Here is a 144,179-nt window from a genome sequence, read left to right as displayed (position 1 = left end):
GCAACTACTGCCTTCCATAGATGTCGTTTCACTACGGTTTGATCAATTAATTCTCTGACCGGCTTTGGGTGGAATTGAAACCCCTACCTTCAGACAATTCTCACCTTGAACCGTACATCTTTGTCTGTATCAACTGCGCCACGAGCCCGTTAACCTCCTGACGAAGCCCAGCAGAATAATTCGCCGAAATGCCGTGGAACAACAACAAGAAGATAAGGATAATAGTCCACAAATAATTAAATAAATTATTTTAAAATTTATGTACCATTTTCTTCTATCTATCATGCTTAAATCTAATATAAATTTTGTGTCTGTCTGTCATGGTAAAAGTTTAAACGTATTTTCCCATGTTACTTTTAAATTTGAATACCATTTTAATCCGTTTTTCATATTTTAATTTGAATATCATAACCTTTCTTATATCCTGTTGGAATTAAAATAACATTTTTGTCTATCTTTAACGGTTAAGTGTGAATGCTGTTACCATCTGTCATGTTTAAATTCGGTTTCTCATGCTTAAATTTAAATTACTAACAACAATCTGTCACATTAGCATCTCTGGTCTGTGGTGCTTACGTAGAAAACAATATTTTAGATTTGTTTTAAAAAAAAGATTACATATCAACATTTAAAAATGCTATTTAAAATTTACATGTGACAAAATTCGATGAACTGACCAACAGAATTCGTTCAAAGATCCATTATTCGACGTGTTCCGTTTTCTCGTTTATTCTAAATACAAAAAAGAAACACATTATCTGTTTACCATTTGTAGCATGAATGCCGTTGTTTGTTTGCGTAATATTTTATTTTAAGTTCGTATTTCCTATTTCTGTCGCCTTTGAACATTTCCTATTAATATCCATACAAACAAAACACGCGACTCAGTGAGTTCTACAGTTAGCAGGTCTGTCTCACGGGATCATCCACAATGAGGATGAATCACACTGTGCGTATCGCGCGGCGTCAAAAGCAAACCATGTTGAATGACACAATGAAAAAGACTTCGCGCCTATGCAATAATGCTTCGATGCACGCAAACTTTTACGGCGCACCTCAAATATGTATAGCCTTGTGTCAGACGAAAATGAATATCGGATGATGGATATCGTAAAAAATGTGTTATATTTGGTTTTTACTATCATTTCATTTTATATTTTTTTATTTCATTTCTTGTTTGTTTCAAAGGGGAAGCTTCCTCAACTATAGCAAAATTATTAATAATATTAATCAAACAGTAGAAAAGTGTACAGTAAAAAACAGAAAGTCGCAAACGTTTTAAGTTTTTACGTTAATTTTCGTATTATTTGGGAGGAATGCTTTTGCGATTAGCGGTATCATAACTGTGAGATTGTATAAGATTTTAAGATTTACGTAATTATCTATGCTTTTATTTCAGAATGTAAGCGATGCTATGATTATTTCCACAGGAAGAACTCGTTTACATTGAATTTAAAGATGGCCATATTGTAGTCAGCTAAAAAGCAGGGCTCTCTTTACCGTGCCAGAAAATTACACCTGAAAGTATCTTGTACCATGTATGGAGTATTGTTGTCACATTTGGGCTGGTGCAAATACTGCTTGTCTCTCACTCCTGGACAGGGTTCAAAAGAGAGTCGCAAATATGAACAGTCATCTAGGCTTCAGTCTCTGTCTCATCGATGAAATGTTGCATCCCTCTTCCTGTTCTACAAATACTTTCATGGTGGCTTCTCTGACGAACAGCAAGCACTTGTACCTCCTCGATGTGACTAACCCCGACGGACCCGACAAGCAGCTAAGCCCCACCCCTTTACAGTAGAGATCCCTGGGTGCAAGAAAGCCTTTTACTCCAACAGTTTCCTCCCCAGAATTTCAAGCATTTGGAATCTCCTTCTGGGATTCTGCTTTCCTAACTGTACTGATATGCAGAAGTTCAAGTGTAATGTGAAAAAACATTTTGCTATCAACTCCCTTCATAATACCCTTGCACATTGTGTCCACGATAGCAGCCCCCTACTTAAAAGTGGCACTGTGCCTTGTTTGGGGTGGAAATTGATTAGAAAAAAGAAACAGGCTCGCGGAACAAAATTCCACGGGCAGGCAGTTCTTGGAAAGAAGTTTTTCATGGAAGTTGCATTTAAATTGAGGAACAGATAAGTAGTGGAGAGAAATTGTTAATAGTGGCTTTAGTTGGACGAGAGTTCTTTTGTAAAAGTTTGGCAAACGGGGCCAAAGACTCGAGCTCAGACAAGCTCTTGCCATAAAATAACACTAGAACAGAAACAGAATAGTAACGTCTCTTCTGTGGGAATAAGTTTGCAAGGAGAAAAAAGGAAAAAAGTATCACCTGCGAGGTTTCAATACCTTCGAGCCTGATATCCTGCATATAATATTGATCTGATCTGATTTAAAATCTTACACATTACACTCCACTTAAATGTATATTATGTTAAGTAATAAGGACGTGTATATTGCATAGACAATATTCACGTTATATAAACAAAAAGCTGGTTATACGTTGGAACATTAGCAAAAAAGCAGCTTCGTTGAAAGCACTTCATTATTCAGACTCTTATCATTGACGAATGTCGAAATAGGGGCCAAGTACTCACCCTCCCGCTGCGGACGTTATTTGCTTTTGATTAATATACCTCTTTATATTCTAACCACAAAGCGTACATACTTGATACAAACGAATGAAATGCATAACTGCTTTCAAATGTGACATTAGGCTTTCGAGTAAGCGATTGTATTAAAAGAAAAGTCCGTTTCCTCATAAACAAATTATCTTTTGAAAGGCCATAAATATAATTTCTTCCTGGTGTTTTAAAAGCTTCATAATAAATAATAAATACACGATATCATACAGCATGAATAAATGAAATAATTTAAGGGTTTTCATCTGCTTGTAATGTTTACTAATTTCTATGGTTTGTAGTTCTTATTATTTTCTAGATAATTGATCTTGGAAGAACCAAATTATTTCTTATCATGATCTAATTATTCGTGAGTGGCTGTTTTAATTTTTAGTAGAACATGAAATTAGGTTAAATTCTTCAGTAAGTTTTAGAAAAAATCTTATATTTACATGGCCATCCGCTAATATTATTTAGCAGAAAATAATTAGGACATGAATACACACACACACACACATACACACACACACACACACACACACACACACACACACATATATATATATATATATATATATATATATATATATATATATATATATATATACATAGTAAGTTATGAAAGTATATATGGCAATTAAGCTACAAAGAATATTTCCCGTTTCATTCTCGTGAAAATTCGTCAGGCTTATGCGAAGAGTTGGTTATCGCGCATTTTTTATATAGACACATGCTATAAAATAGTTTACTTAAATAATCATGGTCATACGTTATTGCAAATCGTCTTGGCTTATTACAGAAGAAAAACGGAGAAATGAATGATAGAAGTCTACACTGGCAGAGGCGGCTTGAAGAATGTATTAAACGGTGGCGGAAAGACATTGGTAGAATCGAAGAAATAAGAAAAAGAGTTAAACTATGACAGAAAGCCAAGGACGAGGAGTGGGCTTTGGTCTGTCGAAGGGTGATATAACTAGAAGGCTAGCTGGTTGGAAGAGGTCAGAAATTCAGCAGATGAAGAACATTGAGATAACCATCGATGACGTTAAGGCTGGCATATGAAGGATGACAAACTGGAAGGCACCTGGTCCAGATGGAGTGATGGGCTTTTGGTTTAAACAGTTTCCATGCCTTTATCCACCTATAGCTGCTGCTCTGCAAAGACTTGTAGAGTCGGAAGATGTCCCTGATTGGCTTGTGAAGGGAAGAACAACGCTGATTAGGAAACATCCTGCAAAAGGAACAGATGCCAATGATTATATACCAATTACATGTCTGCCATTGATGTGGAAACTGTTGACTGGAATATTTGCAGACAATATTTATGAACATCTAGAGAGTAATGGGTTTTTTTCCTGACGAACAAAAGGGGTGCCGAAAAGGTTCGAGAGGTACTAAAGAGCAACTACTAATTGATAAAGCATTAATACAGGATGCGAAGAAGAAGAGGAATCTGAGCGTAGCATGGATCGATTACAGAAAGGCTTATGACATTGTTCCTCGTTCATAAATACGTGAAACACTATTGATGATTAAGGTTGCTGAGAATATTGTAGGGCTTTTGGAGACAAGTATGGTCCAATGAAAAACGGTGCTGACAACAAACAGAGAGGAGATGGGCAGGTTGGCATGAAACGTGGGATATTTCAATGATATTCGTTATCGCCACTTTTTTTTTGTAATGATAATGATGCCACTAAGCATCCTCTTGAAGGGAGAAAAACTGGGATATAACTTTGGATCTGGTGACAGACGCCTCAACCATCTACTGTTTATGGATGATTTGAAAATATTCGGTAGAAATGAAAAGTAAATGGAGAAACTGGTAGAACTTGTGGGGACATACTCGGAAGATATTGGGATGGAGTTTGGGGTTGGTAAATGTGCGGTGCTGGTGATGAAAAGAGGAGTAAAGGTTCATTCGAATTGAATAGAGCTGCCAAATGGAGAAATCATGAAAGAAATGGAAGATAAAGGATATAAGTATTTTAGAGTGCTGGAGGGTGTAGGCATCATGAACAGAGCAATTAAGGAAGAAGTCACGAAGAATTATCTTAGAAGAATGAAATTAATTGCAAAGTCGAAACTGTATGGAGGAAACCTAATGAAAGCAGTAAATGCATCAATCAGTGTTTTGAGATACAGTGCGGGAATTTTAGAATGACCTGACAAGGATTTGCATGCCATGGATATAAAAACAAGAAAAGTTTTAGTAATGTTTGGTATATTTCACATTCGAAGTAGCGTAACAAGGCTGTATCAAAAGAGGAAAGACGGTGGGAGAGGATTAAAAAGTATAAAAGATTGTGTTAGAACCGAGATGTTGTTGAAGGAGCAAGTGGTTAGAAGTGAGGAGTGGATGCTTATGGTTGTGGCCAATGAAGTGTAGGTATGTGAGACCAAAGCTGATTATGTGAAACGTATGGATAGAGAAAGCGCAGAGGAACTGGTTAGGAAGAAAATACATGGAAGGTTCTTCCAGGATATAGGAGAAGTGGCTGATGAAAGATCATGGCAATGGTTAAGAGCTGGGTATCTGGCTAAGAGTACTGAAGCTTTTGTTTGTGAAGCACAATAGCAGGCATTTGACACACGACTGTTCAAAAAAGTCGTTCTAGGAGAGGAAGTTGCTGCAGAATGCCGGATTTGCGGAAAGACCTCGGAGTCAATTGCGCACCTTGCAGCAGGGTGTAGTGGACTGGCTCAGAGAGAGTACCGCAAAAGACACGATCGTATGGAACTCCGAATATATTGGGAGGTGTGTAATAGGGTTGGGGTGAACTGTGCTGGAAAATGGTTTGAGGAGGTGCCTGATGAAGTGAGAAAAAGTGAAGATGGCAAGGGAGAGGTATGGTGGGACAAAAGTGTCATAACGACCAAGCAATTGGAACATAATCGTCTGGATTTGGTCGTCATTGACAAGGTCTATCAAAAAACTGGCAGATTGTAGGCTTTTCAGTACCCTGGGACAGGAATGTGAGAGAGAAGGAGAATGAGAATTTGAGCAATGATGGTCCATTGGCCATGGAAATAAGGCGTATACACGGGGTTAAAGCACAAATAACTCCGGTCGTAGTTGGTACACTAGGAGTAGTATCAAGCTGTCTGGAAGGACAATTGAAAAAAGTATAAATCCCCGATGCTTAGGCGGTCTTCAAACCTCTGCAATTATAGGTATCACCAACATCCTTAGGAAACCCCGAGATGTTTGAAGCTCCTGGTTTGAAGCTGGGATTAAGGGAAATCCTCTGGAAATGAATCCCATCCCTTTCCAGAGAGACGTCCATAAACGAAATAAGAATGATTATTATTATTATTATTATTATTATTATTATTATTATTATTATTATTATTATTATTAATTTTATTATTATTATTATTATTATTATTATTATTATTATTATTATTATTATTATTATTATTTAATAGTTACATTTTTGTCCTTTGTGTTAGCAGGTTCACTTTTTTATTATTTATATCGTTATTATTATTGATCCATTTAATATTTTCTTATTATGTGCTTTATCATCTCTAAATTTTCGCAGCAGTTGTAAAAAAATTTTGGGTTATTTTTATTGAAAATTTTGTGTAAGGGATTGGTATCATGGAAGTGTTTTTCGATTAAGTTTAGAAATTGTTTGCCAAGTTTTTTTGGTTTTTAACATTTGATTGTATGGTTATATTTAGTTTCCTTCTAATATATTTATATATATATATATATATAATTTTACTATAATACTGAAATACCTACAGACACTAGTGTTTCATACTTTCAGGAATATTCAGTGCAGGGTGTCACGATGAACAGTCGATAGATTCGAACCGGAAAAACGAGCCATCCCTGGCTGGATTAGCAAAAACCGTATCCATTCGGCTACAATAAACCGTTGAATTTAAACATCTTATTTTTAAATGTTTTTAATGTCAGTCACAGTGATCTAATCGTTATACGATGATCTATGCATACGTGCTAAATTGGCCGACTTAATCGAACTGAAAGTGCTCAACGATAAGGACGGAGTTACATTAAGGGGCTGACATAATTATTTACTATAAAAATTAAATAACTACGGATTCGAACCTGACATACGCACACACACACACACACACACACACACACATATATATATATATATATATATATATATATATATATATACTATCATGGGTGCCCGGCGTTGCCCGGGTGTTTGGACGTGTAAGCTGAGCAAAAAAAAAGACAAAAACGGTCAATTTTTAATAAATTTGACCCCTATTATGACCCATTAACATTTTTTGTTTTGGTCTCAAATTCCATTATTAAGTTGGATCCATGTCCAAGGAATCTATATCTAAAATTTCAAGTGTTTAGACCCAAAATTGTCGGAGGAGTTTTCAAAGGTCAAATCGTTTAACTTTGACCCCTTAAAAGCCAAATTTCTGGCAGAAACCGATCACGTAGATTTTCCCAAATCTCAGTACCTTGTATATCAAATTTCGAGTCTGTAGACTGAAAATTAATAGAGTTATTGCGAAGGAAAATGTACACAGACACACATTCACTTTTATAGATATACTAGTATTTCAGCCCGGCGGGTGTTTGGATGTGTATGCTGCGCAAACAAAAAAAAAATGGTAGTAGGAAGGCAGGCTCGATCCCGTACCGCAAAGGAGGAAAAGAACGGGGTAAAACCTAACGTTTATGCTGTTACGACCACCGCCAAATCGGAACGACGTTTTTTTTTTTTTTAAATTAAGGCTAGAAAAAAAATATCGGCGAAAAAAAGTGACCTCCCCTATAGAAAAATGCCCAGTTGAAGGGGAAGATATTAATGTTTCTAGCCAATTTTTCGATATTTGTCGCATGAAAGGTCAAATTTTAAAATGATACTGATCTTGGTAAAATCCGTCGCCTCTATTGAAATGTTAAGGCAGACATGCAAACAGACATACATACATACATAGATTTATATATTGGTAACTAAAAATTTCGACCCAAACTGATGAATCAGCTTGCCCTATCTCTGAATACCCTTTATGTAAAATTTCAAATATTTAGACCAGAAATTTGGAAGAGACCGCAGAAGTTAATCTTTTTTAAATTTGACCCCTATTATTACCCCTTAAAATGTATTTTTTGGGGCTCAAATCAATTATTAAGTTATATCCATGTCCAATGAACCTATATCTAAAATTTCAAGCGCGTAGACCCAAAATCGTCGGAGAAGTTTGTAGAGTTCTCAAAGGTCAAATCGTTGAACATTGACCCCTTAATCGCCAAATTTCTGTTCAAAAACCGATCGCATCGATTTCCCCAAATCTTCCCTGTATATCAAATTTCGAGTCTGTAGGTTTAAAATTGACAGAGGTATTGCGTAGGGAAATGTACAAAGACCCCCACACACACAGGCACGCACACACACACAGACACGTTCACTTATATATATATATATATAGAGAGAGAGAGAGAGAGAGAAAGAGAGAGAGAGAGAGAGAGAGAGAGACTAGCAGTTCAGCCCGGCTTTGCTCGGGCCCTATGCACGGTTCATAACTTTGTGTGCATATGTATATATACATGAAAAGCTTGACTCATATCCCGGCAACCTACATCTAAAGTATAAGTGTTTAGACCTACAATTGGCAAAGAGTCTGCACAGGCGAATCTTTCAACTTTGACCTATTAACAGCCAATTTTTTGCACAAAAATTGATTAAAATCTTGCTGTATGCCTGAATACTCCTTATATAAAAAATCGAAATATTTAGACACAGAATTTGTTAAATTATTTACTAGAGACCGCAAACATCAAATCTCTTGAACTTTAACCCATTGGCAGCCAAATTTTCGGCCAAAAATCTGTTAAAAAGCTTGCCCTATATCTGAATACACTTTGTGTAAAATTTCAAATGTTTAGAATAAAGATTGGCTAACATTTTTTAAAAACTTTGTCCCAAACTTTAACCCATTAACATTCATTGTTTTGGGCTCAAATCAAATTAAAAAGTTTGATCTATGTCCAAGTAACCTACATTTTAAGTGCTTAGACCCAAATTTGGCGGATGAGTTTGGTAGAGTTTTCAAATGTCAAATCGTTGAACTTTCCCTTCACAGCCAAATTCTGGCGGAAAACAAATTAAAAAGATTTTCCCAAATTTCAATACCCCTTATGTTAAATCGCGAGTCTGTAGACTGAAAATTGACAGAGTAATTTGTTAGTGAAATGTGTTTGGAGTTGTATGCTGAGCAAAAAAAAAAAAAAAAAAAAAAAACGGTCAATTTTTTTAAACTTTGACCACTATTATGACCCCTTAACATTTATTGTTTTGGGCTCAAATCAAGCTATGTTAGATCCATGTCCAAGGAACTTATATCTAAAATGTCAAGCTTTTAGACTCCAAATTGTCGGAGGAGTTTGGTAGAGTTTTCAAAGGTCAAATCGTTGAACTTTGACCCCTTAAAAGCAAAATTTCTGGCTGAATACCGATCACATCGATTTTCCCAAATTTCAGTACCCTGTATATGAAATTTCGAATCTGTAGACTAAAAATTGACAAAGTTATTGCGTAGGGAAATGTACACAGACACACAGACAGACAGAGAGACATATAGACACACAGACACGTTCACTTATATATATATATATATATATATATATATATATGTATATATATATTGATTTTCTCGATCTACTGAGAATTCGAAACAGAAAAATAACGAAAGAAAACTATCGTATTTAATCAAACGATTTTTCAATAAACAACACAATAACGGTTCTCATTAGATCACCAAAGTTAAGTAACGTTCAGTTTGGTCATAACCAGATGGGTGACTTATTTTTTAAATCCAGACACTGTATGTAAGAGGACGTAGACACCTCCCTGCAAGAATTGCAAAAACCTAACGTCTTCATCTCCCCTAACGGGGATATATATGCGACTGGGGGACGCTTATGAATTCCATACTCTCATGGACCTTCTTTCTTTGGAGGAAGCCGGTTATACCCGTATTATCTTAGTCCTATTTCCATATACAAACTACAAGTATATAAAAAGAAACAATTATATAAAAGAAACAATTATATAAAAAGAAACAATTATATAAAAAGAAACCCATGCATGTCTTTATAGTTGAGAAAACAAGAACCCAGAAAGTAGTTCAAGAGTCTAGCAGTTCTATGGAAGGAACTATTAGTTTCGTAGAAGGCCTTTTTACATCTAGTGACCATCTACTGTATAGTGGATTTTTCTGATTGTTGGGTTTGTCGGGAGCATTTACATTGAAGGAGAACAAGGGTCTGTAGTTCGCCGGAGCATCCACCATTATAAGATTTGTAGAATAGGTAGAGGAATGCAACATTTTGTCGATGGGACAGATGTTTAAACTTTGATGCCAGTTCAGAACCTATCAGGTTGGCGACACTCATTGAACCCTGTCTAGGGGCGAGAGACTAGTAGCAGGTGCACCAGACAAATGTGACAACAATACTCCATACATGGGCGAATAATATCCTTGTAGAGATACAGGATACTTTCACGCGTAAGGCTTTTATGATATCATGCACTTGAGAAGGGATAATTTCCAGATCATCTAGTGTGGTGTCAGTCCGCTAATGAAAAGTCAGGGAAGGAATGGTTTGCTGAGTCCAAAGTGAGGTTTGAGGAACGCATGTTAGCCTTCTCGCTTGCCGTGCAAATAACCTCATGATTGTTTAATAGCGGGAGAAGTGTTCATTGTCTATTATTTACTATACTGTTGTAGATTTTCCAGAAATAACAGGTTCCTAATTTCTGTGCTTTGATGCGTTTTCTGGTGGGTTCGGAATATTCTCTCTTAGCCGTCGCCATTTCTTCTACTTCTAGCTTCTATATACTTTTATAAGCCACAATCAACATCCAAATGAATGCTTTGACGATAATTACGCTTTTCAAAAGGCGAACAATTAAAAGATACATATGCCTTACTTAAAAAATTCCTAGGTTTATTTATAGTATCTTTTACATATAAAAAAACCCACTTCATACTTTTGCTGATGAGGAGACTTTGTTTAAAAAAAACTATATGTCAAAAAAAAAAATATATATATATATATGTGTATATATATGTATATATATATATATATATATATATATATATATTGTCATCCACATACAGTACTGTTTCGCTCTACCACAACACATTAGATAAGCAACTTCATCAAGGTAGCTATGAAAGTCGGCGCTTCTAACCGTTACGCTATTCGGCTGCTGCTCTTATGGGCATATGAATAAACAATGTTGGAACATTTTCACAACGACGAAGCTCCATTTATTTACGCAAAGAGCAACGCTTAATACGCTAATGGCCGTTTGATGATCACTTCCAAATATGCTTAACCTAAGATAAGGAGCGTTATTAGTGATAGGATGATTCCAATATTTTACCAGTTCCGATACAATTAACGATTCCTTACTAAATTCCAGATTCCGATACAATTACCGGTTCCGACTCTCTAAATATTTTACGAAAAATCCGGTGTTCTGGAAGCGATTAAGTCATTGAAGGCTGATTCGACATCATCTCGGCTTTTTGAGCATTTTTCGCGCATGGAGTTGTCGAGATGCTTGAAAAAGTGATAGTCGGTAGGCGAGAGCTTCGGTGAATATGGCGGATGAGGCAGAGTCTCCTAGCCCAATTCGTTCAGTTTCTGCAAGATCAGTTGTGCAAAATGCGGACGAGCGTTGTCATTGATGAGATTTGGTTCCTTCATATTGACTAATCTCGAGCACATACGATAGAGTTTCTAGTGCAGTTCGTCAATTTGTCGGCAGTGCTTCTCCGCCGTTAGTGGTTCCTGGGCCAAAGGCATAATTGATATCACGAGCTGTCTCGGCAGCTTTTCGGCTTAATTTGCACTGGAACAAGAAAATTGTGCGGATTTTAATTTTCTTCATGTTGCCGAAAATCCTGCGAAAATTGAATGAAAAGATTGGGAACAGAAAGAAATAAAACAATTCCATAAAGCGAAAACAAGCTTCAAAATGATATATAAAATATCTATATCTCTCAAAGAATTTAGTCAGAAATAATATATAAAATAACATATGTGAGCAAAAGATATTGTTCTTGCACCTACCAAATATATATATATATATATATATATATATATATATATATATATATTTATGTATATAGCTATAAAATATATATGGCAATATATATATATGTATTAGTTATATATATATATATATATATATATATATATATATATATATATATATATAAATTATGAAATATATATGGCAATATATATAAATGTGTGTATGTGGGTTTATGTGTGTGTGTGAATAAAGCCACACATTTTGCCTTATATACAAGTGCTTATTTGTCAAAAACACTGGCACCTTTTAACTGAAGTGGGCTTGAAATTCCCTTCTCCGATTAGTTGATTGATAAGGCAAGAAAGTAAATCATACTAACCGATCTTCGGAAACTCCTGTCTCCCCTTCCTCCGTTTCCGCCTCTTTTTTACTTTTCGCTTTCAGTTGCCTACTGCTTGCTTAAACCCTTTTATCATTATATTATATTTGGTTTATAGTATATCTAAGAGCAGCTTTTTTATATATAAAATGAATTGGCCATTGAATTTTTTCTAGAATTTTTTCAGTCCGATAAAAATGGTTTCCCAGAACAGAAGTACTATTGAAATATGTGTGCATATATTTCTCTAATAATATCGTATAGATTAGCACACTATATATATATATATATATATATATATATATATATATATATATATATATATATCGAAGTTGTTAATATCGCTAAAACAACGCCAACAACAAATCTTATATATATATATATATATATATATATACTCCTAGAAATTCCCTTTTCTTTTGCGGGTATTGATATTCATAATTAAACCCCTCTTTTCTATTTAATTAAAACGAAAATACAATTTTTTTTTATATACAGTGATGATCATATTTATTGGCACGGTAAAATAAAAGTTAAATTTTGTCTAATAAATTCTAAACAAGGGATTAAATTAAAGAAAATAACAAAGTATATTATGTATTTTTAACTGGCCTTTCCGATGCAGCAATCGGATTTTAGAAAAAATAAATAACAAAAGAACAACAAACATAATTGCAAAAAACCCTTGTTCAAAATTATTGGCACGGCTTTGTTTTTCTTTTAGTATCAGTATAATATCAATCAATTTCCGGTTTACGTGCTTTCTGAACTTTTTTATAGCCATATTATGTTTGTTTAACGCTAATTCAGTGAATAATTTTTTTCAGATAATTTTTAGATAGCGATTTATTTAAACTATTATAAGTGACTAAATTATAATTTTCAATCGCCATGGTTAAAACTAAGGAACACAGCGAAGACGTCAGGAAGCTTGTTGTAGCATGCCATACCAATGGGGAGGGTTATGATAAGATTTCAAAGAAGCTAAACCTTCCCAAATCCACTGTTAGAGCCATAATAAACAAGTTCAAATCGCAAGGCCACGTTATGAGTTTAGAGGGTAGAGGGAGAAAAAGGATTCTTTCCCCAAGAGATGAACGGAAAATTGTTCGACAAGTAAAACAAAACCCAAGGATCTCTGTTGGGGAGATTGTTGATGAACAGAGCACCTCTGGAGTGAATGTATCTCGACATACTGTTGGTAGAGTTTTGAAGAGAGCTGGTTTAAAAGCATGTCGTCCGAGAAAGACTCCCTTATTGAAGCCTATGCACCTGAAAGCAAGGCTAGCCTTTGCAAAACGTCATATTGATAAAGATGTTGCATTCTGGAAACGTGTTCTATGGACTGACGAAACGAAAATAGAGTTATTTGGCCATAATAAAGTGTCTTATATTTACAGAAAATCTGGCGAAGCTTTCCTGCCTAAGAACACCATACCCACAGTGAAGCACGGTGGAGGCAGTTTGATGTTTTGGGGATCCTTTGCTGCCTCTGGACCAGGGCGACTTGTTAAGGTCACAGGTAGCATAAAAAAGGAAGATTATGTTAAAATATTGGATGAAAACCTGAAAGACTCTGCTAAAGAGCTCTCACTTGGTCGTCGTTGGTGGTTCATGCAAGATAATGACCCAAAGCATTCGGCTAAACTGACTAAGAAATGGCTTGAGGATAATCATATTCATGTTTTGGAGTGGCCATCACAAAGCCCAGACCTTAATCCAATTGAAAATTTATGGAGAACATTAAAATTGAGGGTAATGCAAAGGAAGCCTAAGAATCTTATTCAATTGGAGGATTATTGTCAGGAAGAGTGGGCTAAAATTACTACTGAAGAGTGCAACAACTTGGTTGTAAACTATGAAAAGCGACTGAGGAAGGTAATCAAGGCCAAAGGCTATACAATTGATTATTAAATAAATCGTGCCAATAATTTTGAACAAGGGTCTTTTGCAATTATGTTTGTTGTTCCTTTGTTATTTATTTTTTCTAAAATCCGATTGCTGCATCGGAAAGGCCAGTTAAAAATACATAATATACTTTGTTATTTTCTTTAATTTAATCCCTTTTTTAGAATTTATTAGACAAAATTTAACTTTTATTTTACCGTGCCAATAAATATGATCATCACTGTATGTGTTGTGGAATTGCAGTCACTAGCAAAAGATTTTGCCTACTAAACTTATCCTAGAGTTTTTGTTTTACCGACATCAAACTTCATATATAAGATATTTGAATCCATACAAAACTTTATATTTGGGTTTTAGCCCGGAAAAATCAGTGCAAAAGTGTGAAAATTAAAAATATGAAATTTACCAGGTGAAGGTCGAACGCCGTCATGACGAATGCAAAACGTAGTCGCTATTGGTTCATGTTTTAATTTAATTCTTGTAGTAAACATGATTTCATAGCCCAGACATTGACAGCAGAGGTAAAATAAATCGTTAGCTGAACGTTTTGGTTTCGTCTCTCGGTGGTGGCGCATGAGTCTTTCTTTAATACTTTTTAAATCATTACTATATATTGCATCCAATCTATCTATCTTTCTATCTATCTAATGTATATGTATAAAAGTGAAAATGTCTATCTGTCATTTCTCTATGGTAGTTAAGGAAGACTAATCTACAGAAAGGCATTGCTTTACATATTCACCCTTCTTGATATATACATATGCACATAGCTCCATGAACAGTACAGGGCCAGAGCTTCTCGCATATATATATATATATATATATATATATATATATATATATATATAGGAGATTAGAACAATAGTCTAAAGAGCAGAGTGTATTTAAATGTAATAGTAAAATTACTAATTCAATTAAAATACATGAAAAGAAAAAGTGCTCGTAGTAATTTAGATATATAATAAGCTCGATAGGTCAATATCCTAGAGCTAATTTAATATTCAGTAATGTGATTGATAATTTAAAATCTAAATTAGAATTAAATTAAAAATCCGTTTCACAAGAATATACATATATATATATATATGTCTATGAATTTTATTAGAAATATATTATTATAATATTATATTTAAACCAAATTCAGATTTATAATTTTATTCTATTTTATTTCTATCTTTAACCCATATTAATTTGCTTATCAAGTAAATACATTCCTTTTATTTTAATTTTTTTCCAGATACATCTGCCTTACTTTTAATACTAGGTTTATTTATGGTGTCTTTTACATATATTAAAAACCCTTCCCAATACTTTTGCTGATGAGGAAACTTTGTTTTTTATAAATACTATATGTAAAATTATTGTCCGTGGCTTAATGTCTACCACAATAAAAACATTGTTTTCCGAAACGATCGTACAAATTATTGACTTTCTTGTTCCTTCTTGTGAAACGGATTTTTAATTTAATTCTAATTTGAATTTTAAATTATCAATCACATTACTGAATATATATATATATATATATATATATATATATATATATATATATATATATATATAGTGATCGTCACTTCCTGACAGAAGAAGGCCACCTTTCCCTTGCTTTATTGTTGATTATTCATCCATTCCCATCTACTTTTAAAATATTATTTTTTTTCTTTTTGTTTTATATTTTCATTTTATACGTTTTATAATTTTTTATTATTATTTTTAATTAATTATTTTTTATTTTAATATTATTTTTTTATTTTTTTATTTATTTATTTTACTTCATTTTATATATATATATATATATATATATATATACATTTATACACACACACACATATATACATGTGGAGATTTGATCAAGATGCATCAATTTTTATCTACTGTGATGACGGAGGTGGCTCTTCAGACCAGACCTGCTCTTACACAGTCTGTTGCAAAGGTCACATTTAAATCGAGATTGAGGGACACCAACTAGTGCTGCTCTATTCTGAACATATGACGGTTTAGGCCTCCACTTGATTTACAGATTACAGAGCAAATAGAACATCTGTGCCCAGCAGTGTTTTTCCCGTCAAAGAAAGACTGATCTTCATGCGATTGCTTGTGACTAGCTAGGCCAGCTCTGGATAAAGTCATTTTACCGCATAAATCACAGGTGTGGTTCTGCATGAAAACCTCCGACAGACCTGATATATCTGACAGATTTTTCTTCCAGATATCACGCTTCATTTTTTCATGATCATATTTTTTCTTCTCAAAACTATCACAGCCATGATAGACCAAGAAGTGCCACTTTTTACGATCATCGAAAGCACTTTCCCAACTTGGCACGTCAATACCAGAGCTTTAAGATTATTATTGATGTTGCCCTTAAAGAGTTTCCTAGATTTATGTTGTGGACGTTTTCCTTGTATAATTTCACCATGAAACAGGCGCTATATATATTTTTTTTTATTACATTTTCACCTCAAACACGGCACATTGCCACTTTGGTGTAGGGGGCTACTATCAGGGGCAACAACTACTGGAGTACTATGTAGGGAGTTGGGCAGCAAGATGTCGGTCCACGTTGCACTTGAACTTCTGCACGTCAGTACAGTTGGGGAAGCAGGGACCTGGAATGGAATTCCAAAGTCTAGCGGTTCTGGGGAAGAAACTACTGGAGTAGAAAGATCTTTTACATCTAGGGATCTCTACAGTGAAGGGGTGGAATTTTGCAGTCTGTCGGGTTTGTCGAGGGTGTCTACGACGTGGGGGCACAAGTTCATGCAGTTCGTCAGAGCATTCACCATTAAAATACTTGTAGAACAGGCAGAGGGATGCAACGTTTCGTCGAGGGACAGAGCCTGAAGCTTAGATGCCAGTTCAGGGCCTATCAGATTTACGACCCTCTTTTGAACCCTGTCAAGGAGTGAGAGACAAGAAGCAGATGCACCAGCCCAAATGTGACAGCAATACTCCATACATGGGCGAATAGTTGCCTTATAGAGGTACAGGATACTTTCGGGTGTTAGTAGTTTTCTAGGACGGTAGAGAGAGCCCACATTTCTTGCAGCAGCCCTGGCACTGCCTTCAATGTAATTGTTCCAACTCATGTTTCCAGTGAACGTTAGGCCAAGCAGTTTGAAAGATGTACTCTCAGATAAAGAGTCGTTGGCCATTGCTATAGGTGGTAGAGAAGATTTCTTGTAATTATTGAATAAAACTACTTCAGTCTTGGCGGCATTGAACGTGACCATCCATTTTTGGCCCCATTCCACTACAGATTGGAGGTTATCTATAGTGTTTCTGCCATTTCTTTAGATATGTGTTCATTAGTTTTCCTGTGGTGCCTGTTATATAGTTTGGTGTCATCAGCATATATACCCATCTCAGTGGTAATTTTGTCGGGGAGATCATTTATGAATATCAGGAACAGTAGAGGTCCAAGGACAGACTCCTGCGGTACTCCCGCATTTATATCATATTGTTTAGATGTACGACCGTCGAGGACAACCTGGATTTTTCTCCTATCTAAGAAGGATTTAATTATGTGAAGTATTCTGCCAGTGATACCGTATGATCTAATTTTCCTGAGGAGACCCTCATGTCATACCCTGTCAAAAGCCTTAGATATGTCTAGAGCTACCGCTTTACCCTCCCCCGCTTTGTCCAGTGCATTGTATATACGTTCAGAGATTACAGTGAGGATGTCTGCTGTGGAACGGGATTGTCTAAATCCATATTGTTGATCAGTCAGATGTTTAGCATCCGTAAAGTGATGGACTAGAGCATGGTTAATTAAGGTCTCAAATATTTTGGCAAAAAGTGGGAGGAGGCTAATGGGGCGATAATTTAATGGGTCAGTTCTTTCGCCAGAATTCTTGAATACTGGTACCACAAAAGCAGTTTTCTAACAGCCCGGAAAGCAACATTCATTAAGGCATTTGTTGTAGAGTTTGGAGAGAACTGGAGCTACTTCGGCTGAGCACTTTTTTAATATCACAGCTGGGATGAGGTCGGGTCCACATGCTTTTCAAGTGTCAAGGTTTTTTATGATAGCATGCACCTGAGCAGGGGTGATTTTTAGATCGTCTAGCGTGGCGTCTGTCCGCATAGGAAATTCAGGTATGGGTGGTTAGTAGGGTCCAGTGTGGAGTTTGAGGCAAACCGACTGGCAAGCATATTAGCCTTTTCGGTTGCTGAGCAAACAACTTCATGATTGTTGGTTAGTGGGGAAATTGTTGATTGCCCATTATTTACTACACTGTTGTAGATTTTCCAGAAGTCACGAGTTCTTACATTTTGTGCTTCGATGCGTATTTTAGTGGTTTCAGTAAATTCTCTCTAAGCTGTTGCTATTTCTTTCTTAACGTTACTTCTAGCTTCTATGTACTTCTGTCGGTTAAATCTACCGTATGCATGCTGCCTTTGAGCAATGGCAGTTGCGCAAGTAGAAGTAAACCATCGAGGAGAGGGGGATTGCTATAAAATTTCCGCATGGGAATATGCGCTTCGATTGTAGTTTCGAACCATTCAGTGGTCTCATTTGCGCACTGTTCAGCAGGAAGAGAAAAAATATTTCCCCATGGGGCATCTCTGATACGATCTCTGATGGCTTCCCAGTCAGTCTTTTAATAATATCTCGTTGTTTTGAGCACTGGCTTTTCAGTTTTGGCTCTAGAGTTTAGGGTGATTTCAACCATTATCACTGCATGATCAGCGTTCCCAAGTGGGCTTTCGGCATTCGTTATACAATCATCAGAAACTGTGGTCCAAAACAGATCTAGAAGTAATGCGTGTTGTTCTTCCTGGTCAGGGAAACGTAACAATTTGTGATAGGGAGTGAGATATAGAGAAACTATGAGTTGTGCTGCCCGCTGCATCTGTGTAAGTAGAGCATCCAAGCCAGTTTTTGGTTGTGGACATTACATTTACCAAATACATGTACTTGTATGCTAGTGTCGAGGGAGAATGCTGTGTCTATGCTGTCAGAGACTTTGTTTATTATGGTGTAGTCCTGGGTCGAGGGAGAGCGGTAGAGAAAGTAAAAGTAGCTCATGTTGTGTTGCATGTTTAGTCTAAAGCACATAAAGGCTTGATCATCCGATTCTAGGTGTGTTTCTCTAGTCAAGGGAAGGGTATTACGAATGTAAACTCCAAGTTCGTGCATGTGTCTGTCAGAGTTCTTACGGCAGAGTGGGAGATATCCAGGCATGTTAAAGTAGTTAGAGGGGATGGAGAAGTGTAGGTTTGTCTCACTTACTGCTAAGATATCCGGGGTATTTGTTAGGAGAAATGCTTCTACATCAGCAAATTTGTTCTAAACCCACGGATATTTGTTAATGCAAGCCTCAAGGAGGAGGCAAGTTGGATTTGTTTGACCCTAAGTCTGGTTTAAGGTTATTTTTAGATTTTATTGTCGTCATATTTTTTAAAGAGTTTCAGTTTAGGTAAGGGGAGCTGAACAAAAGGTTATGCAGAGCAGCAGATATGAATTACAGGTAGACCATCAGCTGACCTTTCTTTAATTAGGATTGTGGCCTCAGGAAAGCCCACCGGGGATGAGTGCAGGGTCCCTTTCCATGCGCGACATGGCACTACAAACATCCCGATGTTATACGATTATTGATGGAGCAGCCGCTCTAAGCGCTACTAAAGTGTTAGGGTTCCTGTACCAGTCGGAAACAGCAGCCAGGAACTGTCAATCCGGTACTCTCAACTCATCAGAGGAAGATCAACCCAATCTAATTGCTCAGGCATATATGGCACTCAAGCACTCTCAAGTGCCCAGTTTTAGGGGTGGGGTGTGTCGTCGGAAGTGGGAAAACGGCGTTCGTTGCCCTAGACAAGAAACAAGATCTACTACTGGGTGTTATATATATATATATATATATATATATATATATATATATATATATATATATATATATATACTTATTTATTGTTATATAAACATGCTCACATCCCGCTGCTACAAATACCCACTTTTAAATCAAACAACAGATATCATCAGGTAGCGACTTGACTATTCAAAAGTTCAATGAATAATCGGTTAATAATAGGTTATTCATTGAACTTTTGAATAGTCAGATCGCTGCCTGATGATATCTGTTGTTTGATTGAAACAAGTGGCTATTTGTAGCAGCGGGATGTGAGCATGTTTATATAACAATAAATAAGTATTATCAGCTCTTTTTATTGAGCACTATCTAATGACCTTGTTGAATTCATTAGTCCATTACTTTTGAATATAAAAAACCCGAGTATATATATATATATATATATATATATATATATATATATATATATATATATATATGCAAACAGTCGATATAACATGTTAAAAACACTTTGAGAAAGAGGTAAAAACATATTTAATCTGAAACGGAAACACTTGATAAGTGGATAGTCCTTAATCCGCGGAGTTTCGAAGGCATACTTTCCTTCTCCTCAGAGGATTAGAATTAGCAAAATACGGGATCGGATTTTGCATACAAAAGTATCTGATGAAACAACAAGTGAGTCAAAGATCTTACTTGATTACAAAAACGTGAGGCAGAGGGAATATGGTGAAGAAAAAGGTTATTACACGTGAATGGATAGTTTGGTGAAAGATAAATAATCCAATGACGGTAAAATCCAAAAATATAACTTCAAGGAAGTTAATTGAATTTCCATTTGCACAAGTAACATCCAAGTAAAATATTATATATATATATATATATATATATATATATATATATATACGCATAAATAAATATCTCCCATTTAAAAGGGCGATCTATTCATATATATATATGCATATATATATATATATATATATATATATATGTATATATATATATATATATATATATATATATATATATATATATATATATATACATCCCAGTTGAGGGTGAAACGATTCATGTTTTTAGCCAATTTTTCCGTATTTGTCGTCCGAAGGCTCGGCTTCACAAGGACACCGATCTCGTGAAAATCCTTCGCCTGTCAAAAGTTTTAGGCAGACAAACATACACACATACATACATACATTTAAACAAATAGGTGAGATTTATATAATAGATTATATTGGACGCAATATAGAGTAATGATTAAATCCATGGATTAAGGAAATAAATATAATTTTTCTCTATATATATTCCTTGTTTCAAACAATAAATTCTTAACTTAAATATATGTGTATATATTTTGATTTACAGAATTTTACTTTAATCATTAAACTCATATATTGCTCTATTTTTCAAATATATATTTAAGAATTATAATTGAGGCAGAGTTCATTGGATTCTACTATGTAAGATGTTTTTTTAATTAAATAAATGATATACCAATTTCTTTGAGAATATTTAGCTACTATACACAATAATTATATACTTTTAAATGATCACTAATATCATTTAGATTACATTTATTAAATATTTTATTCAATTAAGATATTCTCTACATAACTGAAAACCTAACACAACGAATGTTATGTCTGGAAAATTTTATCAACTTTGAAAATATCAAATATTAGCAATTTGTCCTCACATTTTATCAGTGGCTTTGTTGATCGGCCTTATATACTTTTCAGTGAACGATTCATGCGGCTTATTGTAGATGACTCGAAGTATCTATCTGATTGTATGTTTCTCTCCATTGGTCTGTCACACTTGCATTTGGCCTAGATGGATGATCAAGTCCATTAGGCTTGAAATGCTTACTTGATCATATAGTTTGTTAAGCCATTAACACTGGTGCCGAGGACATTAACTGTAGGAAAAAATACGATCGTATTAATTATTCATGACATTAATGGAATCTTTGATATTTACATCGTTTGCAACTCTGTAGTTCTGCAGGATTTATGTTTAGTGTTAAATTCTTGCAAATAAAAGATAACGTGTATCTGCATTGTTTTAACACTGGTGTAGAACAAAATGGTTTTAACACAAAGAATTACGAAAGTTTCAATATTTAAAACAAAAATATGATAATGCACTTTATATCACACTAGGTTGGAAGTTGGAGAAAACCATTTCCATCGACGGGACATTCTGATCGAATACAAATATGCCAGAGTGAGACTCGTTTCGAATGACCGGAAACAAGTCACGCAATTCTGATTGAAGAGGTAATACCTAAGAGTACGTATCACCTAGCATAAGCAATAAATACGTCATTAGGACGAGGAAAGATCTATTTTGGTCAAGTATGTAATGTAAGTAGTTTGTGAAGAGAAAAACAATTTTATGTGTTCGAGTTATATTGAAAGTCGTCTAAATCTGCATGAGTTACCTGCCCTTTACTCTACTAAATATTTAAAACAGATATTTTCGCAATGAAATGTGCCAAGCAAATGTATTCAATATTTGTGATTAAAACATAAGCAGATGGTCGTGTTTTAACAGTGAGTGTAATTATAGGCTCTTTATCACCTCGCTTACAACAATTATTCACATAAACAGAGCGTACTGCTACTGAAACCAAATAATAAGACACCTACGATAGGGACATTATTGACAGGGTCATCATAAAGGGGGAGTTTAGGGACAAATTAAATTTTCTGCATGCTAGCATTATTGGGGTAGCAGGGAACAGTGAGGGCATTCTAAAGCACACCCGGTCCGAGAAAATAAACTATTAGATTAGAAAATCACCGTGCATCTTGAGATACAGTACAGTAAAGGGGTGAGATTCTGCTGCTAGTCCTATGCACCAAATGCATTTAATTCACTTAAATACATTTCTTAGAAGTACTTGTAAAATAATCACAGAAACCTGGGTATTTACTTTTTCCCCACACCGGGAAGATGTTACACAAGGTCGGAAATTTCGGAGAGTCAAGCCTGCACCCTTAAAGGAGAAGCACTTTTGTCTATTAAAAATTGTTTGGGCAACCCCCTCGACAATCCTCATTTGGGGTAACTCAGATATTTAGCAATAAACGAAAGACGGTAGGTAACGACCTTGAAGGGTGGCCTGCCAAAGACAACCCAGAATAATACCATCAGCCTCACAGATACAATATTTCCTACTCTATGTTAAAATAACGTTAGACTGTGTCGGAGGCGTAATCTCGAATTGTATGAATATAATCTTTTTTTTTTTTTTACAATGTGGTCACCACTTATCAAGGCCCGTAAGCAACTCAGGGATAAGTAAGTACAGTACGTTAGTGTGGATATATGGCCGAAAACCGATCAGAAGATTTTTTCCAAATCTCAGTACCCTGCATATCAAATTTCGAGTCTGTAGACAAAAAATTGACAGAATTATTGCGTAGGGAAATGTACACAGACAGACACACAGACACGTTTACGTATATATATATATATATATATATATATATATATATATATTATAGAATCGTATTCTTGTCTGTTTGTTGTTCGATTATTTATTTGTTTGTTGTTCACCATATACGTCTTTTTTATACAAGGTGGTCACCAATTATCAAGGCCCGGAAGCCACTCAGGGATAAGGGTTATTGTAAGTACAGTATGTTAGTGTGGATATTTAAAGTGTCTACTTAAGGGGGCGGTTCATCAGGAATTTGTTTACGTTGGACTTGAACACATCCAATTTGTAGTCAGGAGGGGAGCAGGCAGACGGAACAGAGTTCCACAGGCGTGCAGTTCTAAGAAAGAAGCTTTGTTCATGGAATCTACGTTTTGATTTAGGCATAGATAAAGAGTGGGAAAGTTTTTGACAGTGGTTTCAGCTAGACGGGGGGGGACCAGAGATTGGAGTTCAGACGAGCACTTGCCATGGAAATAACGATAAAACAAAGATAGGCTTGTAACGGTTCAAGCATCTCTAATCCTTACGTTAGCGTCTTTGACTCTAAGGTGATATGTAATGATAGGTTGCAATCACGACTTGATATCCAAATTTGTCAACATCCCATTTGCATAAATAAAAACTGTAATGTAAACTGCACACTACATCATTGATTTACATTTCGGAAAAAATAATAAATATATTTGAAAAACATTTTTTTAATGTGATCAGATGACGTGACGTAGTTCTCTACAGGTAGTGTTCTTAATATGTAAAATAGTGAGGACCATTCTTTAGATGCGTTTATTAAACATTTTCATCGATGGAAAATTACTATTTCAAAGTTCATTATGACGGACCAACAGAAATGCTATTTTAATTCCTAAGAATTAAATATCCATCACCGAAAAATACGTAAATATTATGTAAAATAACGTACATTTATTCAATATAATCTACTGAGGCATCTCTCCTTCTTACATTAGCGTCATGTGCGTTAAGACGGCATGTGACGGTAGGTTACCCGTATGACGTGATAACAAAATTTGTCAACATCCCATTTCCATAAAAACCCTTAATGTAAGAGGAATATCTCATTGATTTACGTTTTATGAAAAATTTAGTAAAAATGGCTTTAAAATATTTTTTTTCTTTAATTTGATCAGACGACGTGTGTGTAATATGTAAGCGTAGCATATCACTCGTTAAAAATACATTTACGCAAATGTTATGTACAATCACGTACGTCCATTTAATCTGTGCGCTTAACGATGAGAATGCTATTTGAAAGTGAATCATTGCTGGCCAACGAAAATCTGCTAACGAATATAAATTTGTAGACATGCGAAAAGAGGTTACCTAAGATGACTTCTTGATGAATAATGCTTTTTTTAAAAGATGAGGGCTCTCAGTAATAACAACAAGCGCAAGTCTTGTCATACAGAGAGTGTAAACAACCTGGTATCCATTTCTAAGCTTCTGCTGAGTAACTACAAATGGACAATGCGATAAAATGTAACATCTGTACAAACTTGAATATCGAATGTAGCTGCAATTCTTAGGAACACATACATAATCAACATTCGAAACAAGCTATACAACACTCATTATGACAAGCTAATACCTAGCTGGTTGCCTAAAAGATTGAACTTTTTAAACTTGCATAGTAATATAAGACAAATCGAAAAGAGTAACAACCTCAGCAAAATCAAGCAATTAAACAAGCAAGTATCTTGGCCTTCCGGCCAGGATCAAAGTGTGGTATCTATTCTTCAGATGCTACACTTCCAATTCTTGTTCTCTTTCAGTGGAGGAGAGATTCTTCACGACTGAGACAATTTTTATTTTTGTCCCTTTTCTCCACGTAAAAAAAAAACGACCGTGGTGTCTAACTTTGTCCCGTGGGGAGACATTGTAAATAGGAACAACCTCGGTGAAATAATAATAATAATAATAATAATAATAATAATAATAATAATAATAATAATGTTGACTTAAACTCTGTTACGCAACAAACATTCAATAAAACGGAGCAACTAAGCAGCCAACATATTTATACCATGAAGTAATTCTGCTTTGTGTTTGCTTCTATAGTAAAATCCCGGAATACGGTGACCCCAAGATACGGTTTTTAAAGACAATGTGAATACGATATTTTTCCGGTTACGTTTTTTGCCCCGTCTTATGATGTTATTTATAATGCTATTTCATTATTTGAATGTGTATTATATACTGCACTCTATTTTGTAACTGATTTTTAATATGTACCGTATAAAATTTTGCTTAGGCAACAAAATTCTGCTTAGACCATGCCATACGGCGATTTAACCTTACCATCCCAACCCCGGAAAGGATTAATGCCGTATCTCGGGGCTCTACTGTATAAACTTACTAACTCGATACCTGGCGTTGCCCAGTCGTATAATACGTTTAAACATGTTATTTTAATTTATGCAGATTGAATATGTATTATTATAGAATCAATCCTCTATTAATTATTATATATTACGAGAAATAATTTATCCGGTGGATTAATTCGCAACAAAAAAAACTAACAATAATGATAATGTCATTCATCAAATTCCGTCTGTGTTTGTTTACAAAATCACGTCAGCTGATATTTGGGCATGACGATCTTAAAAATACTGTTTTTCTCTTACATACACAAGAGAAGGATTTTTACATGGAAATATTTTATGTTACACATGCCAAGGTTACATCAGCGTAACGTAAAATACTCCCCTGTAAAAAGTCATTTTAATCTATAAGAGAAGAAAGATTACTTGTAAGATCGGATTTTTACGATTTTCGATACTTATCGGATAAATGTCTGTACACAACACTTAGAACACTGCCCGAAATATGAATTACCTTTGTGTAAAATTTGCTAAAGATAGGTTCAGGTATTTCAAAACATATGAGGCAAGAACTCGCACACAAAAGTTACTTTTATATAATAGTAGTGTTCTTTACAGTAGTCACAGATCTATTTAAAGTTTTACCCGAATGTATTCTAAAACCAATAGAAAGAGTTAAACATGGAAATTGGATACGTTTTATTAATAGTGCCTCGTCATTATCCTTTTGACAAGAATTTTAAAACGTATCCATTCAAGATATTTGGGTTTTTCATTAATATAATTATATTAAATGATTATTTTATCGTTTCTTTTAAGTCTTCATTCCAAAACTTGCAAAGTCTCGGAGCAAATAATCAACGTTTTTGTTGGTTATCAAACAAACGAGCATACATTTAAAATATCTTTGTTCAAAATTAGTTTTTTTCTTTTCTCGCCATCACTTAAGTCCTAAAGGTTACATCATTATCTTCTCATATGACACCCATATATTCTCAATATTGTTTGTATTCTTCTGTATTTCTCCATCTAAACTAATGAACATAGACACCTCTTCTTCATCAATATCGTCAATTCATTCTTTTTTTTTTAATCTGGACTGTCATAGTGTCATCCTCCTTTCTGTACCCACATTGCGTATATCCTTTCTTATTTCTCTCATTCTCTCTGTATCCTTTCTCTTTCTTTTCTATTTTCCATTTTTCTCTTTCGTTTCTTTCTCACCCCCTTTCTCTCTCTTATCTCTCTTTTTTCAGTCTAGGAAAGCCAGTCCCAAATGTGTTTCTAGCTATCAAAAATTCCAGATGCACCTAAAAGTTATCTTAACGAACTTATCTCCCCTTAGTTCGAGTTCTTTCCGCCAGGCATATAGGAATCTTCTAATAAAAGAACCCAGACGACATTGGTAATATGAACGTTTCTCTCAGGCCAAGTCTCGCACGTTTCCGCTCATGCGTCGATCCTCATGACTTGATGTGAATGGGTGCTCTCGAAGATTTTCTTTCGATTACGAGCTGATCTTTATCGAACCGCCTGTCACTTCTGTCAGGTATAATTCCCTTCTTCTTCTTCTTCTTCTTCTTCTTCTTCTTCTTCCCACCCTCCCTCTGTAAGTCGGTTAACCGTTTAAGACAAGTGTATTAACAATTGAATAAAAACGATAACGACCGTTCTTTATTAGCATCCATCAAATATATTAAGCTATAAAAATATGAAGTCTGTGCAAAAGTTTTTGCCGGTTTGTAGAAAAGGTATTTTAAATAATCGTAATTTATTGCATTCATATTGTTATTACTTAAACATATCATCATTATTAATTTGTACCCGTTTTTCGTTTGGATTAATACAGCATCAGTTATATTTTTTCTGTAATATTCTCACCCAAGTTTATTCGAAAACCGCTCTCGTTAGTCATAAGAAAAGAATCATCTTCCACCAAGATAATGCTCGTTCCAGCACAGCACTACTCACTAAAAATATCATAAGAAACTTTAGTTGGAAAATTTTCCCGCATTCCGTATATTCTCTGGACCAAACTCCATCGAATTGTTATTTATTTTCAAAAATTTCAGAAACATTTAGATCGTCTTAAGTTAGCATCACGAGAGGAGATTGGACACGAGTTAGATTCATATTTCTCATCAGAACCTAAAGAAAGCAAGATATTTCCAAACTCTTTAATAAGTGATATAACTTCATAGAAAGAAATTATTGTCATTGTTATGAATAAAGATTTTCAAAAACGTACGGTTTTTAAGTGTCAAGATGAAAAATTACATTGGTAATAATTTTTGCACCCAAATAATACTATATAAACCTTAATTATAAAAAACAGTGCAAATATTTTTCAGGCCTGTTATTGCAAACATCGACTATAATGACTCTCCAGTCCTCTCTGCATTTGGTCTTCCTGATGACATCTATAGTCATGTTTCCAGTCATGTTCGTTGTATTCCTCTGTTTTTTTTTTCGATGATATTTCACAACCAAGGTTTTTTTTCCAAGCTGTCCGCTCACGTTAAATGGCCGCAGAAATTTAACTGTCTGCTGAACTTTGCCTTGCGCAGTACTTCTTCGTGTGTCTTCCTTTCTGTCCATGAGATTAGTAGAACTCTCCTTCAAAAACAATACCTCCGATGCTCCAAAACGACTTTTAGGAGCCTTCGTTACTGTCGGATATTCGCTTCATGATCAATGCTTTAAAAAGAATTGAGCGGTCTCAGCAATGAAAAACAAGTGCAGGTTTCATCACACGAAAGTAGAGAGGGTACACAAGCTAATATCAAGATGTAACGTTTTGCTAGAAGACACCTATTATTCAAGGCGTTCACAATGTAGAATATGCAAAAAAAAAGTTGAATATAGAATTTAACAGCAAATTCTGGGAAAGTACAGTTAGAAATTAATCATAGACCACCCAACAGAACCACGGAATACGTGCAGCTACAAAATAAAGCTATTAAACGTCACATAATAATATAGAACTAAAAGAAAGCAGCAATCATAGTAGTAGTTTACGATTCTAATTTTGCTAGCTTAAACCAAGCTGTAAGGGAGAAAGTAACGGAATGCCAAAGTCTTATGTACGATATGATAAGAAACTGGAATCTTGGGAAGATTTTCATAATTCTAGCAATTATAGAATCAACCGGTCTCATGGAAAAGAATTTCAAGGAGGATAATTACCTATGTATTTTGAACTTTAAACGGAAAAGAACTTTATTAAATAGATACTTAATATATATATACTCTATATTTATATCTATATTAGGTAAACATTTAGCTATGCTTTATATTTGTACCTCATATTGCATCTCTATTCAATACTACTTAGTCGTATTTTATGTTTCCGTAAAATTATATCTATTAAATAGATACTCCATATTTGATCATTTGCCTTATGTGGGTTTTAGTAAAAGTGGTGTTCTTATTACATGAAAATTATATCTAATTTCATATTCCATTTTGTACTACACTTTAACACGTTTGATTATCCTTATTCTACTAACGTATTTATAAATCCGTTTACCATATCTTATTCCTTCTTTAAATCTAATAATATATAATAACCTACACGCCTTGTTTTATGCTTTGTTCACTTATAACGCAAGAAAAAACTATTCTAATTTTATCCGACTTTTAAAGCAACCTATCCTAATTTTAATTCTCGTGAATCAATGTAATTTTGTAGCAGATACTTATCTTTATGACTAATTTAATTCATCTTAACGCCTCTTGCAAGAGTGTAAGAATTCTTGCCTTAGAACCCAAGCGCTAGCCTATGCCTCTCGGTGCTGAATGACCTGTTGTTCTTGTCAAATCATTTATCTAGATGTAGGAAAACTCTGATATTAAGCATGTGACACTGGTCTCATACGTCTTAGAAATAAACAAGCGGGGAAGGAAAACCTCTTTTGTCTTGGTCGACAACTTTCCTAGAGATGGTGACTAAAACAAATTACTGGCCTGAAAGCTAAGTAGCTTAAGTAGTAGAGAGGCTTTTTCTATTGCCCGTCCGCACATACTAAGTAGAGATATCCAGAGATTGGCCTTGTTTCCTGATTAGGGTAATGAACGCCGTCCCCAACTTCTGCCTCATTCCCTTCCTCTAAAACCGGGTATCGTGAGGATTCTTGATTGTCAAGACTGAACCAGCAGGTTTGAGGGTAGTTTTGAACGTTTGTCTGGCTGATGTATTCCATTGGTAGAAAAGGAGGGCTAACTCTTTGGCATTGTTAGAGCGACTGTCATATTACAAGCTACATAATATCAGTTTGTTTGTAGTGTCATGGACTCATATCTGGTAAGCTTTCCCGAGGACATATGACTGACCTGTCTCCCAGATATACAGGATCAGACTGACTTCTAGATTTATTCCTGACGGCATTTTCCAAGTATTGTGTAATGAAAATACCGTTATATGAAGTTTTCTGATAATAGGAAGAATAGAAAATGAAAAAAAGAAAGAAAAAGAAAGATAAGAAAAAGTGAAAAGAGAAGAAAAGGGATAGGAAGGGAAAATACAAATGTATAACTTTATGGGGGGGGGTAATTCATGTCCAATTATCCAATTTATTAATTGCTGTCAGAAAATTAGATTTATTGAATTCATAAGCCACGCTTAGTTAAATATAATTAGTATAAGGTCAATATGTGTTTGCCTCGTCGCTAAGTTCGAATAACTATTTTAGTAATAGTTGCAGGTTACAAATTCATGTGAATATGCTAAGTTTTAAAAATAAAACTTTTATATATATATATATATATATATATATATATATATATATATATATATATATATATATATATATATATATATATATATATATGCCTATTTCTCGTTTAAAAGACTATGTTCATTTAACATAGTTCAATCCGTTAACTGGGAGGATGTTCTATCACATTTAGTTTCGTATATATAACACTAGCAAGGCCACACGGCGTTGCTCAGGATCGTATAAGACAATGAGAAAAAAATTCAACATACCTGTTATTCTTAGAATAGAGGAAGTTTTATGTCTATGTATCATTTGGCATCTTGAGCAAAATAATATTTTACCTACCCTAGGACGGGTATTACACAACATATGTACAGAATAATTGTACCGTACGAGGAAAAAAATTCTTACCGAGGGCGGGTATTGTACAACACATATATAAAATTATTCACATAATTTTCTGTTGTATTAAATTTTCAGTATGTCACAAGAGTTTGTTTGTTTTACATCAGAGTGCTATAGTGAAGAAGCACCTGATTTTTTATATAAATGTCATACTACTCGTATATATTACATGATTTTCGATTATGATAACTTATGCACGTCACAGATAACAATTTATTTGTTTTTCATATGGGTACTTCACTGTACAAGTACCTTATTTCCTGTGTAGGATACCGTAGAAGTACCTTTTTTCTAATGTAACAACGAAAGAACTCGATGCTTTTAAGTAATTTTTGTTGTGCTAAATTTTATGTGCGTCTAGAGTAAAAATGTGTTTTTCATCTGGGTGCTATAGTAAAGAAGCACCTTATTTCTTATTTAAAAGCCATGCTATTCGAATATTTAACACAATTTTCGGTTTTAATAACTATTATGCATGTCACAGGTAGGATTTTCTTTGTTTTTTCATATGAGTACTATACTGCAGAAGTTCCTTATTTCTGGGGTAGGATAATGTACAAGTACCTTATTTCTAATATATAGATGAAACTACTCGATGATTTTACATAGTTTTCTGTTGTGTGTACTTTTCCGTATGTCATAGGTCAGGGTTAGTTTGTTTTTCTATTAAAGAAGCACCTTATTTCTTATATAATTGTCATACTACTTGAATATATTACATAAATTTAGGTTTGGATTACTTTTATGTACGTCACAAGTAAGATTTCTTTTGTTTTTCATATGGGTACTATACTGTACAATTACCTTATTTCTCGGGTAGGATACTGTGCATTTACCTTTTTTTCTAATTTAAAAATGAAAGAACTATATACGTTCAAGTAATTTTCTGTTGTGCTAAAGTTTCTTTACGCCAGGGGTAAGAATGCGTTTGTTTGTTTTTTTTTTATCTGGATGCTATAGTGAAGAAGCACCTTATTTCTCATATGTAAGTCATACGACTACAATATTAAACGTGATTTTTTGTTTTAATAACTTTTATGCATGTCACAGGGCATATTTTATTTGTTTTTTCATATGAGTACTATACTACACAAGTACCCTATTACGTTGATAGAATTTCTTGTACACATAAACACCTTAAAAAGTAAGTGATCAGTGTATGTGATTTTTTGGAATATGACATCTATACAAATATACAAACATATAATACATTAAATTTATAATGATCAGTTAATTAGTATAGGAGTGAATCCAATAAATACAAATATATAATCATATACGCATTCTAATCATTCATAATGATCGGTTAATTAGTTAAGGAGTGAATCCAATGCATAAAAATATAAACATATACACATGATTATCATTTATAATGATCAGTTAATTAGTTTAGGAGTTAATCTAATACATACAAATATATAAACATATACACATCATTAATTTCCCAATGATCGGTTAATTAGTTAAGGATTGAATCCAATACATACAAATATATAAGCATATACACACAATTAAAATTCATAATGATCGGCTAATTATTTTGAGTTAATCCAATACATTAAAATATATAAACATATACACATCATAAAATTCACAATGATCGGTTAATTAGTTTAGGAGTGAATCCAACACATACAAATATATAATCATATATGCATATTTAAAATTCATAATGATCCGTCAAGTAATTTAGGAGTGAATCCAGGACATAAACTATATAAATATATACACATAATTAATATTCTTAATGATCGGTTAATTAGTTTAGTAGTAAATCCAATAAAAATGCCATTACTTGATCTATTTACATGATTTTCGGAATGTAAGAAATAAGCCGATATATCATATATATTTTGAATATGGCATTTTCGTTACGTAAATCAAAAGAGTCTTCTGTATTTTTTTTAATAAAAGTGTCCATGTGTATTTATTACATGACATTTAAATATCAAGAACATCGGAATGTGGAAAAAAAAGGAATGGTGGAGATCGAAACCGCAACACTTATGCTAGTAATCAGTCACGCTATCCGTTGCAGCAAAGAGACAACAGTTTAAGAACGTTATACATTTCTCTTTTACTCGATCTACGCCTGCGCAGAATGACGCTATTGTGCTACGCTCGTCAAGGTGATATTGCTTTCAAGTTTGAACCCTTCTTTAGCAATTATTTAAATCGATTAAATACTCCTAATAAAATTCTGCACCAAAAATACAATCTTTTCAGCTATTGCACGCCGTCCGACGACCGTCCGTCTAGGAGGAGATACAATTTGAAAAACGGAGATAGACACACACGGTCATAGTGAGATTTATATATTAGATTTAGTTTCGTACATATCACATTTAGTTTCGCAGTTGAATATATATTTGAAGGGCAAATCTAATTTGATTGAATTGCAAATTATTATTATTTATTATTATTGATATTTATGAACAAGTTAAATATTTTAATTATAATGTATTGTTTTAAATATTTTTTAATCTAAATAGAAATATAACTTATATTTTACTGCATTGAATGAGATCTGTATTCCAAAGCGTTTGTACTCAAGAAGTATTCTAACAAATTATATAACAATAAGATCATTTCCCTTATTACTTTTAAGGATTTTTCTTTCTTCTTACATAATTTCATCCTTTTTAAATACAGTAGAATAATTAAAAAATCTGTTGGTATTCTGAGAAACATAATTCCGTATCTGATAAGTTGCTTGGTGTATTACACCATTCAATGAAACATGTGTAAGACAAATTATGCTACTAATAAAATCACATGTGTAAATGCATTTTTGCTGTGGTATTTAAACTTCCGATATATATAATATGAAGATTAAATTCATTTTTCGTGAGTGTAATTGTAAAAATATGGATTAAGTGTATACAATTTTATTATAATTTAGTATATATATATATATATATATATATATATATATATATATATATATATATATATATATATAATTTTTACCGATCCACACATTTGTTTCACTTCCTAAAAATGTATCATACATATTGAAATCAATTGCGTCTTGCTTTTACCGGTTGTAATGAACACTAAAACATTGCCAATTAAAAACAAATTATTCTTCCACAAATGGTACAAATAATTTACATGAAATCTTTCGAACATTGTTGCAAGGAATGAATGCAGCCCAACGTAGAAAAAGAGCGGAGAACTGCTGTAGATATTAAAAAGAAATTAAATATGAAACACATCAAAATCGTTTCATGCTTCAACACATACACACACACACACACACACACACACACACACACACACACACACACACATATATATATATATATATATGTAGTAGAGTCGTTGTTGGTAAGAGAAGCCGAGAACAGGTGGCGATTTACAAATCAATAATTACATACATATATTTTATATATACATATGCATTTATTCAGTTATACAATTGAATAAAATACATGTAAACATATGTGTATGTACTTATTGATTTGTAAATCGTCACTTGTTCTCATCTACTTTTACCAACAACGACTATATTTCATTCCTCGCATTGTGACAGCCTTCTAAATCTTTACAACATACCTATCCACACAATGTTTCAAGCAAACTACATATCAAACTATATATATATGTGTGTGTGTGTGTGTGTGTGTGTGTGTGTGTGTGTGTGTGTGTGTGTGTGTGTGTGTGTGTGTGTGTGTGTGTGTGTGTGTGTGTGTGTGTGTGTGTGTGTATTCATCTGTTTTTATTCCCGTCTTCGTTCCGGTGAACTAGAAGAAACCTTACGAAGTCAGAGGTGACTTTCTAGGCTGCGTTCGAATCACCAAACATTGATATTATTGTGTGTGTGTGTGTGTGTGTGTGTGTGTGTGTGTGTGTTTGTTTCCTTTATCTTCGCAAAACTCAATCCTTTCTTCAAAATCAAAACCAAACCAAAACAAACATTTTCTCCCCAAAGCAACCAAGGTAAACGCAATGAATATATATGTGAAAATATATAGAACCTGAAATATAGAAACTTTTTCAAAATTACTGGATTTAGCATTTAATCACCTGAAAAGTTTGATATGTCGTAAAATAGAACAACCAAATTTAACAAGATTTCTTCTCATATTCGTCTAACACACTCCGTTTATTTATTTATTTGTCTCTTTCTCTCTCTCTCTCTCTCTCTCTCTTTCTCTCTCTCTCTATCATTCTTTCTGCTGTATCGATTTCGGCTTTGAGTATAGTCTCATCTTCTATAACCCTCTATAATTATATGTTTTTCTCTCTGTATACGTGGCCTTCTTTCTACCATATATATCCATCTCTCTCCCTTATCTCGAGCTATCTTTCGTGCTACCTTCCTTACGAGGTTTATTATCTCACGTCGTGCCCTAATACTTTCATCTAATTCCAAAACAACAACAAAATATAACGTATTCACATCTGTGAATGGACCGAACGAGATTACACGTGACTTTAAACGTCGTCTGGCCATTCCTCAATTGAACGCTGTCAATCCATGCTAAAAGGGGAAGAAGGAAAAAAATAAACAACATAACAAGTAAAAACAAACAAAAAACATTAAAAAAAAACAAATCACCGTAAACCCAGCCCGCCGGGCATCGCGCACTCCTTTGCTTTCACTATTGGTTTGCAGTCAATAACGTTTAGTGAATAATGAAAGTAACAAAATACAAACAGACAAACAAACAAATATACGGTATGCTTTTCTGTACGCTTCCGTCATCACAATCATCATCGTCATCATATCACAATTGCTAACCGCTACACCCGCTTCCTTCTCCTCCAGCACCAGAAAGATTCAGCTGACGCGTTCGTCCAGACGCAGTACTAAAGTCATTTGTCAATCAGACAACGTAACGAGAAATAGATTTGTTTGTAGTTTTCACTCATTTTAGCATGCTTTTCTCCAGTCCTCTCTTCGCCCACATCTCTATCGCCAGAGTCTTTCTTTGTAACTCTTTTTATTTTCTCATGCTGCTTTTTATAGCACGCTTCTCTCTCTCATTATCTCTCACTATCTCGGTTTTATCTAGCGTACATTTAAATTAACTTCTCTCTCTCTCTCTCTCTCTCTCTCTCTCTCTCTCTCTCTATATATATATATATATATATATATATATATATATATATATATATATATGTATATTTATTCTTACAAGATATGACTGTATTTACATAAAGAATAATAAACAAATATATAATTTGCTCTCTTTGATTGAGCACTGTCAAAGATCCTTGTTGAAATTCAATTATTCTTAATTTTTTAAATATTTTTTTCTTATATATATACTTCAGAATTTAACAGTAATAATATACACATATATATATATATATATATATATATATATATATATATATATTACCGTTTTCTCTGCTTAGTTACACATGTTTCGTTCACGGAATCATATCAATGATCCGGTAACTTCATCAGACTTTACAAAAATAGTTATTATGATCAGAAAAAACGATATTAAAGGAAGCACAAAAAAATGGTGGTAAGAATTTCTATTTTAATTCGTCATGAGATTTAATAAACATTAGAAGGTTGTAAGGGGTGAGGACGAGTTTAAAAGATTCAACCAGAGACGGATAGGAATAGAAAGAGGAGGAGGAGAGAGAAAAGGTGGAAAAGAAGGGCGTAAAACTTTAAAGGCGAAGGTAGGGAAAAGAAAGAGAGGGATAAGAACAAAAAGGAGAAGGAGAAGAACAAGCAATAAAGGATGCGGTGCTAACTTGTGGACTGTCGACGTTAGTTATTGGATATATGTTATATGGAGTTTGACACGTTAAAGATGTATGCGGTTTTGGAGAAGGGGGGTTGGTCCCATTCGGTAGGCGAAACAAGCGTAACTAAGCAGATACATCGGTAATGAAAAATATATATTTACTCTGCAATAGTATTGAGCATTTTCTTCAGGTTTTTACTAATTACTATATTTGCTAAATGTATATATATATATATATATATATATATATATTAGATTGTTGCTGTTGTGATTGCACACATTCATTTGCATATGTGGATAGTAATTACACATAAATAGGAAGACTCAGTAAGTCTGTGTGTGTTCACCAGAAGCCACCGAAGGCCGCCGAGAGCAGATATGTTTCTCCAGCAAAGACTCTCTTATTTGACACCATTATGTAAATATCCTGTAAATATACCTTTTCCTAATACACTTCTTATTTCATCTACCTTTGTTTGTTGAGTCGTCATTTGTATTGCTTTCTACGTTACTTGTTTCAACCTGCAAACACAACAGTGACGACGAGGATGAACGTCAAATATAACAGTTTGACGAAGAAATGGAAATAACTCACTAAAAAAAAAAGTACAACGCAACGGTTGACCTTTCTAAGGAATACAAGTTTTTACGAACGAAATAGTCGTAAAAACGGATTTTACGCTAAAGAGAAGTTCGACTCAAGCGGAAAAAATGAATAATTCAGCGAACATTGGAAAACTGTAAAATATTTTCCTCGCAAAGTACAACACTAAAAGAAAGAAACGGTTGTTTCCCAAATTCCAAGAACAAAAACTTCATTCAGGTTAAAAAAAAGTAACCTCGATTAATAGTATTTTGTTTACTAAAATACTAGTCGGAAAAAAAAAGAAACAAACCAAAACCTTTGATTGCAGTCTCAAAGAAAAATAAAACTCGAACGTGACAAAAAAAAAACGACGATTTACGCCGTTTCCCGTGGAATTCATCTTAAAAAAAAATAAACTGTAAAAGTGAATTTTTTTAAAACGACAAACAGATTCGTATTACTAAATTACGAAGAACAGATTCGTATTACAAAATTACAAGGAAGTAACATACGAAAAAAAAGTTCACCAGTGGATTTCCTAAATTGCTGTAAATACCAACTAAAGACTTTTTGGCAAACCAAATTTTTCTCTTCGGTATTTAAAAAAAATACCACAGTTAAACTAAAATCAAGGAAAGATTTTTTTTTAAACTAAAGTTGTCACTGGGTAACGGATATAAGACAGTAAAACGTCACGCAAAAAAAAAAAAAAATGAAATGTAGTCCATACATTTTATTTTTTTCAATTGTGACTCGAGTTGAATTTTTTTTCTATGGAAAGAGTTGTTCTTAAGTTCGGCTGTTATTTATTAGGAAATCCCTAAAACGGAAAAGTAAATCGTATTTTGTGGTTTCAGCAAAAGCCTCAGTTCTTATGTTGTGGTTGGATGAGCTTGACTCGCTAGCGAAGTGAGAAAATATTATTCGAGCAGCGATATTACTATTGAAAACAGGAACTATAAACAATTTTTTTTTGTAACACAAGCCATTTTATATGGTACGGATATTGTGTTGCATGTGAAATTGTACAATTTTTCTTCGTAACGGCATTACTGCTACTGAAGGATACAAAAAATGGAAGATTTATCTAGAATTTTAATGCAATTTTTGCAGACGCAACAAAAGGTGCAAACCGAGCTAGATGCACGTAGAGAGGAGAAATTATTGAAATGACAAAGGGAACAAGAAGAAAGGCAGAAGAAATTACAATTTGAACAAGAAGAAAGGCAGAAGAAATTACAACTTTAACAAGAAGAAAGGCAGAAGAAATTACAATTTGAATATGAAGAAAGGCAAAATGAACGTTTAGCTAAAACACTGGAACTATTAAAGACTGATCGAGAAAATGTCGACAGTACTAATTTCTCGCATACAACTACATTTAATAGCATGGACACATTTAATTATGTGCCGGAGGAAGAAAAGACTTTTGAAACATACTATACAAGATACGAGGATGTCTTTCAACTGGACTGCAAAAGTTGGCCAAATAGCCAGAAAGTGAGCCTTTTTCTCAGGAAGTTGGGTGTAAGAGAAGATAGCAAGTTCGTAGATTATATACTACTTACAAAAAACTACGGAATTAGATTTCATGGAAGCTGTAAAATTAGAAAAAGAATTATTTAATCCGAATATATCTCTTTTTCATAAGAGATGGTTGTGTATGAATCTAAGGAAGATGGACAACCAAGATTATTTTACATACGCATCAGTTGTCAATAAAAGCTTTGATCATTTTAAGCTAGCGGAACTAACAGTAGAAGATTTCAAATGCCTAATCTTCGCCTAAGGGTTAGTCTCCACGAAAAATGCAGAAATACGCAGACGAGTGTTGTCTAAGCTGGAATCTGAGCAAGATTTAATACTTCAGAAATTAGCAGGGGATTGTGAAAGGGTCATTACACTAAAAAAGGATTCAAAGAGATAGAAGAATACGGAGTGGCATTTGTAAGAAAGGTTAGAAAACCATACACACCAACCAAGAATTATACAATTAAATGCAGTCAAAACGGAACGAGATATTCATAATATAATAATTATAGTAAAGAATATAGCAAGTCTCTTCCTAGATATAACTGTAAGAGATGCGCAGAAAGACATTGGGAATTGGATTCCCCTTATAAGAAGAAAAAATGTTACATTTGCAAGAAAGTTGGACACAAAAGCGATTGTTGCAGATATAAAAATTTCACCAGAAAGAGAGTACAGCAAACAAAATCAAATGAAAAATTAGACAAAATTCGGCGAAAATACATAAAAGCGGAAATATTTAAAACGCCAATAAAATTACAACTTGATTCAGGATTCGATATTTCTATAATAAACTTGAATACATGGAAAAAGTTGGGTAAACCAGCCATGATGAAAACAAGTAAATCAGCTCGGACGGTAGCTTGTGGTGAGATAAAATTGGAAGGAGAAGTTATCCTTCCGATAAAATTGAAAGGGATTACGAAGAAATTAAAAATGTTCGTATTGAAAAATAGCGACAACCTGTTTGGAATAGATTTAATTGTGAAATTTGGACCCTGGGATAAGCGATTTAATACATTCTGTAAAAAATACAATGTACTACTTCAACAACAGAAAATATAAAAGAGGACTTAAAAAATTATTCCCTGATGTATTTATGACTAAATTAGGTCGTTGCAATAAATTTAAGGCCTCGTTTGAATTAAAGAAAACACCAGCCCAATTTTTTAGAAAAAAGCGAAACGTTCCGTTCGCTTGGTTGGAAAAGATTAATAAAGAATTAGACAGATTGGAACAGACAGGAATACTACGAAAAATAGAACATAGCGACTGGGCAGCCCCCACCATATATGTAAAGAAAAAGAATGATGAAATCTGAGTGTGCGCAGACTTTCGACAGGTCTAACTCCATATTACAAGATTACCATTACGCTCTACCAAGCCCAGAGGAAATATTCACAAAGTTGAATGGTGGTAATATCTTCTCCAAGATAGACTTGAGCGACGCGTATTTACAAATACCGGTCGAGGAGAATTGCTCAAAAATACTATGCATCAACAAGCATAAGGGATTGTACAAATACAACCGGTTGCCCTTTGGCATCAAAGTAGCGCCTGACATTTTTCAACAAGCGATGGACACCATGCTAAGTGGTATTTAGTGCGCATGTGCATACCTGGACGACATTGTTATCAGGATCAAATCCCTAGAAGAACATAAGGAGCATTTAAAACAAGTATTCACTCGAATACTAGAATTCGGGTTTAGAGTAAAAGAAAATAAATGCGACTTTTGTATCAGCGAAATTAAGTATCTTGGACATATAATAAATAAATATGGGCGACGTCCAGACCCAGAAAGATCTGCGGCAATAAAAAAAAATGCCAGCACCTAATAACGTAACCACCTTGCAGAGTTTGTTAAGAATCACAAATTATTACCAATCTTTTATTGAAGGGATGCATAATTTGCGAGCTCCCTTAAATGAGCTGTTAAAAAAGGACACACCTTGGAACTGGACGCAAGAATGTCAAACCGCTTTTGACAAAATAAATAGCGCACTAACATCTGAATTATTTCTAACTCACTATGACACAAAATTAAATATAGTCGTCGCTAGTGACGATAGTTCTACGGCATAGGAGCATGCATTCAACATATCATGCCGAATGGATCTAGAAAGCCGATAGCTTACGCTTCAAGAACGCTGCTTCCAGCAGAGAATGCGTATTCACAGATTGAAAAAGAAGCGTTGAGTATAATCTTTGCAGTGACTAAATTCCACCGATATTTATATGGTAGGCAATTCATACTTGAAACCGACCATAAACCATTAGTCACAATCTACGGATCAAAAAAGGATTGCCTGTATACACCGCAAATAGATTGCTGCGCTGGGGTACGATCCTACTGAATTACGATTTCCAACTACAACATCTAGCATCGAAAAAGATTTGCCATGCGGATGGACTTTCAAGACTGATACCACAGAAACATAATTTGGAAGAATCAGTGATTGCAGCAATTCGAACAAACGTCGAAGTGAAAAATATGGTAGCAAACACCATTAAAGAACTACCGGTAACATTGTCGGACATTAAAAGAGAAGCCGATAAAATGAATATATAAATGATATAAAAGAAAAAATTATAAATGACAAAAAGATTCAGGAATTTTTTTTGATATGTAACGATGTGTTATTATATAGCGAGATAGTAGTAATACCTAAAACGTTGCAGAAGAGGATTTTGAGAGACTTCCACACAGGACATCCGGGGATAAATCGGATGAAGTCTCTAATGAGAAGCTACGTATACTGGCGTAACATGGATGTCGACATAGCTACAACAATAAATAGATGTGAAGGATGCCAGTTAGCGGCAAAATCCCCACCTATAGTACACAAACCTTGGCCAAAAACCGACCACCCATGGTTGAGAATCCACATGGACTTCGCTGGTCCAGTAGGAGAAAATTACTACTTAATTGTAGTAGATAGTTATACAAAATGGCCTGAGGTAATGAGTTGCAGGAATTCAACAACGAACAACTCAATAGGATTCCTACACGAGTTATTTGCACGATTTGGTGTACCAGACACACTGGTCACTGACAATTGAACTCAATTCACATCCAAGTAAAGCATATCACTACTCCGCCGTATAGTATAAGATCGAACGGCCTCGCGGAGAGGTTCGTGGACCCGTTAAAACGAGCGTTGAAAAAATCTATTGGGATACAAACGGAAAAAGTTTTGCAACAATTTTTGCAAATATATAGGATAACACCGCACCCTAATACCCCGTCAAACATATCACCAGCTGATTTAATGTTTGCCAGAAAGGTGAAATCAGCGTTTGATAAACTATTGCCAAGACAGGCAACTGTCCGAAACACTACACACATGATAAGAAAGAAATATAAATGGGAGATCAAGTATATTTCAAGTGCTACAGGAATAACGCTTCTTACTGGGAATGTGAAGTAGTGGATAAACGCATTGGTGATTGTACATACACGATTAAAGGTCCACAAAATATACAGAAAAGGCACCTGAACCAAATAAAAAAAACGCCACATTCAAGATGGTGATTATACAACAGCAGTCGAAGAGGAGGAAACCATGGATATCATATACGAATCCTTTGATTTGGAACCGCCTAAATATACACCTGAACCCCGCAGATCAGGTAGAAAAAGAAAGTTTAATGAACCATTTATGTTAAATCCCAAGACAAAAAGATATTTAAATCTGTGCGACTTCAAATCTATGGAGGAGGGTGTTGTAGTGGCACACATTCATTTGCATATGTGGATAGTAATTACATATAAATAGAAGACTCGGTTAGTCTGACTGTGTTCACCAGAAGGCACCGTAGGCCGCCGAGAGCAGATATGTTTCTCCAGCAAAGACTCTCTTATTTGACACCATTATGTAAATATCCTGTAAATATACCTTTTTCCTAATACACGTCTTATTTGATCTACCTTTGTTTGTTGAGTCGTCATTTGTATTGCTTTCTGTGTTACTTGTTTCAAACTGGAAACTTAACAGTTGCAAAAATAATGTCGTTTCTATCAAACATTATTTTTGCACCAACTTACTAAATGTATATATATATATATATATATATATATATATATATATATATATATATATATATATATATATATATATAAGCAATCACTTGGTTTAAAAATATAGAAAACAAAGATAAATGTACGTTTATACAGTTTGACATCATATCCGGAGAACTTTTTAACATTGCCCTAGACTTTGTCGAGGCATCCCTGATATATCCTCGGAAGAAATCAACATCATTAAAAAATGTAGAAAATCAGTTCTAATAAATAACAATAACCAATGGATAAAAACTAAAATGAAAAATTCGTTTGATTTGGCGATGGGTGCCAGGGACTCTGTAGAGGCATCAGATTTTGTGGGATTATTCATTCTATATACCCTCACAAGCATATTTGATACTAGGGATATCGGCCTATATAGAGATGAAGGACAAGCTATAATAAAAAAAAACTCCAACAAAGTCAAGGGATATAACTTTAAGAAAATCATACACAAGGAAATGAAAAAAATAGGCCTAAAAGCAGACGTATCAGCTAACATAAAAATATGAAACTTCCTGGGCGTCACATTAAATTTAGATAAAAACACATATGAACCCTACTTAAAAGATAAACTACTCCAATTTACGTAAACCTCAAGTCCAACCACCCACCATCAATTATAACACAGATTTCTAACTCGATCGTAAGTAGACTCAGTAATAACTCAAGCGATAAAAATGCATTTAACAGGTCAACCAATATCTATGAAACATCCCTAAAAAATTGTGGATACAAAAATATCGATATCGAATATAAGCAACAAAACACCAATAACTATAATAAAATTAAGAATAGAAGAACAAGAACTATAATTTGACATACGGCCCCATACACGCAAATGTTAAAAACAAAACTTGGCAAGAAATTTCTAGATTTTATTGAAAAACACTTTCCCACAACAAACCCCTTACACAAAATTTTCAATAAAAATACCTTAAAGTTATCCTACAGTTGTTGCGAAAATTTAGAGATTATAATTAAAGCACATAATAACAAAATATTAAATAAAAAAAATGTAAACATCAACAAAATAAACAATAAAAAAGTAGACACCATGACAAAAATAAAACTAACACTAGCAGAAATAATAATAATAATAATAATAATAATAATAATAATAATAATAATAATAATAATAATAATAAACCAACCCGGACAAGAACACCCATACTATTAATAAAAATACTAATAACGAACAAGATAAATGCAACTGTAGACACCGAACACTTTGCCCACCTCAAAATAAATGTTTAACCAAAAGCGTAGTTTACCAGGCCACAATATTTGCGAAAGAAAACCCGAATAACAAGAAATATTACGTAGGTATGACTTCCTTAGATTTTAAAACTCGATATTATGACCACAAAAGTATATTCAACAATGAAAATCACCATATGAAAACAACACTAGCGAATAAATACTGGGAACTCAAGGAAAGCGGACATTCGCCGGTAGTCGAATGGAAAATAATAAGACAAGTTACCACGTGTAGGGACCTAAACGACCCATGTTGGTTATGCCTTCATAAAAAGTTTGCTATCCTGTACTTTAAAGAACCCCAACATCTATTAAACTGTAGAAGAGACATAGCAAACAACTGTGTTCTTGAGATAAAATTTACTCTAGGATTGCGATACAAAATAGTTTTAAAACTAACAAAAACAATAGAAAATAAACAAATAAATAAATTTAATAAACACGAATATACATAAACGATCGCACATATATGTATATATATATGTATATACATGCATATATGTATGTACACATATATATTTATATATAAACTAACATAAAAAACACTAACCTAGATTTAAACAAGATCAAGAAACTAAATATCCAGGCTAAATAGAGCACACACATAGGAACAGGTCAACCAGAGGTCAAATAGGCCTTTGTCCGATTAGTGCATGCTCATTGGCTGATGGGAAGGGCGCGGTGGATACTAGAAAGCTGATTGGCTAAGTAAAATCTCAATAGAAGATGCGCATATAAAAACTACAAGCAACCACAGAATTCGCGCATAAGCCTGAAGAGTCCTAGAGTCGATGAAACGCGGAATATTCAGTGTAGCTTAATCGCCATATACATTTTATAACTTACTAACTAGCTCTCCCTACGTATTGAGCACTTTTGAAGTAAATACTTCAAGTTTACGCATAAATCTATACTTTCGTATATTAATTTTATGTGAGTAAATTAAGTAGTTATATATATATATATATATATATATATATATATATACACATATTAGATTGTTGAAAAATAATGTCGTTTTTATCAAGCATTACATTTGAACCAACGTAATATATATATATATATATATATATATATATATATATATATATATATATATATATATATTAATCCACATATACTGCGAAGGCAACGCTTATGGAATATATCCAGTTGCTCAATCTGCCTACGGTATGGGGCCCAGGATTCCGATCCATACAGGAGTATCGAAACAATCAATGCACGATAAACTGAGATTTTGGTCTTTAGAGTCAAACCTCTTTCATTCCATACTCTTGACTGCAGTTTGCCGAAGGCATCAGTCGCCTTTGAAATTCTGCTCAATATCTCATCATCAAGTGATGCTGACGAATTCACCTTACTTCCGAGATATGCAAAGGATTTAACATGCTTTAGAGGTTGTCTATTCACTAAGATTTTCTGAGGCGGTTCCACATATTCTGGTCTCGGAATATTCACACCACCTTGCTGCAACGGGGTGGGCTTTGGTTGGTAGATAACTTCTGTCTTTTTAATACTAATCGTCAAACCAAATGCTTTTACGGCGTTGGAAAACTTGTCAACTAATTCTTGTGCTTCTTCAAATGAAGTGGCCACGAGTGCAGCATTGTCTGCAAAAAGAAAATCACGAACCATTTTGCTTCTTGTTAGTGTTGAGCTTTGAATCTTTGATGATTAAAAAGACCCCCGGTAGTTCTAAATTCAAAATGGACACCTTGCGCGTAATCATAAAAAGCATGCTCGAGCATGATTGAAAAGAAGATGGCAAAGAGCACAGGTGCCATAACACAACCTTGTTTCGTACCGGTTTTTAACTTGAATTACTCAGAGAACTTTTCGTTTGCTCTTGCACGTGCCTCCATATTCTCGTGAAAGGATATTATTACATTTAACATTTTTTCAGGGATTCGTAGAGCTAGAGTAGGAACAGCACCTTCCCAGCCTGTACCCTGTGAGTCGTGTGGCTAGGTTTGTGAGAGCAGAGCTGGCCTCGTGTCACACATGCGACACAAGCATTGAAGGCAGAGTGAAACAGAGCGAATTTTTGCCCCTCATGCATCGAACACGACGGGAGAGTCCATTATATATATATATATTTATGCATATATATGAAATATATATATATATATATATAATATATATATAAATATTTATATAAATATATATATATATATATATATATATATATTTGACTTGATATTCTAATAAAATTCCTATGTAGATTTATATTTTATGTTCTTAACTTATTCTCTCTCTCTCTCTCTCTCTCTACGTATATATATATATATATATATATATATATATATATATATATATATATATATATATACTTCAGATTAATGAAATGGAATATATCTACTAGTACGCAAATCGAGTGATTTTTTTACAAGGTGGTCACCACTTATCAAGGTCTGGAAGCCACTCAGGGATAAGGGTTGTTGTAAGTACAGTACGTCCGTGTGGAGGTTTAATAAAGTGTCTACTTAAGGAGGCTGCTCATCAGGAGTTTGTTTACGTTGGACTTGAACACATCCAAGTTGTAGGCAGGTGGGAAGCAGGCAGAGGGAACAGAATTACACAGGCGTGCAGATCTATGAAAGAAGTTTTGTTCATGGAATCTACGTTTTGATTTAGGCATAGATAAAGAGTGGGGAAAGTTTTGACGGATGATTCAGCTAGACGGATGTTTTTCGTAAAAGATTGGCGAGGGGGGACCAGAGATTGGAGTTCAGACGAGCACCTGCCATGGAAATAACGATAAAACAAAGATAGGCTTGCAGCGTCTCTTCTGTGGGAAAGAGGCTGCAGGGAAGAGAAAAGGGCATCCCCCACTAAGCCACGAAGTCTATTTTGTACTATGTCAAGGAAGGATAGGCTGTTTTTAGCAGCTCCTGCCCATATATGGCAGCAGTATTCCATTATTCGACATACGTGGCTTTTATATAGATAGAGAATTGCATCAGTAATGAGACATCTTCTGGAGCGGTAGAAGGATCCCACCATATTTCCTACGACCTTGGCAACAGACTTGATGTACGTGTTCCATTTCAGATCAGGAGTAAAGGTCAAGCCCAGAAGCTTGTCAAAACATGGGGTTTCTCCTAGACTTGAGCCATCCATTTCAATTGATGCCAGATGGGGATCAGAGCGTTGATGATGTAAGGATAGGAGTTTGGTTTTGGATGCATTAAAGGTTACCAGTAACGTCTTCCCCCACTGAACCACTCGTTCGAGATCAGAGGAGAGAGAATCAGAGAGAGCTTTGACATTTACAGCCTTTGATATATTGCCGTAGATAGTCGTGTCATCAGCATAGATGTCAACGAATGATTTAAGTATGTGTTTAGGGAGATCATTGATGTAGATCAGGAAGAAAGTTGGGCCCAAGATGGACCCTTTAGGGACTCCAGAATTACTACTGCAGGCTTCTGAATTTTTTCCATCAAGCACTACTCTTATGAGCCTATAAGACAGAAATGATTTGATGATAGAGAGAATGTTTTCAGTTATACCATAACTGGAAATCTTGTGTAGTAGGCCTTTATGCCATACCTTGTCGAAGGCCTTTGATATATCAAGAGCAATTGCCCTAGAAAGGAAGCCTTTGTCAAGATATTCATTAATCCTATGAGATATAACCATCAGCACATCTGCAAACCATATTGTGTGTCACTAAGAAGGTTATTTCTGCTGAGGTTGTTTACTATTTCTCTATTTAATATGGATTCCAGCAACTTACTCATGACACAGAGGAGACGTATTGGTCTGTACTGAGAGGGCGATGACTTATCACCTGAGTTCTTAAATACAGGACATACTGACGATGTTTTCCAGGGTGTTGGAAAGCACTTCTCCTTGAGGCAACGCTTAAACAGTTTCGTAATATGGGAGCAAGTTCTGGTTGAAGCTTTTTTAACACTATAATTGGGATGTCGTCAGGGCCAGTTGCCTTACTGAAGTCAAGACAAATCATGACAGAACTTCCCTTCATTGTCCGTCTTATTTGAGTGGATCAGCCATTCCACGTTATGGACGTTGAAGTCACCACAGATGTGGATGTTAGCCGAGGGATGTGAAGACAGTATGTGGTCTATTTTCTAAGATGTTCTTAAAGTTAGTAACTCCGCTGTTGTGGGGCCGATAGAGGGCAAATATAAATGCAGTGGTGTAAGCAAGTGACAACCCGGAAGCACATATAAGGTAAATTAGGATCTTTGCAAATTATTATTAGATGTAATTCTGTCTCATTTTATACTTTATAGTTTTATAATATATATATATATATATATATACATATACATATATACATATATATGCATATATAGCAGGTAAAATGTATTCATGAGTGATAAATAATGAATTCTACGAGGTCAAAAGCAGGATCAATACAGCGTGTGACGATAAAATTGTCGCACGAAAAGAACGACATGATTCCATTTCCATTTGATGAAACTGATTTTCTTTTTTTTTTTTCTTTTTTTTGCAGACTGGCTACTAGTTGACCAGTTGTAATCAAATCATAAGAGCTGTTGGAGCCTTCAATCATTCCGGAGTTCAAATGGGTCTTTCTCCTGTAAGTGCCTGCTCATTGGCTGATTAGGAAGGGTGCGATGGATACTAGAAAGCTGATTGGCTAATAAAAAAACTAAATAGAAGGTGTGTATATAAAACCGCAGGACAACCACAAAATTCTCGCATAAACCTGAAGAATCCTAGAGTGGATTAAAAGCGGAATATTCAGTGTAGCTTAATCTCCATATATATTTTATAACTTACTAACAAGCTCTAAGCAGAAAAAAGGGCAATTTTCAAAAATGTTTACCCCTATTATGCCCCCTTAAAATTTATTGTTTGTGGCTCAAATCAAGTTGTAAAGTTAGATCCATATCCAAGAAACTTATATCTAAAATTTCAAGTGTTTATGCCCAAAATTGTCGGAGGAGTTTGGTAGAGTTTTCAAAGGTCAAATCGTTTAACTTTGACCCCATAACAGCCGAAATTCGGGCCGAAAACCTATCACGTAGATTTTTCCAAATCTCAGTACTCTGTATATCAAATTTCGAGTCTGTAGATAAAATTGATAGAATTAGTGCATAGGGAAATGTACACAGACACACGGACAAACACACAGACACGTTCACTTTATATATATATATATATATATATATATATATATATATATATATACTAGACTGGGCGACCGGCGTTGCCCGGATGATTGGATGTGTATGTTGAGCAAAAAAAAGTGGTAGTAGGAAGGCAGGCTCGAACCCGTACCGCAAAGGAAGAAAAGAATGGGGTAAAACCTAACATGTATGCTGTTACGACCACCGCTAAACCAGAAATTACATTTTTTTTTTAAATTAAGGCTAGACAATCTAAAGGAGAGGATAACTTTCAAAAATATCGGCAAAAAAAATTACCCCCCCCTGTAGAAAAGTGCCTAGTTGAAGGGAAAGATATTAATGTTTTTAGCCAATTTTTCGATATTTATCGTATGAAAGATCGAAGTTTAAAACAATTCTGATCTTGGTAAAATTTTTCGCCTCTATTGAAAGTTTAAGTCAGGCATGCAAACAGACATGCATACACACATTTATATATTGGTAACTAAAGATTTTCGACCCAAACTGATGAAAAAGCTTGCCCTATCTCTGAATACTCTTTATGTAAAATTTCAAATATTTAGACTGGAAATTGTCTGAGTTATTTTGAGGAGACCGCAGAGGTCATTTCTTTTTACTTTGACCCCTATTATGACATCTTAAATTTTATTGTTTTGGGTTCAAATCAAGTTATTAAGTTAGATACATGTCCAAGGAACCTATATATAAAATTTCAAGTGCGTAGACCCGAAATTGCGAAGGAGTTTGGTAGAGTTCTCAAAGGTCAAATCGTTGAACTTTAACCTTTTAACCGCCAAAGTTCTGGCCAAAAATGGATCACATCGATATTTCTCAATCTCAGTATGTTGTATATCAAATTTCGAGTCCGTAGACTAAAAATTGACAGAGTTATTGCGTAGGAAAATGTACACAGACACACAGACTGTCACTTTTATATATATACATATATATATATATATATATATATATATATATATATATATATATATATATATATATATAGTGATATCAAAAGAAAAGAAAAATTTTGATTTAAGTATCATCAGATAATTTTGATATTTTATTTGCTTTGAAAAATTACGTTCTAACATTGTTTTAACACACGTACATGTAAATAACTTTAGTAATTCGATACTTTTTTTTGCTAACAGCGTAAATTGAAACTAAATCGCTATGCACAATTGTTCGAAAAGTGAAAATTTACCCGCCTCTTTAATAAATATATAAAGAACAGTGTGAAATCAACTAATGACATTTTCTTTGATATTTAACAGTTCCATCTAGTGGTAATCTCCTGTCGTCTTTGTGGTTGTTATAAATGGGCCAAGTCTAAACATCTATAAAAGAGCACGAATTGCTTTCCAGACATTTCCGCATGAATAGATTTCTCATTCAATTCTCTACTTCCTGGGTTTTGATGTCTTATTTTCAGACGTTAGCCACGTTTCTTACGTAAAAGAAACCACTGCACTCAGACTGATTTCAAATCAATTCCTAATATATATCTATATGTACAAAATAACTTTGTCTCTTTGTGTGACTTCGTTACCTATGGACTCGATAACGGCTAAGCCGATTTTTATGAAATTTCACACGAAGATACTTTATGTGACAATGTTTTTATATAGGTCCTCTACTGGAATGTTTTCGATTAGTATCGATAATAGATAAATGAATCAATCTGATTAAAGAAAGAACAGGCGATTTTGACGAAAGTTTACACCTTACACAGCCTAACATCACGAGTGCATTTGAGAAGTTTTATTAGCACACAAGCTGAATGGCTCGACGGATAAAATCAACTATACATTCTTTCATTTTACTGGGGCACGTTCAAAATAAATGTTTTCGTTTAAAGCACAATCAAAGCAGTATACTTGTCCTTTTTATTTTAAACTATAATTCTATCTATTATCCCCGCTCCACCACTAAGGCCAGACATATAAAATCAACAATAGTTTGTTTTTTTTATATGACAAGGGCACGTTCGAAATGAATGTTTCTGTTTAGAGCACAACTGAAGTATGATACTTGAGATATGCATTGAAAACGTTCTTTCAAGCCATTATATATAAAGAATGATATCTTAAAATCAACAGTAGGTATTCCATAATGCCATCATCTAGTGTGATTTCTGTCGACAGAGGAAAATCAAAAGGGTGTGGTTTACTAAGTAGAAAGTAGAGTTGGAGGCAAACCTTCATGCAAACAGATTAGCTTTTTCGGTTGCCGTGCAAACAACTCCAAGATTGTTGGATAGTGAGGGAATTGTTGATTACCCATAATTTATTACACTTATATAGATTTTCCAGAACCAATGAGTTCCTAACTTCTGCGCTTCAGTGCGTTTTCTGGCGGTTTCCGTATATTCTCTCTTGGCTGTGGCTATTTCTGTTTTACAATTACTTCTAATTTCTATATATATCTATTTGTACTGGACTTATGTCGGATAAGTTCGCGGTATGCAGGCTGCCTTTGAGCAGTAGCAGCTGCGCAAGTAGAAGTAAGCAGGGTTTTCTATAGAAGTTACGTGTGGAAACATGTATTTCAGTTGCTGCATTGAACCATGCTGTGGTCTTATTTGCTCACTGTTCCGTAAGAAGAAAAAATATATTTTTTCAGAGACCATATCTGATGAGATTCCTTGTGGCATCTCAGTCAGTTTCATTATAGTACCTTGTTTTGAGCAGAGGTTCTTCAACTTTGGATCGAGTTTAGGAACATTCCTATCATTACAACAGTGGGATCAGTATTCCCGAGAAGGCAATGAGCATTTGTTACACACTCATAAGGAACCGTCGTCAGAAATAGGTCCAGAAGTGGTGGTGGAAATTATGAGTCATTTTGTCATATATTATATTTTTCTGAAATCCACCCGTTCCAAAACATCTCAAACAAGTGTATTTTACTTTTTATTTATTTCCTGCTGAATCTTCAACATTTTAATCGTGTTCATTTTGAGGTTTTTAAATCTTCTCTTCTGAAAAGACGTGTTGTAAAAATAATCATGTTTTTTCGGTGTCTTGAATGTCTGCAATAAAAATCCATCGCTCCCCCACCCAAATATATTTCAAATATGCAAATGGACAATTATTTTGACCCCAAGAATGCTGCCTATAGCTCTCCTGCATTACAACATATTAACACGTCTTAATTCAATACTTAATTAAATCCTTGTATATTAATAATGCATTAATAGTGTATTTTTTATTTATTATTTAACCAGAGTTTTTAAATCACTTATTTCCAATATTGAACTAATTTGGAATTATTTTGGAGATGAGTAAATTGTATGTATTTTTACTAATTATTTGGACTATCATGCTCATCTTCTTCTTGTTGTTTTCACGTTTTCAGGTAACGGTTTCGATCCCACTCAAAACCTGTCAGAGGATTAGTTGACCAAACCGTAGTCAGATGACAACAGCTATTGAAGGCAGCAATTGCTGTGGGTGCAGTTGGAGGATTCAATATTCCTATCCCATCGCGGTTAACCTGACGAAAGCCAGATGAATATTAGAACGTCGTGAAACAACAACTATTAGATAAGGATAATAGTTCCAATAATTAAATAAAAAATACACTTCTTTCTAATCCAAATTAGTACAAAACAATGAGTCTGCTTCCTCATGCTGGTACATAACTCCATCATTTATGTATTGGAGGATTTTTATTTTTAACTTTGGGACCTAAAAGAACTTTATTTAAGTATCATACTTAATATCTGAATTCTATAGCTCGCTTTGCTCCAATACTACTTATGTTTGCTTGAATTTTAATTATATTAAACTTTCCATCCTTATAAGATATACATATATATAAATTTCCAAATATCCACGAAAAGACCCTCCCGCTACTTAATTACTGACACAACCTGAAAAAAAAGAAAATATCTGCTCATGATGTTGAACGCAATGTGTAAACGTGTAATCAAAATATTTTTGAAAGACAAGCCTCTTTCTTTATATTCCTTATTTGTTTACTAAACATTGTAAATTTATTATTATCCTAAACTTTAATCTCCTGCTGTCACTTATCTGATACTTTCCCACCATTTTCAAGTTCTTACATCAGTATTCCTTGACTAAGTTAATGTTTAAATATAAGGCCTATAATTGCTGTAGTATGTGGTTCCTTATGTATGATAATGGAATAACTGGAACATTTCTTGTCTAAATATTGATTTAAACGGGATCGTTACGTTTCCTCGAGACGACGGCTTGGATCTGTTTTGCATGATAAACACACATCCTTATAATTCTGAAACCTACCCTAATTCCTGTATATCCTAATTTATATCAGTAATATATTCTTGTAGTTTGGGTAATCTCTTTTGTTTCAACTGAACAATAAACAATTGACGTTCTCCCCAAGCCGTCAAGAAATCATATTCATCGCACTTTGAACAGTTTATAACCTTAAAAGACAGAAAATTAAAAATCAATACTAAACATCTATTGTTATTTATATTAGTAGACGTGCATAATCTATGATATAAACGACAAATTATCTATAAGATGGATATTAGCCATGGATGGAAGTTATATTAAGTAGAGACTCTATATTTTCTTTCCCTAATATGGGAAAACATACTTGGGATTGACACTGCATGAAAACGGAAATCTGAATCTCAAAGCCCAGCTGAATCCTACGCTAACTGCTTATATTATACTTATTGTAATGTATTTATTAATCCATAAACCATATGTAATTCTGGTTAAATTCTAGTAGATACTAACCTTAAATCTACATTTACTCATACATACCCCCAAGCCTTCTCCCCAACGTAACTACCCCTGACAAACCCGACAAGCTACTAAGTCTCATCCCTTTACAGTAGAGATCCCTAGGTGCAAGAAAGCCTTTTACTCCAATAGTTTCTTCCCCAGAACTGCGGGTCTTTGGAACACCTTTCCCGGGATTCTGCTTTCCCAACTGCACTGATATGCAGAAGTTCAAGTGTAATGTTAACAAACATCTATCTACTAACCTCCTTCATAATGACCCTGCTAATTAAGTCCCTGATAGTAGCCCCCTGCTTCAAAGTGGCACTGTGCCTTGCTTGGGGTGAAAATTGAATTTAAAAAAATCATAATCTTACTTTGAAGAGTATTTCTGATATTCATAAATGCACTCCCTGATAAAATTGTTTCGGAGATGGGTATATTTACTGATGACACCACTCTCTATAACAGGCACGAGTAGAAAACAAATGAACACATATCTAAGGAAATGGCAGAAACACTAGAGGATGATTTCACATCTTCAGTAGAATGGGGACAAAAATGGATGGTCACTAAGCTTGTTTCCTTAAATAATTACAAGAAACCTTCAATAACAATGGCCAAGAACACATTACCTGAAAGTACTTCCTTTAAACTCCTTGGCTTAACATTGACAGGGAACATGGACTGAAATAGATACATTGAGAGCTGCAAAGGAGGTGGGTTCTTTCTACCGTGCTAGAAAATTACTTACGCCTGAAAGTGTCCTGTACCTGTATAAGGTCACCATTCGCCCAGGTATGGAGTACTGTTGTCACCTTTGGACTAGTGCATCTGCTGCTTGTCTCTCAGTCCTGGGAAGGGTTCAAAAGAGAGTCGGCAACCTGATAGGTCCTGAACTGTCATCTAGGCTTCAGCCTCTGTCCCATCGACGAAATGTTGCATCCCTCTGCCTGTTCTACAAATACTTTCATGGTGAATGCTCCAACGAACTACAAGCATTTGTACCTCCTCGATGTGACTACCCCCGACACACCCGACAAGCAACTAAGTCCCCCACCTTTACAGTAGAGATCCCTAGGTGTAAGAAAGACTTTTACCCCAATATTTTTTTCCGCAGAATTGCAAGACTTTGGAACTCCCTTCTGGGATTGTGCTTTCCCAATTGTACTGATATGCAGAAGTTCAAGTGTAATGTGAACACACATCTTGCTACTCATCTCCCTTCATAAGGCCTCTGCAACTTATGTCCTCGGTAATAGCCCCTACTTCAAAGCGGCACTGTGCCACGTTTGGGGTGAAAATTGATTAAATATATATATATATATATATATATATTTATAATATGTATATCTGTGTGTTCGTGTGTGTGTTCGTCCGTCGAAACGACGAGGACCATCTGATCATCCTGTAGGGTGGGGGGAGTCATCATCGGTGAGTACGTATATGGCTGATAAGCCCAATCTTTGCTTGAAAAGTTCTATTGCAGTGGGAACAGGGAATCATAGCACAGGGGTTTCAAAACATTGTCCTTCCTGTCCTTTCTGCGCTTCTCTACAACAACTTTTCGGTAAATTTCATGTTTGCAGGCGCCGTCATGAACAGCAGCCCGCCACTTGGCTCTACCTGAAGCTGTCTGCTCCCATGATGACGGATCTAGGTTGAAGGTCTTATTTGGCCGCTATGGGAGCGCTTGCAATATTGGAGCTTAGCAAACAGAAGCTTCTTGGGTAGTCTGTAGTCTGGCATGCGGGCTACATGGCCGGCCCAGCGAAGCTGAACTTTCATCAGGATAGTGGGGATGCTTGGGAGTCCAGCACGAGTGAGGACTTCTATCTCTGGTATCTTTTCCTGTCAGCCTATGTCAAGCAGTTTCCTCAGTCTGGTGGTGTGGAAGTGATTAAATTTTCTAGCGTGCCGTTGGTAGACAGTCCGCGACTCACATCCATAGAGTAAGATGGTGAGTATGACAGCTTTATAGACTTTGGTTTTTGTCATGAAGGTGCTGCCTCTTCTGTACCATACATTCTTGTGGAGTCTGCCAGACGCAGCGATTGCTTTAGCGAGTTCAGTATTGATTTCATTGTGTGTATATATATATATATATATATATATATATATATATATATATATATATATATATATATATATATATACAAGATATATATTTTATATAATATAGAAATGTATATATAGTTTATGTATAACTGTAACTACCATTGATGCAGACTCGATAAACTCAAACTACTCATGCAGGGGCGTAAAAATAACTGACTTTGAAACTAAGCACGGACTAGCAATCTAAAAGATCCGTTGATCTCTCTCTCTCTCTCTCTCTCTCTCTCTATATATATATATATATATATATATATATATATATAGAGAGAGAGAGAGAGAGAGAGAGAGAGAGAAATATTTAGGCACCGCCAAAAATGGCCGCAAAATCAAGTTGTTGTTGTTTTTTAAAACTAAATTACATTTATTAAAATCCATTATTTCTGAGTAACTTTTTTTTCCAGAAAGATAAAACCCTGAATTTTATCATATAGAAAACAGAATAATTAAAAACTTTTTCTACTATTTTTAATTCAATTTTACATGTTAAATTTTCGCAAAAAGTTAACAATTGACATTTTTTGTCTTGCACAAAAAACGTACTTAAATATTTAAAAAAAAAAAGGTTTTTGAAATAATTAATTTATTTATTTATTGTCTAACTAAGATTTAGGATGATTTTATAAGAGAATATGCAAAAATATTATAATATAAGTACCTGAATTTCAAATAATTCCACTTATTCATATAGGTAACTAGATATTTCGCGTCAATGTAGAGTCTAGATCGACTCTGTTTACGTTTGCGTTTTATAAGAAGAAAACTATGGAAGACCAAACAGGCCAAAAAAAACTTATTTTTCAGTGATGAAAATTTCAATGTATTATTAAGCTGAGGCTGGCCAGTACCAGATGGGTGACCATTTGTATGAGTTTGTTTTTTAATGTGTATGTGTGTGGGGGCCAGGCTCCCCAAAATGCGGGGGGCAATTTAAAGCAGAATAAAAAAAATATTTCAGCGCGTTTGGTCCACCGTAGTCGAAAGGTGGCAAACGTTTTCAAACGGGATCGAAAAAAATGATGCTATTTTTAACACAAAAGGCACAATATTTATCGAATTTTTTTTTTTGTATCGATTATTCAAAGCATGCCCTGTTTAATAATGGTCATGCATTATTCGGCTCGCTAAAAAAAAAAAATGTTAATTTATTTATCAAAAATTTTAAAATGGCTTTTTTCGTATAAATATTAAATTTTTTTTTGTTTGTTTTGTTTTGCTTAACTTAAATTAATTATTTTACTTAACATATTCACCGAATTTCACACTTCAAAACTCAAAAGCGGGATAATTAAGCACAATCGAAGTTCTGGTATTCAGACGTCAAAATCAGGTATGCAAACAATTTTTTTTTTTTAATCTATAATTCTATCCCTTACAACAACACAAAATGTTTTGTTCAGTTTCAGATGATTATTTTAAGCATATTTGTTCCCACTTCAAAACAAGGGGGGGTTGTAAGCAAGAACGTATATATATATAAATATTGTTTATGAAAAATAAGTACACTATTATAAAGTCCATTCTTCTCCTAATAATCGCTGAAAATTTCGTATTGATCCGATAATTACCTGATTTTTGGTAGATTTTTAAAAAGACGGTCCGTCAAAAAGTACTGACCTCCCCCCCCAGTTTTGGCGGTGCTTATTATATACACACTAATTTCATACGTAATCCGTAGAAATAAAATTAAATATCATGTTTAAGCGTGTTATAGGCCGGACGCGCAGCCAGTAGAGAGAGAGAGAGAGAGAGAGAGAGACAGACAGACAGACAGACAGACAGACAGAGACAGAGAGAGAGAGAGACTGTCCTCTCGATTTTGAGCGTGACCACCTACTTTACTTCTTGTTATCGCCCCCCCCCCCGCCTCGAATTGGATGTCTTCGCCATATATATATATATATATATATATATATTTTGTGTACAGAAAGTTGTTAGTTGAGACAGGTCATTGGTACTGTCGGTTTCAAGCCCGATAATAAGGCCCGTTTAAGGTATCCTTATCGAGCTCTCTTCAGCCAATATTCGTCTATCTTATAACCGGAAGTGTGAAGTATATATACCTCGCGAATCCACGTTCAAATCTCGTTTTGTTTAATCCCCCCCTTTTTTATCTATCTATCTATCTATCTATCTATATATATATATATATATATATATATATATATATATATATATATATATATATATCGGGTAATGTAATACCTAATTTTCAACTTTGAATTATTTAAATTTAAGATCTAATTTCGAAAAAATGTTTTTTTTATATGAATCGATTTTAATTTGAACCCCCTTTAATTTTAAAATCTCTTTCCTTATGTATAAAAACTTTAAAATCTGTATTGGTATCGGTTAAAAACTTAAAAATTCGTTTAATTATATCGAACATTTAAAAATTTCCAAAAATACGTTTAAAGTTTTAAAAAATATATTTTTAATTATATCGAATCACGTTTAAAAATTTCGAAATACGTTTAAAAATTATTTTTTAAAAACCCAAATCTTTCAAGGTTTGGGGAAGTGAGTATTTATCTATCCTAAGTGATTTCCCTAGTTTATTAACATTATTATATTTTTCTATAGTTTTAAATTCGAAATAGATTATAAATTACATTTATAAAATATAATTTTATATATATATATATATATATATATGACATTAATTAAAAATCTATAATATAATTGCGATTAAAATCCAAGTTTACCGACTAATTATTTATGTATTTACAATTTTTTTTCCTTATATATATATATATATATATATATATATATATATATATATATATATATATATATATATATATATATATAAACAACATCTAAGTGTTGTTCTTTTCATTGATCCAATTTATTAGGAGCCCCTTCCTTCTATGTATGCAACTTTTCAAAGCTTCACTCCTCACATTTAAACATTTTATTTTTGGGTCATGAATGGACCGGAGGATGTAGTATTTCTCTGCGTTACAGAGTGAGCATTGACTTAATTCCGGGACGTATGCTGGTCTATGCTCTATTTTTCTCCATTTTATGGAAAAGGGTGTATTTTTTTCTTTAAGCTCCCACACGCGGGTAGCTAATGTTGTATTCATCCTTGTTGTAGCTCTAAAGGAGCTCATATGTGCATAATATCTTTGTTTAAATTGGCCTTTTGTCATACCTATATATATTTCCGGTATATTTGTGGATTGTTCCATTACTGTGACCTCATAGACAAGGGATTCAGCTTTACAATTACCCTCCAATGGACAGCTATTTTTGGTCCTGCAAGAGCAGCCTGCGTTATCTATCTTTTTTGGTTCTTTGGATATTATCGACTTTATTGATGGAGCTGTCGAGTAACTAACTTTCACCGTGTTTCTATTAAAAAGTTTATGTAGTCTATGTGTTCTTGGAAAATGTTTGTCTAGAAGGCTAATATTTCGAATTTAAAGCTATAGAAAAATATAATAATGTTAATAAACTAGGGAAATCACTTAGGATAGATAAATACTCACTTCCCCAAACCTTGAAAGATTTGGGTTTTTAAAAAATAATTTTTAAACGTATTTCGAAATTTTTAAACGTGATTCGATATAATTAAAAATATATTTTTTAAAACTTTAAACGTATTTTTGGAAATTTTTAAATGTTCGATATAATTAAACGAATTTTTAAGTTTTTAACCGATACCAATACAGATTTTGAAGTTTTTATACATAAGGAAAGAGATTTTAAAATTAAAGGGGGTTCAAATTAAAATCGATTCATATAAAAAAAACATTTTTTCGAAATTAGATCTTAAATTTAAATAATTCAAAGTTGAAAATTAGGTATTACATTACCCGATATATATATATATATATATATATATATATATATATATATATATAGATAGATAGATAGATAGATAGATAAAAAAAAAGGGGGGGATTAAACAAAACGAGATTTGAACGTGGATTCGCGAGGTATATATACTTCACACTTCCGGTTATAAGATAGACGAATATTGGCTGAAGAGAGCTCGATAAGGATACCTTAAACGGGCCTTATTATCGGGCTTGAAACCGACGGTACCAATGACCTGTCTCAACTAACAACTTTCTGTACACAAAATATAAGTACGCTCTTAAAATTTGGATTTTCCTTTTAATTGAGCACTCTGCTGGAATTCTTTTTCCAAAAAAACTAATCATATATATATATATATATATATATATATATATATATATATATATATATATATATATATATATATATATAGTCATCGCGGTGAATTTAGTCTCTATACCCGTTGAGGCAAAATATACGATGCTATACTTAATAGTGTGCGTGAATGTTGTTGGTGGTAATTACACAAAATGACAGCCACGGGTGACTATACCTCTTAAAAATAATTTCTGATATCGAGCTTTGCATTGTGCGTGGAAGAGGTATACTGTTTTAATACTCACTTTTCAATCGTCCGAAGAATTAATTTATTGATAATTGAAAATCCACATCGAAAAACAGAGAAATGATGCACCAAAGTAAACAATTGTATTTTCTCCATTTCTTCGTCCTTGTGTTTCATGTAATCTATTTTCTATTTTTAAAACTCGTTATTCAATTATTTTTTCTTTCTCTCCAAAAACCTTTTTTTCTGTTACTAACTTTTCTGGTCGAATTTCACAACTCGCTATAGCGGCCATTTTCTGTCTGTTACTTGTGTTACTCTCAATCTTTTCCTTCTGACTGCGCACATCGCGGGAGAAGCAGACGTTTATCGCGCACAGTTATCTAAACATCACAATAGTGTTTTTATATGTGCAATTCTATTAAATTCGTAATGCACAAAATTGTTCTCTTGTACTTTTACACACACACACACACACGCACACACACACACGCACACACACACGTACAGACACACACACACACACACACACACACACACATATATGTTAAAATTACCCTGTTTCTGCTTATATGTGCATGTGTATAGTATTATATTTAATCCTGAACAAAGAATCGTAAATATATATATATATATATATATATATATATATATATATATATATATATATATATGCGTGTGTGTGTGTGAGTATGGTTTTATAACTAACCACTTCAAAAAGAATTTTTGAAGAAATATTTTTCTTTAATTCATATGTTTTTTTATCCTTAATATTATCTGACGAAGAATCGAAAGTACTAGCGAAAATTATATATATATATATATATATATATATATATATATATATATATATATATATATATATACTAGTAAAAGTATGCTGTTGGGTTCAAAAATAGCCTACAGAAAATGGACTCTGATTTATGAAAATATGATAGGTTATAAAAAGGAAGGTTGTAAAGAGATAATTTCGAATGTGGGGTATCAAAACCAAAGCAAAATATGATGAAAGTAAAAATTGAATAGATAAACTCCATAATTTATTATACCATACCTGTTCACACTGAAAAACTTTTCACAATATTTTGTGGATCTATATTAAAAAAACGTGTTAAACTTTGTGAAATATTACCATTCTATGGGGGTCAGGCGCGAACGAACACCCCATAATTTTATTATACCATATTTCTTCAAACTGAAACATAATTATCAAAGTGTAATACGCAGATAGATATGAAAAGTCTTTATTAAAGTTTGTGCCTATTTCCATTCTATGGAGCCCAGGCGCGAACGCAGATCCCACAATTTCATTATACCATCCCTATTTAAGTTAAAACATACTTATCAAAGTATTATTATGTACATCTATATCAAAAACACGTGTAAACGTTTTTTTTTTATTAATTTTTAAATTTTTTATATCCATACTGTGTGGACCAATCGCGTACGCAGACCCCACAATTTTAATGAATCATCATTATGCCAGATCAAACATGCCATTCCGGTGTCTCGATACATCTTCTATCATTATATGTTATCAGTTTTCTATAATAGTCAACTATATAGGAGCCTATTCGTGACCAGACACACACACAGATGTCCAGCTTTATATATATATATATATATATATATATATATATATATATATATATATATATATATATATATATATATATATATATGTCATGGAACTTTCTAATTAATTTCAATTCATCGTCAGGGATCCCTGGGGTTTTGTAGATTACAACTGCATTTTTAGGGTCCGGAAATTACTAAAGAAAACAGAATTAAACAAAATCAATGACAAGGCACTGTCTATGTGCAATAAGATACTGTCTGATAACAAGCCTTAACCATCATATTACAGTTATGATTAAAAGCAAAATTAAAATATGAAAACTACATTATTACATATTAAACTGGCGACGGATTAAGATCTTGAGTTTCTCATTTTAAAAAAATTCTATAGATATGATGTTCGCTATTTTTAGTTCATTTGAAGAAGTGAATGGATGACTTGAAACTCAAATCTTATATTTTGCACAACGCTCTCTTTAAAATTGTTCTCAATGGAGCATTGTTGTTTGGGTTTTATGATAAATAAATCCAGTTTCGTAATATATACTTCTGTGATCCAATTGTCTTACGTTATCGGAAACAATCACGTTCTTTTATACAGTCTTTAGCAATAGCGGTAGTTTAATTTTAAGTAAGGCGTTCACTCAACCAGACAAATACATAGGTATTAATTTTTATTTATTGCGGACTATTATGTTCATCTTTATAAGTTGTTGTTTCACGACGTTTCGGCGCCCGTGGCGCAGTTGATAGAGACGTTGAATCTCTACCGTTACAGATGAGCAGTGTCTGAAGATAGCGGTTTCAATCCTACTCAAAGCCGGCCAGAGGTTTACTTGGCCAAAACATAGTGAGACGATAACAACAATTGGCAGTAATTGCTGAGAATGCAATTAGGAGATTCGAAGTTCCTATCCGTCGAGGTTACCACGTGACGAAGACCAGAGGGATAGTTGGCCGAAACGTCGTGAAACAACAACTAATAAAGATGAGAATACTAGTCCGCAATGAATAAATTAATATAAATAATACTCATTTCAATAATGAATTCCAATTAAAATAGCATAAATACATTGGTGTCATGTGAAACGGTTAGTATTAGTATTAAATATTATTATTTAATACTAAATTTTAAATATTTTTAAATTTTAAATATTATTATTATTTATTTATTGATTATTAGTAGTATTGAAATTAGTATTAGTAGTAGTAGTGTTAGTATGAAACGTTTATAAATAGAGCAACACTCGAAGCTTTATCTTGTCTAGTAATTGCAAACATCTCAATATTCAGAGCGCTAGCAATACGGAAATTATCATATTACCAAATTTTAATATTCAATCATAGTATTATGCTAAACTAACGCAGCTCTACAGTTTTAGCAATCTCCTTTGATATGTGCTCATTAGTTTTACGCTCTTGTCTGTTATAGAGTGTCGTGTCATAAAGAAATGTTCTCATCTCAGATAAAACATTATCAGGGAGTTAACTTATGAATATCAGGAATAATAAAAGTCATTTATGAATATCATGAATATTAAAAGTCGAAGGACTTACTCGCATCACCTAGTAACTGTGGCCCTAACTGGTTAGTAACGTTCAATGCTGTCAAGACTAAGCTTATTTCCTTTAATAATTACAAGACACCTTCTACACCACTGATTGCCATGGCTAATGGTACACTGTCTCACAGTAATTCCTTCTTCAATCTTCTAGACTTAACATTCGCAGACAACATGAATTGGAACAAATACATTGAGGCAATGTCAAGAAATACTGCGAGGAATGTAGGTTTTCTCTATCGTACAAATAGGATACTTACACCTGATAGTGTCCTGTATCTCGACAAAGCCACGGTCGCATATGGATGGAATATTGTTGTCACATCTTGCCACGTGTTCTTCGCTCCGAGGGTTTAGAAAAGTCGCCAACCTAATAGATCGTAAACTATCAACTGAACTCCAACATCGCCGTAACGTGTCATCATTTTGCCTGTTTTACAAGTGTTTCAATGACGAACTCAGAGCATTAGTACCCGCTCGACAGTAATACCCTAACCCTAACCCGACAAGCAGCAAAATTCGCACCCCTATAGTGTAGAGATCCCTAACTTCATAAATAGTATCCCTGCAAATTAGGTCCAGAATAGTAGCCCCTCACGAATAAGTTCAACTGTGCATGGTTTGGGTTGAAATGACAATAAAAATCACAAAGAATAGTTTGTAACGCCAGTTCCAAACAAGGGATTTTCTTTGTGTAAATGAATATTAAACCAGAATTGTTTTTTTTTTTTTTTCTCTTTTCGATGAAGTCTTCTTTTGTAATCTAAGCCAATCGTTCTGGACTTTTTTCAGCCGATGGAACATTCCTTATTTATATCAATGAACCCACATTCTTAATTATTTTCTTAAAGAATGGGTACACGTCTTTTTGCATTCTCATCTGTTATAAGAATAAATAAGAAACATGCATATATTTACTAGTGTATATCTAGTTTATATAATTGAATTATTTTATAAAACTATGAACAGCATTTAAATATATTGCATTGATATAATTGGCTGTGCTATATTTCTTAAACTATTTAATAAAAGAAAACAACTATTTTAATAAACAATAAAATAAAAAAAATTACACGCAGCAAATATGAGTTTATTAGGATTTCTGTCAATTCTCTTTGAAATATAGAACGGACAAAAGTGAAATAAATTAATAAGTACGAATAAATACTCAGAAAATAATATTGTGCTACATAGTTCACTACAAATAATACACTCTCATTATAAGAGACCATCTTTAATTTACTCTTTCAATGTAGCAGAATTTGGCAGACAATATTCTCTTTTCGCCTAATGTGTTTCAAAGACTCCTTTGTTTTAGGTAACATTTTCCCAACTTCTTTCTCCGGTAAAGAATCGCCGTACATCAAAGTTGCTCCAAATTCATTTATCACACAATTACAACAAAATCCACATATTATTATTATTATTATTATTATTATTATTATTATTATTATTATTATATTCGATAACAAGAATACACTAATAAAAGACATAGTCATATTCTTGTCCAGAGTTGCTAGATTGGCGTTTTACAGCCGAATTTCGTGAATTTGGCGGTTAGATTATATCTAGTATTTTTTTTACAAAGAAGTCGCCACTTATCAATGGGCAAAGTTTATTCGAGGATAAGGGTTAAAGAGTGTACAGTAGTCAATGGGACAATGTCATAGTAACCGTTTGTAGTGTCAATTTGGTAAATTGGACTAAAGGGGACGGCTTATTAAGAACTTATTTACGTTGGACTTGAAGACGCTCATATTGTGGAAAGCAGGAAAACGGAAGAGAGTTTCACGGGTATGCAGAAAGAAGCTTTGTTCTTGGGATCTACGTTTAGGTTTAGGCACAGATAAAAGAGTGGGGGAATTATTGATAGTGTTTTCAGATAAACGAGTGTTGCTCGTGCATGTGCTGGAAAGGAGTATTCAAATTATGGATTAAAATAGCATTTCTATTGGTCTGTTATGTTTTTTTTTGTTCTTAAATAGTATTTTCTTTGGGCTAAACTGCTTAAATTGAGAATAGCATGTTAGGTTTTCTATTATATTTAAGTTTGAACAGGCATTTCATTTTGTCTCCTGCTAAATTAAACGATTTCATAATTTTTTTTATTATTTATTCATTTTTTGTTCCGCCATGCTTACATTGAAAATAGTGTACTCATTGATATGTGATAGAAAATTTTTAGACATTTTATTTGGTCTACCATGCTGAATTTTCTAATGCAATTTTCTTTCATCTATCCTGTTTAAGTTTGTAAATAGCATTGTATTTGGTGTTCTATTATAACAGAGCGCGGAAGCACGTATGGAGCAGCAACAAAAGCAAACATATGAAAATGACCGAGCTGTGTGCCGTCACGGCGAGGAAGAAGGAAAAAGATTATAAAAAAGAAAACGTGGCCCGGTAAGGTCAGAAATATACATGTTACATACGTGACTGAGAACGATAGAGAAAGGCGTATCTTTAATGTGGCCAGACAAAAACAGAGTTCCACGTATTCGACACGGTAGAGCCTTGTTAAACACATTGGAGTATAAGAAGATTTTTGAATAAGAAAAGCGTTATTCTGGAAGTATCTGTAAATAAATGTCTGTTGTTCTAACTGCAAAAAGGTGAGTTGAAGTCTCCCCTTTCTTCCTTGCGACTGTTTGCATACAATATATGCGCTCCGAGTGTTTGCATATAACGACTACGTTACACTCTGCTATATTTTTTAATAAGATTTCGTTTTGACTGCTATGTTATAGGTCGTAATAGCATATTAATTTGTTTGTTATGGTAAAATTGGAAATATTTTATTTTGTGTGTCATTTTAAAGTTATAAATAGTATTTTATTTTGTCGGTGATGTTACAGTATTAAAATAACATTTTTGGTGTCTGTCATACTAAAATTTAAAATAGCAGTTTTTTCGCTCCATGTGCACACGAATTTCTCATATTTTTAGACTATATGCCTTTGTTCTTTCGGCGTAAATGTGTAAAGGTGTAGAGAACTGTAATTTAAATCCTATAAATGATTCGTTTACAAATGACTATGAGAAACCTCAGCATGAGTTGAGCCTCACGACAACTTACTAATCCCCTGCGACTTTAGTACTGGAGCTCTCCCGCAAATAATTTTAAACAAAACCCGTCGCACCCTTTGGGAGTTTCCCTAACCCCTAACCACCTACCCTGGACCATTTGCCCTTCAGTAAGTTTAGCCTTAGGTAATGCTGTCCTTTTACAAATGTTTGGCAGCTGTTTATATCTTTTTACTTTTTTTATAACCGGCATTTATATTTTTTAATTAAGAAAAAACTCAAATTCATCTCTATGCTTTTGTCTCCCTATCCCATCTCTTTTCTTTTTATCTTTCTTTCTTTCTTTCTTTCAAGTAATATAATTTTTATCAAAATATCGACAAGAAATCTCAAATATTTTATTACAATTACATTTTTTCTGTTTTGAATTTAAAAAAGAAATCGTATTTTTGTTTCTTTCTTTATAAATAAAAAATCAATAATAATAATAATAATAATAATAATAAAAGTAATATGATTTGATATTTTACTGCATTTTTACTTTTATTTATTTATTTTGTTTTTTTTTTTGGAATTACGAGAGATCAAGTTTACATTAAAAACCCAAAAAAAGAAAATGGTTGTAAATGTAGTGCGGTTGTCATTGCATTTCACAAATATAAGCTGACGATACCTTTTTTTTCTTTTCACATTTCGACAAATGTTTTCGCAGGTTTAATCCATGGGGCGGAAGTAAAAGAGACGCTATTGCCTACGGCCGTTTTTCCCCCAAAGTGTTTCTCTTGTACCATTAGTTCTCCAAGCCTCACCTTACTTTTATCTGTTTTCTTCGTTTTAGTTTGTTTTCAATCAATAGGACCGCAACTCACCGTAGTAACATTCCGCACTGTGTACAATCTTTTCGATGAGAGAAAATATAATAGCTAAATAATTTGATGGTAGCTTGACACAAATTTAACCACGTTCGTTTCTTTTTTTTTTTACATTTTTTGTCCGACATTTTGTTTAGCATATTTTTTCTAACTATTGCAGAAATTATGCCATGTAATAAAACAAAGCAATGCTTTAAAATAATGTGTCGCTCTCTGGCAAATCAATAAAATTGTTATATTTGCTTTTAAATTGGTTTAAAAGAAATTATGTTTTCTTCAAGTTTTCAGCCGTATCTTTGCATATTTATGGAAATAATTATTTCTTGGTCATTAGGTGTGATTAAGTTAAAAATAAAATTTTTACGACTGTTGTCACACTTAAGTTTTAATATACTTTAAGATGCGCAACGCATAAAAGCTTCAGTTCTTAACCTGGTTTTCTAAGTGCTTTAAAGGGGTATGTTCACAATAATATAAAGATATCACTATTCATTTCTCTAATTTGCAAATGTAAACGTACAGAATAGTTAACACTTAACATTCAGGAGCAGATAAACAAGACAACATTTGTATGAATAATAAGATACTTCACAAAACTAGGACGTTTTGTTTTTAATCTTTCCCATTCAACCCATCGGTTTAAAGTACCCTGAAAGAGCACTTCCTTCGCCAACAAACAAACTTATATACGAGTGGCTTATCAGCCTTAATAAAATGTAACTTGTCTGTGTGAAAAAATACAATTATCATTGCTAAGCACATGGATTAAAATTTATTTCCGAGGCATCCAACAATGTGTGAAAAAATCGCTTGATTTAAAATATTTTAATCGTCCTTTTTTTTACTCACATTTATCCTTAGCAAGGCATATCGCCACTTGAACGTAAGGTGTTACTAATTGGAACTATGCCTAGGAAGGATAACCAAGAGGTAGATTTACGTTACATTTCACCTTCTGCATATAGTGATATGCAGAAGTTTAAATGTAACGTTAGGTAACATAACGTAACAGACAGGAAAGCAGGTAACAGAAAGGGGATTCCAATGTCTTGTTATTTGAGGGAAGAAACTATTGGAAAGCCTTCTGGCATCTCAACCGTGAAGAGTTGTGAAAAGACCTCAACAGTGAAGAGTTGTGAAAAGACCTCAACAGTGAAGTGTTGTGAATTTGTTCTTAAGCGGATTTGTCGGGTATATGTACCTCGATATGACAGAAATACAACGAGACCAGCAAAATACATTCCATTGAATTATTTGTAAAACGGGCACAGAGATACAACATTTCGCGATGGGACAGAGGTTGGTGCTAAGTTGACTAAGTGGAACTTAGAATAAAAACTCTTTTTTAGACCTTATCAAAGAGGGAGAGACGAGTTGCAGATTCACCGCCACAGATGTGGCAACAATTCTCCATTCATGGGCGATTGGTTGCTTTGTAGAGGCAAGGTTACTCTCAGATGTGAAGAGTCTTGTAGCACGATAGTGGAAACCCACCTCCTTGCAGCAGCCTTCGCAATGTCCTGAATGTATTTGTTCCAGTTCATGTTTCCTGTGAATGTTAAGACGAGGAGTTTAAAGAAAGAATTCTCAGATAGGATGTTGTTTATCATGTATATCGGTGGTTGAAGACACGTCCTGTTGAAGGAAAGCAGCTTAGTCTTACTAGCATTAAATATTACCCTCCATTTATGGCACCATTCTACTAGCGTCTGGAGGTAATTTTTTAACAATTTTCACATTCTCATAAATTCGTATACAGTCGTTCTGTCCTCGTGCATGTTATAGAGTGTTGTATCTCAGACACAATAATATCAGGGAAGTCGTAAATGATATCCAGAATATTAGTGGTCCAAGTATCGACCCATGTAGCACTCCAGCATTAATGTTATACTGCTAGGATGTACGTCCATAAATGACATCCTGGATGGTCATGTTGGTTAAGAAGGATTTACTTATATTTAGTATACGTACAGTTATACCGTACGATTTAATTTTCATTAGAAGCTTTTCGTGCTAGACTTTGTCAAAAGCATTGGATATATCAAAGGCTACAGCCCTGGCTTCGTCCGCCTTATTCAGTGCATGGTATATGCATTCAGAGATGACTTTAAATAAATGTAGTAGAATGACATTGTCTAAACTAATACTATTTGTCATGAGATAGAATACTCTTGCCACATTTAGGCAAGAACTGTTCAAAGTAACCTTTCCCGGGATGACAGGTTTCAAATCCGGCTTCTAAATCATATAGGTGAAGATCTTTTTTCTTTCTCCTTCCAACCAATTTGCGAGTGTATCTTTGCTCTATCATAAATTTCTTGGAAAAAATGAGTTTTAATTTACGTTCTACTTCTGCTAGATATCCACAGCATACACTCGTCTAGTTAAAACTCTGTCAACCATTACCCCTACATTCGATCTATGTCCAAAACTAAACTCAAACTCCACGAACAACGTTCTTTTCTTGAACTGTTTGAGGAATTCTGTAATGTGCGACGGTTTTCCACTTGACTACATCGTCAGCATTCCAAGTCCAATGTAAGCAATTACTCGTTCCTCTTCTAAGATAATCAAAGTCTACCCAATATCCACAATTACAAATTATTATAGTCTTGTCTCACCAAATTATCGCATTCATTAAGCCGCTATCGTCAAGAGAATATACAGCCTTGATGATCGGTGACTCGCTGGTGAAATACATATAAACATATACGCATCAGTAGATCAATTAATTAATTTTATTGGCAAAACATAGCAGAGGGCACTAAATAATATAAAAAGACAGAAGATTCTGCCTGAATGTATTTTAAGGTGACGTTAAACCTGGATAATGTAAACAGCATTACGACACCTCCTGGCATGTTATTCCGCGGAGCACTTTTATTACAATGGTCGACGGTTGTACAACTTTCGATGTGTGACACGGATATAAATTTCGATGTGTGGCACGGATATAAATTTCGATGTGTTGCACGGATATAAATTTCGATGTGTGGCACGGATATAAATTGCGATGTGTGACACGGATATAAATTTCGATGTGTGACACGTATATAAATTTCGATGTGTGGCACGGATATAAATTTCGATGTGTGGCACGGATATAAATTTCGATGTGTGGCACGGATATAAGTTTCGATGTGTGGCACGGATATAAATTTCGATGTGTGACACGGATATAAATGTCGATGTGTGGCACGGATATAAATTTCGATGTGTGACACTGATATAAATTTCGATGTGTAGCACGGATATAAATTTCGATGTGTGGCACGGATATAAATTCCGATGTGTGACACGGAGATCCATTTCTATGTGTGACAAAGATATCTCTTTTGATATGTGACACGGCGATCATTTTCAATGTCTGGTACGGATATCACTTTCGATATGTGACAGGAATATCACTTCCGCATTGTGACACGGAGATCATTTTCTATGTGTGACACGGATATCACTGTCGATGCGTAACACGAAAATCTATTTCAATGTGTGACACAGATATCACTTTCGATATGTGACACGGAAATTATTTTCAATGTGTAGCACAGAGATCATTTTCCATGTGTTACACGAGGTTGAGACTAAATGTTGGGAGGAAAAAAAACTCTTTAAAAAGAAGATTTATATTATACAAGTATTTATTCTCTTGTCTGCAGATTGCGCCTTAGTTTGAAGTACCTGTCATGCTTAAGTTTAACATAGTAGTTTACTCAGTAAATGAGCAGATTTAATTGGCATATAATGGTTTCACTTTGCTAAGAATTTCAAAGTTTATATTCCAGTTGTGTGGAAAAAATACTGAAAACAGTTTGTCATTTGTGAGGAAATCAATAAAGTTAATTTATTTCAATGATTTATATTTTCTTTCATGTATTTAATATTTTTTGTGAATTTTTTGCAATGTAAATATCTTTATATTAATCATATTTTTATTTTACGCGTTTTTTGTGTTTTCTTTTCAAATGTGTTCGATGATATGATTTATGTATATATTTTATGTTTCATATCTTATATGAGTTCACATTTTTTAACGTTGTTTATGTGCTTGAAATATTACTTTATCTACTTATTATTTCTTAAAGTGTATTGAAGTGCGGTACGTGTGAACTATACGTTGTTAGGTTTATATTTTGTTTAATGTCTTTATAACGTTTATATTTGTATTTTAAATTTCGATGCTATTTTATAGTTTATATTTGATTCCAATGGATTATTTTTAATTCTTTTTATATATTTCATGTTTTTTTAATGTTGTATTTTCTATGTTTCGTTTAAGCGTGCCTTACCTTTTATCTGCTAGAGTATTATTTTTTCTGTTAATACGTTGTGTTTATAAGTTTATAATTTTTAAATGCATCAATATCGGTTGGTTCAATTTATTCTGCATGGAGAAATCCAATATCACGTTTCTGCTTCTGATTCATGTCCGTGACAGGGGGTGCTTTCTTAGAACTTCTCAACGTGAATATTTGCAAAAGAGATCTGAAAGTTTCATGTCATGAATGCATTAGTTGTTACATGAAAACAATACAGTTTGCAACCCTATCCGACCAATTTGGCCGGGAGAAAAAATAGGAGGCATTTCTTTTGAAAGGTCGCACTATTATTTACTTTTGTCTGTTTCATTTGTTTTATGTGTCATGTGTTTTATATTCCTTTATTTGTGCTTCATATTTCTATTTTTTGTGTATTATTGACACATTCAATTCCCCTTTGTGTTCTGATTCCTATTCGTCGTTTCTATTCTCTTCTGATTTCAAACGCTCATTAATTTCGCATCCTACATTCGCTGATTGCTCACACTGTCACCTGCAATCGCCGATTTCATCTTCCTGCTCCCTCTCTAATATTCATTCCGTTCACTTAACCCTTGTCCTATTTACCATTATTCCTTACCGTTTTCTCTTCTACATCTTATAGATCCAATCAATAAATATATTCCATCATTCGTTACTGATTTGGATCGGAGTTTCTCTATTACCATATTTCATCCGTATTCCAATTGTTCATTAGATTCTCGTATTCCATTCGACTTTCCTTAATGCATTGTATGTCGATTTCCATTATTAATCTAGACATTCAATATTGTATTTTATTATCGTTTTTTTTTCTCTCATTTTTTTGGCAATATTCTCTTATCTTCCTGGTATTATATTCTTCACTTAATATTCTAATTTATTCTGATGTTTATTCGTAGATATTTCGTTTTGTCTCCGTTTGCCAAAAAGCAGATTTCCTGGTGACGTGCTGCTGGAAAAATCTCGTCAGTGTCTACACTTTCGGTAATATTTTCTGACGTACTAACCACTAAGTGGCTAAATCAAATGATTATATTAAAATAACTATGCTATATTTTATTATCTAGTTTACAAAATGATAAATATTAATTCTCTCTCCCCCCACTTACACCAGATACACAGGAGAGAGAGTTGTAGTTGTTGTTGTTGTTGTTGTCGTTGTCGTTGTTGTTTGTATTTTTTAACGATAAATACGGGTAAACAGTGGCTTCCCTCAAAGCTCATTTTTTATTTACTTAGAAAGTCGCCCATAATTTATTTGGACGCATATAACATTTTATTCATTTTATTATTTTCAAAACAGTAAACTACGTACACGCGTTTTTCAAGGTAGCTACCTCTCATCAGCGTAGCTTGACTGTTTCTAGGAATCGAACTCCAGACCATGTTTACTACACTCCGGCGCGTTAACCGTTAGCTCTGATGAGTCGTGGACGACGAAACACGTGTCAGTGGATACTTACATTTTAAAAGTTATATATATATATATATATATATATATATATATATATATATATAACTACTTAATTTACTCACATAAAATTAATATACGAAAGTATAGATTTATGCGTAAACTGTAAGTATTTACTTCAAAAGTGATCAGTACGTAGGTAGAGCTAGTTAGTAATTTATAAAATATATATGGTGATTAAGCTACACTGAATATTCCGAGTTTCATCCACTCTAGGACTATTCGGGCTTACACAAACACAGACAGACACACAGAGACACACAAGCCTGAAGAGTCCTAGAGTGGATGAAACGCGGAATATTCAGTGTAGCTTAATCGCCATATATATTTTATGAATTGCTATATATATATATATATATATATATATATATATATATATATATATATATATATATATAAGAACAAATAATTCATAAAACATGTTAAATACACTTTAAAGAAAGTTAAAAACATATTTAATTTTCAAAATGGAAATACAAATTAAGTGGATTATCCTTATTTCGAAAGAAATACTTTCCTTCTTATCAGAGGAGAACTTGGTCGTTTACGGTCTTAAATGTGCTACCATAGATAGTAGTGTCATCAGCGTAGATGTTTACGAATAATGTAAGGATGTGATTTGGAAGATCATTAATATAGATCAGGAAGAGAGTTGGGCCCATGATGGACCCCTGAGGAACGATTATGAAAAATGCTATTTTCGCCGTCTGTATGTAGCTTGATTAAGCTGACCGGTGTTACGGTTGAAAGATCATATTCTTCGCATACAATAAAGATGGGAGTACTGCAGGCCTATAGGCTTAAAAGGCTTGTTGTAGCTGCAACGAGGGTGCGCGATAGAATGCACCCACATAGATTAAGCTTGCAAATATGGCCGCCTGTGAGCTTCAGCTGATTGAAAATGCCCAATCTTGGGAGTAGCAGAACTACCAACTCAAGAGCGGACGTGTAGTGGTGACGTGGCCACTATGTAGTGAATCTGAAGTAGGAGAAAGAATAAAAATAAAAAAGATAGAAAATATGCCGCTGATACGTAAGAACTTTAGAAGTCAGAAATCTGTCGGATGAGATGTCGGCAAAATTTTTTTTTGGAGATAAGGCGGAAGGCGCATTGATATTGGAATTGGCATGGGATGGCTGAATGACAGCTGTTAACGAACATGAGGTTACTTTACCCACATCCCTGAATGATGCCATATGGGCCGTGAAAAAAGGTCCGGCCGAATAAATTATTTAAGACGGGAGACATAGAAAACATATGTCTGCGCTGTATATTTATACGAACGCTTATTTGGTCAAGAGTGTGGAAAAAATCTCGAATCTGGTGGCTACCATATAAAAAAATGTTATATAGACACAACGAAAAAATATTGACCACTACACAAAGAAAGGAAAAGATAAAGAAAATTAAAGAAAACAACAACAACAACAACAACGTAGGGTCCCTTCATTGAACAGCGGTGAAAAAAAAGGCACATTAAAATCATGTATAGTTATATTATATGCTAAATTCAGAGAGATAAGAAAAAAACAGATAGCTCGATCGACATACAGATAACGAATTGTTGATTTTAAATATGAAAATGCAGAAAGAAGAAAAATGCTATGTTACGGTGTAGAAAAAATAAACAGAGGAAATTGAAAAAGAAAGATATATCAATCCATATACTGATAATAAATTGTTGATTTTGAATATGCAGCCAATGTGTGAAACAGAAAAAAAAAGAAATAGAAAAGAAATATAAACTTTAGTTACAAAGTGTGAATAAAGAGACTTGTCACAATTACGAGAAACACGTCAATTAAATATTTGTTATGAATTTATAGCTTAAACAATTATATACAGTTAAAATGTGGTTAAATTGTAAAAGCTTTGTGTACTTTAAGGAAAAACAATGTGTATTTTCTTTTGTTAAGAAGCAACGGACATTTTCTGCTGATGTGAAATTGTTTTTTCTCTAATTGCACGCTTTTTTTTCGTAAGATTTTTTTTTCCTGGTGTGGAAAAATGTTATTCATTGTATGTAAACTGTTTAATGAAATGTTAAAATGTATGTTTTTTTAGATTAAGAAAAAAAAAGAGAAAAAAAAACACAAGTGTTGTCTTTGTGTGATAGGATTCTGTGATTTCGAGTAGGATCAACATGGAAAACTCCATGGGTGGAAGTCCCGATATATTTCGCTGGGCTATATGCCTTGAAAGGCATATAGCCCAGAAAGTTTTTCCAATATAGCAGAGTGAAATATATTTCTGTCCAACATAAGGGAGCAAATGGAGTTCCCCTGGCGTGGCGTAAGTGGCAGAAGAGAAAATGGCAGAAGAGGCCATAATAAAAATCACTCGGATAAGTAAAAAGTAATATTTTTTTTTCTTTTTCAGAAAACCCCAGTGTTGGGTGACGTGGATAATTTTAGTTTCCATCGATTGTTATTTTGTGTTGAATTTTGTTTCATGAAGGATTGTCTGAAAGTTTTGAGTGAGTCGTTTTTTTATCGTTTTTGGAAACGACTATGTATTTTAATTGTAAATGTCAATGTATTTTTTGTAAACGATTGTGATTTTTTATTTTTTTATTTTTGAGATTCTGTGAGGTGGTAAAGGTGATGTAACCGACATCAGAATTTGCTGACGTGGACAATTTTTGGTTTCCACGAATCTATGTTTTGTTATTTGTAACTTTTTATTGGTGAGATGAGACTTTGTGAATGATTATAAGATTTTTTTATTTATATTTTCATGCGATTGATGTTTTTTCACATCAGAATTGTGCAGGTTTTTTCTTGTTCTTGGACATGTATTTTTTTTTCGCAGAATTGAGTAGAAGTGAATTTTTTCCTTGTGGGTTTATTGAGATAATGATTAATTTATAAGTAAGAACATGTTGTTAATTAATTAATAATGATAGTAATAATAATGATAAAATAATAAAAAAGAGAAAGAAATAAGATTTAAGCAGTGTAGAAAAACCCACACTACTGGGTTGAATAAGGGGTCAACTAGTTCTTAATTTTGGAAGAGTCTTTGGTTCAGTCAATATTTATTCTAATTTTTTAAATGGTTGTAGAATTTTTTTTGTGTGTCGCTTTTTCGTGGGATTTTTCTCCGGATGCGTAATTCGGCGGGAGACATAGGAAAATGCTTTCGTAATGTTATAAGAAAAATCTTTTATCTCGTATCAGGCATGTGCTTGTGGAAACGCGTTATAGCGTGACGAGAGATATTGTGATCTCTGCATGATCCTAACATGTGAGATGGAGGCCAGGGAGTTTTTGACCTTCGAGGGCGCAAGGATTCGCGCCACATGGTATTATTTGTGGATGTAATTTTATTTATTTGATTTATGATTTAGTGAATAATGGTATGACAGTTCCTTTGCCAGTGGGGTGAGCTTAGGATTCCCTTAGAAAAAGTGAGTAGTAAAAAAAAATGTATGTCTTCGTCATAAATTTTTATAAATAATGGGGGAAGGAATGTTAGAGAATGGAGAGAGAGCGGGGGAGTGTGAATTATAGTGTAGACACGTTGACCGGAAGTCAAGATCAGCTGATTTGATTGCATCTGAGTCAGGTGATCAGGTTAGCTGAATCGAGGAGATTTGGTTGCGACTTGGGCGAGAGGGGACGGCTTCGCCGTTGTCTCCTCCCCTTCGCTGGGGGTGGGGAACGAACGCTGGCGTGGTAGAAATAAGACCTAGAAGAAAAAAACAACACAGGCCAAATTCACTTTCCTTACTTCTGTGAAGAAAAAACTATAGAACCAATTTCTTGTCTCGAAGTGAAATAAATCTTCGTCCCCAAAAACAGGTATCAAGTCTCCCTCCCAGACGAGAATTTCCAGATTGACCAACAAAATGGCAGAAGGTATGTTCAAATGACATGTCACACACATATTCACACTTAACAGCATATGAACATATGTAATTGTACTAGATGAACACACACACAACGTACCAATCCTTTAAAATAGACACGTTTTAATATATCATCTCCATTGCAGTTTCAACCAATATACAACAAACGCCCATTTCATGACACGACAATACAACACTTATGCAGAATACAGAAAATGCTATTTTTAGCCGTGGTGGTATATTTAAATGAAACCTCTTATCGTATATTGTGTATGAAATGTCATTGGAAAGCTCATAATAGTTTATAAAATCTATCGTTTTTTAGTACTGTCTGTATTCTGTGTAAGTATTTGTTTGCGATGTGGTAAGCGACTATGCCGACGGCAACCAAAGACAAAATTACGAAACATGAACAAAAAATCGAATAAAAATTTGAAAAAGCTCAATATGAATATTTTCCTTAGTACAATCAAGTATGGACCGAATTAGTTTTTATTCCGTTGATTTTTTTTAAGAAAGTACAAATCTTTTGCGGAAAAAAAACGATAACGTAGAAAAGACAAAACTTTTTGACGACAAATACCAAAAGTCGAGTTTTGCTAATAGCTGCTGGAAAAAAGACCACAATTACTAAGCAAAAAAAAAAAAAAAATTAGTCGAGAAGACGTGAGGAAAAACTCGAAAAAGGGTCATTTGTTTGGTAAAATTAAATTGAAATCGACACAACTGAATTTGTACTCCATTGAATTAGTTTTATAAAAGTAAACTAATTCGAAAAAAACACCGTTCTAGGCCGAGTAAAGTGATGTTACAATGTGCTCATTACAGAAAACAAATTAGAAAAGTAATTATTAAAGACACCAGGTCTGTAAGACAATTATCGAAAGTCAAGTTTTTTTAAGAGTTTCGAATTTAGTTTGATTTTAATTCAGTTAAGACAATGAAAGTCTTGCTATAATGGAAAAGAAACTAACGGGGAGCGTTGATTCATTCTCAATGTAAATGTCTGTTTATCTAAGATAGAACCACAAATAATTACAGTGAATCAAATGAAGTCTGGACTATGAAATATTAACCCCAGTAATTACAGGGGTAGTGAAAGTAAACAATAGGTTTTCCTGCTAAAGCTTCTCAACATGTAATTAGAGAAAGTGAATTAGATAGAAACATTTGTAGCAATTTACGAATTGTAATGAAACCGAATGATTATAGCGGAAAATGTGCATAAAATACAGGTAGGTAGCGTGGTCGTTTTGATTTAATGCCTGGCCTCGGTATTTCTTTTAATATGGTGTTATTTTGTAGATGTAAATAATTATTCCAATTTTATTACACACACACACACACACACACACACACACACACACATATATATATATATTTGTGTGTGCGTTGACGTGATCTGATGAAATGTAAACCCAAAACATTTAGCTTTCCAACACTATGTGCTGTAAAAAGACATGGGCAAGCTTTACAAATTGATTGATTTCCACGTATAAATAGATATTTTTGCATATATGGAATATATATATTAAGTTTACATATACATTTCAAATCCAGTTTTCAATTTTCAATTTTTATCACTATTTTAATGATAAAAAACAAATGTTATTTCTCCCACAGGCTCGGATAACCTACATACCATGTTTCAAGTCTGTTCCCAAAACGTTGACAGAGTAGTTTGGTACAGACTGTTCTGCACTACATATACACTAATTATATCACTTTTATACATATTTTCTAGCAGGCCATTCGGCTATAGCATGTTAAATAATTTATCAAGATTTCGTATTTATAATTAAAACGTTAATATTTTATTGATTATTTATATTGTATCAAATATATAACAATGATTTCAAAAGTCGGGTTTCAATCCTGGCTTTAGGTAGTTGAATGCCCATCCGCACTGATGAGCTGTGACACAGCAAAACAGTACTGTATGTGGATGACTATAATGCTCCTCATCTTGAGTTGAGCATATTGAGAAGTGATACACGAATTACCATTAGCGTATAAAGCGATGCTCTTTGTGTAAACAAATCGAGCTTAGGTATTTCGGACGATATCAAAACCTCGTTAAACTCACGACTCACACAGCAGCCGCCGATATCGTAATGGTTAGGAGCCTTGATTGTCGTATAGGCGGTCGGGTTTCAATCATGGCTTGAGGTAGTTGTCTGTCTAGCCGTACTGACGAGAAGCTGTGAAACAGCGAAATAGTACTGTATGTGGTAACTATATATATATATGTGTTAGTCTAGCGGCACTGATGAGTTGTGAAACAACGAAACAGGTCTGTATGTCGATGACTAAAATATATTTTATAAAGCCCCCCTCTTGGGTAGAGCACTATCGTAAATTATCTTACTCGCTACTTAATTTAGCTGAAAAAATGCGAAGCTCGCGGTTTGTTTACAAACAAACGTTTGAGCCCTCTACGAGTGGCGGACGGATGTTTATTTAAATAGACATTCGGACAGTTTAATTTCGGCCACCGATTCCGTAGTCAGGGGGTAGAACTGCCGACTGTCATCACGACGGTTCTAGGTTCGATCCTCGGCTTGGGAGAGGTGTTTGTCTAGCGGCACTGATGAGTTGTGAAACAACGAAACAGGTCTGTATGTCGATGACTAAAATATATTTTATATATATATATATATATATATATATATATATATATATATATATACAAAAATATATATATATATACATTTAAGCTTGAGATATAAAAAAGTAGGGACAGTACCATGTTTTAACAAGCTTCTGTAGTTAACCTATACTCCTGATCTGACATGGAACACGTACATTAAATCTGTTACAAAGTTCGCTGGAAAAATGGTTGGATCCTTCTACCGCTCCAGTAGATATCTCACTGCTGATGCAATTCTCTATCTATATAGAAGCCAAGTACGTCTAAGAATAGAGTACTGCTGTCGCATCTGGGTAGGAGCTGCTAAAAACCGCTTATCCTGCCTTGACAGAAGACAAAATAGACTTCGTAGCTTAGTGGAGGATGCACTTTTCTCTTCCCAACAAGCTCTTTCACATAGAAGAGATGTTGCGAGTCTGTCTTTGTTTTAACGTTATTTCCATGGCAAGTGCTCGTCTGAGCTCGAATCCCCCCTCGCCAATCTTTCATGAAAAACACCCGTCTAGCTGAAACTAATGTCAGTAATTTTCCCCACTCTTTATCTGTGCTTAAGTCAAAACTTAGATTCCATGAACAAAGCCTCTTTCTTAGAATTGTACGCCTGTGGAACGCTCTTCCGTCTGCCTGTTTCCCACCTGACTACAACTTCGATGTTTTTAAATCCAACATAAACAAATTCCTGATAAACCGCCCCCTTAATTAAGACACTTTATCAAATCTCTATTACTAACGATTACTACGATATTATCCCATAGATTACTGTACATTATTCCCGAGTGGCCTCCGGGCCTTGATAAGTGGGGACTACCATGTAATATATATGTTTGGGTGTGCGTCTGTTTATACAAAGAGATAGAAGTAGATAGATAATGGTATTGTCTACAGTGATATATCCATATGTCAATTTAAAACAATAGAAAAAAAAAACAGAAATGCAATTAAAAGAAAAACCAAATGGAACCAAATATTTACAAAAATACAAAATACTATTCTCCTTGTTTAATGGCGTAAAAAGGAGTTATGCCATATTTGTGACAGAAATTTAAGTCGACCGAGTTAACGAATGGTGGGCTTATTTTGAGTTGTTTGGTCGCACAAAAATAGCATTTCAAACGACAACGTTGGGTATCAAATAAACTACTTTGGTACTCATGCAATTATGTTACCATGCTGAAATAATAACGTTTTATTTAGAAAGCCATTCTTATTATTGTAGAGGAGGGTGTTTTGTACTTATTTTGTACATTCCCATAACAATGTTATAAATAGATATTGTAAAACTTGGATTTATCTTTGAAAATAATTTTTTTCTTAAATATAGCGCAGTAACATCAGTGTATAAGCACCACTATTCTTAATGTCAGCGACAGTAAAAGTTTATAATGGTGGCCTCTACAATATTGGAATTGAAAATGTTAGGAAATATAGCGATTCTGACTTCGAATGGTTCGACAATCAGGTTAACAAAAACTGGACTATTTTGCTGTCTTTTTCATTGAAAGGCTGATACAAATGTTCTTGGTAGCTCTAGTAAGTCCATCCTCCCAGGCCTTTTCATTCCGGTTTTCGGGAGGAGCAAGTTAATTGCTTGTTGAAGGACTATAGTGATCCTCTTCTCGGGGTGCTTGCTCAATTTCCCATCTTCTGGCCTTGTGTCACATCCGTTCGGAAAAGCTATTCATGAAAACTCCTGGATGTTTAGTTTGTTTTAAGAGAACGAAAGAAAACTTCGTTGGCAGTGGGTTCATCTTGTAGATTCCCTGTTGTGGATATTTTATAGAATTATACCTAGAGATTGGAGATCGGTCGAGCACTTTACACGACATAACGAAAAATAGGGTATTTAAAAAGTAACTGACGGATTGACAGGGTGGAAACATAAAGTTGTCGTCCTAAAGAAAGCAACACTAGAGCTTTATTTTAAAACATTTATTGAAAAAAATCAATTCAGGTAACTTGATTATGCAGAGAGCTGATTCAACGTAGCCGCCTTCAACCGTAATCACCGTCTGGATACTAGTTCGAAACTGGGAACATATCTTTTCCATAAGCACCGGCGGGAACTCGACGAATACTCGGTGGATGGTGGCGATCAGGCTAGCTTTGGTGTTGTGGAAAGTCATCTTTGTGATGTTCTCGAAGTATGATCAAATTATGTAGTCCAGGGGGTTCAGGTTGGGGGCGGAGTAAAGCCAGTGAAAGAAGGATACAAAGTCGTAGTACACCTTCTTAAGCCAACATGTATGCACAAGTGGTCAACTAGTAGATGGTCTGCACATAAAAAATAAATAAATAAAAATCATGCCGTCTTTTTTTTAGACGAGAATTTTATTGTTCAATTCTGTAGAATGGATTTTTAATCTTAGATAAAGTATTCAAATAAAATGCAATTTACCAAAGTAGCTTGACGTCCCGAAAATTCGCTCTTTCGGTTAAACATTATATACAAAAATATGTTATTTGAAATTTAAGCATGGCATGACAAAATCATTTTTCATACTGAACCTCACACAGCGTGAAGTCGACGAAACACTTAAAACGAACACAGAAATACATTAAAAAGCCATAATTTCAAAATGTTGTTATGCATCGAAGAAAATGCTTTCGATACTTATATGTAATAAAACTAAAAAATCTTAACCATATTATAAGAGTAAATTTATGAAAATTTTGATTTCTCTATCATTCGTATTATTTAGATTTATTGGACTACTGTTCCCATCTAGAGTGCCATTTTCGTAACGTTTACTAATAATGACGTAATTTCTGTGTGCTTTTTTGCGAAAAGAGTTGCGCAATCACCAACTACCTGAGTAAGCATTGAAACATTTAAATAAACATTTCCGAGTTCGACAAGATACGCTTAAAGAACCTCGAATGTTACATCACCCGAAAGGAGACTATCCATTTTACAATTGATTTTTCCAAGTATTCTAACCACTACGCTACGGGTCCTTGCGAACTCCCGAATGTGACAGGAACATTCCCGAGCTCGACAAGAAACAGCTGAAGAAGGTCGGATGTTATATTGCCCGAAAGTTTGTGAAAATGATATTCAAGATTAGAACAGTAGTCTGATGAATCCAAATAATACGAATAACCAATCCTCATCTTAAAAATTCAGAAACGTAATATTTTCTCTCATTGCCGCGAATTTTAAACATAAATACCGAAGAAAGAAGAGAGAAAACTAGACACCAAAACTAAAACGAAACGGAAACAAAATGTTTTAAAAATTAAAAAGAAATAATAGTAAAAAAAAATGAAAGTTTCTTTCAATTTGAATAAAAGCTAAAAATTTACGTAATGCAATAATTGAAATCCTTAAAACGTTTTTATTCTTTTTCTCCTCAATAAATATACTAAATATACACGCAAAAAACTTTAAAACATAAACATATATTTGGGAATTCAAAACGAAGATTTAACCATTAGGCTAAGCAGATTCAAAATAGACGCCAATGCCCCAAATGTCAACAATCGGTGTACTAATTTGCATGCACGTCACTTCCGGTCGGCCATCTTAAAATAACGAACAATAATGGGCAAAAACACGAATATCTCTGATTTGGTCTTAGCGTTTCAGTGTAGAAATCAGACGGCGAATTTGCAAACAAACAACTGACGTTCTCCTCGTGCACTTCAATTTCCTGATGGATTTTGTTAAAAGCTCGATGCTAATCGTAGCCTTTGGTCATTCGCGCCGCGTTTTTGTTTATTTGCCTTTTCTATGGTTTATTTCTGCGCTGATTTGATGTAATATTTTGGATGAAACAATTTTAGTTGTTCCGTAGAGCAAATGATTTAAAAGTCTATTGGGTGTAATGACTGGGTCATATAGCTGGGTCATATGATGAATTCATGTTGGGGGAGAGGGGAGCATTGCCTCTACACATTTGCAACCGAACTTTCATCCATCCGGGAAGAAGAAATTGTAAGTGCTTATGACAACCCCGTTATTTGCCTTCCCCAGAGGCAAAAGGACAATATGCCATAAAGCGTTTACAAAGGAACGTGTCAAGTATGGTCGTATTTACTTGAATCCTTACTAAGGCAGAGTTAGATACAATGTTGGTTTCTAATTGGGGGAAAATCCAGATCCCCCAAAAGGGGCACACTGGATAAGAATAAAAATAAAATTCACTCAATGTAGACAGGTCGAAGACAGAAAAGGTGAAATGTAGTATTAGAATAGATGCTACAATTTGTTCCTATTCAAACGCCCAAGAAGGTTCCTATTCACTTACCTCCCCACGAGGGCAGAGTTATATAAATGGTCAGTTTTTAATGTGGGGAATCCACCTCTCCAAAAAGGGGAATTCTGGATAGGAATAAAGATAAAAATTACTTCAGTCATGAAGGATTCCAACCACTGATCGATTTCAGAAAAGGTGAAGTATAGTATTCGAACAGATATTACACTTTGCTCCAAAGTGTATGAAAAGACGGTGAAGAATAAACAAAAGACAGGAGTAAAATAGAACTAATTGATTTTACTAAATGTTCGTCCAACTTTGTCGGTCCTGCATATGACCTTAAACTATATCCAGTGGTGAGGCCCCAGCTTGCGGGCTTTGGAGAGTGTGGAACCACCATTTAATTAACATTGCTCCCAGGTCCACTCTGACCCGGAGTGATAGTACCTGTTAGGGTCCCAACTATGGGTTAAATAGAAACTTACTTGAAAACAACAAACATATTCTATTAAAAATTTTTCTTCAAAATCTTTGGATTCGGCATTAAATAACCCGAAAAGGGTTGATATGCCGCAAAACAAAAACAACCAACCAAGTAACTTTGTCAATGAAGACTACGAGAATCACCAATGATACTGACACATTCCCGTGATTTTTTTCTGCGACAAGAGTTGCGCAATCTTCAATCACATTTCTACTGAGTAAGCGCTGTTTTATTTCAGTTACAAATATAAATACAAGACCACTTGAAACAGTGCCGAAATAAACGAAGAATATATATAGTGACGGCTATTCCTAAATAGCCGCCCATCTGGTACTGGCAAGGCTCATCGTTGCTTAACTTCAATGATCTGACGAGCAGCGATGTGTCAACGTGATGATGTCGCATATTGGTATGGAAAGGATGTGGAGATGAGAAAAAGAAAGGCACACTAATAAATGAAATGAAGGAATGACACAGAGAGGATCGAGATAACGAAAGAAATAAAATGTTAAAATGGAAACAATAGAAACGGCACTAATTCTGTGCGGGTTTAACCGGCTTCCTCCCAAGGAGGAATTTCTATAGGTGTATGGAATTCACAAGCAGTCCCCGGTCGCATGTACATCCTCGTTAGGGGAGATGATGACGTTAGGTTTTTGCAACTCTTGTGACGTCCTCCTACATACAGCGCCTAGAACTCTTAAATTGATCACCCATCTGGTACCAACCACTCTTAATGCTGCTTAACTTCGGTAATCTAACGAGAACTGGTGTGTGGACGTAATTATGCCGTATGTTGACAAATATTGAAAAGATAAAAGATAAAATATTTCAAAAGAAATGAGACTAAGAAACGGTCGAATAAAGTTGCAAATATTAAAAAACAGGAAAAGAGAGCGAAAAAAACGCAAGAAGCAAAATGAAGGAAATAAAGATTAGATTTTGGTATTATTGGATAGATGAATACATGGGGACCTTCCAGATGTAATGTCTTATATTTTTTATTCGACCTGAATGAATTAGAACGGATTGCAAATAACATTGTTATGATGACTGAACTTATGCATTCATGTCCTGAAAGTTGCATCTTTCTCTTGCAGATATTGACTATGTGAGACTCTAAGAAATCACATCGTGCGCCAGAAGCAGATATGTGGCATTGTATTCCTGGCTAAATTGCATTTTGAATGGTGGTCACGTAAAAGAATTAAAGGTATCTCATTTTAATGGTGTAACTTCCTTTTTTGTAGCTCTTCAACGTTTGTTTGTCTGTTTTTGTTTTACGGCATATCAACCCTTTTCAGGTGATTTAATGTCGAATCCAGTGATTTTGAAGAACAATTTTTTAATAGAGTATATTGGTTTGCTTTTTAAAAGTCGGTTTCTATTTAACCCATAGTTGGGACCCTAACAGGTACTACCACTCCGGGTCGGAGTGGACCTGGGAGCAATGGCCATTAAAGGGTGGTTCCACACTCCCCAAAGCCCGCAAGCTGGGACCTCACCACTGGATATAGTTTAAGAATTGAGTTTTTTTTAATAATATGAGGATTACTTTGGACTTCTACACAGTCATGGACGATAGAACAAAAGCATGTAACACCCGTGGATAAAATAAAGGGTTATGTTCGAATTCTGTGCAGATTCTCAAGTTTGACAGAATGATTCTCGAGTCTGACAAGATAAACATAAAGAACATCGGACGTTACATCAAGTAAAACAATGTAAAAATAAGAGTTAAGTTGCGAACAGTAATTCAAAGAATCCAAATCTAAACGTGAAAATAGTGCATCTTGCTGCTCACATTGCAACCAGGGTTGTGGAGTCGGATGGTAAAAGTCCGACTCCGACTCCGATTCCTTGAATTCCTAGGATGCCGACTCCGACTCCGACTCCTTTGATATCTCCGACTCCGACTCTAACTCCCGACTCCGACTCCTTCATTCCCATGTGGAAATCTATTCTGCAAATTTTAGGATTATTGCTTTATTTTCTGTATAAATATAAACGAAATCTTCACTCCCACCGAGACCCCTCCGTCTCCTACCCCGTCTGTCATAAGCGCCGACAACTCGAAAGCAAGAGTCGATGAAATGGAAAGTCTTCAATGCGTTGGAGGTGTTTTTATTATCAGAAGAAAAAAGTTTAATACCTGTAAACGGCAAATGCAGTAACGTATTCCATTTTCATCTCATTTGTAAATATGGGAGAGGAATTTATCTTCAATAATCTTTAATTTCGAATTAGAGCTACGGACTTATACTAAGTAAATATTAATAAGTCCTTTGAACCTTTTTGTTTAATGGAGAGTAGACAACGCATTGTGGATGCGTTATCGGCAGCTCTCGTTACTCTCGCTTCTCCTTATTTGTCACTCAGTCCCTATTTCCAATGAGTGATTTTTATGGCAAAGGGTGAAGAAAAAGCTGCTTCCCAGGTCAACAATAATTCGTGAACAGTAGCCTGAGATGTCAGAAACGTTCTTTTTCTATGTCTATCCTTGTGGCCATGCCACTAGTAAGAGTGTTGGAGGTAAACGTTTCATATAGGCTGACGTTACTTGCCTGATAGTCAGGGACCCGAACCTTGGATTAACCACTAAGGAGGCTGTCCTATCAGCAGGTGCAAATCACTGTGGCTGCTGTATTGCCATTTGGCGAATGGATACTGGACCGTGCAGTAGCTTCTGGTGGGGTCTCTCGATGTCATACTAGTGGGTAATTGCTACTGCTTTACCTTATCATGTGATACAAAAGAAAGAACAACAAAAAATCTCCTGTCTCTTTCTCTCTTACTTTCCCTCTTTGTGCTGCTCTAACAAAGTCTGTCGACCTGTTCCACAAATCCCAAAACCTCAACATGAAATATCCCCAGAAAAAAAAACGCGAATAAACCTAGAACCCTATCCTTCAACGTAGAGCCCTACTACCATGTCTCTTTCTCCAACATCAGGGATCTACGTTCAAGCTTTCCAGAGGTGGAAACCCAATTACAGTAGACGAAACCGGGCATATTCTTCCTAAGCGATACTGGCATAGGGCCGACCACTTTCCGAGATGAGTTCATAATTAAAGGATCCTCTAACATCTAATCTAACCCCCAAGATCGCCATGGGCATTGAAGAAGCGTTTACATTAAAGATGGCTTTCCGTGTGGTAGGAATATCTCCAATGAAGACCCTAATTTACCTTATATGTGGTTCCATGTTGCACTTGCTAACACCACCGCATATATATTTGCTCTCTATCGTCCCCCACAACAGTGGATTTACTATCTTTAAGGGTATATCTGAGAAAATGAACCACATCATGTCTGCTCATCCTTCGGCTAACATCCACATTTATGGTGATTTCAATGTCCACCATGTGGAATGGATGACCCACTCGAACAAAACAGATGATGAGGGGGGGTTCTGTCATGATTTCGCCTATGACCTCACCAGACTGTTCACGAACCCATCCGTGTGCTCTATACTTCCGGTCAGTACGCAAGCCTTCTAGATCTTTTTTTCACAACTTCCCCTGGGCTATGTCCATGTTCCGTTCTGTCCTCTCTGGGATCTTCCGACCACTCGGTTGTATCAGTTAAGATAAAAATTAAATGTAATAAATCTTCAGATGTACCTCTCCACCGTACAGTATATGGATACTCTATGGTTGACTGGGGTAGCTTTCGTACATTTATATCTGATCTACCTCTGCATTCCAGGTTTAAAAAGGATGTGTCCTCTATAGTATCAGACCGGACCGAATGGTTAATTGTAGGCATAGACCGATTCATACCATCCAAAAATCCAACAAAAACATAGCAGCCAGCCATGGTTCTCCCCAGAATGTACTGCTGCCATCGCGCACAAAAATCACCTTTTCCATAGCTACCAACGTAATAGATGCACTGAGACTAAAGCTGCTTTCACGACTGCCAGCATCCACTGTAAAAGAGTAATAAAAAATGCAAGGGAGCTATATGCTCAGTTCGTTAAATTTAAAGTAGCTGATCAGCGGCTTGGTTCCCACCATTTTTACCAAATAGCAAACAGGATCCTGAACAGAAGCGTGCGTTCTATCCCAACCATTATCAATGGATCTGAAATTATTCCATCAGCATCAGACAAGGCCAAACTATTTGCCAAGAACTTTGCAGTTAACTCTATCCTAGGCGACTTAGGCCATCAATTCCTCGTATTTCCTCCTATAAACGACAACACGCTATGTAACATAAAGATATCTATGCGTGAGGTCGCCGAGCTAATCAAGAACATTAATTCCAGTAAAGCAACTGGCCCTGACGGCATTCCAATCATAGTGTTGAAAAAGCTTCAACCAGAACTTGCGCCCATACTTACAAAACTGATTAAGCGTTGCCTTAAGAGTATTGCTTCCCAACACCCTGGAAAACTTCCCTGTATTTAAGAATTCAGGTGATAAGTCATCTCCTTCTCAGTACAGACCAATGAGACGCCTGAGTGTTATGATATGCCCATATTATATAGAGAAGTAGTCAACCACCTCAGCAGAAATAACCTTCTTAGTTACATGCAATATGGTTTTCGTTCAGCCAGGTCAACAGCAGATGTCCTAACGTTTATATCTCATAATATTAGTGAATCTTTCGACAAATGCTTCCTTTCTAGGGCAATTACTCTTGACATCTCGAAGGTCTTCGATAAGCTATGGCTTAAGAGCCTACTTCACAAGATTTTCAGCTACGGTATAACTAGAAATGTTTTCCCAATCATTAAATAATTTCTCTCCGATAGGTTCTTAAGAGTAGTAGTTGATGGGCAGAAATTAGAGGCCCACAGTAATAATGCTTGAGTCCTTCAGGGGTCCATCCTGGGCCCAACTCTCTTCTTGATCTACACCAATGATCTCCCAAAACACATGCTGATCATTCGTTAACATCTATGCTGATGACACGACCATCTATGGCAAACATCAAAGGCCGTAAATGACAAAGTTCTCCCTGATTCTCCCTTCTCTGAATTTGAGCGCACGGTGCATTAGGGGGAAAGGGTGACTGGTTACTTTTAATGCATCTAAAACCAAGCTACTATCTTTACATCAAGCTCTGATCCCCATCTGGCATCAATTGAAATGGATGGCTCTCGTTTAGGGAAGGCTCCATGTTTTGATAAGCTTCTGGGTTTAACCGTTACTCCTAACCTGAAATGCAACACGTACATTAAATCTGTTGCCAAGTTCACTGGAAAAATGGTAGGATCATTCTATCGCTCCAAAAGATATTTCACTGCTGATGCAATTATCTATCTATATAAAAGCCAAGTACGTCAAAGGATTGAGTAGTGCTGCCGCATCTAGGCAGTAGCTGCTAAAAAACAGCCTATCCTGCCTTGACAGAAGACAAAATAGACTTCGTGGTTTAGTGGGTGATGCCCTTTTCTCTTCCCTGCAACCTTTTTCACACAGCAGAGACGTTGCGAGCATGTCTTTGTTTTATCGTTACTTTCATGGCAAGTGCTCGTCCGAGCTCTAATCTTTGGTCCCCCCTCGCCAATCTTTCACGATAAACACCTGTATACTGTTATTAATTTTCCCACACTCTTTATCTGTGCCAAAACTAAAACGTAGATTCCATGAACAAAGCTTCTTTCTTAGAAGTGCACGCCTGTGGAACTCTCTTCCGTCTGCCTGTTTCCCACAAGAATATAACTTTGATGTCTTCAAGTCCAACATAAACGAATACCTGATGAACCGCCCCTTAAGTAAGGCACTTTAGCAAATCTCCAATACACAAGATAACTACGACACTATCCCATGGATTACTGGTCACATAATAGCTCTTATCCCCGAGTGGCCTCCGGGCCTTGATAAGTTGTGACTACTATGTAAAAAAGAACCAAGGTTGCGACAATCGAAGAATACACGAGACTAAGAAAGAGATTAATCAAAATGTGACAAGGATAGAATAAAGGGTAGGCGGAGCTTACTATCCGGTGGTGTTCATTATATGCAGTCATGTGTGCTGCGTACTACTAGTGCTCTTGCTGATTCTACAGTATTATGATACTGAAAATGTGTTGTTTTTTATTACATTTTCACCCAAAAAAGGCACATTGCCATTTTTGTGTACGGGGCTACTATCAGGGACATTAGCTAGTGGCATACTATGTAAGGAGTTGGGCAGCAAAATGTCAGTTCACGTTACACTTGAACTTCTGCATGTCAGTACAGTTGGGGAACCAGGGACCCGGAATAGAATTCCAAAGTCTAGCTGTTCTGGGGGAAAACCTAATGGAGTAGAAAGCTCTCTTAATCTAGGGATCACTACTGTGAAGAGGTGGGATTTTGCTGCTTGTCGGGTTTGTCGAGGGTATAAACGACGTGGGAGCACAAGTGCTTGCAGTTCGTCAGAGGATTCATCATTTAAATACTTGTAGAACAGGCAGAAGGATGCAACATTTCGTCGGTAGGACAGAGACTGGAGCTTAGATGACAGTTCAGGACCTATCAGGTTGTCGACTCTCTTTTGGACCTTGTCTAGGAGCGGGGGACTAGTAGAAGATGTACCAGCACAAATATGACAATAAGACTCAATACATGGGCGAATGGTGGCCTTATGAAGATACAGAATACTTTCGTGCATTAGTAGCTTTCTAGCACAGGAGAGAGAGCCTACCTTCCTCGCAGCGGTCCTGGCAATGCTATCAATGTAATTGTTCCAACTCATGTTTCCTGTGAACGTTCGGCTGAAAATTTTTAAGATTTACTACAGATAAAGAGTCACTGACCATTTCTATTGGTGGTAGAGAAGGTTTCTTATAGTTATTGAAGGAAACAAGTTTAGTCTTGACAACATTGAATGTGAGCATCCATTTATGTCCCCATTCCACTACAGACTGGAGGTTATTCTCTAGTGTTTCTGTCATTTCCTCAGATATGTATTCATTTGTCTTCTTGTTATACCTGTTATAAAGCGTGGTGTCATAAGCATATATACCCATCTCAGAGGCAATTTTGTCGGGGAGGTCATTTATGAATATTAGGAATTATAAAGGTCCAAGGATAGACCTCCGAGCCACTCCCGCATTTATATCATATTGTTTAGATGTACGACCGTCGAGGACAACCTGATTTTTCTCTTATCTAAGAAGGATTTAATTATGTTATGTATTCTTCCAGTGATACCGTATGGTCTTATTTTCCTGAAAAGACCTTCATGTCATAAGCTGTCAAAAGCCTTAGATATATCTAAAGCTGCCGCTCTACCCTCCCATGCTTTGTCCAATGAATGGTATATACGTTCAGAGACTACAGACTATCTGCTGTGGAACGGGCTTGTTTAAATCCATATTGCTGGTCGGTCAGAAGTTTAGAATCTGTGATGGACTAGAGCTTGATTAATTATTGACTCAAATATTTTGGCGAAAAGTGGGAGGAGGCTAATGGGGCGATTATTTACTGGGTCAGTTCTTTCGCCAGAACTTTTGAAAACTGGTACCACAGAAGCAGTTTTCCAGCAGTCCGGAAAGCAAGATTAATTAAGGCATTTGTTTTAATGTTTGGATAGAACTAGAGCTACTTCGCCGGATCATTTTTTTTGTTTTTGTAATAGCACAGCTTGGATGAGATCAGGCCCACACGTTTTTAAAGTGTCAAGTTTTTTTTATGATAGCATGTACCTAAGAAGGGTTTATTTTCAGATCGTCTAGCGTGAGGTCTGTCTGCAAAGGAAAGTCAGGGAGAGGGTGGTTAGCAGGGTCTAGTGTGGAGTTGGAGGCAAAGCGACTGTCGAGCATGTTAGCCTTATCGGTTGCTGAGCAAACAACCTCATGATTGTTACTTTGTTGGGGGAATTGTTGATTGCCCATTATTTACTACACTGTTGTAGATTTTCCAGGAATCACGGGATCCTAATTCATGTGCTTCGATGCGTTTTTTTTGTTATTTCAGTAAATTCTCTCTTAGCTGTCGCTATTTCTTTCTTACAGTTACTTCTAGCTTCTATATACTTCTGCCTGTTTTAACTGGACTTATGTCGGTTAAATCTGCGGTACGCATGCTGCCTTTGCGCAATGGCAGTTGTACAAGTAGAAGTAAACCATTGAGGAGAGTGGGGCTTGCTATAACATTTCCAGGTGGGAACATGTACTTCAATTGCCGTTTTGAACCATTCGGTGATCTCATTTGCGCACTATTCAGCAGGAAGAAAAAATATATTTTCTAATGGGGCATCTCTGATGAGATCCCTGATGGCTTCCCAATCAGCCTTTTTTATAGAATCTCGTTGTGTTGAGCAATCGCTCTTAAGCTGTTATAATAATTAATTATAATAAAAATAAATAAGAATAAACAAAAATATACACATATAATAAAAAAAAAAAAAAATGAAAACGCATCTGTCTCGGCTAATCTCATACATAACGAAGAAGGGTCAAGGAGGATGGAAAAATCGAGGAGGGAGGGCATTAATTAGATATCCACTTAACCTATGCAAAGAAGACTTAATACTTGAAGAAAGTCATTGCCATCCAAACCTCAGTAAAGATCAATGGTCATTGCCAGAGAGAAATGAATGGGTAGTGACTGTTGCGATAGCGCAAAGTCATTTACATTGATTATCAAAAGAGGTCAAGAGAACTGTAAATATTTTTGGAGTGGTTGTCATTCAGAGTCCAGGAAAAAAACCGCCACAATTACTATCGGTAAGAAATCTTCCTAGAGAGCTCAAAGAGATCTGGAAAAAGAAGAAATTCAAGATAAGAATAAAAATAGTAGAGGTGCTAGTAATAATACCGAAAAACTTTGAAAAAATAATGTGAAATTGGAATCAGGGGGATTGCTGAGAATATACAACGGTTAACAACAATGGAAGCTGCATCAATATTAAGTAAAACCTTTTAATGCGGAGGCCAACACAACACATGAAATGGACATACAGAAACGTCTACAGATATAAAACACAAAGGAATATCACGTAAAATTCTGAAAACTGAAACGAGATAATTATAATGTAACCTCATGCGCCTTGCGTTCTACCCCCACTCTTTTTTTTTTTCTTTGAAAGACCGAGACGAGAGAGCACTAGCCCGACGTACGTTGGATGAAGGATGAATGAAAAAAAGGACTGAGCTTTTAGGAGGCTTATTGCCACCACAATTCCCAATGAAAACCAATGATTGCTACTAACGAGAAATCAATGGTAAGTGGTTGTTGCGATAACGCAAATTTTTTTGTAAAGGATTTCAAAACAAGTGGATAATATAAAAAATCTGGAGAGACTTTTTGTCACTCAAACTTCAGAAAACACCGCAAGAGAAATCGTTTAATATCGTCTGTGTGACTACTCCTAGTGATCAAATAATAAAAACAACAGGACTTGTTGTCACCCAAACTCCAGTGAAAATTATTGGCCATCGTCAGTAAGAAATCAATGGCATACAGCACTTACGAAGGCACAAATTCATTTGTAAAGATTGTTTAAAGGGGTGAAGTGTACTGGTAATCTGGGGAGACTTGTTCTCACCAAAACTCGAAGGAATACCACCAGGTGTTGTCAGTGAAAAATCTCTAATGATTATCTCTGTGAGAACTCTTAGTGGGTGAAAATAATAATAATAATAATAATAATAATAATAATAATAATAACAATAATAATAATAATAATTATTATTATTATTATTATTATTATTATTATTATTACTATTATTATTATTATTATTATTATTAAACTGAGAATGGAGATTGCTAGGTTGTGGAACAAGAATAATTTCATCGTGCCAATCATCATAGGTACGGTTGGCGCAATTCCAGATGATCTTCGAAAAAGATGAATTCCTTGAGAATCAAGTGCAACATCCCTGCACACCAGAAGTCAGTTCTGCTTGGCACAGCAAACATCCTACACCAGGTAATTTTGATCTAATTGACTCTTGACTATTCTCACTAGCCTTGGTGTAAACGCCCACTCTTGATTGAAAAAAAAAACAGTGTAAAACATAAAAATACTGTGAAGTTAAAGGACATAACAACAACATAACAATACCAATAATAACAATATTAATAATAATAACAATATTGATATTATTATTATTAATAATAATAATAATAATATTAATAATAATAATAACAATATTAATATTATTATCATCATTATTATTATTATTATTAATAATAATAATAATAATAATAATAATAATAATAATAATAATAATAATAATACATGTAATGGCAATAAAATAGTAATACTATGGGCGTTGCAAAAGTAAGGCTTCCTATGTTTTTATTCCGCTCGAATGTGGAAGAGGAGGTTGTAAATTGCATTATTATAATGACTGGACTTACGCCTTTATCACCTTTAAGTTTCATCTTTATATTACATATATTTACTGGTGAGACGCAGAGAAATCAAATCCTGTCATAGATATGTGCCAAAAGCAATGATGTGTCATTGAATTTCTGCTTCATTGAGAATATGGTGACTATGTAGAAAAAATAAGTTTGGGGGCACAAAAGGTTTCTCGTTTCAATTATATCACTCCTGTCTTCTTTGCTTTTCAATTTATTGAGTTAAAAATTTGAGACTTTACTTGTAGAACGACTTTCGTAATAACAATCATTTTACGATTTCTACACCAACTAATATTGCTATTATTCTTAACGGTAATAATAATAATAATAATGAGATATTAAGTTCTTACTTTTTATTTTACTATTTTCTTTCTTCTTTTTTTACTTCTCTCTTCATTTCTCATCGTATTCCATCTTACGTTATCTGCCTATTGACCGCAGAACCCCTAGCTGTCTTATTCCAAGTCGTTTCCTGTGGCCGCTCCCATATTCCGTTTTGCCAGGCCTTGGCTTCTATCGTTCTTCGCCTCTTACGTTTTCATGACCGACGCTTTAAAAAAAAATGACTACCTATTGTGTATATGAAATGCCCATCTTTTTGTTTTCTATCTTGACGTAGTGCTGTCTTCTTTACAAATACGTATCGGAGTAGTTCAGTAAAGGGATGGACTGCAGGCTTGAAAAAGATTACAATAAACAATAAAAAATAAATAGAAAAAGTGGGCATAAAATGAGTAGATACGAGACAAAAAATGTCAAAACTATCAAACACGAAATAGCAAATATCAAGTCTGCAAAAAGTGCTGCCTCACTGGGTCGTCTGACAAAAGCGGTCAGTTACACGAAACAAACCATCAAAAGATGGCAACACAGAGCGGCCGTTTATTTGGAGGGCTCTTATCGATAAGGTCACCGCTGACGTCATCCCCGCGCCTTGCGTTGCAACAATGTGCGAAGGGCGAGAGAAGTTGGTGTTTTTTTGTTTTATTTTTATCAACGCCAGTGGAGAGACACTCACAGTTCAGGGCGACTGGACATTCCCATGAATTTAGTAATACACAAAAATAATATATATATATATATATATATATATATATATATACAGAGACAAAGCGAGAGAGAGAGAGAGAGAGAGAGAGAGAGAGAGAGGGGGAATAAATAACAATAAACAAATACGCAAATATAAAACATGGTAAAAGAAAGAATAAAAAAAAAAATCCAAAATGGATAATGGTTTCTGAAGGTAAAAAAAAAGAAAGTGGTAGGGATGTGTTTTCCCTATTCCCGTTTCCTGTCACCCCATGCAAAGATATTTTTTGCTGAGTGTCGATGACTGTTAAGCGGAAGTAAGCAGTTGCTAAGAGTTCATCTGGCTTGAATTAAAGACCCGACCGTTTTTCTCAAGCACTTCTCTCCGTCTTAAGCGGATGCTTTAAAAAGGTTAATGTCCAGGGAAAACGAAATAGACATCATCAATGTCAATAAATCTTTTTCGATGTTCCTCTCAATATCAGCTTCCATATATCGACAGTTACTTGGCAATGTGTAAGCTAAAGAATACATACACTCCTCTATCTGGCGCGTCACACACACACACACACACACACATACCTATATAAGTTTAATTGTCTGTGTGTGTACATTTCCTTACCAAATTACCCTGTCAATTTTCAGTCTACACACTCAATATTTAACAATAGAGGTATTGAGATTTGGGAAATCTTTTTTTTTTTTTTAATTTTAGTTGTATGTTACTTGGACGTGAGTCAAACATTTTAATATATGTATACATATGCACAGAAAGTTATAGACAGTACATAGGTCTCGAGCAAAACCAGTCTGAACTGTTAGTATGTCTATAAAATTGAAATTGTCTGTGTGTACATTCCCTACCAAACTACTCTGTCAATTTTCAAACTACAGAGATTTGACATAAAGGGTTTTGAGATTTAGGAACGTCTTTTTAATCCATATTTGGCCAGATATTTTGCTGTCAAGGGGTCATGGTTCAACGATTTGAACTTTGGAAAATCCTCGGCTAATTTTCAGTCTAAACACTTGAAATTTTAGATGTAGGTTACTTGGACATGGATTCAATTTTTTAATTTGATTTGAGCCCAAAACAATAAATGTTAATGGGTCAAAATTTGTGTCAAATTTAAACATAATTTGACCTCTGCACTCTCTAACAAATTTCCCAGTCAATTTTTGCTCTAAATATTTGAAACTTTACATACAGTGTAATGAGATATGGGGTAAAATTTTACTCGGTTTTGGGCCTAGAATTTGTCTTTCAAGGGGTCAAAGTTACAAAAGATTTGCGGTCTCTAGCAAACTATTCAGCCAATTTTGGGCGTAAACATTTAAAATTTTATATAAAAGGTAATCACACATGAAGCAAGCTTTTTAATCAGTTTTGGGGTAAAAATTGGCTTTAAAGAGTTTACACTTGCAGACTCTACCAAACTCCTCCACCAATTTTTGGTCTAAGCACTTGAAATTTTAGATGTAGGCTACCAGAATATGAGTCATACATATATATATATGCGCAAAAAGTTATGAACAGTACATAGAGCCCGAGTAAAGCCGGGCTGATCTGCTAGTATATATATATATATATATATATATATATATATATATATATATATATATATATATATATATATATATATATATGGAGAAATACAGGGTGTACCTAAAGAAGCTGATTGATTTTAAATTTGATTAACTTCCTCGATATTTAAGTTATGCTTACCAATTTTAATATGTCGGTAGATGGACCTTTACTTGATCTCTTGAGTTATAGTAAAATATAGTTTACTTATTCTAATTTTATTTACCCAACTTACTCTAGGGTATGTTTTTCACAAGATCTAATTTTAGTTATTAAAAATGATGTTACTCAAATGTCCATTATTTTCATTTTCACACTCTTGTGCTCTTGTGCTCTCTACAGGGCATTGTCCAGCACATCACTTAATGTTTAAAGGCGTATGGCCCTAATTTCTCCTCTATATTGTTTTAAGTGCCTTTATTGTGGCTGGTTTTATTGCATTGGGAGAAGGGGAATTTTTTCTGTTGAAGTTTCGTCGAAATTGAGTTTCTGATATTGACTCATTAAACCGAAAATACGACTCTACGATAAATACCGGCTCCTTGGTAGTGCACCGACTCATGATGACCATGGCAGGGTTACTCTAGATGATCTGAAAAAATAAAAGAAAAATATAAAAAAATTAAGAAAGTTATGAATTTTTGTTAACTATCAGCTTCTTTTGGGACACCCAATATAAGAAGGCTATGGCAATGAAGGGAACCGGTGGTTGTGTCGGTGTGTCGTATGAACAAAAATGGGCAAACGAAATTATTTGTTTTCTTATTTTATTTTACTTAGCATATCTATTTATTTTACTTAGCATATCTATTTATTCTTCAGGATACAAATCAGTAAATATGAACTTACTGTTTGATGTAACCAGGATAGTGGAGGTTTAATATTTCGGGAATAGCATCTCTCTTCCCCGTGCAGTCTCTATACTCGTCTTATAGTTTTCATAATGAAAAAAATTGGAAATTAAACCAAAAATAAAAAAATACGAAATTATGGTTAAAAACTGAAATTTATTTTTGCATGACACCCAAGGTGGCTGACATTTATCAACGTGGGGATGGAATTTCTTTTTTCCCCTTAACACCAGGTTTATCATGTACAAAATTAACCTTTTGTTGGTAATATCGAATGGAAACAACACCTGCCGAGTTAGTGAGGAAATAATTTTTTTATGGACACATAAAATCATAAAATTTCGATCCCATTAACGAAACAGCTGTAATAAAGAAATCCAGGATGAAATAAACAAAAGTTACAAAAGTTTGGCACTATATATGCTCTGCACCTATTAAATAGATACATTGAGCTTAACTCGAAATTAACGGTGATTAGGTCTTTATCATTACAATCTCAACCCGTTAAACGAAAACGGGATACATTGAAATTAACAATATTTCAAAAATAAACATTTATAATATATATATATATATATATATATATATATATATATATATATATATATATATATATATATATATATAAGGGCGTGGGAGATAAATAAATATACGTTTACTCAACTTTTAGCGGAGTAAACAAACTCCATAAGCTTCTCTTTTTATCTATCTATATATCTGTAAAAGTGAAAGTGTCTGTCTGTCTGTTTGTCTGTCTATGTACATTTCCCTGCGCAATAACTCTGTCAATTTTCAGTCTATAGACTCGAAATTTGATATACAAGGTACTGAGATTTGGGAAAACCTTTGTAATTCGTTTGCAACCAGAAATTTCGCTGTTAAGCGGTCAAAGTTCAACGATTTGACTTTTGGGAACTCTACCAAACTCCTCCGCCAATTTTGGGTCTAAACAATTGAAATTTTAGATATAAGTTCCTTGTACATGGATCTAACTTAATAACTTTATTTGAGCCAAAGGCGTCATAATAGGGGTCAAAGTTTTAAAAAAATGTCCTCTGCGGTCTCTACCAAATTACTCATTTAAAATTTGACATAAAGGGTATTCAAGGATAGGGAAAGCATTTTAATAGGTTTGAGTCGAAAATTTGAGCAACCAATATATAAAAGTATGCATGTATGTTTGCATGTCTGCCTAAAACTTTCGACAGAGGCGACGAAATTTCACAAGATCAGTATGGTCTTTAAGCTCGACAAATACCGAAAAATTGGCTAAAAAAATTAATTTCTTCACCCTCAACTGGGAACTTTTCTACAGGGAGGGGTCGCTTTTTCACCGATGTTTTAGAAAGTCATCCCCTTTTTTCGATTGCCTAGCATTAATTTAAACCTACGCCACTTCTGATTTGGCGGTAGTCATAACAGCAAAGACGTCAGGTGTTCCCCCGTTCTTTACAACCTTCGCGGTACGAGTTCGAGCCTGCCTTCCTACTACCACATTTTTTTCTTAACATACACCTCCAAACACCCGGGTAATGCCGGGCTGAAATACTAGTCTATATATTTATGAAAGTGAAAATGTCTGTGTGTGTGTGTGTGTGTGTGTGTGTGTGTACATTCTCTACGCAATAATTCTGTCAATTTGAAGGCTACAGACTCGAATTTTGATATAGATGGTACTGAGATCTGTGAAAATCTATGTGATCGGTTTCTGCTAGAAATTTGGCTTTTAACGGGTCAAATTTAAACGATTTGACGTTTGAGAACTCTACCAAACTCCTCCGCCAATTTTAGGTCTAAACACTTGAAATTTTAGATAAAAATTCATTGGACATGCATCTAACTTAACACTTGATTTGAGCCCACAACAATAAATGTTAAGGGGTCATAATAGGGGTCAAAATTTTTAAAAATTGTCCACTTTTTTTTTGCTCAACGTACATATCCAAATATCCGGGCAACGCCGGACACCCATGCTACTATATCTATAAAAGTAAAAGTGTGTGTCTGTGTGTTTCTTTGTGTCTGTGTACATTTCCCTTTTTTTTACACAGTAATCACCACTTATCAAGGCCCGGAAGCCACTCAGGGATAAGGGTTATTGCAAGTACATTACGTTAGTGTGGAGTAATAACTCTCAATTTTCAGTCTACAGACTCGAAATTTGATATACAGGTACTGAGATTCGGGAAAATATTTGTAATCAGTTTTCGGCCAGAAATTTGACTGTTAAGGGATCAAAGCTCTACGATTTGACCTTTTGGAACTCTATCAAACTCCTCCGCCAATTTTGGGTCTAAACATTTGAAATTTTAAATATATGTTCCTTGTACATGGCTCTAACTTAATAACTTTATTTGAGCCCACAAGAATAAATGTTAACGGGTCATAATAGGGGTCAAATAACAAAAAAATTGACCGTTTTTTTTTGCTCAACATACATCTCCAAACACCCGGGCAACGCCGGACTGAAATGCTAGACATGTATATTTTGATTATGAAATAATTTTTACACATAAACATACAGAGAACTAAAGACTCTGTTGTTATTATCGAGGAAAAATAAAGAACATTAAGAAAGAAGAGTTTAATCGCCATTTTGACAAAAAAAACTTTACAGAATAAAACAGTAGAAAACGATGTAAAGTCAAAGATAATAGTGACAACTGAATTCATTATTATATATTGCAACATGGATGATACACAAAAAAATCGCAACGGTTGGCACACTGCATCACAATGAGAAAATAAAATAAAACCGAAACGAAAGGAAGATACAGGATCGTTACAATGTTGCATCCTTGTTTTGAAAGTATTTTACTGGAATATGTTCTCATGAGATCAATTTGTTCCATCTTGGACGACCAATCTTTCAAGACACGAATCCAACTCCTCCACTGTTGATGTCAGCAAAACGACTATTCTAATAGTGTATTCCCTCGAGCTGCTAGACTTTGGAATTCCCTTCCTGTTTTCAGCCCCTGCTTCCCCAACAGTACTGACGTGCAGAAGTTCAAGTGTAACGCGAACCGACATCTTGCTGCCCAAATCCCTACATAGTACCCCAGTAGTTGTCGCCCCTGATAGTAGCCCCTTACACCAAAGTGGCAATTTGCCTTGTTTGGGGTGAAAATGTAAAAAAAAAAAAAATTAAAAAAAGTTCCCTTCATTGTACCAACGCGCAAAACTTTAAATATCATACGAGCAGACCTCTCGTTGCTGTGTAATCCCTACAGAGGTATTTTGTAGAGATATTCTTTAATAGTAGATTCTAACGAGGTACCTTCAATAAGTTTCCAGACTTTTTTAACATAGGCACTTTTATTAATAGTATACACATGAAACTCTAGTTACCATCGAAGTAATCTCCTCCAGCTGTAATCCACTTGTTGTACCGTTTCAGAAACTATTGGGAGGCCCCAGTGATGTACTCTTGCATGACCGTGTCAATGACCCTCGTCAAGACCTCTTTCATGTCTTTAATTGTCTCATAGCTTGGCAAGGTCTGGACTGTTAGGAGGGGGAGGTATTGTCTTGATAACCATCTGGGTTAAATAATCTGTGACAAGTATGTAGTTATGGACTGGTGCATTGTCCTGGTGGAAATGATACTGACCCGATTTAAAGATTGCTGGCCTCTTCCAACGGAATTTCTTCTTGAACTCCCTCAAAACCTACACATAGTAGTTCTTGTTGACTGTCTGGCCAGTGAGAAGCCAGTGCATGCAGATCATGCCCGGGCTATCAAAAGAAGGTATCATCATAAGTTTGTGGGTGGATTTGCTTTTCTTGTCTTCTTGGGTCTGGGAGAGCCAGCATGCTTCCACTGGGAACTCTTTGTCTTTGTCTCTTTGTCTCTGGGCCATAGTAGTAGTTCCAGCTTTCATTGCAGCTCACAAAAGCATGAAGAACTTCGGGAGCTGAATTGATCAGTTCGACTATCAACCTGTTGTCATGGCAACGTTTTTTCTTTCTGATCTTCTCTTAGTAGCCTTTGTAATAACCGCCCAAATCTTTCGCATATTCAGTTCCTCGCAAAAGATTATGTATGCCGTTCCAACACTGACATCAAATCACGGTTCTTATCAATGAAATACTTGGTTTGGCTATTCAACTCTTGTATTCTGACTTTCTTATTCTTCGCTTAGCCAGGCCTGGACTACACTTTATCGGATGAAAGTTATAAGGAAATCTTACCTCTTGGAACAAATCAAGAAAACCTTTTTTAGAGTTGTAGTCGAGACGGTGCTGCTTTATGGTTTTCCAGTAAAAAAAAATATAAACATCTGAAATTAAATTAAATAAAACTACTCAAGAATGCTCCGAGCCGTGTTGAACTTAAATTAGAAAACACAGCCTACAATTGCTTCAAGATGGAAGAGAGAACAACAACAAAAAAGTCACACGTGGCATCCCGGTTCCGAACAATTTCGTCCACACGACCCGACACGATCCTGAACAACTCCGCCAATTCAAACCCGAACATTTTCGTTGATTCGAACCCAAGCACCTCCAACGATTCGACACGACACGATCCCGAATAACCCAATTGATTCGAACACTTCCGACGATTCCACACGATCCCGAACGCAATAACTTCACACGACACGTTACCGAGCAACTTTGAGAGCCGTTGACACACTCTTCGAATGATTGTTATCAGCTTTTTATCGCCTTTGGATAAACTCGTTTTCGCCGTAGGTAGGCATGACTTAGACATTGGTATAGTGTGCATGCTCGTCACACCCCTCCCTGATCTCAAGATTACACAAATGACAATGTTGGGCAAGTCTCTTTTTCTTGGCACTTCGCCTTAATAGAAACTTCCACATGTGAATAGGATAGAAACTTCCACAAGTGTATTCTCGTCTGTCACATCATTGAACTCTTCCTGTTCTGGATACTTGGGTGCATCATCTTCTAAGGAGCTTTCTTTATGTGGTTGTTAGTACAACAGTGTGGCTCTCTCATTTTATCATTTCGTTACGGATTATGCAACCATGTTAGCACGCTGGGAGCAGACTTTTATATGGTGTGGTGGTCCATCAACTGACACCGAGTGTTGGCTATTGTTTTTCATTACCGTACCCGTGCTGAACTGGTTCGTACATCTTCCGGCGAATTCTACACCGAAACAGCATCTCCTTCTTGTACAGATTATCAACTTTGTTGTCGGGCATCACCAGTTCATTAAGAGGCTTGACACGGATCCTATAGGTATATAGTACATTTGCATGTGCAGTCGTGTCCGTCCTGTCATTTTAAGCCTAACATTGTGTCAGTACACTACCTCCAAGATCGTGCACTGTATTCTTGCCACAATGCGCTTTCTTATGCGATGGGACCTCTAAATTATTCTGTTTCCTGAGAGTGCGTGGGTGCAACGAAATTGAATGTGCACGCCCCACATCTGTGTAAACTTAGAAAATACCTTTCCGCAAAATGCTGCGCCATTATCGATGAGCAATTCAATTGGCGCACTCTTTCATAGAACACAATCTCCAACTGCTTAATGACCGTAGCATAATCTTCACAGGGCAACTGCTTTCAGATCACAAAACAGCTGAGCCCACACTCTATCAATGTCAGGTAAGGTACAACTGAGGTCCAAAATGGCTTGTATCCATAGCAATCCTGCTCCAATTTTCAGGGATGTCAAGCCTACCTGGCTACCAATGCACTGGGGCTGGATCTATGGACTGACATTATCTGCAATTCTCAACCACCGTCGGCATTTCTGCTTCAGTTATTAATGAGTTGACTAACTTTACAAAGTACAACGTCCTCTTTCCACCTGGATGTCCGCTAGACCGATGTATTGTCTGTACATGAGAAACAGTGTGTTCTGCGACTATGGCACACTCGGATTCTCTGGGTTCTTTTTTTAGGGGGGGGTCATTTAATCATCGCTGTGGAACTCGAGTAAGTTATTCAGCTCTGTGATCCTGAGACATAAAAAGCTCCTACATAAATCTTCAATGCATACTCAAAAGTCAAATCTTGGAACGTAGAGTGCCGACCGTTAATTCACATTTCAGAGGCTGCTTTCGTGTGCATTATCTTGTGTCAGGACAATGTGTCTACCGCGACAGAATCATTGCTTTCCACAGCCATGCCTGTCGCAATGGAACTAGCTTACCCACACTGTAACATCTTCTCCATAGATACACCAATAACTTTTCACTGCATTGTCTTAGGCTTCATTTAAACAAATGTTTTCGATCATCTATGCTATAAGATGGTTTCGCACCTCGTCATCCCATTCAGTAGTCATCATATTTGCCCTTCGTTTTAAAAAAGCTTTGGAAACAAGTAACTAGCCATACATCGGTAAATGGCCAGTCAGTTTTCGGCACACTTAAAAGACAACTCGACGGGTAACTCTATCAGGGACTACTGGAAAATTAACTTCTACACCACAGTAACATTTCCCTAATCCCCCTGGACACGTAATCCCAACACGCGTGAGCCAATTCTCAGCTGATCTGGGGTGGGGGTTCTTACAAAACCAAATTTCTTCAATTGTTATTGACACGGGTTGCAAAACACACTCTCATTCACAAAAGTCTCGTATATATAAGAATACGTAGCCGCTTTTATGATCTCATCCTGACTGAAGAAGATATTAACAATGACACACATTATAAAAGGGGCGACATTGATTCCAAATCCAAGCTGTTGTCCTATGATCTCCACTGTATGGAACGGCCAGAGAGAGAGAGAGAGAGAGTTGTGAACATTTACTTGCAAATAGGCTTAGTGTTGGTCTAGCACTGCAACGTTTACTCCTTGCTTACGTCTATTTCTCCATTTTTGCAAACAAAAATCCGCATTGACCGTATACACGTTCACGTACCCCTTTAGCTCCCGATAATCCATAACGGGCCGAACTTTCTGTTTGTTCTGAATAACCGCCTTTGGGGGGGGGTCGTCCTTCGGATATGGCAGCAGCCAATTGTTATCGATCTGCATTTGCAGCTCACGATCATATTCCTCTCGAATATGTGCTGCAGCTCAGCTGGATGCCCTGCAAGTCTATTTTTTTCAAGGAAATCGGGGATTGGTCGCTGGCCCATTTCCGCGATGCGGTCCACTCTCGAGAGTTTTTTTTTTTATGCCCTGCGGAGAAATCAGTCTCGTTAATTGTGATAATAGCCAAACTGGTTTTGCTGAAATGTGGAAAAGTTACCTCACCGGTACTAGACACAGCTACGCCCCTAGCCACTTGATTGCTTCCAGCCCAACCAATAAATCAAATCATAGTATTTATTCATCCACAATTAAGACTTCTATGTAAATGCTCAGCTTTGCACCAATGTTTACTTGAACCACTCCTATTACACAGCATCTAAGTGTGTTTTTATCTACTGTGAGCACAGGGATCAATTCCTTCGTCCAACAGAACTTGCGACTAGTGACTGTGTGCATTCAGTATCTACTAGAGATGTATGTGATAGTTCATTCATGTAAAGAGTTATAATCGGAATAGCACCATTTACAACGGATTGGCTCTAAATTCTCGCCCCATGCTCGTTTCTCGGAGAAAATAGAGCACTGTGCGCCCATGCCGCTGACATCGATAGCGCGTGATATTTCTTCAGGATTGACATCAGCACCTCTGACTGTATCATTATGCAGTTGACAACCGCTCGCCTTATGATTGGGTCAATTAAAATTATAACACCCCCGGAAAGTATTCGTCTCCTGACGTGTGCTTTGTGCCGACCGTACAACTACTGCAGCCTGCTCTGGAACTCCCTTTTCACTTCTTTAAAATGGGACAAACGCGCGCAAGCACGTGTAACAGATCTAGTTTATATATTAGTAAGGATGCTCGTAGTAGTTCGTCCGTAATAGTTAAGGCAATCCAGTAATGAATACAGATTGCAATCACTGATCTGGTACGCCGGCAAACAGAACCGGACGCCTGCGAGGTTCTGCAAAAAAAAATGTGCATCGACCGTTCAACCTGGATAAAATTGGTGTATTGCTAACTGCTTTCATGAAGGGATTCAAAACAATGGCTGTGTACATCGTTTTCCTTACACAATCAAAGCCTGCTTCTCTTCGCTTAATTACTGGTACACAGCATACGCACCGCTTTACAATACAAGAACATTGGAATGGCGCACTCGATGCCATATAATTTGACACTCCACTCAAATGACATATCAGCTTACCTTTCTTCAGCGTCTGCAATATTGATTATCCGGATTCACTGCCATTAAATACTGATTTAAGCTTTGGGGCGAAGGCCATAATGACCGAAATAGCTTGTTGCTCCATAAGGGAAGGGGAAGCAAACAAACAAAAAAATTAAATATCACACGCGGCAGCACGGTCTTGATTAATTTTTTCCACGCTACTCGATACGATCCTAGAAAAACTTTGCTAATTCAAACCCGAACACCTCAGCTGATTCAACATGACAAGATCCCGAAAAATACCTTCGATTCGAACCCGAACACCCCCAATGATTCGACACGACACGATTCCAAACGCATTGACTCAACACTACATGTTACGTTACCAGAGAAGCCTTGGGAGTTACTCTCTGCATGATTGCTATCACGAACACATTTTCAGCGTAGGTAGTTCCGACTTAGACATTGGCATACAATTGCCTGCTACTTCCACGTATGCTCGTCACACCAACCAGTAGGTATGGTCGGCTTCCTATGATCTCTTCACTAAGAGAAAAAAGAACACAATATGCTGGATATTGCTACAGAAAAAAGTCGAAGTCGTCAGTTATGTAGCAATGAGGGATCACTTAAGTAAGAAGACCTGTCAATATGTAAAAAATATATTGACAGAAGACACTAGCTTACAATTTTCTCTTAAGGCATGGAAGATAGAGACTACGGGGGAAAGAGTCAATTTGCTCTGGAAAAAAGAAGTAAATCAGATAAAGAGGGGGAAAATAAGGTAAAAGAAAAAAGAAAGAAAAGGAAAGAAGCAACAAAGAAATAGAGAAGTAAGAAAGAAGAAAGATAGTGAGCGAGAAAGAGGGGGAATAGAGGAAGAGAAATATATCATTGTTCGATATATTTTATTCATTTGATTGATTTATTTCTTCGTTACCCGGAAGGCATAGGTCAAGTATAGCGATAACAGAGAAAGAAAGGGTTGGCGTATAGGGTAAAGGTCTAGAGATCAATATGTCAAGTCATGGGAGAGTCCGGGCAGTATATAAGCTAAACTATGAAGCTAAGGACAGGGCGAACAGGGGAAACCAAAAAGAAAAAGCCTCATGTCAAATAATTGTCCTTTTAATGAGGAAAACAAGATTTGACGAAAACATAAAAAAGTAAAATAATTTGTATGAAAAGCAAAATAAAAACAGGATTGACAATTCCGCCCATCCTTACTGGTTGTAAAACTGACGCGAAAAAAAACCAAAACACTAAAGTAAATGCAGAGTAATATGTGAGTTTTCATATGTTTTTTTCTTTTTTTCTTTTTTTTAGAAATATTTTTAACAAATAAAAGCTCTGTAAAAGATAGTTAAATATAACAATGAAGTTAGATTTCAGTGAACAAGATTTTATTCATATTTCTGACTATCATTTTAAAACACAATGTTAGATATATTTTTAGGGATCGTTTAATGTACAGTATCCTGTATTAGTATGTAAATCCTGAATTTCTTATCTACAAACTCTGCACAAAGCAAAGAGTTTCCTCTTCAGACAATATACTTAGCAAGGCAGTGATAATATGTCTACTAAATAAAAAAAGAGATAACCCAGAAATAGTAAACGTATATTTTTTTCTGCATCTAAATTTGTCAATATTAATCTTCATAATTAATAAGTGTATCACTATATATTGTCGTGTATAACTGATTCATCATCATATTTCTATGCTTTAATGATGTACTGAAATATTAGTATTTTTATCACCGACAAATTTCTACAAAGGTAAGGGCATTCGGTAAATGCCAGAGGAGCGAGGTTCAGTCATATATCATGTTATACTAAATACTTAGAAAATGTTTCTTGATACGCTCTAGTTAAATACAATACACAACAAGTTCAGGATAAATGAGGCGTCATCTCAAAGAATATATATATATATATATATATATATATATATATATATATATGTTTACGTATTTTTTGTTGTTTTTTAAACGATATTAAATTTATATATATATATATATATATATATATATATAAAACCTTAATATTGTTTAATATATATATATATATATATATATATATATATATATATATATATATATAAAACCATAATATTGTTTATAAAAACAACAAAACACTACGTAAACATATGAACGATAAAAACTAAAAAGTAAATTATCTATGGCATCATAGCGTGATGGGTTAGGGCGCTGGACTGAAATACATAAGGTCCGGGGTTCGAATCCTAAAAACAGTCGAGCTACGCGGAAGAGGAGTAGGTCTCGAAACACGCGTACCGTAGGTTACTGTATTTAAAAATATTAAATAAATAATACATCCAAATACAAAATGAGTTTTTCTTAGAAAAACGCCGGTTCTTTGAGGCGGAGACATTAACCTTAATATCGTTTAAAAAATCAACAACAAAAAATCTATCTATCTATATATATTGTAAATACGAAATCGAATATTTGTAATAATGTACCTATTCACTATGCCTCCCCACGGGACAGAGTTAGACACCAGGGTCGTTTTTTAACGTGGAGAAAAGGTACAAAAATAAAAATTGTCTCAGCCGTGAAGGATTTCTTCTCCACCGAAAGAGAACAAGAAAATGAATTGCAGCATCTGCCGGAACAGATGGTGTTTATTTGCTCCCCCACTGAGCAAATTAGGCACAAGGCCGTTTTTAATGTGAGGTAAAAACCAGCTCCCCTAAAAGTAGGCAAAAGGGGCACTCTGGTTACCAAAAATAATAATTGTCCCAGTATAGAGGGTTTCCCCTCCATTGACTGGTACAAATTATCTTAAGTGCAGTATCTGCCGGAACAGATGGTGTTTATTTGCTCCTCCACTGAGCAAATTAGGCACAAGGCCGTTTTTAATGTGAGGTAAAAACCAGCTCCCCTAAAAGTAGGCAAAAGGGGCACTCTGGTTACCAAAAATAATAATTGTCCCAGTATAGAGGGTTTCCCCTCCATTGACTGGTACAAATTATCTTAAGTGCAGTATCTGCCGGAACAGATGGTGTTTATTTGCTCCCCCACTGAGCAAATTAGGCACAAGGCCGTTTTTAATGTGAGGTAAAAACCAGCTCCCCTAAAAGTAGGCAAAAAGGGGGCACTCTGGTTACCAAAAATAATAATTGTCCCAGTATAGAGGGTTTCCCCTCCATTGACCGGTACAAATTATCTTAAGTGCAGTATCTGCCGGAACAGATGGTGTTTATTTGCTCCCCCACTGAGCAAATTAGGCACAAGGCCGTTTTTAATGTGAGGTAAAAACCAGCTCCCCTAAAAGTAGGCAAAAAGGGGGCACTCTGGTTACCAAAAATAATAATTGTCCCAGTATAGAGGGTTTCCCCTCCATTGACTGGTACAAACTATCTTAAGTGCAGCATCTGCCGGAACAGATGGTATTTATTTGCTCCCCCACTGAGCAAATTAGGCACAAGGCCGTTTTTAATGTGAGGTAAAAACCAGCTCCCCTAAAAGGGGTCACTCTGGTTACCAAAAATAATAATTGTCCCAGTATAGAGGGTTTCCCCTCCATTGACTGGTACAAATTATCTTAAGTGCAGCATCTGCCGGAACAGATACTACACTTTGAGATATTAAATCTTTTATTCATGTTAAAAAATACAGTAAAATTAACGGTGAACAAAAAACTTAGGCACACACTTTGATCTTGACCAGAAGGCCAAGCGCAATAACAATAATATTTGTAATAATGTATACGAACATTTATGTTTTAGAAACTTTACTTGTAAATTCAAAATGGCGTTGTAACAGGTAAGATAAAAAGTAATTACAATATATTTTTCAATTTTCGAATTTTATAATCATGCCCAAATATATTTTATTTTATTTTGGTAAATTGGAATATAGACGACTGCCATTTCTCTGTTATATGCTCTGTAACTACATTGAGTTTCATAAATTGTTATATGCTCTGTAACTACATTGAGTTTCATAAATTAATGATTAGTATATATAAAAAAGTTATATAGAATTGAGAGAATCATATTTCAACACACACACACACGCATACACACACACACACACACATATATATATATATATATATATATATATATGTGTGTGTGCGTGTGTGTGTGCGTGTGTGTGTGTGTGTGTGTGTGTGTGTGTGTGTGTGTGTGTGTGTGTGTGTGTCAATGAATTCACCAGATGCAATTTTTTTGTTATTTTACCCCCTTCCTGAAGACGACCCATGGAAGGCGAAAAAATCGCGACTATGGCAATTTTTTTACACTCGAAGAGGACGATCGCAAAAGAAACAAGCAGGAATTATCATTGCTGTTCAATGAACCATGCATAAAAGAAAAAAGTGTTGGTCAAATATACTAGTATATATATATATATATATATATATATATATATATATATATATATATATATATATATACTAGTATATTTGTCCAACACTTATGTATATATACTAGTATATTTGGCCAACACTTTTTCTTTTATTCATTTAATCTCATAAATCAATATACGAAAGTATAATTTTATGCATAAACTTTAAGTATTTACTTCCACAGTGCTCAATACATAAGTAGAGCAAGGTAGTAAGTTATAAAAGAAAATATATGACACTTACGCTTCACAGAATATTCCGCGTTTCATCCATATGCGCCTGACGAATTCTAACGTGGATGAAACACGAAATATTCTGTGTAGCTTAATTGTCACATATATTTTTAAAACTTACTATATATATATATATATATATAATATATATATATATTATATATATATATGCGTACGCGCGCGTGTGTGTGGGAGGTAAATGATGATTTCCTGGAAATATAGTTGAAATCACTTTTCAAGCTAATGAATAGGAAATCTTCGTGTCACTTTTTTTAAAACTTTTACATGATTTTTTTTAAATCACGCAAATAGAAAGTAACTAATAAAGTTGACCAAACTTTACTAAAGATAGAATTCTTTCAGCCAAAATTGTTAACATTATTAGCTACCTCTTCCTTTCTATCACGACTTCAAGTTTTTGGATACTTATTCCTTCAAAGAATACAAGGAAATACACCTCCTTTATGCATATGGTCTGCATCAGGCAACGCCGGGACATGGGTCCTTCTGCTAGTTCGTCTTATCATTTATAATAATCATGGTCCGCTATGCTACTTATTTTTCATGGGGGTTTTATGCAATCATTACTTATCCTACGAGAGGTTTTCCAAACGTGATGGCTCCTATTTTATTCCACTCGTATGGATCAGGAGAAGGGGTTTATAAATTGTATTGGTATGATAATTAAACTAATGAATTAATGATTTGCGAGTTTCATCACTATGTTTTAGATATTGGCAGAGTGAGGCTTTTAAGAAACAATATCTGTCATAGACGTGCGTCAGATGCCGATATGCGTCCGTGAATTTTTGACAGAAGTGCAAAAGGGTGCTGACTATTTAGAAAAATAAATTCGGGAGCACCAAAGGCATTCGTTTTAATAATACCATTTGCGTCTTCGTAGCTCTTCAACTTTTGGAGTTAAAAATTATTTGTATATTTTGGGGGGAACCACTCTGGTATATTTTACTTTTTACGTTAGTCCCCCTATCTTTCAATGACCTTATATATTTCCCCTTTTACATTACGCCTTAACTTTAATTTTTCCTTTACCCCTCATACCTACACTGTCCGGATACTTGCTTCGTTTCGTCATCTACTTAAATATATCGCTTTCTTTTTCCTTTCCGAAACCATCATTTCTTACTCCTTAAAAAATATTTTTCGCATTTAAACACAATTTCTTCCTAAAACACACACACGCCTGATAAAAAGAAAGCTTGTGTGTTAAGTGGCCAGAAAGTTAATTGAACATGATTTAAATCGAGGGAATTAATAAGTGCATATTTCAAAGTCCAACGGAAATATTTAAAAAATATATACAGCCAAAAATGTCTAAGATATTCATGTTTCTCAAATGTTTGAAAAAACAACGAAAAACATGGCGCTTATCATGCACTTCTCTATTACGGTCTCCTCCTCAACATCTTTTAAAAATATTTTTTCCACTTTTTTACATGGATGACCGAATTAAACCTGTCACCAGGCAATCGTTCACCTTTCGTTTAAGGTCAATGATGGCATGACACTGTCTGACGTCGATGCATCACGAATCATACAACTAGAAAGATTTATAAAATGTAGTTTGTTTCGGCATCAATCAATAAAGATAGTATAAAAGTAACTCTTATATAAAGAAAAAAAAACGGATATTCTAAGGCGGTGTCAAGTCAATCTGTGCGCAATAAAAATGCTATTTTAAGTTTAAGTGCTCCTATTTACTTGCCTCCCTACGAGGGCTAAGTTAGACACAAGGTCATTTTTAATGTGGGTAAATCCAGCTCCCAAAAAGGGGCACTCTAAATAGGAACAAAAATAAAAATTCTCAGTCATGAAGGATTTCTCATCCATTGACCGAGGATAGAAACGACAACAGATACTGTGATTTTATCTTGCAGGCTAACAGACAGACGAAAGTATACGAGAGTGGTTTCGAATGTAAGCCTTCCTATTTTTAAACTAAAAAAAAACAACAAAAAGTTAAAGAACTATAAAGAAATGAGTGGTACCACTAAAATGAGCGAACTTTTGTGCTCCAGAATTTATTTTCCACGCTTCTTAATTCATTTTCCCTGGCGATAAATTATTTCCAGGATACGTTTTGTCACTTATATCATTAAAATCTATGAATCAATCTTCTAACTGTACTGGCATCAACTGCATCGGCTTCGTAAACATTCGTCAGGCGTCGCTGAATGTTGATTACTTCAATTTTGCTTGCATGAAGGACTTAAATCATGCGCCTCTGCTTCTGACGCATAACAGGTGTTACATTTTAGTGCCATACACCGAAAATATCTACAACATAAAATATGAAAATTTAAGTCACGATTTCATCAGTTCAATCATCATAACAATGCAATTCGCAATTCACTGATTCATGCATAGAAGCATTACTTTTCGAACGTCCGTCGTATTTCAAATTACCCGGGGTAAATAGTTGAAAATTAAATTTTAACTCCAAACGTCTCAAACCGACGAAAATGATATATCTCAAATTTAAACGTGACAGCCAAACGAATATGGTATTTCAAATTTAAGAATGGCAGACTGACGAAAATGTTATTCCAGATTTTAAATAATCAGATGAACGAAAATGCAATTTTAAGCCTGTGCATGACAAACCGACGGAAAATATAATTCAAGTTTCAACAGGACAGACCGACGGACAGACAAAACCTGACACCTTTAAAAAAATGAGGATGAGAAATAAAAAGAATAAATGCAAAGAAAAACTACGAAAAATTACAAAAAATGTTTGAAAAAAAATAAAAGGGACAAAAATTGTAACACGGGGTCACCATGCTAAAATGCTTAACATTAGACGATTGCTGCAAGCAATATTATCGCTAAGCTTATCATTCGGAAAAAGTGAAATATGTTTTTGTTTTTTAAGATATATTTTTTTACTTTCATTCTGCAATTCTCTTGATTACCTCTTCAATTTACGAATTATATTTATTAGTTATTTTTTTCTTCTTATATTATTGTTAATTTTATATTTTTGATTTGTTATTATTTACGTTGACAGTTTTATTTCTTTTCTCTTTATTCACTTTTTTTTATATTTTATATACGTGTGTGTGTTATACTTCACATAAAACTTAACATAACAAGTCTCTCCTTCACTTTAAACAAATTTATAACTATCACACAGACAGCGAGACGAGAAGCCACTAACGAAAGGAATAATGAGCTGTTTGTATATTTGAAAAAAAATGCGTCGTTGGGAATACCGGATAAATAGCTTTTGGTTAGAAAAAGAAAATTAGCGGCCAGGTTTTTTCCTTTCTTTTTTGTCTTCGCGACGGAATCTACAACGTGTTGCGCCTGCTATGACGTAACAGTAGTATACAGCGTTACATTTGCCTACGAAATTTATGATGAATCCTCCTCCACGATCGTATCAAATACACAATATTCTCTTGCTCAGATTGTCGTTTTTATTGTGTCTAAACTACACTTCATTCTCCTTCGAATTGATAGAAAGATTCTTGTTTGCATCGTCATTAAAAATGCGATAAGTGAAACGATTTATATGACATTATATTGAACGTTACCCAGCTAGAAAATTGAGAGAATGTGTTGTGCAATGATTCTCTGCTGTGATCATTCAACGGATGTGAAAGCAAAGTATGATGTTTGTTAACTTTTATGATTGAACGTAGGTTATTGGTCGCGGTTATTTGAAGACAATAAATCTGTTTCGGCAATTTTCTGATGTCCTTCCTATCCTGCACAAAACGTGCTTTTATGAAGCGTGAAAAATGATGTAAAGCTGACTTGGAGACATTGTGCCATTTTATAACACACCACAAAACTCACTTGGTTTTAAGTGGCTTATATGCAAAAATAAACAAAGGCGTTGAAAATGAGTCGGCCTGGTAAACTTCATGTTCCACTTCATTGGTTTAAAATAGAACCAAAATAAAACCAAGGAATACAATAAGTATTAGAACAAGACTAAGGGATTTTTAATAAAAAATTAACAACTTAACTTCAATTCAACAGATAAAATGTAATAACGAATTGCTACTTTCTCCTTGTCCGTCACTGTATACTCTCTCTCTCTCTCTCTTTCTCTCTCTCTCTCTCTTACAAGCACACACACATTTTCTCTTTTATGTGTTCGATTGGATTCTATGACGTCTACACTTTGCAGGGTTACCTTCCATATGTTTTGTCTGAAGGCTATAATTTGTTACATCACATTTCTTACATCATATGTTGTGCAAGGAGAACACAAAGAAAAGAAAGGCAATAAGATCCTCAAGGCTTTTAGTAAATACATTGATGTAGAGATATGTGATATAAAACCTTCTGCTATAGGTGATCGCATGATTATATTGTGAATCCTCGAATGCCGTGACAGGCCACTTTTAAATTTGCAGATTAGACCACAAATATTACAACTTAGTGTTGCCGGATGTGCTGTAAAAGACTCCTCATAAGACTCTTGTTCCTGTATTTGATTGTGTGATTTCAGTTTATTTACAAAATCAGCTTTTGACAAAAGATATCTGACACATACAGTGCACTTCAGCTCCTGTTATAATTTCTCTGACATTATATGTCCGTACTGCTTTCCTAAAACACGTATTAAGCCAGCAAGATCTACACGCTACTCTTACAACTTTCTCTGATGTTTTTTACTCCATAGTGTTTGATCTTTTGCTTGGGCTTCCCAGTTACGTACATCTATCTCAAGTATTTTCGAGTTGTTTTTCACAGAATCCTTTTTCCTGGTTTTTATTGTGGTATTTACATTATTATATTGTGGTATTTATGTGGTATCTATATCGCCATAAAACGTTTAGGAAGTATTTTGTCCTTCATCATAACCAAGTGTACGGTTCAACGCATATGATTTTGAATGATTTTCATTTCTGTGCTAGTACTATTTGATCCTTCAATATCTAGAGTTTCAGGCGTTTGAGTCCTTTAGTTAATATTGACTATTCTCCGAATACAACTTTTGTGAAACCTCTGCAATAACTTGAGGTTCTTCTACATGTTGTCCAAGTTTCTGACCCATATAGCATGCTTCCTAAACACTTAGTTTTGTTTTTTGATGTGATTCTCCGATCTTACCACACATTTTTCTCTAGTTTACCACAAATAGAACTGGCTTTGGCTAATCTGTGATTTATCTCAGCATCAAGCGTATCGTCCTTACTCAGCTTAATACCATGATATGCAATAATGTCCGTGACATTTAAGTTCTTACCATCAACCAAGTTTTGGTGCAACATATGGCATTCCTTAAGAGGGGAACACATAACATATGTTTTCCTACGGCTGATGGTATGTCCAAAAGCTTTACATAATCATAAGTTTTTATAACTTGTCCATAATCATGTCTGTCCACTTCTGAATGTGAAATTAAGTCTGCATCATAAAAGTTCAAGAAGAAGGTTCTGAAAAGTTTTCGACTTTGCGTTGAAATGTCTAAGTTTAAAACGTTTACCTGATGTGCGAATCGAAACGTCATCCAAATATCGCAATTGTTAAAACCATGCAGCATCAGCACGACGAAATACATGAAAAATAATTTAGGAGAAAGTATATCACCTTTTTTCACACCGTTCTCAACTGATTTCTTTCTTTTTACATAGGCATAACCACTTATCAAGGCCCAGAGACCGCTCGAAGATAAGGGTTAAGAGTCTACAATAGTCAATTGGACAATATAGTAATGGTTAATAATCCAAAATTCAGTAAATTTGTTAACTTAAATGGAACGGCTCATCAAGAACTTGTTTACGTTGGACTTGAAGACAACCATATTGTAGTCAGCTGGAAAGCAGGAAAACGGAACTTCTAAAGCAACTCCAAAAAACTCGTTGGACAGTCTAGTGTCCTAAAAAATTTCCAGAGTGCCTTGTGATTGATGGTATCGGAAGGTTTTCTCAGATCGACAAAAACTTGATACAAAGGCACTCACTGTTCCATACATTTTTCCATTAACTGCCACGGCCAGATGTAAAACCACATGATTCACTGGAATGGAAGAGGGACAAATCCATTACATCAAACGATTAAACAACATTATTGCTAAACCCTTTCCTACTTCGTCACGCAATGCTCCCATAATCACCATACTAAGATTCTGTCCCCTCTCTTTTATAGAATGTAAAAAAACATTTTTATTTAAAGTTTCGAAACGCTTACAATGCAAAATCTGGATAAACAGGTCTTCATTGGATGTATTTGTTTATGGTATTTATTTGCTTTCCCACCAAAGCAAATTAGGCACAAGGCCGTTTTTTTATGTGGGGGAAAACCAGCTCCCCTAAAAGTAGGGTAAAAAGGGGGCATTCTGGTTGTGACCAAAAATAATCATTGCCCCAGTATAGAGGGTTTCTCCTCCATTGACTGCTACCAATTATCTTAAGTGCAGCATCTGCAGATATATACTACACTTTGATCCCGGCTCGAAGGCCAAGAACAATAGAAAAAAGGCAAGGCATTTATTTGCTCCCCCACCGAGCAAATTAGAGACAAAGCCGATTTTTAATGTGAGGAGTGAACGGGAAATGGGGACCAACTCCCTGGGGAGTAGAGAGCTGGATATTGACAATTGGAATGAAGGGTTTCCCCTACATTGACTAAGGTCTTATATGAGGGGTTACCCCAACATACGGTCTTTGCTTGCAGTATCTGCCGGAACAAATACTACACTTTTATCCCGGTCCGAAGGCCAAGAACAACAGGGTATTTAGTTGCTCTCCAACTGAGCAAATTAGGTACAAGGCCGCTTTTTTATGTGAAGAGTGAAGGGGAAATGGGGACCAACTCCCCGGAGAGTAGGGGAGCTGGGTAGTGGCAATTGCTATGAGGGGTTGCCCCTACATTGACCAAGGTCTTATACGTTGAGTTGGTATTTATTTGCTTCCGCACCGAGCAAATTAGGCACAAGGCCGATTTTTAATGTGAGGAGTGAACGGGAAATGTGGACCAACTCCCCGGGGCTTAGGGGAACTGGATAGTGACAATTGGCATGAAGGGTTGCCCCTACATTGACCAAGGTATATATATATGGAGTTCCCCCCCACATATGGTCTTTGATTGCAGTATCTGCAAGAACAGATATTACACTTCGATCCTGGCCCGAAGGCCAAGAATGACAGAAAAAAGGCATACCCCTTTTCGTTTATTCATTTTTTTAAATAATCTGCGAGATGCGTTATCATCATCATAGCCATCTACAACAGTGTGAGTGTTATAAACAGACTTTTTATTTAAAATTTAAAAACGTTTACAATGCAATGAAATTTGTCTTCGTTGGATATATTTGCTTATTCATGTTTGTTTAAATAATCTGAGAAAAATCATCATCATCATAGTCATCACCAACAGCTTGAGTGTTGTACACAATCTTTTCATTAAAAAAAAATTCCAGCCGTTTACAATGCAAGCCTCGTGATAGTATGCAGGATGTCAAAATGGAGTTTTGTCAAGATCTAGGAAATTGTATCAAAGGAATACCAAAAGTTCTCTCTGATTCTCTCTCCTCTTGTTATGATCACATGGTTCAATGGAGAAAGAGGTGGCTTGTTAATTTTAAGACATCTACAACTAAGCTTCTATCTTTCCATCCTTAATGCTCTGATACCGTCTGGCATCAATTGAAATGAATGGCTCTCGTCTTGGGGAGGCTCCATGTTTGTAAAAGAAAATTGGGTCTGACCTTTACTCCTTCTCTAAGAAAGAACAAGTACATCAAATCCGTTACCAAGACTGCTGAAAAACTGTTTGGCGAGAGTTCAAAATAGAGATCGTAGTCTAGTAGGGGTGCCTATTTTTTCTTCCGTACAAACTCTTTCCCACAGTAGAGGCGTTGCAAAAGTATCTACTTTATCGTCTATGGTCCCTCCTCGCCAAACTTTCCTGGAGAACACTTGTTTAGCTAAAACCGCTTTCAATAATTTTCCCCACTTCTTATCTGTTCTTTAACCTAAACATAGGCTCCATAAACACAGCTTCTTTCTTAGAACTGCACGCCTGTGGAAGTCTGTTCCGTTTTCATGCGTTCCAACTGACTACAATATGGTTGTCTTCAAGTCCAATATGAACAAATTCTTGATGTTCCATCCTTTTAGGTAACTCGATTTACCAAATTTTCACTACTAACGATTACGCATGTATCCTTTAACCACAGTACACTCATTAACCCTTATCCTTGAGGGGCGTCCGGGCCTTGATAAGTGGTTCCTCTTTCGTAAAAAGAAGATACCTTTTACCAACAAAAACCAATTCACAAACTAACTTGGATACACCCTAGATCAAAACATGATCATATTCTTGATTATGTCATTAATCGCACGCGTTATCTTCAGGATATATGTACTCTAAGAGTTGTGCAGGGCGCAGGCTGTGATCACAATCTCGGTCGTTTTAAACTTAAGTTGTGAATAAGGAAAAAGATCAGAGCCAACGGAGTAAAAGTGCCTAAGCGCATCGATGTTTCAAAGTTAAAACAATAAGGAAGCGTGTGAAACTCTTAGAACTCTATTTATTAATATCTCATTTGACGGAACTTGGGAACGATCCAAGTCACAAGTGTCTAAAAAAGGAGCTGAAATTATTAGATTAAAGAAAACTAAACATAGGGACTGGTTAGATGAAAATGATTCTACAATCATCAATCTCTTGGAAGAGAAGAAAAGTTTATGAGATATGTTTGTGTTTTAATGGATCAGTTAAAATAACTGCAGAAAAAGTGTATAAAAAAGCAAAATTGATAGTACAACGTAAGACACACCAGATGAAGAACAATTAGCAGACATCCAGACATATTATGATATGTATTACAAAATCAAATAGGTTTTTGAACCCTACCTCCAACAGTGGTACCTGTCAAATCCAAAGATGGTTCTGTCCTTTTCAATAATGTTAAGGGGATTATGGAACGATGGACAAGACCTTTTCGGGATCTTTTTGATAATCCGTCTGGTGTAAATGATATAGTTATTGATAGTCTGCCTCAAAAGGAGGCCATTGATGAAATGATGACTGATCCCAGCGTTGAGAGGGAGCAAAAGTACATTAACAGAGGTTAATAAGGGAAAACAGCCGGACTTGATGCGTTAACTATTGAACCATTGTTATTTGGACGTGATAGCGTTATCAACGCAGTCTATACACTCATCTTTGCTGTTTGGCATAGTAATCATATCCCTCTAGATTGAATTGATGCAATATCGATCTCTATATATCACTACGATTATATATATATGCAGCTTTGTATGTGTGTGAATTCGTTCTTTATAGAGTCCAAAACGGCTGAACATATTTTCTTTAAAATTTACAGAACTTTAGTGCATATGTCTCGGAGTGATCTTAGTTTAGTTTTGTCTCAGAATACCCCCCCCGATAATTACCGATAATCGAAACTATTTCTTCCATGTTGTCGCTCAGCAACAATGATAGAGCAACGGACAAGAAAATTATACTGTGGGTAAGTTGATAGCGGGTTTTAAAAAAAGATTATTAATTTATTTTATTTTGTTTTCATGACGTGGTCTGTAAGTTTAAACTACACACGTAATTTTTTTTTCATTAACTCCCAAGAATTTTAAAAGACTTGAAAATGTACGTGCTTTTTTTTTTTTGCATGCCGTGGTCTGTAGGTTCAAACCCTGCACGTACATTTCTTAATGATTTTTTTTTCGTTAGCTGGAAAATAGTTTATATAAAATAATTTTATAAAAGAAACAGTAGATTCTCTAGAGTTCAATGTAGAATGACATATATTTGGAGTTAAGTTACTGCATGGAGGAATGTGAAAACCAGATATTGGTTGTATGAATAATTAAAAATATACTAAATTAAATGCAAAATAAATAAGAATAAAGTAAATAAATTAAAGTCATATAATAGTTTTACACAGTAGAACAGTAGAACGATAAAAGTGTAACCCTACAGAAAACGACTCTACAGATTTATTTTAAAACTTTTATTTAAAAATCAATTCAGATAACTTTATGATGCAGTAGAGCTGACGTCTATTCAATATAACAGCTGACGTCTATTCAATATAACAGCATGGTCCGGAACTGGGAGTATGCTTTTTCCACAAGCGCCGACGGAAGCTCGGCGGAAGCTCGGCGAATACTCGGCGAATACTCGGCGGATGGCGCTGATCAGGCTGGCTTTTGTGGGAGGTCATTTTGGTGATGTTCTCGGCGTATGACCAAACGACGTAGTCTAGCATGGCCAGATGGGGATGATGGGAGCCAGTGTGTGAAGTGTATAAAGCCGTAGCACTCCTTCTGAAGTCAAGCCTGGGTCTCTTTGGACTATGGCCGGCACCTGGTCCTGCTTAAATACCCAGGGTCTTCCAGCGGCCACCACTAAGGGAACACTACTCTTTCACACATCCAGGTACATTTTAGTGTTGACTTTCAAGCCTACTTTGAAAATGTAAAGTGACAGAATGTTGCTCTAACTTGAAACCACACCAAACACTATAACCCTGGCCAAGAACTTGGTTTTTATCACTCTAGTAACGTTCCTCAAGCGATGAACCGTCCGGATTTACGCTTTGAAGGTGCTGCGAACGGCCCTGTTGTTATAATTTGGATCGGTAGAAAGCATGAATAGAAAGCGGCGTATATCCGAACTTGCTCGTTGAACTTGTGTCACTTCTAAGCATGATAGAATGCTCTTGGGATTTGTACACAACTGGCCAACTAGTAGATGGTCTGCAAACAAAAGTAAACCAGTTTTCATCGAACGGAAAAAATAGAATAATAATAGAATACTTGAAACAATTCTATTTCTAATTTCTATCAACAGTTTAGAGCTAATTGTTAAAACAAATTTTATTAATGTGATATGCAAATGAGATAACATTTTTAATGTTTTTTTAAAGAAATTGTATATACAGAAATCATGTATGAATAAAAGTATATAAAAGTCGGTTTTCTGTATTAAAATCTATTTGTCAGTGTGTGAGCAAACAAATGAACAGCAATACATTTTTATTACAATACAAACATATATATACATATATATATATATATATATATATATATATATATATATATATATATATGAGAAAGAAAAAAAAAACGATGACGTACACCCGAGGTTGAACACGCGATCATTCGATCTGTAGTCGAGTGCTCTACAACTCAACTAAATTTCCTGATGAAAAGAACTTGTTCTTTTTGTTTTTCTTTTAGAAATGATTTACTGACATTTCATTATTTCCCTTGGCCGGTGCAACGTAAATATCCTCTTGTTAAAGTTATTCTTTTTCATCTGTGAGAGTTAAAAGACTATTTTTAAGATAGGATTTTTTTAATTTTCGATACTTATCGGATGAATTTACCTACAACACATATCTAAGAACACTGTCAGACATATAAATTAGCTTTGTGTGAAATTTGCAAAAGATAGGTTCAGACGTTTCGGAGCCTATAGGGTAAGGAACTTAGACACACGAACAAAGTGACTTTTATATAAGAGTTCCGATTATTTAATTTATAACTGGCTTCCTTTTATGATATTTAGGTTAATGAAAATGTGATTATAAGCTTGTTTACGTATGGTGTACTCTGTACACATTCTAGCGAATTTAGTGCTGCGTCTTAGACAACCTTGGAATTATATCTTTTTTTTTCAATTTGATGTAATGATTTGGTGTATTTTCATAACAGTCTGATCAGATGCAGGTGTCGTTTTTATTATTATATAGATTGACATTTTATTATAAAGTTTATTACGAATAGATAAAGAAATACCTGAATTATATAGATTTGCATTTTTATAAAGGCTTTACAAATGGGTTCAAGAATACCATCTAAACTATTGAGAAGGCCTATATAACAATTTGACTCTCGTTTCGTTGCCAGGCGAAAATATGCATCATCACGACTTATGTTCTTATTTGCTATGCATTTTTGAATGATCCTTTTATTCTTTAGCTCAAGAATGGAGAAAAATACTTAACCTATGGCGGATAAGTTGGTGATTATTGATGACGTCATTGACCGATTTCTTATCATTCATGTTTCATTTTCCCGTTTTATTTACTCTCCAAATATCGCCTTTAAACAGTTCTTTTTTTTTAATTCACTCGTCAATTCGGTTTTTAAAGAAGAAGCCTGAAATGAAGAATTACCGAGCGAAGATTTTGGTAAAGCTGTCACATTCCGATTGAAAGCCTTTATCAAACATTCCGTTGACGAAATGGGCTTCACTTGAAAAGCAAGCAACATTGAAATCCACCTTAATTCCTTAAATCTCGCCTGTTCCTTCCTTCAATATGCAAAGAGTTTCAAATATTTAAAATTTAACCCTCTATCGCACACACATACATGCATACATATTTTTTCACTTACAGTAACAACAAAAATAGATATCGTATGTTTTTTCAATACAAATAAATCTTTCTATCTATCTATCTCTCTATCCATCTATCTATTTATCTATCTCTTTCTCTATACATATATAGAGAGAGATAAATAAAGAGATAGATAAATATATAGATACATAGATAGATAGATAGATTTATTCGCATTGAAAAAACATACGCTATCTATTTTCGTTGTTACTGTTAGAGAAATAATATCTATGCATATATGTGTGAGAGATAGAGGGTTTAAATTTTAAATATTTGAAACTCTTTGCACGTATTCAGAAAGGTATTGTTAAATAGCTGAGAGTGTTTTGCTTAATGATCTTTTTTTGGTCATTCTTACATTTCGGTCGAATTTGTGTAAGAAAGTTCCGTGGTCGTATCCGTCTATCTTTTTTATTTATCTATCTATTTATTTATTTATTTATTTATTTATTTGCAAATATCTCCACTGATTTCTTTCAGTTGTCTTCATGGTGTTTTTGGTTGCGGTTTCCTTTAAAATCTGGATGATTTTATATACTTCATGTCAAATTACATCTAAATTATTTGAAATAGTGAAGCGTCTCGTGTATAAAAAAACATGCGTTCATTTCGTTTACCCCTGTTACATATTATGTGAGTAACTGGTGGTTGTGTATTCGTTTCTCTATTATGTATATAAAACGTCTATGTTATATAGCCGCGTATTTAATGCACGGTTGTCTACGTGTCCATTTAATTTTGTGCATCGTTTATATACGAGTGTATATATATATATATATATATATATATATATATATATATATATATATATATTATCTGCTCATCTGGGCTCGTATCCTCTAGATGATGTATGTATACATGACAATGTTCGCCCTGCCCGTGGTTGTGTAAGTGTTTACACATAAAATCAGACAGTTCACAACCAGACAATTAAACACTTGAGAGACAGTTCTTTAACGGGACGAATAACATTTTATATGGGGATACCAGCAAAAGACACATACCTTTTTCTGAATTGTTTCATTAACGGATAGTCCTTTCATGTTTTCACGCCGCCGACCTTCTTCCCATCATTTATTTCATTATCTGGATTTGCTTCGAAGTACGGAACGCTTTTTATTGTTTATATTCTGCTATACCGAACCCATTAATTCCCCCGTGCAGCAGGAGACCAAATCTCGAACCTAATACTGCCTGGCCAACTCAGTCTTCAAGTGAATCCCTCCAACTAATTTTAGGTGTATGAATAAAACTTTTTCTTTGTTTGGTTCTTTGACATCACGACTCAGTTCACTAATCCTACTACGTTTTGTTTAAATCATTATTACTGTTTAAAATTCCAAACTCTTATTATAAAATTCTAACTGTAAATATGTTTTGTTTTGCTAAGTTATTTATCTTGCTTAAACATTTGAACCGTAAATATTCTACTACGAATCAAAATCTAATTGTTTTATCTTTTCAAATTCCTTTTTGCTATTGAAACTTTCTCTCTGAATATTTCATACACAAAACATCTACATCTTTATAACAATTACCTCCTCGCTTAGGTAACTTAGCTCGTTATTTTCAATCGTAGGCGTGCCACTTTTATTTCTGAGATTAACATGGATGGCTCGGCTCTTGATTAGAAATGTGCTCTGAAACTTTTTAATCTGCGTTTCATCTGAATTAAATCTTGGAATTCATATATTAGACACATTACTTTTCCTAAACTCGTTTTTGTTTCGGTCGATTTAAATATTTAAGACTATTTTCGATCTTTGCAAATCTACTATCAAACCATGTATGGAGTACTGTTGTAATATTTTGGCTGGGTATCTCTATTTTTATTGATAATTATTGATAAGATTAAGAAATGTGTATGTAATTTTATTGCGCCCACCCATATATAGGCTGCTTAATCTTTATTCCATTTGAGGTTAAAAAATGTGTCTATAATTAAAATGGTCCGATTAATTATTCTTCTCCGCAATCTTTCTCTCATAAACGTGATGTTGCTAATCTCACTATTTTCTATAAATACTATTATGACATATATTCTTTAACATAATCCAGTCTATGTCCTGCATATTTTGTTTTAGTCTATTTAATTCGTTAGTCCAGCGTTCCCTAGCTCATCGTAATACAGTTTCCTATTTCAATAGATTCATTCCAAAGAATCGATATTGTGTGGTATTCCCATCTTACTGACTGTTTTCTTGCTACCTAGATCCTTAGTTTTCTCAATACTAAGCTTAATAGGAATCTGTTTTCCCTTCGGTATTTTTTTTTAGTTTCTTACATCATATGGTGTCCTGCCTTGTTTAAAGCGATTTACATAAAGAAATTAGTTATTGTGTGTTATCCATACTATTATATAAAATGAATTTTGTCTGTGTATTTCAGTGCGCGTGTGAGTTCGTTCTCAATAGACTCTTAAGTGGCTTGTTTTTAAACTTAACACAAATGTACTTTATGTGCCCGACAGCGTTGATAGTTTTGTGTAGGAATAGCTTCGATAAGTATCGATAATCGATAATCGAACACATCCGATGAAAAAAGAACGCGATTTCGATTATAGTTAACACCTTACGTAGCCTAGAATCCCAAATGCATTTAAGAAGTTTTATTATCACAAAAGCACAAAGGCCCGGCATATAAGATGAACGGTAATATCAAAGTGTTACTTATTCGATATGGACTTGTCATAATTATGTATGTATTTCTACCTCTTTCTTATATATAAAAGTCAATTGTCCTCTTGTTGGGAGTTCGTTTCTTATGGATTCTAAAACGACTGTGCCGATTTTTAGAAAATGTCACAAAAATGTACTTTATTTGTCTGTAAGTGCTCTTATATGGGTTTTATATCGGAATACCATCGATAAGTTTCGAAAATAGGTAATGAAATAATCTTAAATTAACTGCAGAAGAATAAATTTAAGAAAAATATTAAAACCCAAAATGATAATATGTGGTTAGTACAGACCAGTAAATCTCCGGTGCGTCAGGAGTAAGTTGCAATCTGTGGTAAATAGAGAAGTGATCAACCAGCTCAACAAAATACACTTCTCAGTTACATGAATATAGTTTCTGTTCGGTTAGATCTACAGCAGATGTGTTAACAGTTATATCTGATAGGATTATCGAATCTCTCGATGGAGTCTTTTTTTCTAGAGCAATTGCTCTTGACATATCAAAGCCCATTGATATGATATGGCATAAAGGTCTACCCAACAAAATCTTCAGCCGCGGTATAGTGGGAAATGGTCTTTTCAATTATAATTTTTTTTTAATGATAGCTTCATAAGAGTAGTGATTGATGGAGAAAAATCAGAATCTCATAGTATCAGTACTGGAGTCTCTCAGTGGTCCATCCTGTATTCAACTTTCTGGTCTGCATACATGATCTTCAAAATAGCATCATATGACCATTCGGATCATTCATAGACATTTATGCTGATGGTACTACTATGGAAACACTTCAAAGCTGTAAACGGCCAAGTTGTCTCCGATTCTCTCTCATCTGATCTTGAGTATATGGTACAATGGGGAATGGAGTGGCTGGTTCATTTAAATGCATCTAAAACTAAACTTCTATCTTTACATCATCAATGTTCTGATCCCGTTTCACATCAATTTCTCGTCCTGGAAGGCTCCATGTTTGGGCAAGCTTCTGGGTCTGACTTTTACTCATGATTTGAGATAAAACTAGTACACCAAATCCGTTTCCAAGGTTTTGGAAAAATAGTGAGATCATTCCACCTCTCCAATAGATATCCCACTGCTGATGAAATTCTCCACTTGTATGAAAGCAAATTACGTCCAGGGATGGAGCACTCTTGCCAAACTTTATCAGAGGCTGCTTCAAGCAGCTTATCCTTTCTTGACAAAGTTCAAAATAGATTCGTAGCCTAGAGGAGATGCCTTTTCTCTTTCCTGCAACCTTTGTATCACAGAAGCGACTTTGAAAACTTACCTGTGCTTTATCGTTATTGTCATTGCAACTGCTCGTTTGAGTTCTAATCTATCCCCCCATTGCCGGACTTTCACGAAAAACACCTGTCTAGCTGAAACCTCTATCAAAGATTTCCACACATTTATCTATGCCTAAACATAAACGTGATCCGTGAACAAATTATATTTCTTAGAACTGCACGCCCGTTGAACTCTTTTCCTTTTTCCTGCATTCCAACTGACTACAATATGATTGCCTTCAAGTCCAATGTGAACAAATTCTTGATGATCCAATCTCTTGAGTAATACAATTTACCAAATTACTACGATATTTTCTCATTGACTACCGTACACTCATTAACCTGTATCTTCGAGTGGTCTCCGTCCTTGCTACATGGAATAAACATACCTAAAACTGATGTTAAAGCGCATTGCTAGAGTGCTACACATCGCTGAGTGCAGCAGAGAAAGCTAGTATAACATAGCCTATATTTATGTCAATGTCAGAAGAATGCAACGCTTCTTACTATAACATAGCCTATATTTATGTCACTGTCCGAAGTCCCTTCGGAGAATACAACGCTTCTTACTTTTTATATACTGCAATCCCGCATCCATTAATTTCCCGGCGTAAAAAGAATAAACCTGACGCCCAACTATCTTGAATCTCTAACTGAATCTTACTGACTAACTGACTAGGTGTATAAATCAAACTCTTTATTTTTATCCTCTGACGTCACTATGCAGGTTGCTAACCTGACCACCCTATAACAGAACAGCTATTAAAATATATAACAAACGTCACATCATGCCGAAACGATTGTAGTAGACTAAATCATTTCTTTTTGCCCAGGAGCCAAGAATAATATTTACTCTATTATTACAAGATATATTTTTTGTCAATTAAGGGGAACCCCGCTCTAGAATCATTTTCGTTTTGGTCTTTATTCATATTTCTACTTGATTTTCATCACATTAAAACTGACCCTGTGTCTAATTTAGTCTAACCTTAACTTTGTCCGCATAGGAAAAGCAATTACAGAGGAATATTCGCTGCCCATTATTGCTTAAGATACTGGAAAGCAAACTAAATTGAATTTAAAATTTGCCTATATCATCGCATATTAAGAATACTTAGCGGTAAAATATCCAATAAATTTACTGATGTTTTTACAAGAGTAAACAATACAAAACAGAACAAGATATACTTTTTATTACTTCTTACATTACCATTTAATATTGCTAAACAATCGTCAGTTTCCGTCTACTAGTTATAAATAACTGGAGACATTATCAGGCGACATTGGTTTTCCAAAATTTCGGTCATTAATTAAGAATTTGGAAAAGCAACATAGTCTCATGATGTCTCTAATTATTCATAAGTAGCTAACTGAAACACATTCATGATTGTGTAGCGATAGCTGTAAAAGTGTTTATGCAAAACCAAATAAAATGTACATATATATGCATATATACAATTATATATAAATATATATATTAATATACATATACATATACATATATATATATATAAATATATATATATATATATATATAATTAATGACAATACAGCTATATTCCATAATTCGTGATATTATGCATTTTACAATTTTTTTTACATTTCTGTCAACACGTCAAAGTATCCAATTTTACAACACCTGTTTCCTAGGGATGAAACAATCAAATTTTTACTCTGTCTTTTTAAATAATTTTTTTCGCACTGACTCACCAGAAAAAGTTAAAAAAATCCAAACTTTAAAAAGAAAAGAAAAAGAAGCGGCATAATCACATGAAGCCGGAAAACCCGAAGAATAATTGTATATTGTATTATGATATTATAGCCATATCTGATAATATATATATATATATATATATATATATATATATATATATATATATATATATATATATATATTGCAAATTAAACAGCATTTAACATTTTAAAAGAATATATTTGAAACAGAAGTCGTTATCAATGACGAACAAAATTGAGTTTAAACATTTAGATTCATACAAAGCACGTGACAATCATTTACACTGTTAACCTCCGTTTTGAATTGGTTGTTATGCCAGGTGCGCGCGACAATCTCCAATCCGTTAAGCTATCACTCACCGAGGCCAGGTTCCCTTTGAAGAGCTCGATCTTTGTCGTATACACAGTGACAAACCAGAATAGACGCCCTCTCTCTCTTTCTCTCTCTCTCTCTCTCTCTCTCTCTCTCTCTCTCTCTATTTCTCTCTCACTCACTCATTCTATCCGGTTTGTGTCATGTCACTGACTTCCTTGTTTATTATTATTTGTTTATGTTTTCATTTTCCTTCCACCCCAACACAAATAAACTCTATTTTTTAACTTTCTCCTCGCTTCAGGCTTCTTCGCTCACGAGGCAGCTACTCGGTTTGTCTTGAGAAGTTGTTTCGACGTACACTCCATCAAATCCCCGACAGTATCCCCAGTTTCCCCCCATCTTGTTGTTGTTTAGAAACATTCTTACAGGTGTGTGGAGTTTTTTTGTTGTTGCTTTTGTTTTTGTCAAACAAAAAAATTCTGAGATATTGAAACAAAACCGCCAGTCAAGTCGTATTTTTATTGTTCTATACCTGTCTTAACCTTTCCAATCCTGGATGCAAATAATAATATTATTAATAATAATAATAATAATAATAATAATAATAATAATAATAATAATAAGAAGAAGAAGAAGAAGAAGAAGAAGAAGAAGAAGAACAACAACAACAACAACAACAATAACAATAACAACAAGACGAAGAAGAGGAAGGAGACAGATAGATTAAGGAAGTCCAAACAGGCGTTCATTTTTCATCAATTGGTCTTACGATGCTATATCTTACGACTAATCAACATATTTTTATTGCATTTTCGCCCCAAACAAGGCACATTGCCACTTTGTTGTAGGAGACTACTATCAGGGACATAAGCATCAGGGGTACTGTGTAGGAAGTTGGGCAGCAAGATGTCGGTTCACGTTACACTTGAACTTCTGCATGTCAGTACAGTCGGGGAAGCAGGGACCCGGAAGGGAATTCACTAGCTGTTCTGGGGAAGAAACTACTAGAGTAGACGGCTATCTTGCATCCAGGGATATCTACTATGAAGGGGTGGGATTTAGCTGCATGGGTATATCGGAGGTATTTACGTCGAGGGGTACAAGTGCTTGCAGTTCGTCAGAGCATTGACCGTTAAAATACTTGTAGAAAAAGCAGAGGGATGCAACATTTCGTCGATGGGATAGAGGTTAAAGTTTAGCTGACAGTTCAGGACCTATCAGATTGGCTACTCTCTTTTGAACCTTGTCTAAGAGGGAGAGACTAGTAGCAGATGCACCAGCCCAAATATGACAACAATACTCCATGCATGTGCAAATGGTCGCCTTATAGATGTACAGGATACTTTCAGGCGTTAATAGCTTTTTAGCATGGTAGAGAGAACTCACCTTCGCAGCGGTCCTGGCAATGTTCTCATTGTAATTGTTCCAACTCATATTTCTTGTGAACGTTAGGCCGAGGAGTTTAAAAGATGTACTTTCAGATAAAGTCATTGGCCATTACTATTCGCGGTAGAAAAGGTTTCTTGTAATTATTGAATGAAACGAGTTTAGTCTTGGCAGCATTGAAGGTGGCCATCCATTTTTGTCCCTATTCCACTACGGATCGGAGGTCTTCCTCTAGTGTTTCTGCAATTTCTTTAGATATGTGTTCATTTGTTTTCTTGTCGTGTCTGTTATAGAGCGTGGTGTCGTCAGCATACATAACCATCTCACAGACAATTTTGTCATGGAGGTCATTTATGAACATTAGGAATAACAGATGGTCAAGGATAGACCCCTGACGCACTCCCGCATTTATATCCTTAGATATATCTAGAGCTATCGCTCTACCCTCCCCCCGCTTTGTCCAGTGAATGGTATATACGTTCTGAGATTACAGTTAGGATGTCTGCTGTTGAATGGGTTTGTCTAAATCCATATTGTTGGTCGATCAGAAGTTTAGCATCTGTAAGGTGATGGACTAGAGCCTGGTTAATTATGGTCTCAAATATTTTGGCAAAACGTGGGAGGAGGCTAATAGGGCGATAATTTACTGGGTCAGTTCTGTCGCCAGAATTCTTAAAAGCTGGTACTACAGAAGCAGTTTCCAGCAGGCAGGAAAGCAAGATTCATTAAAGCATTTGTTGTAAAGTTTGGAGAGAACTGGAGCTACTACGGCGGCGCACTTTTTAATACAACAGCCGGTATGAGATCAGGCGCATATGCTTTTGCAGTGTAAAGCCTTCTTATGATAACATGCACCTGTGCAGGTATGATTTTCAGATCGTCTAATATGGCGTCTGTCCGCAAAAAAAAGTCAGGGAGGGGGTGATTAGCAGAGTCCAGAGTGGAGTTTGAGGCAAACCGACTGGCAAGCATGTTAGCCTTCTCAGTTGCAGAGCAAACAACCTCATGATTGTTGGATAGTGGGGGTATAATAGATTGCCCATTATTTACTACACTGTTGTTGATATTCCAGAAGTTTCGGGTTCCTAATTTTTGTGCTTCGGTGCGTTTTTGGGTGGGTTCAGTAAATTCTCACTTAGCTGTCGCTATTTCTTTCTTACAGTTCTTTCTGGCTTCTATGTACTTCTGTCTGTTTGAACTGGACTTATGTCGGTTAAATTTGCAGTACGCATGCTGCGTTTGTGCTATGGCAGCTGCACAATTTGAAGTGAACCATTGAGGAGAGTGGGGTTTGCTATAGAATTTCCGTGTGGAAACATGTGCTTCAATTGCTGCTTTGAACCATTCAGTGGTCTCATTTACGCAATGTTCAACAGGGAGTGAAACATATTTTGCCATGGAGCGGCCCTGATGAGGTCCCTGATGGCTTCCCAGTCAGTCTTTTTATAACATCTCGTTGTTTTGAGCAGTGGCTCTTCAGTTTTGGCTCTAGAGTTTAGGTCAATTTCAACCATTACCACTGCATGATCGGCGTTCCCAAGAGGGCTATGGGCATTCGTTACACAGTCATCGGGAACTGTGGTCAGAAACAGATCTAGGCGTGACTGACCACAGTTCCCGATGTTAAAAAGTGCGCCGTCGTAGTAGCTCCAGTTCTCTCCAAACTTTACAACAAATGCTTTAATGAATCTTGCTTTCCTGCCTGCTGGAAACTTTGTAAGACTTTCAACTATATATATAAAAAAACGACATTATTTTTGCACCAACCTTATATTTCTACGATTTTCCTAGCTTAGCAATGGCGGACACATTCATTAATGCATGAGAAACTTTTAGCGACAAATCAAGTTTAACAGAAACGTTTGATGTAAACAAAAATTAAGAGGGTAGATGAAAGTCATGAGGTTTTTTAATTTTTAGATTAGGCTGAATTAGTCGTATCACTTGGTACTCGGTACTACTGTTCTCATCTTAAGTGTAATTCGGTCGATGTAACCTCCGACCTTCTTTAGGTGTGTCTTGTGGAACTCAAAAATATTTCCCTCTAATTCGTGGATCTTTCTGTCGAACTCAGGATCTGCACAGAATTTCGAATAATACACTAAAGATTGGAACAAAAGTGCGAAGAATCCAAATAGGACACTAGGCTAAGATTTGCGCACTTTTGACATATTGCACAATGTTGAATTACCCGTGGTTTCGTATATAATTTCTTTCAGTATTCAGCGCAGTCATTTTTGCGGTCCAATCACTTTATATTTCGTATTCGTACAGTGCCATGCAAACATTTTTGCAGGAGGTTTTTTTTTTTTTCAATTATCTTTCAGTATATGTAATCGTATTTTTGGATATTTTGCTGTAAGCATTATTTCTTGTCAGAAAAGTATAAATCCTTCAAAATATTAAATACGTTCACGTAGAGTTTGATATTTTTAATATTAATTGAACGATTTTATCGAAACTTGATTCATTTCGTCGCTTTTATTCCGCCTGTTTATCCTTGCGTGTCGGTGGATGCCGATGCGAAGCTGCCTGAAATTAGATCCTATTCAAAAGTGCTCAATACGTAGGTAGAGCTAGTTAGTAAACTATAAGCTTAACCATATATATTTTATAACTTACTATATATATATTTTATTTTTTTTATATATTTTATTTTATTTTTATTATATTTTTTATATATTTTATAACTTACTATATATATATATATATATATATATATATATATATATATATATATATATATATATATCAGAGCCATCAACAATATTAGGTTTTTCAGACTTTTCTCATTTTTAATATTTTAAAATATTTTTATAACGCGTTTCAGGCCTTGTTCAGATTTTCTTTTAGTACATGCGGGTATTTTTTTTTCTAATTCTTTAGTTTAGGGAAATGGTATTATATGTATGTGTGTATGTATATATGTTTAGATTGGAAATCGACCTTATACTTTTCTGGATATCCTGCCTCTATCTCCGTCATACACGCACAAGCATGTATGCTACACACGAGCACGCACACACACAAGCACAAACATATGAAAGAAAAAATCAGATATTGACCCACACACATTCACACACACACACACAACACAACCCTCGCCTTACCACAAAATCACACTCACACACACATACACACACATCAAAATAGAAAGAAACTCATAAAAACCAATAAAAATATTCACCAAATAGACTCAAAGCCCCCTGGCTCACAAAATGCGCTTAACTCTAACTGATTAAACTCTTGTTGAGCGCACCGACTATTGGTGTCAAAAAAGTTTGAGATTGGCATTTCTCTGAAAAACAGTGTTGTCAGGGATAAAATGTATTTCAAAAAGACATTCCAAACATTAATTTAAAAAACTTTTATATAAAAATATCTTAAGAGAGCTGAACAAGGCTTGACACGCGTTATAAAAATATTTAAAAATATTACGAAATGATAAAAGTTTGAAAAACCTATAATTGTTGATGGCTATACTCTTTTGAATATACATTATTTCTCTCGTCAGAACTACACAACCATCACTATATATATACATATATATATATATATATATATATATATATATATATATATATACATTACAAAAACCAAAAGGTAAATGAATAAATCATCACTATCATATCGTATGAATTCAAAGTTTCCTCTAAGGTTTTCTAAAGAGAATTCTTTTTAGAAAGACATCAGATATTTACGAGGAAAACAACGAGCATGTTTCGAACATCTTAAGTAAATGTTACATTTGTGGCACGAAACAGATTCGAACTTGGAACCCCTAGGTCGGCAGCGTGGGCGCTTAACCACTAGACAACCGTCACCTCACACATTGAAATAATTTTATTCGATTGAAAATTGCATCGTTGTTCGTTTCGAATTTCGATTATAAATGCGTTATTAAACGGAACTTACCTACAATTATATGAAAGGGACTTTGTTAGTTAGTTGTTTTTGTTTTACGGTATATGAACCCTTTTGAGGTTATTTAATGGTGATTTTTTTCTTTTTTTTACAAGGCAATCATCACTTATGAAGGCCCGGAAGCCACTCAGAGATAAAGGTTATTGCATGTACAGCACGCTAGTGTTGAGATTTAATAAAGTGTTTACTATAGGGGGTTGTTCATCAGGAATTTGTTTACGTTGGACTTGAAGTCATCCAGGTTGTATTCAGGTGAGAAGCACGCAGATGGAACAGAGTTCCACAGGCGTGCAGTGTTAAGAAAGAAGCTTTGTTCATAAAATCTACGTTTTGATTTAGGCACAGATAAAGAGTGGGTAAAATTTTTGACCGTGCTTTCAGCTAGACGGGTGTTTTCGTTAAAGATTGGCGAGGGAGGATCAGAGATTAGAGCTCAGGCAACGTCTGCCATAAAAATAACGATAAAACAAAGATAGGCTCACAACGTCTCTTCTGTGGGAAAGAGGTTGCAGGGAAGAGAAAAGGGCATCCCCCACTAAGCCCCGCATTCTATTTTGTACTCTGTCAAGGCAGGATAGGCTGTTTTTAGCAGATCCTGCCAAAATATGGTAGCAGTGTTCCATCCTTGGACGTACTTGGCTTTTATATAGATAGAGAATTGGATCAGTAGTGAGATATCTTCTGGAGCAGTAGAATGGTCCGACCATTTTCCCAGCGACGATGGCAACAGACTTGATGTACGTGTTCCATTTCAGATCAGGAGTAAAAATCAAGCCCAGAAGCTTGTCAAAACATCGTGCTTCTCCTATACGAGAGCCATCCATTTCAATTGATGCCAGACGGGGATCAGAGCGTTGATGATGTAAAGATAGGAGTTTGGTTTTAGATTCATTAAAGGTAACCAGCCACGTCTTCCCCACTGTACCACGCGCTCAAGATAAGAGGAGAGAAAATCAGAGAGAACTTTGTCATTTACAGCCTTTGATGTGTTGCCGTAGATGGTCGTGTCATCAGCATAGATGTCAACGAATGATTTTTGTCTAAGTTTAGGAAGATCATTGATGTAGATCAGAAAGAGCGTTTGGCCCAGGATGGATGCCTGAGGAACTCCAGCATTACTACTGCAGGCCTCTGATTTTTGTCCATCGACCACTACTCTTATGAGCCTATCAGAGAAAATGAGTTAATGATTGAGAAAACATTTCCAGTTATAGCGTAGCTGGAAATCTTGTGAAGTAGGTTTTTATGCCATACCTTGTCGAAGGCCTTTGCTATGCCAAGAGTAATTGCCCTAGAAAGGAAGCCTTTGTCAACTAATCCTATGAGATATAAACGTTAGCACATCTGTGGTAGATCTTGCAGAACGGAAACCATATTGCATGTCACTAAGCAGGTTATGTCTGCTTAGGTAGTTGATTATTTCTCTATTTAGTATGGATTCCAGCTACTTAATCATGACTCACAGGAGACGTATTGGTCTGTACTGAGATGACTTATCACCCGAATTCTTAAATACAGGACATACTGATGAGGTTTTCCAGAGTGTTGGAAAGCACTTCCCATGAAGGCAACGCTTAAATAGTTTCGTAAGTATGGGAGCAAGTTCTGGTTGAAGCTTTTTTTAACACTATAATTGGGATGCAGTCAAGGCCAGTTGCTTTACTGGAATCAAGGTTCTTGATTAGCTTGGTGACCTCATGCACAGATATTTGTATGTCACCTAGCGTGTTCTGTGTTATAGGAGGAAATATTGGGAGTTGATGGCCTTCGTCGCATAGGGTAGAATTAGCTGTAAAGTTCTTGGCAAATAGTTTGGCCTTGTCTGATGCTGACGTGATGACCTCTGGTCCATTGATAATGGTTGGGATAGAACGTACACGTCTCTTCAGGATCCTATTTGTTATTTGCCAAAACTAGTGGGAAGCAAGCCCACCCGGAAAGCAGCTTTTTCTTCACCCATTGTCAGAAAAATCTGTCACTTGAATGAGAACTTAGGGCCAAAAAATGATAAGGAAGTGTTACTGGAGCTGCCACCAACACATCCACTACATTATCTACTCTCCATTAAAAAAGGGGAATAGGTACGAGGGACTTATTAATATGTACTTAGTATAAGTCCGGTGCTCAATTATTAATTCAGGACGCTGTTTGAAGATAATCTCCCCTCTCATGTTAATATGCGGATTTTATTTTGGCGTTATCTATCTCGAGTTTGAATCATTCGAGCTTCATCTTATATTTAAAATCCAATAATTTTTCATTTGGAAAAAAATCTTTTTAGTCGAATATATCTATTTTTAAGGCGGTTTCTATTTAAACCTTAGTTGAGACCCTAACAGATACTACCACTCCGAGTCAGAATGGACCTGGGAGCAATGATAATTAACGAGTGGCTCCACACTCCCCAATCCCGCAAGCTGGGGTGTCACCATCATATATAAGACATAAAACTCAGAAACTGCTGGACAGATTTCTTTTCAATTTCTCAAATTTTTCGAAAATACTTCATGTGTCTGGAAGTGTTCTTACGTAGGTCTTGTATAGGAATACATCTGATAAGTATTGAAAGTAGAAAAATCCGATTAAATAAAGAAGTCTTATGTTGACCACAGTAAACACTTTATACCAGGAAATAACGGGGAGAATTATGTGAAAGGAATGGGATCCATATATATATATATATATATATATATATATATATATATATATATATATATATTTATATATATATTTATATATATATATATATATAGTCATCCACATACAGTACTGTTTCGCTACTTCACAACTCATCAATGTGGCTAGACAAGCAACTACCTAAACCAGGATCTTAACGCGATTGCCCAAACTACAGAAGGAGCTTCTAACCGTTGCGCTATGCGGGCAGTGAATTAACAATGTTTGACATTGTCCAAAGTACCTAAGCTCAATTTGTTTACACAAAGAGCATCGCTTCATACGCTAATGGTAATTAGTATATCACTTCCCCTATCATCAACCTAAGATAGGGAGCATTATATATATATATATATATATATATATATATATATATATATATATATATATATATATATATATAAAGAATTTCAATCTGACGTTTTATATCACATTTCTTCTCTTACCATTCGTGTATTTATTTGTACACCCTACCAGGCCATTATTTATATATCGTTATCTCTTCTAGTTTTATTATAATTTTATTTTGGCACGCTTAAATTTTATCACTTATTTATTTTTTTATATTTTAAGAGATTTTATCATTATTATCATTCGTGTTATTTTGCTTTTATTGTCATTATGGCTATTACAATTTCTACTCTTTATATATTATTAATAATATTATCATAGTTATTATGATTATTACAATTTCTACTTTTCATATATTATTAATAATATTACCATTGTTATTATGATTATTACTATTTCTACTCTATATATTATTAATAATATTATCGTAGTTATTATGGCTATTACAATTTCTACTCTTTATATATTATTAATAATATTATCATAGTTATTATGGCTATTACAATTTCTACTCTTCACATATTATTAATAATATTATCATAGTTATTATGGCTATTACAATTTCTACTCTTCACATATTATTAATAATATTATCATAGTTATTATGGCTATTACAATTTCTACTCTTCACATATTATTAATAATATTATCATAGTTATTATGGCTATTACAATTTCTACTCTTCATATATTATTAATAATATTATCATAGTTATTATGGCTATTACAATTTCTACTCTTCACATATTATTAATAATATTATCATAGTTATTATGGCTATTACAATTTCTACTCTTCACATATTATTAATAATATTATCATAGTTATTATGGCTATTACAATTTCTACTCTTCATATATTATTAATAATATTATCATAGTTATTATGGCTATTACAATTTCTACTCTTCACATATTATTAATAATATTATCATAGTTATTATGGCTATTACAATTTCTACTCTTCATATATTATTAATAATATTATCATAGTTATTATGATTATTACCATTTCTACTCTTCACATATTATTAATAATATTATCACAGTTATTATGATTATTACAATTTCTACTCTTCATATATTATTAATAATATTACCGTAGTTATTATGGCTATTACAATTTCTACTCTTCATATATTATTAATAATATTATCGTAGTTATTATGGCTATTACAATTTCTACTCTTTATATATTATTAATAATATTATCATAGTCATTATGGCTATTACAATTTCTACTCTTCATATATTATTAATAATATTATCATAGTTATTATGATTATTACCATTTCTACTCTTCACATATTATTAATAATATTATCATAGTTATTATGATTATTACCATTTCTACTCTTTATATATTATTAATAATATTATCATAGTTATTATGATTATTACCATTTCTACTCTTCACATATTATTAATAATATTATCATAGTTATTATGATTATTACCATTTCTACTCTTCACATATTATTAATAATATTATCATAGTTATTATGGCTATTACAATTTCTACTCTTCATATATTATTAATAATATTATCATAGTTATTATGATTATTACCATTTCTACTCTTCACATATTATTAATAATATTATCATAGTTATTATGGCTATTACTATTTCTACTCTTCACATATTATTAATAATATTATCGTAGTTATTATGGCTATTACAATTTCTACTCTTTATATATTATTAATAATATTATCATAGTCATTATGGCTATTACAATTTCTACTCTTCATATATTATTAATAATATTATCATAGTTATTATGATTATTACCATTTCTACTCTTCACATATTATTAATAATATTATCATAGTTATTATGATTATTACCATTTCTACTCTTCATATATTATTAATAATATTATCATAGTTATTATGGCTATTACTATTTCTACTCTTCACATATTATTAATAATATTATCATAGTTATTATGATTATTACAATTTCTACTCTTTATATATTATTAATAATATTATCATAGTTATTATGGCTATTACAATTTCTACTCTTTATATATTATTAATAATATTATCATAGTCATATATTATTAATACTATTATTATTGTTATTATGGCTATTTCTTTTTTTACCCTTTATCTATAACTAGGGGGTACCCGGCATTTCCCGGGTGTTTAGAGGTGTGTGTGCTCGGGCGGTGGTGTGGGTAATCAAAACATTAAGAATAAGCGAAGTAAAAACTTTAAAAAATCGAGCAAAAAAAACATAACTAACGTCAGGCAAACGGGGGGTGTAATCAAAACATAAGAATAAGCGAAGTAAATATTTTTAAATATTAAATAAAAATTAAATATTATATAAAAAAGTTAAAACTGGAAAACATCTAAAAAAAACTAACGTAAGGCTAAGGAACGATGCTAAATGTAAAAATCGATAAACAAAAACGAAAGAGAAAACAGAAAAACGAACGTTAAAACTTGTTTAAAAAATCTGAAAAATAAAAACCAAAAAAAAAAGACACGAGAAAAATTGTTGAAATAAACCTCCGGGTGTTTTTGTGTGTGTGTGGTCGCCGGGGATGGGGGGTGTTAATGAAAACTAAGAATAAGCGAAGTAAAAAAAAAACAGAAAAACGAACGTTAAGTGAAAAATGGCTTAAATAACCCAGCTTCAATATTAAAATTTAAAAAATCGAAAAGAAAAAGACATCTCACACCACGATTCGAACCCAAAACCCTTAGATAATGACCCAACGCTCTAAAAGGCTGAGCTAAGATGACTTACACGAAATTAGGTCATTTTTTATCTTTAAACTAAATCAGGTTACGAAGTCGTATGACGCATGCGTAGAAGCGACTTCATCATGAGAAAACAGTTTTTGCTGACCGCCCCCCTGTAGAAAAGTGCTGATTATAGGGTGAAAAAATTAACGTTTTTCGTCAATTTTTCGATATTTGTCGGGCAAAGATGGGGCTTTCATATGAGACCGAATTTATGAATTTTTGTTCTGTCTGTCTAAAGTTTTTAGCAGACACACAAATATACATACATGCATATATTTTCGCTTTTATATATATATATATATATATATATATATATATATATATATATATAGAGAGAGAGAGAGAGAGAGACTAGCGAGGGGTACCCGGGTGTTTGGAGGTGTGCGTGGAAATTCCGTGGGTGGGGGGTTAAAAATGTTTTGGTAGGTAAGTATGAGGATCGAACCCGAACCCTTGAGACAAAGTTGTAAATTAAAGTGTGAAAAAAACGTGCGACGTTAACCATTTCCCCACCACGAGTTGCTAACGACAACACGTTTGAATTTATTTAATTACTTGGATTTGGCAGGTGCCCGTTTTAATGAGTTAATGAGGTCAAGTTTGGCTGCGGGATAGTATTTCATTTACTGCTGAACGCTTTTTTCCCCCCAGGATGTTATAGGAAAAGACATGCGGCGAGCGACAAATGTTGAATATTTATCTTCCCGAAATCGAGCAAATTAAATAGACAGGCGAGCTTCGTTGTTAACCGTGAGATATTACGATTTATATGTGATATAAAAAGTTTTAAAAAGTTGTGAACCGACCGACCGCTTCTCTGAAAAAAGCCTTTTTTAGACATACAGAAAAAGCGAACACACATACAAACATGCATATATTTTCGCTTTTATATTTATAGATTATGTACTCCAACTTTTTTTTTATGTTGATGGCATGTCTTACCTGGTAAGATTTGTGTATTTAGGGTAGTCAATAGAAGATGTTTGCTTTTGTTGTGAAGTTTGTGAGGAAGTCTTTTTCTTTTTTAGTTAATGTACTGTTGTATGTTGTGCAGAGTTTTGTTATTTTAGATATGGTTGTGTCGTCTATGTTAGAGCTAATTGGCTTGTAATAATTTTCGTTCCCTAGTGATTCTAAAGTTGTTGTTTTATAGTAGTTCTTATTCATGATAACCACTGCACTACCTTTGTCTGCTTCCTTTATTACTAAGTTGTTATTATATCGGATTTTTTTAAGTTCTTGATTTTGTTTTCGTGTTAGATTACTGGTGTTTTTTTTTCTTTTTGGTGGAGGTTGAGGTTCCAGAGCTTTTCAAAGAAAGTATTTAGTTCTTTTGTGTTGTTATGTTTGTTGGGGAAGTATGTTGATTTGTTTTTCACTAGAGAATCGTCTGTTCTGTTATCTCTATCATTAAGTATATCTATGAGTCTAAGATTGCGTTCACATTCTTTAAGATCGTTCTTTAACTCTGCTATGTTACTTTTGGGAGTTGGGCAGAATTTGAGGCCCAGTTTTAGTACTTCAATTTTGTCCTTTGTAAATGTCTCTGTAGATAGGTTAATGACTTTGGTTTTTTGTTGTCTAGTCTGGTGCTGTCATTTTGTGAGGGATTCCCAAAAAATGATTCTGTGGGTCGTTAGTTTCGTTGTTCCGGTTGGGAGGTTGGGGGTGTCGTTTTGTAGGGATATATGGGTTATGAAAGTACCTGGGGTATTTGGATTGGTTGTGTTTGTGTGGGGGTATTTTTGGGATCGGTTTTGTACTGTGGGGTACTGGGGATTGGTGCTGTAAGGACTGTTTTTGTTGGGTGGTATCTATTGGGGTGGTTTTGTTCCATTGGGTTGTTTCGGTGGGGGTTGTTAAGTAGGGGGATTTTTGGTGGTTTGTGTGGGTGGGTTGGGGTAAGAGATAGTTGGTTCTTGACTGAGTTAGGTGACGTGGTAGGTAGTAACTATTTTCGTATTGTTGTGGGAGGTTGTATTTTTTAGTATTGTCATGTCGTGGTGGGTTGTCGGTTGTTGATATGTTGTTTTGGGGGCATTTTGGTAGTAGTAGTTGTGTTTGTATCGTGCCTGTGTTCTTGTGTGGATGTGCGGTATTCTTGATGTGAGTTTTGGTTGAGCTTGTTGGTGGGGATGGGTGTATGATATAAATATGTTCCGGTCGTTTCGTTGTGTGTGTTTGGGTCTGTTGTGTGGGTATGTTTGTGAGTGATGTGTGTCTCGTTTCTTACCTTTGTTTCGACATCTCTCGGATATGATTGTTTTGTTTTTTGTTGGTTTGACTGGTCATGTTCGGTACTTGATCGTTTTTTTCTTGTAGGTTTTTCAGCCAGGTTATCTTCCTTCCGATAATTCTTTTGGATTTTTCCTCCTCCTCTCTGCATTCAGACTCCCAAAGTCCAATAAGGAATTGGTGGGTCTCCTTGGGATATAGTCTTCTGATGTCGGTAAGTATTTTATCGTCGATTTTTGTGTATTCATCTGTGAGGTGTATCTTTCCGTCCTCCTGTATGTCGATTTCAGCCTGTAGTTTTGATATGTTTAGGGCTTTTTATTTTCTTCTGCTCCTCTGTGTCTTGTGGTGTGACTGTTTCTCGGAATCTGTTTGGGATAAACTGCTCCTTCATAGTTAAAAATGCCAGGGCGGTGTTGCTGCATTTGACTGCACGGTAGTAGGTCATTTTTATCTTTTTAATAAGAGTTTTCCATGTTTGGAGGTTTTCTTCTTTTGTTTCAGTGCTTCATTCCGGATATTTGGTCCCTAAAAAGTTCTAAATGTTCTTGTTGTTTTTTAGGAGTTCTATAATATCGTCAGTATTGGTTAGTACCTTATCCTGTTGGTGGGATACCATGTGGATACATATATATATATATATATATATATATATATATATATATATATATATATATATATATATATATATATATATATATATTAATGTCCAACCTTAACAAGGAATATTGCCACTTGAACGTAAATAGCTACTACTTTGGAGAATGTTTAAACGTAATGAAGGAGATGTCGGTCTACATTACATTTAAATCAGCATATCAGTACAATTAGAAAAGCCGATCACTTGGAGGAAATTCCAAAGTCTCGCAGTCAGGGGAAATAGCCTACTACAATAAAAGGATGTTTTGGCATATGGCGACCTTTGCAGTGAATGGTTAGGATTTTGTCCTAAACAGATTTGTCGGGGTTACACACACATACACACACACACATGCGCACACACATACACACACCCATATGTATATATATATGCATATATATATATATATATATATATATATATATATATATATATATATAATAGAATATTAAAGATTAATTGGAGATTATATTATGCGGCACAATTTCCAAGAGAGTGGAGCTTTATAATTCTAATTGCAGGTTAAACAATCATAAAATCTTCTTGACGGTCATCGAATACAAATGCAAATAAAAAAAAAACCGTCTCGAAACAATGTCCACTTTTATTCCAGATAATTCCAGAATACTAATGTGATCATTACTTCGTGTTGTCTCCTCTTCAAATATATGGTGTCAGTCGAGTAATTAAAACGAATGGTTGTATTGGCCGTTTGATTAATATATCCTTTTTGAGACAAGAAGGGCTTATCTCCAAAAAAAAGTTGGTTTGGGGATATGATTTTTATTTTTTTTTTGTTTTGGATCGACGTATAATTTGAATATTAAACCAATTACACTGTAAATATATCTTGTTGAATGAGATTTAAATCTACCACGAGAAAAAAAGGATGATCTACGGTAAAGAATAGATCAATCACATTTGTCTTTTATAAACGGAACTTGTGTTAATGGACATAAATGTTTATTCTCCTTGCCGCTCAGTGTATCCACTTTCTCTCTCTTCCTTTCTTCCTCTCTCTCTCTCTTCCTTTCTTCCTCTCTCTCTTTATGTCTCTCTCATTCTATCTCTCTCCTCATTTAAATATTTATCTGTAAATATCCTTATGTAATTATTTCTATATCTCATCTTCTCTCCCTCTCTCTTTCCCCTCTCTCT

The sequence above is a fragment of the Euprymna scolopes genome, chromosome 18, assembly GCF_053919585.1.
Source record: "Euprymna scolopes isolate OS-2025 chromosome 18, ASM5391958v1, whole genome shotgun sequence".
In the NCBI taxonomy this organism is placed as follows: Eukaryota; Metazoa; Mollusca; class Cephalopoda; order Sepiida; family Sepiolidae; genus Euprymna; species Euprymna scolopes.
This window is presented reverse-complemented; position numbering follows the sequence as displayed.